This window comes from Microtus pennsylvanicus, chromosome 3 (assembly GCF_037038515.1).
Source record: "Microtus pennsylvanicus isolate mMicPen1 chromosome 3, mMicPen1.hap1, whole genome shotgun sequence".
NCBI lineage: Eukaryota > Metazoa > Chordata > Mammalia > Rodentia > Cricetidae > Microtus > Microtus pennsylvanicus.
The window spans coordinates 63,314,727-63,457,230 of NC_134581.1; the positions used below are offsets into that span (position 1 = coordinate 63,314,727).

General features: G+C 47.0%; 3 protein-coding genes and 1 long non-coding RNA gene across 15 annotated transcripts in view; 3 read left to right on the plus strand and 1 right to left on the minus strand.

Moving 5' to 3' along the window:
* Positions 1-7,274: 7,274 nt before the first annotated feature.
* Positions 7,275-8,667, minus strand: Rpp25 (ribonuclease P/MRP subunit p25). Its single transcript, XM_075965771.1, has one exon. It carries the CDS (start codon positions 8,468-8,470, stop codon positions 7,871-7,873), a length of 600 nt encoding a protein of 199 aa, XP_075821886.1. The 5' UTR covers positions 8,471-8,667; the 3' UTR covers positions 7,275-7,870.
* Positions 8,668-44,137: 35,470 nt separating this feature from the next.
* Positions 44,138-70,262, plus strand: Scamp5 (secretory carrier membrane protein 5). Its single transcript, XM_075965799.1, has 7 exons — positions 44,138-44,292; positions 59,199-59,250; positions 59,983-60,111; positions 64,561-64,717; positions 65,589-65,690; positions 66,091-66,208; positions 67,712-70,262. Exons 2-7 carry the CDS (start codon positions 59,244-59,246, stop codon positions 67,904-67,906), a joined length of 708 nt encoding a protein of 235 aa, XP_075821914.1. The 5' UTR covers positions 44,138-44,292; positions 59,199-59,243; the 3' UTR covers positions 67,907-70,262.
* Positions 70,263-71,365: 1,103 nt separating this feature from the next.
* On the plus strand, positions 71,366-99,268 carry Ppcdc (phosphopantothenoylcysteine decarboxylase). 12 transcript variants are annotated; one of them, XM_075965774.1, is made up of 8 exons: positions 71,366-71,423; positions 73,801-73,864; positions 76,573-76,732; positions 92,024-92,119; positions 92,973-93,101; positions 93,477-93,552; positions 97,798-97,966; positions 98,365-99,263. In XM_075965774.1, exons 3-8 carry the CDS (start codon positions 76,598-76,600, stop codon positions 98,504-98,506), a joined length of 747 nt encoding a protein of 248 aa, XP_075821889.1. In that variant the 5' UTR covers positions 71,366-71,423; positions 73,801-73,864; positions 76,573-76,597; the 3' UTR covers positions 98,507-99,263. The 12 variants fall into 12 exon arrangements, 11 of the variants coding, with proteins under 11 accessions (XP_075821889.1, XP_075821887.1, XP_075821891.1 ...); XM_075965772.1 differs by having other exon boundaries at positions 76,551-76,732; positions 98,365-99,262; XM_075965775.1 differs by lacking the exon at positions 71,366-71,423 and adding an exon at positions 71,431-71,831 and having other exon boundaries at positions 98,365-99,264.
* A 41,907-nt stretch (positions 99,269-141,175) lies between these two features.
* The window catches only part of LOC142847039 (uncharacterized), a 9,178-nt gene continuing 7,849 nt past the window's right edge, over positions 141,176-142,504 (plus strand). The window contains exons 1-2 of the long non-coding RNA XR_012910117.1: positions 141,176-141,246; positions 141,602-141,852. This is a non-coding gene — a long non-coding RNA (uncharacterized LOC142847039). The remainder of the gene's footprint in view (positions 141,247-141,601; positions 141,853-142,504) is intronic.

Genomic DNA, 142,504 nt, shown 5'->3' on the forward strand with positions numbered 1-142,504 from the left:
GAGTCATCTCTCTGGCCCAATCCACTCATCATCTGATGGAGAGTCTGGTTATTCCCACTGTGGGGCTGTTATGAATAGGGTGGTTTGAATAGTCATGTTTACATTTTAATGTGTTTTAGTTTATTGCAATTGTAGAAGTCAGCATAATTTCCATGGTTACAGATGCTGAGAAGTTCTATCTTGAAAGCCAGAGGCAAGACAAGAACATATTATTGCTACCACTTGACATTGTTCTGGATATTCCCACCAGCACATTTGGAAACAGTCATCTGCACATTGTGTGTGTGTGTGTGTGTGTGTGTGTGTGTGTGCGTGTGTGTGTGTGTGCGTGTGTGTGGACACGTTTCCAGTTCTTCTGAACATACGTCTGAAATGTCACATGAGCCGTTTAGTAAGTGTTTAATTTTCTAAGGGACTGACTGGTACCAAAACAGCTGCTCTAGTCTGAAGGTTGCACTATCCATAGTAATATACAGAGACACACATTTGCGCTAGAGCCAAGTCTTTGTGGTGGTGCGCTGTCTGAGCCAGGTTCTACTCCCTCAGCTTCTGCTCAGAAACAGGACCTGGAGCACACAGTTTGTGCTTGGAGTTCTTTTTTTTTTTTTTGGATGTTTTCCAACAACTTTTATTTATTTTTTTTTCTTTTTTAAATTTATTTATTTATTAAAGATTTCTGTCTCTTCCCCGCCACCGCCTCCCATTTCCCTCCCCCTCCTCCAATTAAGTCCCCCCCCCCAGCCCGAAAAGCCATCAGGGTTCCCTGTCCAAGGAACCCCCACCACCATCCAGTTCTAGTAAGTTGAGCATCCAAACTGCTTAGGTTCCCACAAAGCCAGTGCGTGCAGTAGGATCAGAAACCCATTGCCATTGTTCTTGAGTTGTCAGTAGTCCTCATTGTCCGCTATGTTCAGAGAGTCCGGTTTTATCCCAGGCTTTTCCAGACCCAGGCCAGCTGGTCTTGGTGAGTTCCCAGTAGAACATCCCCATTGCTTGGAGTTCTTTTGCTCCCCTGTTGAAAGGTTTCCATCCTGTCTTCCAGCTCCCTAAATGAGCTCAGAGCCTGTCTCTCCCAGAGCGACCTGTAGAGGGCAGCTCAGAGCAGTTCTGCAGCAATGAATTTCTCTATGGAAATGGGTATCAAATCATGACTGAGGACTGGTGGTGTTTTCAGCGACAAGCTGCTTGCCTAGCAGGTATGAAGCCCTAGATCCAAGCCTGGAACAGAAAACAGAATAAAACCCCCAAACCGTCGAGAAGTGCTGGCGCACACCTTTAATCCCAGCACTCGGGAGGCAGAGACAAGTAGATATTTGGATTTGAGGCTAGTTTAACTTATATCTTTAAAAAATAGATTATGTTTACTTATTTGAAGGAGGGCAGTTTTCTCCTTCCACCATTTGGATATCAGGAATTAAACTCAGGTAGTGAGGGTTGCCAGCAAGTATCTTTACCGGAGGAGCTGTCTTGCAGCTCCTTAACATGAAAAGAATGAGTTTCCAGTTTAGGTCATAATCACAGTCAGTCCCCATTGATTAGGCATTCAACATGTCTTTTGGGCGCTGAAGAGATTGATTGCTCAGTGGTTAAGAGTACTTGCTGCTCCTGTTGGAGAACCTGGGTTCAATTCCCAGCACCCACATGGTGGTTCATGACTATTTAAAACTCTAGTTCCAGGGAATCCAACACCCTTCTGACCACCATGAGCATCAGACATGCATGTGGTGTGCATACATGAACATAAAGTAAGTAAATTTAAAGCAAAAACCCATGCCTTTTGGAGGGATACAAGTTTAAGCATACACCTGTAATAATCTATTTTCCATGGTGACCCTGCTCCAGATGAGCTAAGACAATTGTGATTGAGTTAGGGGCAGATCTGGCACTGTCTATGGGGTTGGGCAGCTGTGAACTTTAAACATAATTTTGTTTATTATTATTGTTATTATTATTATTGTTGTTGTTATTAACGTGTGGCTGTGGGTATATGCTGCATGTATGCAAGTGGCTCCAGAGGTCAGAAAAGGTTATGGATACCCGGCAGCTGGTGTTGCAGGCAGTTAGGAGCTGGCCTGCATGGGTGCTGGGAACTGAACTCAGGGCGCTCTGGAGTAACAACATAAACTCTTAGCTGTTAAGCCTCCTCTCCGGCGCCAGTGATGGATGCTAATGTGACAGCTGAAGAACCCGGCTCAACAAGTCCCTGTTCATTCACTTCACGATGCTCTAATGGCTTCTTAAGTGCCAGGAAGTGGACAGGGCACAAGCAAATGGGATTCATTCAACCACACGCATATGCTTTTAGCACGGTGACTGGCAGGCTCGCCGAAAGAGCGCGCTGATACAGATCACACAGGGCATAGCTACAATTGTTCTATGAGATTCAGTCCTGTGGTGGATTTTATTTCCTCCCTCCCTCCCTAACTCTTTACTAATTTTTTTATTTTATTTTGATAGACTTGTTTATTTTTTCAAGACAGGGTTTCTCTGTGTAACCTTAGCTGTCCTAGAACTCACTCTGTAGACCAGGCTGACTTTGAACTCAAAGATCCACCTGCCTCTGCCTCTTGAGAGCTGGGGTTACAGGTGTGCACCATCACCACTGGGCAGATTTATTTATTTTTATTTTATGTGTATGAGTGTTTTTCCTGGATGAAAATACACCACATGCATGCCTGCACCCATGAAGGTCAGAGATGGTGATGGACCCCCTGGAACTGGAGTTAAGGACAGTTGTGAGCTGCCATGTGGATGCTGAAGCTGAACCAGGTCCTCTGCAAGAGCAGTACATGCTCTTGTGCACTGAGCTATTTCTTCAGCCCCCCCCCACTTTTTTTAAAAACAAAAACCAAACTTCTTTGGGGGGGGCTTGAACTCACAGAGATCTACCTGCCTCTGCCTCCCAAATGCTGAATTTCAAGACCTGTGTGACACTACCACCTGGCCACCGTAGTAGGTTTTGTTGTTACCTGCTTGTACATATACATTACTATGTTTTTATTTATCCTCCTCACCACCACCACCTTTTTGTTTTCTTCTGAGACAGGGTCCTACCATATAGCCTAGGTTAGTCTCATACTCACTGTGCAGGTTAAATTAGCCTTGACCTCCCCAACCTTCTTCCTCTGTCTCCTGAGAGCTGGCATTACAGGCATGCATAAACAAGATTGGTCATAAGCTATTTTTCTTTCTCTGCAATAGATTGATTTGTTGTGGTGGGTTTTTTTGGTTGGGGGGGGGCTGAAGCAGTGCTGGATTATTCTGTGATCTGACCACCAGCCACACCTTGTTCCTAGACCGAAGCAGTGCTGGACTATTCTGTGATCTGACTATCAGCCACGCCTTGTTCCTAGACTGAAGCAATTCTGGATTATTCTGTGATCTGACGACCAGCCACACCTTGTTCCTAGATGGAAGCAGTGCTGGATTATTCTGTGATCTGACCACCAGCCACACCTTGTTCCTAGACTGAAGCAGTGGTGGATTATTCTGTGGTCTGACCACCAGCCACACCTTGTTCCTAGACTGAAGCAGTGGTGGATTATTCTGTGATCTGACTGCCAGCCACACCTTGTGCCTAGACTGGAAGACAACACAACAGAACAATGAAAGTGAGCTGGCTGAATAAAAGCCTAAACGGAGGTCCACCACTCATCTGACCTTGTATTACATGCTTTTATGTTCCCAAATGGATTTTGATTTTGTGACCCAAGTGTCACAGGGATGGAGGCAAGCACCAATCTGGGGGAAACACCGTCCTGCAAACATAGCTACCACACCATCATCATCAGAAGCAGCATATTAGTGACCCTTCAGATTGTGCTTGTTGACACTCCTCAAAGGGAGGGCTGGGGTTCCTTACCAGATCTTTCACTTGAGATGCCATACCCTCCCTCCAGCACCTCTTTCCGGGGTGTGCAGTCTGCTCCCAGCTGCATGTGGTCTCATGGTCTCAGCAGGTGTTGGAGTGTATAGAATGTATAGATTAATTGGAGGAGGAAAGGCCACACGTGCAGTTATGGAGAAGTTGTCATCCACGATTAAGGGGAGACTTTTCAGTTGTGTGGCTGCTGGGGCTCACTCACATTTCTGTAAGTGACCCCCCCCATCCGCCCATGTTCTGTAAGTGACCACCCACCTGTTGCGGGAGGTCCTTCTGCTCCTCCAGCAAATAGCGCTGTACCAGCCCATTGGGGTGTGGTCTCTCAGTGGCTATTGGCTGGAGGAGCAGAAGGACCTCCCACAACACCCATCCACCCATGTTCTGTAAGTAATCCCCCATCCGCCCATGTTCTGTAAGTAACCCCCCATCCGCCCATGTTCTGTAAGTAAACCCAATAAACTAATTGGTTCTCCAAATTAGACTTGGGTGCACTCATCTCAGTGGTCTTGGCTGGTACTCTATCTGGGATGAGTAGATGTGTGGTGGTTTGAAAGAAAATGACCCTCAAAGGGAGTGGCACAATTAGGAGGTGTGGCACTGTTGGAGGAAGTGAGTCACTGTGGGGGCGGGCTTTGAGGTCTCTTTTGCTCAATGTGACAGTCAGTTGACTTCCTGTTGCCTGTAAGTAGGAGGCCTCTTGTTTGTTCCCAGCTGTGCAGCCCCAAAATAACCACACAGGAACTGTATTAATTAAATCAATTAAATCACTGCTTGGCCCATTAGCTCTAGCTTCTTACTGGCTAAATCTTACATCTTAATTTAGCCCATTTATATTAATCTGTGTATTGCCCCGTGGCTGTGGCTTACTCGGTAACATTCCATCCAGCAACTGTCTCTGGAGGGGCTGCATGGCTTCTCTTTGACTCCGTCTTCTTTCTCCCAGCATTCAGTTTAGTTTTCTCCACCTAGCTCTACTCTGCCCTATCAACAGGCCACAGCAATTTATTTTTTTAAAAGATTTATTTATTTATTATGTATACAACATTCCTTCTATGTGTGCCTGCAGGTCAGAAGAGGGCACCAGATCTCATAGGTGGCTATGAGCCACCATGTGGTTTCTGGGAATTGAATTCAGGACCTCTGGAAGAGCAGCCAGTGCTCTTAACCACTGAGCAATCTCTCCAGCCTGGCAATTTCTTTATTAACCAATGGTATTCACAGCATACAGAGGGGGAATCCCACATCATAGCACTCTTAGCTCTAGCACATCTGTCTGCACACCACCATGCTCCCAATCATGAGGATAATGGACTAAACCTCTGAGCTGTCTCAATTAAATGTTTTCTTTATAAAAGTTGCCATGGTCATGGTGTCTTTTCACAGCAATAAAACCCTAAGACAAGATGGTTGTTCACATCTACTAGGGCAAGTTTACAAAACAGGCCAGTGCTGGAAAGATGGAGGTCTCACAAGAGAGACTTCCTTTCTCTCACTTTACCACCAGTCCTCCCTGAGGTGGACACTATCTCTGAGGTGTTCTATCCATGCCCTCTCCTTAAGCCAGGGCTTCTCAAGTTCTCACTTCAGCCTCTGTGATGGGGAGGGAGGAGGTACAGAGACATGAGCCCTTCCTTTGGAAACTGCTCAAGGGACAGCGAATCAGTAAGGCAGAAGTGGGAGTTTATGAATGTGTACCAAGTGATGAGTTAACACATTCACGAAAAGCCTGGGAATCAGACATGCTGGGTTTGGGTGGGGATGCAGGAAAGAAAGCCATTCATGACTTGGTTTCCTTCAAGCTAGGTTTCTGAAGCTAGAGGAAGCATGTCCTTCTTGTCCATCTCAGGATGTGACTCTAGGCTGGAAGGAGACTCACATGCTATCCAAAGAGCCTCCATAGCCTTGCCTTCCCGACAAACCTAACAGACTCTGCTTGCATAGTCCTGGAATCAGGGTAGTCATTTAGACAAGTCTTCCATAGGTTTCTAGCATTTGAGACTTCTAAATCATATCTTTAACTTTAGAAGCCTTGTAGTCCAGGGTACCTCTGTTTCTTGGATATTTGACTGTTTTATGAGACACTTTGCCCAGGCTGGCCTCAAATGCTATGTGTAGCCAAGGATGATCTTGAACTTTTGACACTCCTGCCTCTACCTCCAGAGTTCTGGCGTTACAGGCATATGCCACCATGGCAAGTTTATGTGGTACTGGGAGTAAAAAAGGAGACTTTATACACTCTAGGCAAACACTCTACCAACTGAGTTACATTCCCCAGCCCAGTTTTCATTCTTTCCATGTCTCTTGCTCCATCTCTGAGAGGGGCCAACAAATACATCTAAATCCCTTGGCTCTCCTTAGAGGTTCCTCAAGAACAAGAAATCAAGCTGGACAAGATACACACCTGTAATCCCAGCACCTGCGAGGCTGGGGCAGGAGGGTCAGGTCCTGGGCAGCCTGCATTACATAGCAAGACCTCCTCTAAAAATAAATAAGTCAGGGGGGAGGATGAAGGCAATAGATTGCACAGTCTGGATGACAGGACTCGGTGATCCAAAGCACAAGCAGAGATATTGGAAGGAGAGAAGAGGTCTCCCCAAGGAGCCCCTCCATCAGCGGCAGGAGCCAGCCTCCTCACCAGTAGGATTTATTTCAGGGTTCTGCAAGCACAGTGACTTACAAACGTACTCTCCCCCATCTCCTTTCCAGAGGTGCTGAGTTCCGCGGGGTGGCATCTGCTCTGAAGATTCTGAGCTACATGCTGCACAGCTCCCCACTCCCAGCACACCCCCACCCCCACTGGCTTGGACTTGGGCAGAGAGGCATCGGAGGCCGTTATCTCTCAACACACAGCTGTGCAGGGCTGGAGGCAGCAGCTTATCAGGGAGCCTGCAGTGATTCACAGCCCAAGCTTCTCTGCTGAATAGTAATTTCTAGCAGTGGATTTGTGCTGTCTCTCTCCTCCCCCTCTCCCAAGGGTGTGCTGTCCTTTTGCAGAGAGAGGGCAGTGAAGGGGAGCTCCTACTCATGAGGCTTTGTGCCTGCCTTCTGGGTAAGGATGTCTACCGGGAGGAGGGTGCAAGGTTAGAACCTTAGCATGGTCCGCCAGCCTTGGCAGGCTGCCTCTTTCAGCACATCCGTGCTCCCCCTCCTTCCCCTCCCAGAAAAGCAGCAACATTGCTTCCTTTCTCTTTGTGGGGATGCAACAGGGACACAGACCCCCGCCCGTTCCACCCTAAGTCCCTCCTGCGACATTTTGACACTGCCCAGTTTCCGTGTCTGACATTAAAGACTCCAAAGGCTAATACGGCTGAAGGCAAGCATGCCAAAGTGGTTTTTGTACAGGCGGGTGGGTAAGGGGAAAAAAAAACAATACTGGGGAACAGAGGCATTTTCATGTTTGTTTTATTGGAAGCAAGACTCCACCAGCAGGACTCAGGGGAGGAGGCAATGGAAAGTTTTGTCCTGGGTCTCCTCTTTGCCACCATGCAAAAGGGGGGATGCTAAGAGAAAGGAAAGCTAAAAAGGGGAATTTCCGGGGGGTGGGCAGAATAGGGTCCCAACATTTTCAGCTTGGCCACCCTCAAGGAATCTGCTTCACAGCTTCTGCCCTCAGTCAACAGCAAGGATGACTTCAAGATTCTCAACCCTTAGTCTTCATGCAAACTGGGTGCTTTTAAAGCCTAGGTCCCCAAGAAGGCTCAAGAGTCTCACTATCCACCATACTTCCCTCGAAAAAGATCCTAGTAAGGCCTACAAAAAGTGGGGGTGGAGTTCTGTGGCTACAGGTAACACGCCCCACAAAGTTTCCTCGAACTTCAGGGATTCTCTTGCCATTCCTGAGCTCCATTTCCGGTTGCCTTAGGATCAGTGCTGTCAATCTTCTAGGAACACGGACCCTTGAAAACCCAGGTGTGAATGGTGCTGTGGATGTAGGAGTGTTGAGGATATAAGATCCAGCAGGTCTCGGTGGCTCAGAGCAGGGAGTTCTCAGGCAGTCGGGTCCTCATTCTCAGCCCCTGGCTCAGGCTGAGACCGCTTAGCGGTGCTTTCTCCAGCAGCCGACTCCCCCAGGCTCCTCTTGGACGTCGACACCGTAGGAGGGGACGAAGGACCTGGATTGAGGTTCGGAGGCTGGTAGCCAAGTTGTAGTGGATCCAGTGCGTCCTTGGAAAGTAGGATGGCCAGGCTCGGCACATTTTTAAGTACACTGAGACTGGCGGCCGGATCTTCAGGCGTCTGACCCCGCGTGGGCCCAGGCGGGAGGCTCTGCCACACCTCGCGTACGCTCCGGTAGCGCAGCCGCGTGACTTGGTGTAAGCCCGCCAGGCGGCGCTTGAGGATCTCGGCGCACGTGACGGTTTTGGTGGTGGCTCGGCCGCAGCCGCTGAAGACGATGGCGCGCGTGGCTGGCTGCGCCATGCTGGCGGTGGCGAAGGCCAGTAGGTTGCGGATCTTGCTGCCCTCTTTGACCCGCATGTGTACAGCACCAGGCGCTAGATCTGCGAAAGGGCCCGAGCTCGGGCTGCCACCTTCATCACCGTCCCCCGCCGGCGCCTCCTCTGAGCGCACCTTACGGAAGTTCTCCATGCGCCGTCGTCGCTGGGATCGCAGGTTTTGCCATGGGGTCGCCTTAAGCCCGGGGCTGCATGGCCGCGGGTCGCGCCGGGCGACGGCCGGCAGAGGTTGAGATGTCGGCACCGAATGGAAGCTGTTCAGCTCAGACTTCTACTGGGTGGTGCAGCTCTACTCTGCGCCCTCAGCGCCTTGTGCTCCGCGCCTTTAGCCAAAGCTCCGCCTGGGAGCCGGAGAGGCCCCGCCCCTTGATCCAGGCCCCGCCCCAACTCTGCGTGACTTGTCCGAGTCGCAGCCCCGCCAGCCTTCGGGATCAAGCGCTGGTGCTCAGCCTCCAGGGTCAAGGCGCCAGGCGTGATTTGGGAGGCGAAGTTCCCCGAAGTCACCACCAGTCCTCCCTGAATCAGCCCTCACATAGGAGCAACCTAATTAAAAACTATGCTTGAGGTGCAAACGGCGATTCAAACCTGGCCCCCGAGTCTTGCAGGGTTCCAGCTCAAGGGCATCCCTAGACCCCACCTAGGTAAGAGATTTTCGGACCACCTCCTGGGGCCTCGCCCCTCCAACCCTCTAGAGACCCCCACGCCCCCCAGTATTTTTGTCTCAAGGACAGCCAGTGCTTGGTCAGCAGGATGTAGGAGGCGTTGACTGCCGCTACTCGCTGAGCCTTTCTTGGGCTCAGACCGCTACGTCGCGGCATGATCCTTAGAGACCCAGGTTTCAGCCTAGCCCCTCTTGACCAGGCCTCCAGGCTCCCGGTACCCTCACACCCCTGAATTGCAGAAAGTGATGCGCTAGGCCAACCTAAAGTGAATGGGAAAGAGAACAGGAGATCATTTCTGACAAGGCGTTTGTTCTTATAGTCGTGCCTTAAAAGTCCTGTACTAGAGCCGCACGCATTCTCATCTGCCTGGCTCAGTCCCTGAGAATGCCAATTCCTCACTTCCAATCCCAGGTGGAATTTCTTGCCAGTCAGCCTTGGCTCCTAGAAATCCTGAGGGTTGTTTTTGCTAAAAGGAGACTGAGAGAAGGTTTTGAGAGATGGGAGGCAGGGTGGAGTGGAAGCTTTGGGGGAATTTTGGGAGTGTTGGGTGCCCTCTGGAAACTCCTTAGAACCTAAGTAGAAGCTCCGGCTTTGCTGCGAAGTGAGACGAGCAATAGAAATCTAAGGCCACGGACGAAGGACTGATGGGAGGAAGCAATTTAAAAAGGAGTGACCCTCTAACCCAGGCCTGATACCATGCCCTTAGGTTTCCAGCCCGGCTTCCACAGAATGCAGGAAGCCAGACGGACCTGTTAACCTGTTACCGCGGCAAAGGAAGAGGCACCTAGGACTGTAGGGAGCAGGTGATCCGGAAAGTATCAGTATCGTGAGCATGGTAGTGCCCGCAATGAGCACAATTTTGGTCTAGATATAGGACTGCCCAGTCCCCACTCCGTTTCCTCTTAGCTATCTATGGTGACAGTTCTCGGCCTCCCGCAACTCAGAACACCAGGTTCCCCATCCCTTTTTGGAGCGTGTCAGCAGCACCTGGACCTTTTTTTCTTCAGCGTGAGTGACTGACTCCAATCTCTTGCTCCCACCCTAGGAGTGTGCCCCGAACTGGAACTCTGGCCTGCACCCAGTTCTTGCAGGCTTCACCGGGAGGAGCAGGTTCGGGAGGCACCGCCTTGGGAAGACACCAAGACTGCAGAGTACGCGGGTCACAGGCAGTGGCGGGCCACGAAATCAAGGCAGGAACCTGAAACCGGGAACTGATTGAAAAAACCACCAGAGAATTCTGTTTGCAGCCTTGCTCTCCGTGGTTGTGTAGCCTACTTTCAAAGTCTGGTTTCGGATTGGCCTGAGAAAAAGTTCCAGAAAGACTATGTAGGAATGGGCTAGTTGGAAAAGAAGCGAGCTCTGCATCCCCGGGAGTCAGCAAGTCTGGGTTAAAATAACTTGGAGGAGATGTGGACAGGACTCTGTAGTTTGAAAGACCTGGGGGCTGCGGGTTTATTCCGTGAGGAGGAGGCGGTTGTGCCTCCACCCAAGCTGGCACTCAAGGACATCGCCACCCACTCTCAGTACCACCGCTACCCTTGCCATAGACTCCCCCGTTCTCTTTTTTCCGGAGTCTGCAGAGAGGGAAAACGCAGAAAAGGCCCGGTTCCCCACCCGCGCGTCGCTTCCTTTCCCGCTCCCGCTGCAGCACTTAAAATGTAAATGCACATCGTGATTAGCCGCGGGGTCGCTAATTACAGCTGAAGCCATTCATTACGCTGTCAGCTCGCTCCGTCGCCCGCCGGCTGTGCGCTCCCTCCCGGCTGGGGAGGGGTGGTAGCGGGGGAGGTGGTGGAAGGATGCCGGGACTACGCGTTGCTGGGAAGCCGAAGGCCGGGTACCGGCAGAGGGGCGGTGAGCTGAGGAAACTGGTTGGACCGTGAAGAAACGGTGATGGCAAAGGAAGGGGAGAAACGCGGGAGGCAGGAAGAAAGGGGAATAAGAAGTGAGGAGAAAGGGGAAGGGGTAGTCTGAGAGAAGAAACCGGGATGGAAAGAAGGCCAAAGGAGAAAACGTGAGAAATGGGTAGGAACCTTCGGGTAGGGGACAGAGGAAGGCCTGTCGAGGGAGGGCGGAGAAGCTTCAACTCAGGGGAAAATGGGTAAGTAAAGGTACTATCTTTGTTGCACACGACACCCCAGTTGGAAAGGCAGTCAGGACAGTATGCTGAAAAAGCTGGGTGCCGGCCAAACCCTGCGGATACGTTTGCATATGTAAATGTATTTTTAAATACTTACAAGAAAACTGCACACTGGCATCTGTTACCTCTGCATCCACATCCAGATTTTGTTGCTCTCTTTAAGGAAAGGATTACAAAACACGAATAGGAAATTAAGGAAGCAGAAAGTCTTGGGAAAAGTGTATAATTGAGGTACTGACCCCACAGCCCAAGCTTCGTTAGCCTCTTTCTGCCTCTTGTGACCTTGGACAATTGACTTAACCTTTGTGCCTTGGTTTGTCACCTGTGAAAGGAGGCTAATTATAGTAACCTGCTTGCTGTGCTCCTGAGTTCTAGGGGCATATTGGCTCTTATTACTTTTCATAAGTTGTGATTAAAATTTAAAAATTGTAAAAGGAAGAACAGGAATGTAATTTGGTTGGTAAGAGTGCTTGCCTAGCATGCACAAAGCCCTGAGTTTGATTCCGCAGCACCACAGAAACTAGCTGTGTTGGTACGTGCTTACAATCCAGGCACTAAGGTTGAGGTAGGAGGATCAGAAGTTCAAGGTCTTCCTTCTCAATATAGCAAATTCCAGCCATGCTAGGCTCCACAAGACTCCATATTTAAAAAAAATATGTAAAAGGCAGATGAGGGGAAAGCAAACTGCTTGGGAAAAAAAACAGAGGTGGGGGAAGCCTTAGATATAGCAGCTTAGCCAATATGGACACCAACCCCAGGCGCTTGAACCAGCCTGTTCTGTATAAAGGTGCTCGCCAGGGCACACTGTCCTCTGGCTCCTGAAGCAGGAAAGAAAAGAGGTCCTTAACTTAGTGAAGCAGAGGCAGGCAGACTTCTGTGAATTCAAGGCCAGCCTAATTGACATAGAGAGTTCCAGGTCAGCCAGGGCTAGGGCTACCCAGTGAGACCCTGTCTCCAGATAAAAGAAAAAAAATAAGTCTTTTGTGAAAAGGTCTCAGTTTGTAGTCCTTGCTGGTCTGAAACTCAAAATTCTCCAAATACCCTCTGGATTGATTGCTTTGATGACTAGAATGTGCCATCTGTACCTCCTAAAACTCTTTTTGTATTTTTAAACATACATGTGCAGAACTTGGTTCTCTCCTTCTATCATGTGAGTTCCAGGGAAGCAAACTCAGATCATCAGGATTGGTGGCAAGCCCTTTACCCACTGAGCCATTTCTTGGACCCCCAAATCGTAAATGACGTGAGCCACCCAGGCAGGGAATGGCATGGGTTGAGAACCAGCTGTGGTTCTCATAAATAGGTTCATGCCTGTAATTCTGGAGAGAAGGCAGAAGGACCAGGAGTGTCAAGGTCAGTCTTGGTTACATAGCTAGAAGCCTGGGATACACCAGTCCTATCTCAAAACAAGCAAAAACGGGGGCTGGAGAGATGAATGAGTTAAGAGTATATGCTGCTCTTCTAGGAGCTTTGAGTTTGATTCCCAGCATCCATGTCAAGGGGCTCACACTACCTTATAGTGTGTATGACTATAGCTCCAGAGGACCTGAAGTCGCTGGCCTCCATGAACACTTGTAAACATGTGCACACATGCCCATACAAAGACATGTAATTAAAAATAAAATAACTTTTTGAGATAGGGTCTTTCTATGTAACTCTGTCCTGGAACTTGCTGTATAGACCAGGCTAGCCTTAACTCATAGAGGCCTCTGCTTCTGCCTCCTGAGGGCTTGGATTGATGGCATGTATTACTACTCCCAGCTAATTTTTATATTTATTTATTTTAGAAAGAAATAGGGCTGGAGAGATGACTCAGAGGTTAACAGCACTGGCTGTTCTTCCAGAGGATCTGGGTTCAATTCTCAGAAGCCACACGGCAGTTCATTACTGTCTGTAACTCCAGTTCTAGGGGATCTGACGCCTTCACACAGACATACATGCAGGCAAAACACCAATGAGCATAAAAATAAATAAATCTTTTAAAAAAGAAATATATAGATTGGCTTTGTGGTTTTTAGGGTGAGGAAAATGTATTAGATATCTGCTATTGAATAAAAAACACGCTCCCAAATTTAGCAGCTAAAAATCATCAACATTTATCATGTCACACAATTTCTGAAGGTCAGAAATCCAAGTTCATCTTGAAAGCGTGGACCTCCCGAGTCAGCATCTCACCTGAGGCGGCAGGAAGGCTGTTGACTAATCTGGGCACTAACTCCAAGCTTATCTCCTGTATGTTGGTTATGGCCCCCATCCCCTCCACTAGCCCCCTCATGGTGTATCAGAGATGAAAAGAGTAGAGACACATGAGAGAAAGAGAGAGAGAGAGGGAGAGGAAGGGAGGGAGGGAGAGAGGGAGGGAGGGAGGGAGGGAGGGAGGGAGGGAGAGAGAGAGAGAGAGAGAGAGAGAGAGAGAGAGAGAGAATTGTTTAGTATTCAATTAGTTAGGAGGCATCTTAGCCCACATTGAAGGAGAATTAATTCCCTTCTTGAAAGAAAGATATAAAAATTTATAGATACCCCCAAATCCCCACAGATCTGGAATGTCTGCAAAGCAGATTTGGGAGGAAAACAGGAATTAATTTGTGGAAACAAAGGTGTAGGTTTCCCTGAATCAGGAAACTGAATTTATTTCCTGACATTCGGAGATCATTTTCACAGACACAAATGTGGTGTATTTTGCAGGGCTCTCCTGGGGGTTCCATAGGACTACAGATAGCAGAGCGCTCTCAATTTAACAGCGCCCTAATGATGCCTAGAGGCAGAGGTGACCAGGGAGGACAAAGGGCTCTGTCCTACTGGAGTCTAGGCTTCTCCTTGGCCTGGACTGCAGAGTCTCAGGCCCAGAGGCAGTGCTCTGATTTCATCTCTCTGTTTGAGCCCATTCTGTGGCTCACCCGATCTTGCCTCTGTTCATTGCCTCTTCCCCTGAGCCATCCAGGACAGGAGCAGGACTAGGTCCCCCCTCCTCTGTTGTCTCTGGTCCTGAAGTGTGGGGCCTAACTTGCATGGAGGTCTGTGGGAGGCAGAAGGGGAGGCAAATGCAGCCATCCATATAACCTCCTTAATCTCCTCAGTAATTTGATCCTGCTGGTTCTTTGGCCATCTTTCCAGACTCCAGAGACAGGTACATTAAAGAGCCATTCCTATGAGTAAAGTTGAGTCTCCAGAGGAGAGGGCTGGGCTTCCTCAAGTCACTGTGTGGCAGAGATGGATTGATCTTGAACTTTCCGTCTTCCAGCTTCTGACTCCTGAGTGCCGGAATTACAGGTATGCACCAGATTTAGTGGGTGCTGGTGATCTAACCCGGGCTTTGTGTATGCTAAACAAGCGCTCTACCAACTGGGCTACATCTCCAGCCCTGCTTATTGTAGCTGTGGCTGGTTCAGAACTCACTACGTAGAACAGGCTAGCCTTGAACTTTCAGGGCTCATTCTGCTCCTCCCTCCTGAGTGCTGGTATTATATGTGTGTGTCCCACACTAGCCTTGCTTCCTTTCTTTGGAGCAGCTTAGCCCACTGAACAAAATCATACTCCCAGCTCTAAGGCAGGAATGGAAAACAAAAGAATCAGGATGTTTGAGAAACCTTGGGGAAAAGAGAGTTTTCCTTTCTATTGCTATGATAAATTATTTTGACAATGGCTGGAGAGGTGACTCAGTGGTTATGAGTGGTTCCCTCTGGGAACCACACTGGGTGGCATATGGTTGACTTGAACTCTAGTTTCAGGAAGTCCAACACTTTCCCCTGGCCTCCCCAGGCACCCGTGTGCCCCTGACATCCACATCCACATAAAGAATAAGTAGTGACACACAGCTCTAACCCCAGCACTCAGGAAGCAGAGGCAGGCAGATCTCTGTGGGTTTGAGGCCAGCCAGTTAACATATTGAGTTCTAGACCAGCCAGAGCGGCACAAGTCATACCTTGTCTCAAGAAACTGAACCCAAAACACTCAAACAAAAAAAAAAATAACCCACTGAGTCCAAACTGGAGTTGCCTGTTTCTGCACGACTGTGACCATCCACTCCAGAGTGGAAGCCTACCTGCAGCCACGTGTACCCTCCTTCCCACATAAGAGAAAACATAACTCCCTTTCCCGGCAGCTATCAACTGCCAGAAGCTACTCAGCTGTGTGTGTGTGGGGGGGGGGGGGCGGCGGGAGGCTTGGGAGCTCTTGCCTCGCTCCTGCAAGAATGGTGATTGGTTTGGTGCTGTGCAGATAACACAGATGCAACAACCAGTCCACGTCCAGAAGGCAGCATCTCCCGGCAATCTTCCCATCTTCCAGCTCTTACTCTCTTTCTGTTTTCTTCCACCATGTTCCCTGAGCCTTGGTGAGGTTTCAATCAAACTTCACTTATTATTATTGTTTGTCTGCACATGTTATGGTGGTGCACTGTGGACATCAGGGAACGACTTTGTGGAGCCCAATCTCTCTGTGGAGCCCATTCTCTCCGTGGAGCCCATTCTCTCTGCTCCTTTCTGTGTTCTGGGCACCAAGCTCAGGTTATCAGGATTTTGAGATAAGCTCATTGGCTGCTGAATCATCTCATTGGCCCTGTTATTTTATCTATCTATCTATCTATCTATCTATCTATCTATCTATCTATCTATCTAGAATCTTATTTAGTCCAGGCTTGTAGTGATATTTCATTTGTATTTTATTTTTATTTTTTTTCAAAGATTTATTTATTTATTATGTATACAGTATTGTCAGTATTCTGTCTGCATGTGTGCCTGCAGGCTAGAAGAGGGCACCTGATCTCCTTACGAATGGTTGTGAGCCACCATGTGGTTGCTGGGAATTGAACTCAGGACCTTTGGAAGAACAGGCAGTGCTCTTAACAACTGAGCCATTTCTCCAGCTCCCCATTTGTATTTTAATAAATAAAGTTTGCCTATAGCCGGGCGGTGGTGGCGCACGCTTTTAATCCCAGCACTCGGGAGGCAGAGATAGGTGTATCTCTGTGAGTTCGAGGCCAGCCTGGTCTAGAAGAGCTAGTTCCAGGACAGGAACCAAAAGCTACGGAGAAACCCTGTCTTGAAAAAAAAAAGTTTGCCTATAGTTCAGAGAGTAAAGCGATGCCACTGGTCAATCTTGCAGACCAGGCAGTGGTGACACACACCTTTAATCCCAGTAGCCACACTAGTTTGCCATAGAAACTAGGCGGTAGCAGTGCACACCCTCAATCCCAGCACTAGATAGGAATGTAAGACAGGAGGAGACAGGGGGCTGGAGAGGTGGCTCAGAGGTTAAGAGCATTGCCTGCTCTTCCAGAGGTCCTGAGTTCAATTCCCGGCAACCACATGGTGGCTCACAACCATCTGTAATGGGGTCTGGTGCCCTCTTCTGGCCTTCGAGCACACACACAGACAATATTGTATACATAATAAATAAATAAATATTAAAAAAAAAAAAGACAGGAGGAGACAGCTTTCACACAAAGCCTCATTCTGAGATTCCTGGAGACAGGATAGCCATTTTGGACTGAGGTAGAGGTAAGAGCCAGTGGCTGGCTGTTTTGCTTTCTGACCTTCAGGTTAAATCCTAATTTCTGTCTCTGTTTTTTTATTAATCATGCCACACAGGCTGGCCTGGAATACCTTACATAGCCCAGGATGAATCTGAACCTCAGATCCTCCTGTTTCCACTTCCCAAATGCTAGGATTACAAGAATATGTTACCACACTTGGTTTTATGTGATGCTGGGACTAGAACTCAGGGCTCCATAAGCGCTAAGTAGGCACTCTACCAATTGGGTCACATCTCCAGTCCATAGGGAACCTCTTTGTTTCTCAGTTTTCCTCCCCTGTAAAATAGAAATGATGCCAGGTAGAAGGGTTATGCCTGTAATCCCAACACTGGTGCCGAAGCAAATGGATTTCCAGTCCAGGGTTAGGACAGGCAGCATAGCAAGTTCAAGGTCAGGGTTTGCCAGGTTTTACTCTACATAGTAGGACTGACTCTGAAAAACAACAGTAACAACAACAAAATCCTGGGGCCTGGAGAGACGGTTCAGCTGTTATACTAGCTGCTCTTACAGAGAACCTGGGCTTGATTTCCAGCGCTTCCGTGGCAGTTCACTGCTGTCTGTAGCTCTAGCCCAAGGAGATCCAACGCTCTTTTCTGGCTTCTGAAGGCACCAGGCACACACGTGGGGGCACAGACATACATATAAGTACAACATCCTTACTCAAAGTAAGCAAAAATATATTTTAAAAATAAAAAACAAAGCAACTCCCCCAAAGGAAATGGTCACAGTGCTTGCCTCTTAGAACTGTCGCACGTACTCTCCTAGCCAGAGGCCAGGACACTCTTCTTTTCAGACAGACTGCATTGCTGGCCCACAGGCTTAGCTGGGGAGCAGTGAAGCTTGTAAGCAAGCCTGGAGTACTGTTTCTCATTTTTCTAAGGCAGGGGCGGGGAGTACAGGATGGAGAGAGAGAGAGAGAGAGAGAGAGAGAGAGAGAGAGAGAGAGAGAGAGAGAGAGAGAGAGAGAGAGAGAGAGAGGCCTAGCAGGGGGCCTGGCTCCACTGGGTGCCCAGAGCTTGGGCGCAGCTGCTGTTGGCAGGCTGGAATGCAGGCCCAGTGCTTTGGTTTTGATTGCGTGATTGACCATTTTCTGCTTCATTTCAATGTAGAGTGACAGAATGAGCTTTTCTCAGTGCTCTATGTATAGCGCTCTCCTTCACATCCTGTTGAGCCGGGCTCATGATAAACAATGTCATTTCACCGCTGCGCAGACCGCAGACCCTTAGGGTCCGCTGTATTGCACCTGCAAAAAAACCCGTCTTCCTCATGGGGGTCACCTCTCTTCATTACAGTTGCCCCCGTCTCTTGGATACTGAGAGAGGAAGCAGCTCTCTCATAAACCATCCCTGTCACCCCGTCTCAAAGCCTACCGCCATAGAACGCAGTCCCAAGGCCAGCTAGATGAAGCTGGGTTCCTCCAGTTCAGGAGGATACTTGGTCAGGCTCCCTTTACGGCAGTGAGTGTCCCAGTCGCCAGCAGGTAATTAATTGTATTTCCTTCTCTTGAGTGAGAGACGAAGTTAATCAAACCTGCTGCTCTGAAGAAAATCACCAAGCACCTTAACCTTTTCTGGTAGACAGCATGTTTTATATATTCCAACAATGGGGGAAAAACATACTTTGTTTACGGAATTCTTGGGAGAATTCCTTCTGCCCCCAATGTTTGGGGATTAATGATCTGCCCAGTGGCTTCCCCCACCACAGGAGAGAGACAGTTTTTGTTTGAATTTTTTTTGCTAACTCCTATTGTGTGTATATGTACACTATGATGCATGCGCATGTCCTGGTGAGCATGTGGAGGTCAGAGGACAGCCCTCTGTAGCTGGTTCTTTCCTTCCACCTTTATGTGGATTCCAGGAACCTAACAGTCTAACTCAGGATGCCAGGCTTCCATCGCAAGTACCCTTTACTGTGGAATCAATCTGCTGGCCTGTTTTTTTTTTTAAATTTACCCCCCCTCGTGTGTGTGTGTGTGTGTGTGTGTGTGTGTGTGTGTATGTGTGTGTGTGTGTGTGTGTGTGTGTGTGTGTGTGTGTGTGACTATAATATCCTTTGACTCTGTGGATCCCAGGAATCCAACTGAGGCTCGGTAACAAGTGCCTTTACCCACTGTACTGGTTAGCTTTTGTGAGCCTGCAGGACCTAGGAATTGCCGCCATCAGGTTGGTCTGTGGGGGATTTTGTAAATTAATGATTGATGTGGGAGGGCATAGCCCACCATGGATAGTGCCCTAGTTGGGCAGATGGTGCTGGGTGGTTTAAGCAAGCAAGCTGAGCAAACCATGGAGAGCATGCCAGAAAGCAGCATTGCGCCATGGTTTCTGCCTCTATGCCTGCTTTATTTCCTTCCCTGACTTTCTTCCACGATGAACTGTGATCCAGATGTGTACACCAAATACACTCTTTCCTCCCCAAGTTGCTTTAGGTTGTGGTGCTCATCACAGCAACAGAGAGGAACTAGAACGTCCGCTGAGCCACCTCACCAGCAGGCCCCAGTCTGTGATGCTCTCCCCAGCCTCTGACTCTACCGTTTTCCCACACACTCTTCTTTGATTGTTGTTTTTGTTTTTCTTGTGGTGTCTGGGATCAAACCCATGGTATCACATACTAGACAAGTACTCTACCACTGAGCTAACACCCACTCTGGGGAGACTGGATGTCTCCAGCGCTCTCATTCTAACCTCAGGAGAGACAGCAGACCCAGGAAAAAGCTATTCTGTGGCAGCCACAGGTCTTCCCTAGCGTTGTGGACAAATCTAATTTGGCCTGAAGCACTGATGTGGGGTTGAGGTTCTGGCCCAGTGATATATTTTTTCCTGAAGTACAGGTGAGCTAAACAGGTCCAGTATTTTTTTTTTTTATTTTCGAGACAGGGTTTCTCTGAGGCTTTTGGTTCCTGTCCTGGAACTAGCTCTTCTAGACCAGGCTGGCCTCGAACTCACAGAGATCCCCCTACCTCTGCTTCCCGAGTGCTGGGATTAAAGGCGTGTGCCACCACCGCCCGGCTCCAGTATTTTTTTGAAAAGAAAACTTTTCAAGATTTTTTGGCAATGATTTCAGGTTTGTTTGTTTGTCTTTAATATTTGCATATATCAAAGTTTCACGTTGAATTTCTCCCCCCCTCTTTCTTCTCTCTCTCTCTCTCTCTCTCTCTCTCTCTCTCTCCTCATTTTTTTTTTCTTGAGACAGCATTTCTCTGTGTAGCCATGGCTGCCCTGGAACTCACTCTGTAGACCAGGCTGGCCTCGAACTCATTAAGATCTACCTGCCTTTTTGCCTCTTCCTCCCGAGTGCTGGGATTAAAGGCAGCACCACCGCCCAGCAAATGTTTGCAATTCTAACGTGTTACTTTTACCTCAATAACATTTCAGGGAAATAAACTAGAAAAGCCATTCTGTTCAGATTTTAGCTGTATAAAGCAACCATCTGTTACACTCACAAGTTTCTGTGGATTGGGAATTTAGGCAGTGTACATTGAGGGTGGCTTGAATTTTCTCAGCGACATCTGAGGTTTCAGCTAGGAGATGCCAAAGCTGGAAGCTATAATAATCTAAATGCCGGTTAAGGTTGTTGGCTGGTGCTGAGGGATGAAGCTTCCGATTTGCATGTAGGCCTCCTAATGTAGTCTTCTGCTTGGATTACTTTTGCACTTCTAATAGCGTGCCTGGATCCAAAGTGTGAAGAGTTGGTAAGAAAGCAAGAGCCGTTCACACAGAGAATTTTATGAACCAGCCTTGAATGTCATAGGTAGCGTCTGTCACATCCTGCTCATGAAGGATAGCAGAAAGCTTTGCCCAGGCTTGTGGGGAGGAGTAGACTCTACTTTTTCCTCTTTTTTTAAAAATAGTAAAATATATAATATATTTACAAAATATAAAACATATAAATATTCGGATTTTTTTTGAGACAGAGTCTCTCTATGTAGACCAGTCTGGCCTCACAGAGCACCCACCTGCCTCTGCCTCTCTCCTTGGAATGCTGGGATTAAAGGCATGTGCCACTACACCCAGTAATAAAAATACTTTTCACACTAGTTGTGTGTGTGTGTGTGTGTATGTGTGTGTGTGTGTGTGTGTGAACAGCATGCCATTTGGAACCTGGGGATCAGACTCAGGTCACCAGGCTTGGCAGCAAGCACTTTTACCCACTGAGCCACCTCACCTGTTTTAGACACCACTTAAAATCTTTTTTTTTCCATAAACAATACATTTTTTATTGATTTTTAGTGAGCTCTACATTTTTCTCTGCTCCCCTCCCTTCCTCTCCCTTCCCCTTTAACCCTCTCCCAAGGTTCCCATACTCCCAATTTACTCAGGAGATCTTGTGTTTTTCTACTTCCCATGTAGACTAGATCTATGTATGTCTCTCTTAGTGTCCTCATTGCTGTCTAGGTTCTCTGGGATTGTGATTTGTGGGACGTTTTTTTTTTGTTTTATGTTTAAAAACCACTATGAGTGTATGTATGATAATTGTCTTTCTGGTCTGGGTTACCTCACTCAATATGATATTTTCTAGCTCCATCCATTTGCCTGCAGATTTCAAGATGTTTTTTTTCCTGCTGTGTAGTACTCCATTGTGTAAATGTACCACATTTTCCTTATCCATTCTTCGGTTGAGAGGCATTTAGGTTGTACCAAGGTCCCTGCTTTGACAAACAATGCTGCTGTGAACATAGTTGAGCACATGTCCTTGTGTCATGGTTGAGTGTCCTTTGGGTATATACCCAAAAGTGGTATTGCTGGGTCTTGAGGAAAGTTGTTTCCTAATTTTCTGAGAAATCACCACACTGACATCCAAAGGGGTTGTGCCAGCTTGTATTCCCACCAGCAATGCAGGAGTGTCCCCTTTACCCCAGAACCTCTCCAGCATAAGTTGTTATCAGTGTTTTTGGTTTTGGCCAATCTTACAGGCATAAGATGGAATCTCAGAGTTGTTTGGATTTGCATTTCTCTGATGACTAAAAATGTTGAACATTTCCTTAAGTGTCTTTCAGCCATTTTAGATTCCTCTGTTGAGAGTTCTCCATTTAGGTCTGTACTCTATTTTTTTTTGGATTATCCTTTTGATGATGAATTTCTTGAGTTCTTTGTATATTTTGAAGATCAGACCTCTGTCTGATGTGGGTTTAGTGAAGATCTTTTCCCATTCTGTAGGCTGTCTTTTTTTTGTTTGTTTGTCTTTTTAAATATTTATTTATTATGGATGCAATATTCTGTTTGCATATATTCCTGCAGGCTAGAAGAGGACACCAGACCTCATTACAGATGGTTGTGTGCCACCATGTGGTTGCTGGGAATCGAACTCGGGTCCTTTGGAAGAGCATGCAATGCTCTTAACCGCTGAGCCCTCTCTCCAGCCCTGTAGGCTGTCTTTTTAAGAATTTATTTTATATGTGTTTTACCTGGTGCCTGAGGAGGTCAGGAGAGGGTCAGATCCTCTGGAACTGTAGTACAGTTGTTCTACATAGTGAGTTCTAAGCCAGTTAGGGCTACCTAGTGGGAGCCTTATATAATAATAATAATAATAATAATAATAATAATGATGATGATGGCTCATCAGTTCAGAGCACATGTTGCTCTTCCAGAGGATCTAAGTTCAGTTCGTAGTACCCACATCAGGCAGCTCACAACCAGCTGTAAACTCTAGCTGAAGAGGATCTGACAATTCTGGATCAGTGAGTACTCACACACATGGCGTTCGCACATGCGTACACACACACACACACACACACACAGAGAGAGAGAGAGAGAGAGAGAGAGAGAGAGAGAGAAATGATACTTTTTTTCAAGACAGGGTTTCTCTGTGTAGATTTAGAGCCTGTCCAGGCTGGCCTTGAAGTCATAGAGATCCACCTGCCTCTGCCTCCTGAGTGCTGGGATTAAAAGTGTATGGCACCATGCTTTTTTTTTTTTTTTAAAGAAGTAGAGTTGGAGAGATAGCAGTCAAGAGCACCTGCTACTTTTGCAAAGACCCAGTTAGATTCCCAGTGACTCTGTATAGACGGAGGCTGCTTGTTCATTTCGTATCTGCTCAGACCTGAATAGTCACACAGAAGCTATATTAATTACAACATTGTTTGGTCAATGACTCTAGTTTATTCTTAGCTAGCTCTTACGTCTTGTATTAACCCATTTCTGTCAATCTGTGTGTCGCTACAAGGTTGTAGTCTACTGGTAAAGTTCCTAAGGTTCTGGTGTGTCCTTCTCCTTTGGCAGCTACATGCCACCTCATTGACTCTGCCTACTCTATATATCTCTATTCAGATTTTCTGCCTGCTTTGTTAGGCTATTGGCCAAAACAGTTTTATTCATTAACCAATGGTAATAAAACATATTCACAGCATACAGAGGGGAATCCCACATCAACTAGGCCTCAGAAACAAGGTGGAGCTAGTGAGATGGTTCAGTGGTAAGGGCACTTAGTCAAGCCTGATGACCTGAGTTCCATCCCTGGGACCCATATGTTGAAAGGAGATAATAAACTCCTAAAAGCTGACCTCTCACCTCCACACCCATGCAGTTGCACATATAGGCACACACATTTAAAAAAAATTTTTTTTGAGACAGGGTTTCTCTGTGTAGTCCTGGCTGTCCTGGAATTCACTCTGTGTACCAGGCTGGCCTTGAACTCAGAGATCTGCTTACCTTGCCTCCCAAATGCTGAGTGAGACTAAAGCATGAGGCACCAAAGTAGGCAAAAATGTTTTATTCTTTCATATTTTCACATACATTACATACTTTGATTATATTATCCAGATTTCTAAGTTTCAGTGTGTAATAAAGCAAATATTGGTTGGTATAACCCACATTTGAAAAGTTCTGTGACATTAATAATAATTGCTCCTGGGGAGAGAGGAGCAATTGCTCAGCAGTTCAAAACACTTGCTGCTCTGGCAGAGGATTTAAGTTTGGTTTCTAGCCTCCACACAGTGGCTTGTAACTGTCCAATTTCAGGGGATCTGACGCCATCTTCTGACTTCGTGGACAGCAAGCACCAAGTGGCACACAAATGCACATGTAGGTAAAGCATCCATACACATAAAAAAAATTTTCTTTCTTTATTTTTCTTTGATTTTTTGAGACAGGGTTTCTCTGTAGCTTTTGGAGCCTGTACTGAACTAGCTCTTTTAGACCAGGCTGGCCTCACAGAGATCCACCTGTCTCTGCCTCGTGAGTGCTGGGATTAAAGGTGTGTGCCACCACTGCCCGGCTAAACAAAAATTCATTAAAGCGTATAAACTGGTTTTGCGATCAGTGAGTTTGAGAATACAGGAAGTGGAGAAGCTAAATCGTTGCAACAGGGTGAGGGATTTTGAAGCTGGCCACTAGTAGGCTTGAGACAGGTTGAGGGGCAAAGTCCTGCAGCTCAGTGTCCTGTGCATGCCTCGAGGGAGGAGGGAGATGACTCAGATCTTCTAGAGACTTCTAGACGGCCTTGACTACTTATTCTTTAATTAGTCAAGAAAGAGTCAATTTTGTGGAGCCATAGTCATAGTAATGTTTTAATTTGCATACTAATTTGCATGCAATAATAAATGAATACACAGCACCAGAGCTGAAAACAGAATCGAAGAAAACAATATTGGGAACTGGGGAGATGTCTCAATGGGCAAAGCACTGGCTGTGTGAGTGAGAGGATCTGAGCCTCGCTGCCTAGCACCACAGAAAAGGTAGCCGAATGTAGTGGCAAGCGTAGGATGGAGCACTGGCAGAGTAGAGACAGGTGGATCCCTAGGACTTTCTAGTTAGTCTGCAAAAACGGGGAGCTCCTGATTGTAGGAGATTTCATCTAAAAAATATGGTCTAGCTGGGTGGTGGTGGCACATGCCTTTAATCCCAGCACTCAGGAGGCAGAGGCAGGTGGATCTCTATGAATTCGAGGCCAAGCTGGTCTACAGAGTAAGTTCCAAGACAGCCAGGGATACACAAAGAATCACGTCTGTGGTGGTGGTGGTGGTGGTGGTGGTGGTGGTGGTGGTGGTGGTGGTGGTGGTGGTGGTGTGTGTCTGGTGTCTGTGAAGGGAGAAAGGTCTCAGGTAGGTTTTGGATTTAAAGCCGGACAGGATAGCATGGCACGCTGGTGCCAATCTGTAATACAAGCAGTTAGAGTTAGGGGAATTCCAGGTTATCTTTGGCTATTGATTGTTCTAGTACTGTTCTGCTGCTGTGATGAGACTCTCTGACCAAAAGCAACTTACTGGAAAGGGACTTACCTGGCTTTATTTCCAGGACCCAGTGCATCATGGGGGGAAATTGCAGCAGGACCCAAGCAGGAACTTAAAGCAGAAATCATGGAGGAACCCTGCTTGCTGGTTCCTCACAGACTAATGCTTGTCTAGCTTTCCTATAGAGCCCCAAACCATCTGCCCAGGGAATGGTGCTGCCCACAGTGGGCTGGGCCCTCACACGTCAATTAACAATTAAGACAATCCCTATAGACATGCTCACAAACCAATCTGATCCAGGAAATTACTCAACCTAAAAAGTCTACCACAAGGACCAAATAAAAAATGTCAAACAGACGCTGGGCGGTGGTGGCGCACGCCTTTAATCCCAGCACTCGGGAGGCAGAGGCAGGCGGATCTCTGTGAGTTCGAGACCAGCCTGGTCTACAAGAACTAGTTCCAGGACAGCAGGACAGGCTCCAAAACCACAGAGAAACCCTGTCACGAAACCCCCCCCCCAAAAAAAAATGTCAAACAGGTAAGTGTTTTTTCTTCTTAGAAAATAGATGCTCACAAAGGCACAAGAAATAAAATATGATGGTTCCTTTCAAAATAAAAGTACCTCGAGTTGGTTTAGGCCTGATGCCAATAAACAGGAAACATCGACAGCCTGCTAAGAACCCTCACTCAGACTCTGCTGTTCTAGTTAGTTCCACCACCCAGACTAGACATTTAGAACAGGAAATAACTAACAGACAAGCTTGCCTGGGGACCTGCACACATGACAAAGCTATGCACCCAACTAGCTATAAAATAAATGGGGAGTTAAACAGAAAAGAACCCACACGGCTTTTAACAAGAAATAGATAAACTAAGTGGCAGAAGGAAAGTTAGCTTAGATGATATACAAGATTGTATCCAGATTCCTCAGCCAAAGGCAGATCTCTGTGAGTTCGAGTCCAGCCTGGTCTACAAAGGGAGTTCTAGGACAGGCTCCAAAGCTACAGAGAAACCCTGTCTCGAAAAACCAAAAGAAAAAAAGAAAAAAAAAAGAAACAGATTCCTCAGCCAATGAAGAAAGATAGGATTGATTGAGGTTCAGGGCAAGGAAAACTTTTCTGCACTCAATTAGCATGGCTGCCATGATGGGGCGACGTCTGCCTTGTAGACTCACACTGCCTGGTTTTCACTCCTCTGAGTCTCCAGTGCATCATCCTTCCTCATACAGGGAGAATGAGGCATGGCAAGCTACCTTATAATTGACTGGTGACCAAACTGGATACAAATTGTCAAAGCACCCAGAAGTCACTTTCTGAGTATCCATAGCCATAGGAAGCCTCACAAAGACAGTAACAACTGAATTGTGAGTGGTCTTGAGTCAAAGGAAGTCAATGTTAGATCTACTGGAGACCTTTCTTACTCCTCCTGTCCTCCCATTCCTCCTCCTTCTTTTTTTTTTTTTTTTTTTTTTGTTGAGACAGGGTCTTGCTACGCAGCTCTGACTGATCTGAGACTTTATATGTAGACCAGGGTGGCCTTGAATTTATAGAGATCCACCTGCCTCTGCCTCCCAAGCAGTAAGATTAATGGTAGTGTCACCATGCTCAGCTTAATTTGGTTTCTTTCCCCTTTCAAAAGTTAAATGATGACTTCAGTTGAGCTTTGGACTGGGGAATAACAGTTGTTTATTTTTTCTCCTGGGAGAGGTTTGAAGTATAAGAACAAGAACAAAGGAGTTTAGAAGTCATTGGGAAGGAAGACAGTAAGTAGATGGAGCAGTAAGGAGGGGTGGGGGTTAGCATAGTCAGGAGACTGGCCTCGACCTAGGAGGTGCTTTATTTTTCTGAGACAGGAAGGAAGGAGGGGTATAAGAGCGTGCTAGTACATGCACCTCCCCGAGGGAGATGAGGCTATTTACTGAAAGAGAATGGGATGTGGTGATATAGAGGCTGTGGCTCAAATAATAAAAACCCAGAGACAGACATTGGGGTTCCACCTGAAGATCAGAAAATCCAAGCCATTAAAAGTCTTACCTCTACCAGGGTTGGATGACAGCAGACTGAGCCCTGAGCCTCTGTCTCTTCCCATTGTATCTTCCCCTTTAGTGCTGAGATTAAGGGTGTGTGAGTCCCTAGCATTGGGATTAAAGGTGTGAGGCACCACCACCTGGATCTGTTTCTGCATCTGTCTTGTGTAGTCCAGGGTGGCCTTGAACTCACAGAGATCCATCTGCCTCTGTCTCCCAAATCCTGGGATTAAAGGTGTGTAACACCACTGCCTGGCCTCTAGTGGCTTAGTTTTACCCTCTGATCTTCAGGCAAGCTTTATTTATTAAAACACAAATAAAATATCATCATAGAGAAGGAATTATCCCACTGGATATATCTGGAGAAGAAACCAACGCATTTGGCTTCAAGTTTTGTTCTTGTTATCTGAGTGTTCAAAAAAGTATCACTTCTTGTTCGTGCCTGTTTGTGCATGGGGATGTGTGTGCTCACGTGTGTGCTCATGTGTGTGCGTGGGGATGTGTGTGCTCACGTGGGAGTCAGAGGACTTTGTGGAGGTTGTTACCTCCTCCCATCTTAAGGTCCGTTCTGGAAATTAAACCGAACTTAGCAAACTTTCAGTCGAGCACTGTCTCACCATGCTGACATTTATTGATTGACGGATTGATTGATTGAGACCCCAGTCTCATGCACCCCAGGCTGCCCTGAATTCACTACAGAGCTGAGGCTGACCTTGCAGTCCTGATCCCTATGCTTCTGCCTCCCTTGTGCTGAGGTTACAGACATACACCACCACACCTGGCCACAGCGTCCTATGCCAGCACCAACAGATCTGCCAGATCCGGAAGAAGCTAGTGGATAGCATGATCTGAGGGGTGCAAACAAATGATTTGACAGACATCGTTAGTAAAATGGTTCCTGACAGCCCCGGAAAGGCACTGATGAGGTTTCCCAGTTCAGTGTTCCTCTTCCTGATATCTTCCTTAGAAAAGTAAAAATTCATCTGGGCAGTGGTGGCGCACGCCTTTAATCCTAGCACTCAGGAGGCAGAGGCAGGTGGATTTCTGTGAGTTTGAGGCCAGGCTAGTTTACAGTGTGAGTTCTAGGACAGCCAGGGCTGGTGTGGGAAGTTCTTCTGTGTATGTGTTGCTTTTATTGGTTAATGAATAAAGAAGCTGCTTAGGCCTATTGCAGCACAGAATAGAGCAAGGCGGGAATCCAAGCAGAGATAGAGGAGAAAAGAAGGCAGAGTCAGGGAGACGCCATGTAGCTGCTGAAGGAGAAAGATGCTAGTCGCTAAGCAGAAACTTACCAGTAGGCCACAGCCTCATGGTGACTTCAGATTAATAAAAATGGGTTAATTTAAGATGTAAGAGTTAGCTAGAAATATGCGTAAGCTATTGGCCAAACAGTGTTGTAATTAATACAGTTTCTATGTGATTATTCGAGTCTGAGCAGCCAGAAAATAAATGAGCAGTTACCACCTACACAGGGCCACACAGAGAAACCTTGTCTTTTTTTTTTTTTTTTTTTGGTTTTTCGAGACAGGGTTTCTCTGTAGTTTTGGAGCCTGTCTTGGAACTAGCTCTTGTAGACCAGGCTGGTCTCGAACTCACAGAGATCTGCCTGCCTCGGCCTCCCAAGTGCTGGGGAAACCCTGTCTTGAACCACCCCCCCACGCCAAAAAATTTTTGAGTTGGGCCAACTCACAGCTTCATGGTGCAGGCAGTCATTCTGGTAAGGCTTCTGGTGAGGTGATGGGTGACAGAGCTAAATGAGCCGATGGAGATAAAACACCAACCCAAGGATCCATGTACAATCCAGAATTTTTAAATATATATATTTTGAGACAGAGTCTCTCTATGTACCGCTGGCTGTCTTGGAGATCTCGATGTAGACTGGGCTGTCCTGGAACTCACGAAGATGTGCCTGCCTCTGCCTCCTGAGTGCTGGGATTAAAGGCCTGTGTGACTGTACCTGCTAAAACCCAGGGGTTTTGTTTGCTTGTTTGTTTTTGTTTTTTTGAAATGAGGTGTCCTGGACACTCATTCATGTTGTCCAGTTGTCCCTCTCTAGCTGTACTACTGCTTCACTGCAAAGAGAGCTACGGTGATGCGTTTGCAAATCAGTGTGAGCTCTTATCCTCTCAATCACCTGGCTAAGAGGCCAAGAGCCAGGAAACATTTGGCCCATTCACCACACACTAGGAATGCTGCTCCTTCAGCTCCTGAGTGCTGGAATTCACTATGCATGGCTCCCAAATATGCATGATTTTTAAATGATCCTTTTAAACTTACTTTTTGGGGGACTAGACAGACGGCTCAGTGGTTGTGCTCATTAGTTTTAATGTCAACTTGTCACAAGCGAAAGTCATCTGAGAGGAGGAACCTCAGTGAAGAAAATGTTTCCCTAAGATGAGGCTGTAAGCAGGTCCATAGGTCATTTTCTTAATTAATGATTGGCATGGGAAGGCCCACCCATTGTGAGTGGTGTCTCCCTGGGCTGGTGGTCCTGGGTTCTATAAGAAAGAAGCTGTGCAAGTCATGATGAGCAAACACTCTAGTAGGCAGCACCCGTCCGTGACCTCTGCATCAGTTTCTGTTTCCAGGGTCCTACTGTATTTGAGTACTTGCCTGGCTTTCCTCAATGGACTGTGCTATGTAAACCAAATAATCCTTTTCTTTCCATCTTGCTTTGGCCATGGCGTTTCATCACAGGAATAGTAACCCTAACTAGGACAGTAGTTAAGAGTGTGTACTGCTCTTGCAGAGGTCCTGAATCACCCACATTGGTTGACTCACAACCACACATAACTCCAGCTCCAGGGGATTTGATGCCTACTTCTAGACTCTGAGGACACCTGCAGTCCAGGTATATGTATACACACTCTCCACCACACATACACATAGTTAGAAAGTAAAAATAAATCTTAAAGAAATTAAACTTCCTTTTCTGTTTAGTTGACTAACTTCTGCTTTAACTGCACCAGGTAAGAGGGCTTCTCCTGAAATGATACTAGCAAGGCTGGAGCGATGGCTCAGTGGTTAAAAACACCAGCTGCTCTTACAGAGAACCTGGGTTTGACCCCTTGCACCTAAATGGTGCCTCAAAAACTGTCTGTGACTTCAGTCCCAGTGGCACTGCATACATGTGGTATACATACATTGCTGGTAAAATACCCATACACATAAAAATCACAATAAAATGATACTAGTGAACATAAGTTGCTTCACCACCCAGTTACTCTACGTCCAGAGCAAAAGTCTTGAATATCAGCCTAGCAGAAGGACAAGCAAGGAAGATGGATGCTTCAGGGACTAGGCGGCTGAGTGCTTGGGGAATGGTGTTCTTCATGATGGAAAGACACACATGATATTACTTAACGACTGGGAAGAAAGGAGGCCAGAGTCTCACTTGAGTGTTTAGGATTTAGATTCTTACGTGAAATAGGTTCTGGGAATAAGGAGACCTACAGTGAAGTCAGGGGAGAAGCTGAGGTCGGGCAGAGAGACAAAGACCACCGGAGTTAAAGAGGAACCATAAACCCAATGTATTGTGTGGTTATCCAGTGACACAAATCTCTTGAGGGCTGAGGATGCAGCTCAGCTGGGAGAGTGTTCACCGAGCATGCATGAAGCCCTGGGCTTGGTGGCCAGTCATATGAACTGACCATATGATTACAGGATTTACAACCTGTAATTTCAGCACTTAGGAGGTAGAGGCAGCATCTTATTCAGGGTTTCTATTGCAGTGAAGAGACACCATGACCATGGGAATTGGGCTGGTTTGCAGGCTCAGAGGTTTAGTCCATTGTCATCATGGCGGGCGGCATGGCAATGTGCAGGCAGACATTACACTGAAGAAGTATTGAGAGTTCTACATCTGGATTTGCAGGAAGAGAGAGAAACTAGGTCTGTCTTGAGCATTTGAAACATCAAAGCCCACCCCCAGTGACACCCTTCCTCCAACAAGACCATACCTCCTAATAGTATGCCACTCCCTACGAGTTAATGGGGGCCATTTTCATTCAAACCGCTACAGGTAGGAAGAACAGAAGTTCAAAGTCATCCTTGGATAATAGTTTGAGACTAGCTTGAGATACACGAGATCCTATCTAAAAATAAAATAAATATTTGAAAAATAGAATCTCTTGAACTGTCAGTACAATTGGGTTTAGAAAAGAACCTGGGCTTGGGACCAAGCTGTGCTATGTTTTCAGCAGTTTTTGATGGCTCAGGAAAACCAACTGTTAAATGTTTAATTTTATGATCTGATTGTTAAACACAGCCATTATTAAATTTTTAATTATAAGGGCTTACAATGAAATAAAATGTACTAAAACAAATATTCAAAGTTTAATAAGTGACTCTTTGAAACACATCGCACTAATAACTTATTTTTTATTTTTTTACGGCAGGGTTTTCTTTATACCAACCAGGCTGGCCTTGAACTAGCTGTATAGCCAGGGATGACCCTGTACTTCTGATCCTCTTGATTCTGTCTTCAGAGTGCTGTCATGACAGGTACATGCCATCACTCTTTGTTGCTGGGGCTCAAATTCAGAGCACCATGTATGCTAGACAAGTGCTCTATCAACTGAGTTACATCTCAGGTCCACCTGTTACAGTTATTCATTCTCTTGAAGTTACTTTGTTTCTTGCGCCCAGTGGAGAACATACTCTACAATGGCATGGTGTATTTCTGTCTAACTCTGCACTCAGTGACTTCACACTGTTAGCTAAAAATAAGCTGTAGTAGAAGTCTATTACACTTTGGAGATTAGTAAAAGTCTCCAATTGGGTGTGCACATGCCTATAATCCCAGCTCTCAGAAGCTAGAAGCAAGAGTATCAGAAGTTCAAGGTTAACCTCAGTTATACAGTAAGGAAACCCGTGCTACATAAGACCTTGTTTAGAAAACAAGGAACAAGCCAAAAACAAAGCAAAACAAAACAGAAAACCTATCTTTAATCCCAGTGCTTGGGAGGCACAAGCAGGCAGATCTCTGAGTCTGAGGCCAGCCTGGTCTACATAGTGAGTTCCATGCCAGCCAAGGCTCCATAATAAAACCTTGTCACCCCCTCCCACTCCCCCCCCAAAAAAAAAGAAATAAAGAAAAAAGAAAAGGGAAACATAACACCTAATAAGTGAGTCACTGTATTGATTATAAACTTAGTAAATAAAGGAGGCATGGTGGCACATGCCTGTACTTATAGTACTTGGGGTGTGTATACACACATGTCCACATACACACATCTCCCGCATTCAGGGTGTTACATACACTACATTCCCAGTCTGAACTATTTTTGTATTAGGAAGATTAATAATAAACACATATATATTTATGTTCACTAAATTTTCCCTGGGAGAACCGATTTGAGACATTCACCAACGTGTCACATCAGTCTCCTTCGTCTGACTCTGGCATTGTGACTGAGGACAATACTGATGTGGTCAGAGCATATTGCCTCAGTCTAAGCTCAAGGAGAAGTCTTAAGTCATGGTGCTGGTGACCAGCAGGGAGGGCATTAAGGGAATGCATCTGGCTAATCCAGGGAAGTGTGCAGAGAAAGAGACCTCTGTAGACACTCAAGGCTGAGTAGGAGTCAGCCAGCCTGAGAAAGGCCCAGTTGCTGTAAGCAGAACTCGAGTACCGAAGGGTCCTAGTCTGCCTTCTGTTGCTGTGATAAACACCACGACCAAAAGCAGTTTGGGGAGGAAAAGGTTTATTTTGTCTCACAGCTTTCAGATCACTTCTTCACTGTGGGAGTCAGGAAGGTGCCTGGAGGCAGGATCCAGAAGCAGAGGCAGGGGAGGAACGCTGCCTCCTGGCTTGTTTCCCCTGCTTAGTTTACTTCGTTTTGTTTTCTTTCTTTCTTTTTTCTTCAAGATAGGGTTTCTCTTTCTCTGTGTAACAGTTCTGACTGTCCTGGAACTCCCTCTATAGACCATGCTGGCCTTGAACTTATTGAGATCCACCTGTCTCTGCCCCCAAGTTCTGGGATTAAAGGTGTGCGCACCATCACTGCCTAGCCAGTTCACTTTCTTATACAACCCAGAACAACCTGCCCAGGGACAGAACTGCCCATAGTGGGCTGAACCTTTCACATCAATCATCAATCAAGAAAATACCCTATAAATTTGCCTACAGGCTAATATTTTGTTTGTTTTTGTTTTTCAGGACAAGAATTCTCTGTGTAGTCCTGATTTTCCTAGAACTTGCTCTGTAGACCAGGCTGACCTCAAACTCAGCCTGCCTCTGACTCCCGAGTGCTGGGATTAAAGGTGTGTACAACCACGGCCAAGCTGCCTATAGGCTAATCTGAAGGAGGCATTTTCTCAGTTGACGTTTCCTCTTTCAAGATGACCCCAACTTGGCAAAAAAAAAAGTTGGCAAAAAAAAAAAAAGAAAAGAAAAAAGAAAAAAAAAACGAAAAAGAAAAGGAGAAAAAACAAGCACAAGAGGGCACTCAGAACGACAACAAAAACAGGACTTAGTGTACCCGAGGACACTCGGCAGTCCCCATCTTGGCTCCTAGTGCGGGGGTAGAGAAGTAGCTCCTGCTTCTGAGGATATCTGCACGCTGTTCTTAAAAAAAAAAAAAAGTAGGACATGGGCTGGCAAGATGGCTCCGTGGGCAGGAGTGGTCGCTGCCAAGCCTGATGACCTGTTTGCTCCCTGGAACCCACAACGTGAAAGGAGAGAACGGACTCCTGCAGGCTCTCCTCCTGTGTCCTGTGGCACACTCACCTCCCCCAGATAAGTAAATAAATGCAAACATATTTTTATTTTATTTTTTTTATTTATTATTATTATTATTTTTTTTTTTGGATTTTTGAGACAGGGTTTCTCCGTGGCTTTTTGGTTCCTGTCCTGGAACTAGCTCTTGTAGACCAGGCTGGCCTCGACCTCACAGAGATCCGCCTGCCTTTGCCTCCCGAGTGCTGGGATTAAAGGCGTGCGCCACCACCGCCCGGCGCAAACATATTTTTAAAGGATGAAAAGTATGACTTTCTGGACAGAGGGTCAGGGCTGGGGGTCTGCTGAGGACCCTGAGGACCCGGTGAGGCAGCGCGGCAAGAGGACGTCAGGCTGAGAAGGGCAGATGGAGTCGGGGTGGAAACGGTCAGGCAGTGAAGACCAGACTATGTCTAGTGGTTTTGATCTCTGGGGGCAAGGCTAATGGTTTGAGTCAGTGCTTACCAGGGTAGGACGGGATGTGTGGAGGGCATTCTCCCTTTGTGGGAGGTTTGTAGGAATAGGCTTGGATGGTCACTGCTACCTGCAGGATTCCTGTTCTAACCGAATGTGTGAGCGGCAAGCTGTGTTCTGGATTCCACGATCAGAGCTGCTCGCTAAAAATGGTGATTGTATTTGGTTGTATGTGAGCCCGGATGCTGCCTAGCACCGTGCACTTCTGGCTGTGGGCGCTGCAGCGAATTAGCTCTGCAAGCATGGATCACTGTAGGCTTGCATGCCCCCAAGTGGTCCGCTGTGGGCACTGCTGCTAGAGGGGAGCATTGTGGCTGTTGAGTAAGTAGGAGATAGGATTGGGGTTGTTCTTGTTCATTCCTGCCGTTCAGAGACCACTTTTTTTTTTTTTAATAGCAGGCTTATTGTGGTATAGTTAACATACAGTAAAATGCACATATCTTTTTTGTTTGTTTTGAGTCAGAGTTTCATATAGCCTGGCTTGGCTTAGGATTCACACAGCCAAGGATGGCCTCTGATTCTCCTCCATCCACCTCTGAGTGCTGGGATTATAAGTAGGCACTACCATGCCCGGTTTTTACAGTGTTGGGGATAGAACTCGGGGCCTCATGCATATCAGGCAAGTGCTATGGTAAGTGAGCCCCATTCCCAGCCTCTTCATCTCTTTTCTTTTTTGAAACAAGGTTGCATATGTAGCCTAGGCTGTCCTGAAACTTGCAGTCTTCCTGCTTCAGTCTCCCAAAGAGCTGGGATTACGGAGTCTGCCACTGCATCCAGCTCTATTTATTCAGAGCTTTCCCTCTTTTTTTTTTAGTGCTAGGCTTGGAACCCTGGACCTTGCACAGGTTAGACAAGTGACTTAACACTAAGCTTCCTCCTTCACCCCTTTATTTTTGTGATCTGGCTTATTCTGTCCAGTTTGGTTTTGTAACTCAGCTATATTTTGTGTCAGCTGTTTATTGAATTCTATTGTTCAATAAAACATGATTATTTTACTATTTATTTGTTTGTTCATTTTCTGAGACAGGGTTTCTCTGTGTAGCCATGAATGTCCTGGAATTCACTCTGTAGACCAGCCTGGTCTTGAACTCAGAGATCTGCCCGTCTCTGCCTCCCAAGTGCTGGAATTAAAGGTGTGCGCCTCCACTGCCCTACTATCAGTTTTTGAGACAATGTCTCACTATGTATCCCTGGATGTCCTGAAAGTCACTATGTAGACCAGAATAGCCTTGAATTTACAGAGACCCACCTTCCTTTGCCTCCCAAGTGCTGGGATTTTGAAGCAGGAGACACCATGGCCTGGTCCATATTTAATTTTATTTGCATATTTAGATGTATTTACTTTATCTTACGATAAATATCTTATGAGTGTTTTGCCTTCATGTATATATGTGCACTATGTGTGTCTGATGACTGGGGAGGTCAGAATAAAGCATCAGATGCTTTAGAACTGGAGTTATGGATGGTTGTGAACCACCATATGGGTGCCAGGAATTGAAGCTGGGTCCTTGGCAAGAGCAACAGCTCATATTTTAAATAATATATGACAATTCTTTAGTTGATAGTTACGTCTGGCTTTTAAATACTATTTAAAATTCATAATGATTATTTTTTTTTTGGTTTTTTTTTTTTTTTCGAGACAGGGTTTCTCTGTGGCTTTGGAGCCTGTCCTGGAACTAGCTCTGTAGACCAGGCATAATGATTATTAATGATCTTTTTGTCCATGTTTTTATTTCTCTAGGCACTATATCTATAGGAGTAGATTTGCTGGGCCAGTTTTCTTTCTTTCTTTCTTTCTTTCTTTCTTTCTTTCTTTCTTTCTTTCTTTCTTTCTTCCTTTTCCAGGACAGGGTTTCTCTGTGTATCCGGAACTCACTTTGTAGACCAGGCTGGCCTCGAACTCACTAAGATCCACCTGCCTCTGCCTCCTGAGTGCTGGGATTAAGAGCATGTGCCCCCATGTCCGGGTTTTCTTACTTTCTTGAGACACGATTTTCCTATAGAGTTCAGACATGCCTCAAACTGATGATCCTCCTGCCTTGGTCCCAAACACTGGAATTACAAGTGTTCACCACCATATCTGACCCCATATTAATTTTTTGGGGATAGGCTGGGCGGGCAGCTCAGTGATAAAACATGTACTTAGCATGCACCAGACCCTGGGTTACATCCAGCAGGGCAAAAAAATTAATTAAATTTAGGGAATAGTGAAACCATCTTCCGAAGTGTTGGCACCGCTGACACTATTGTCAGCCCTGCATTAGTGCGGTTGTCCCTAGTCCCTACCAGTGCTTACATGAGTGTGAGTGGGTGTGCTAATTATGTTAACTCAATGGCTAATTATGTTGAGCGTGCATTCATATGGTTATTGGCCACTCTTATGAAGAGATTTTTATTCAGATTACTTGGGTTATCTGTTCCTGATGCTCCCTTTCTGGGGATTTAATTCAAGTCCTTGAATATGCCAGGCAAATGTTTTGCCAGTGAGATACATGCCAGCTTCATCTGCCTATTTTATTGTTTTGAGACAGGTTTTATGTAGTCTTGCCTAGAGCATGCTACATAGTGTTGAGGATGATCTCCAATTTCTGATTGACTTGTCACCACCTCTCAAGTGTTAGGGTTGCAGGCCTGAACCACACACCTAGTTTTATGCAGTGCTGGGAATTGACCTAAAGACCTTGGGTTACCTAGGCCATCTCCTCAGGCCCCTTATTTGCTCATTTTAATTAATTAATCACCTTATTAAGGTATGAGGATTTAATCTAGTACCGTGTGTGTACTAGACAAGTGCTCTACCACTGAGCTGTATGTCCAGTCCGCTTTTCACTGTTTAAAGAGTTTCAAAGATTTATTTACTTTATTTTATGTGAATGTTTTTGCCTGCATGTATGTATATGAACCACACACACGCTGCGGCCCCCAGAGATTAGAGGTCAGAAGGAGGCATAGGAGCCCCTGGAACTGGAGTTATGGATGGTTGTAAGCCACCACGTGAGTGGGGAACAATAAAGTGCTCTTAGCTGAGCCGCCTCTCCAGCCCACCTCTTCTCACTTTCTGTCTTGAGACCGGATCTCACTAAATTGCTCAGACTGACCTTGAATTCACTGTGTTGCTTAGACTTGATAGCCTGGATCACAAACCTGTGCTATCAGGCCTGGCTTGATACTATTATTATTATTATTATTTTAATAAGATCTCACTTGGCTGTCCTGGATCTCACTACACAAGCCAGGCTGACCTCGAACTCTCAGAGAGCCTCCTGCTTCTGCTTCCTGAGGGCTGGGTTTAAAAGTGTGTGCCTCAACCCCCAACTCTTAGCTCACTCATTTTAAGTGGGTTGTTTGCCCTTTTTTTTTTTTGTGATAGGGCTGTAAGACTTCTTCATAAATCTGAACATGAGTCTCTTATTAGATACAGGATTTGTAAATACTTCCTGACATTCTGTGGGTTGTCTTGGGTGCTGTCATTCTAGCTGGGGAGGAGGGCAAACACAAAGATGTGTCAATGTGGAGAGAAGCCCAGAGAAGTCTAGGGAACTCTCAGCAGTGCCACCTAGTGAAAGAAGTAGATGAGATGACCTGACATCTAGGTTCTGCAGCCAGGGTTGTTTGACCTGGTTTCTTCTGAGAAATCAGGAATGCCTTGTAAGTGTCAGAGACTTGGCATTTCATAAGACCAGAGTTTGGATTGTTGTAATGAGATCAAGAGACTCTCTCTTGTTGAAAGGAAACTCCACGGCTGGGTATTGCCTGTAATCATGGTGTAGTATATGCCTGTAATCATAGCCCTTGGGAGGGTGAAGCTGAGAATCAATAATCCAAAGCTGCCTTGGGTTAAATAGCATCATTCTTTCAAAAGGTGAACATGGCTCAGCACTGCTCTTACAGATGACCTGAGCTGAGTTCCCAGGGCCACCTATATTGGGAATCTCATAATATCCTATCCTATCTCCTGATGATCTGACACTCTCTTCTGGCCTCCATGAACACTGTATTCACCCGCATAAACCCATTCTCAGACAGACAGACAGACAGACAGACAGACACACCCAAAATAAAGGCAGCATGGTGGCACACACCTTCAATCTCAGCACTTGGGAAGTAGAGGCAGGTGGATCTATGTGAGTTCGAGGCTAGCCCAGTCTACATAGTGAGTTCCAGACCACCCAGAGCTATATAGAGACCCCGACTCAAAACACCACCACCATCACCAAAAACAAAACAACAACCAAAAAAAACTAAGCAAAATCTTAAACAAACCCCACTAAAACCTCAACAAACAAGCAGAACCCAGAGATACAAACACACACACACACACAAACACACACACACAAACACACACACAAAAGGAGCTACATCTCCAGTCCCTTGAGTCTTCTCCTTTGAATACAAAAGGTTCTGAGTTCTATTCCCATCCTCTTTCCCACTAAAAGAGAGAGAGAGAGAGAGACTGAGACTGAGACTCCATACTGCAAAACACTCAAGGGTATGGGTAATAGCTGGTTTTCGAGGGACGTCACAGAGGCAGTGGAGTGTCCTCTCGAAACCCTGCGTCATTACTTGAGGTTCTTTAAGGCAAGTTCCTGGTAATTTCTGCCTGAGAGCATTCTCTGCTCAGAAGTGCCAGGAGTAGACACTCCTTTGGTGGGATGCTCGAATTGTCTTCTGTACTGGAGACCCCAGTAGGGTCAAGCTCTGGTTGCCCGCATTAGTGGCATGTTCATTATTGTTTCCTATGTTGTTTTCCTTCACGTTCCTGTTCCATTTAAAGCAGATCATTTGTATTTACTACCTTACTGCAGAGTCTGCCTCTGGGAAAACCCAGCCTCTTAGTTTCATTTCCTGTTGCTGTGATAAAATACCATGACAGAAGCAATTTAAGGGAGACAGCTATTCACACTACATTTAAGAGCAGGATGCAACGAGTTCATGCATGTATGCTACGGTTTGCCTGCCTTTCTCCACTCATATAATTCAGGATCCCTTGCTTAGGGAATGGTACCATAGTGTCTTCCCATGTCAATGAACAAAGCCGAGAAACTCCTCTATGGACATGACTAGAGATCAATGGAATCTAGACAAGCTTTGTCTAAGATTCCTTTCTTGGGTGATTCTATACCATGTCAGGTTGACAATTAACACTAACTATTATACCCAGCCTAAAGATAATGGATTGAAGGGTCAGAGAGATGGCTCAGAGGTTAAGGGCACTGACTACTCTTCCAGAGGACACTGATTTGATTCTCGGAACTCACATGGTGGCTCACCACCATCTGTAACTTCAGTTTCAAGGGATCTGATGTCCTCTTCTTCTGGTCTTTAAGGGCACACAAGTGGTACACAGATATACATGTAGGAAAACCACACACATACACAGTAAAATAAACAGATCTAAAGACAGATAAAAGGCCTTGCATTTCTTAGATCCACCCATTCTATTTCCTTGGGTGGTTTGATTACATCTCTGATGCTCACTTGCTTCATTTATAAATGGGGATAATAGTGTTTGCTTCATAAGATAGTCATAAGACTGTCTCTTCCTTCTCCCCACTTCTCCCCTTCCCCCCACTCCACTTCCCTCTCTCTCTGCTCTTTCCCCTTCTCTTCTTCCCTTCCATAACCCACTAAATAAAATTAAAAAAAAGATAGTCATGAGACTTAGCATCTCCTCTGATGAATAATCAAAGGTCTGGTAAAAGCTGATATTCTCACTTGTTTATTGACCTGTAAGGTAGATGTTGTCCTGGAGATCCTTGGGTGAACATACCTCATTTGGCCATAGCTAGACAGGGAACACAGCAGCTTGAAGCTGGCCCTGTGGGTGACTGACTAGATTATTGCTCCCAGTTATTTATATCTCCCTACAATAGGATTAAACATTGCCGTTTGTCATGCGACTTTCCTCATCATCCTATATGGGAACCATTTCTCTCTGGACCTATTCGGGGTTTATCTTTATGACATGCTTTCAGTAAAGGCATGGGAGCAGGTGTGGCATCCTTCGAGCTTGAAATGTTAATGTTGTTACATGGTCTGGCTCAGGCTCTCCCTCTCTGCCCATAAGAAACACACATCCCCACCGCTGGTACATAGTAGAAGCTAAATATACATTGAATTTTTTTTTATGTACCAGACACTGTCTCATATGTAATGTATGCCTACATGGGTGTAATGGTTAGTGTTAATGTCAGCTTGACAGAATCAAAAATTCCCTGGGGAATGGTTCTCTGGGCATGCCTGTGGGGAATTGCCTCCTCCTCCTCCTTCTCCTCCTCCTCCTCCTCCTCCTCCTCCTCCTCCTCCTCCTCTTCCTCCTCCTCCTCCTTCTTTTTCAAGACAGGGTTTCTCTGTAGCTATGGACTCTATCCCAGAACTAGCTCTTGTAGACCAGGCTGGCCTCGAACTCACAGAGATCCACCTGTCTCTGCCTCCCGAGTGCTGGGATTAAAGGCGTGTGCCACCACCACCCGGTCCTGGGAATTACCTTCTTTAAAAAATATTTATTTTTGTTATTTTTATGCCCAAGTGTCATGACTTGAACAGCTTAAAGACTGACCTATCTGAGTCTCTGGGGAATGAAGAAATGACAGACACCCATACAGAGAAGTTGGGCTTGATAGGCTGTGCACTCGGATGGAGACTCACCAACAACTGCCTAGAAATTCAGCTCATTTCTTATATGCCGCAAATGAAGAAGAGGCTGGTTACCTAATCTCTGTGGGATCCATAGACTCTGTGGGGGAGCAGTCTCAGGCTGTGGTCCATCCAGAGGAGGAAGCTGACATGAGTGAGCAGCTGCTCTAAGCCCTATTATACCTTGACTCCCCTGTCATGATGGAAGGGATCCTGGAACTGCATGTGTGGCTGTGTACCACGTACTTGCCTAGTGCCCATCAAGTTCAGAAGGGGGCATCAGATCTCTTGGAACTGGAGTTACAGATGGTTGTGAGCCACCATGTGGAGGCTGGAATTGAACCTGGATCCTCTGGAAGAGCAGCCAGTGCTCTTAACCACTGAGCCACTTCTTTAGCCCTTGTCAGAATATTTTAAAGCATACATTTATTTATTTATTTATTTATTTATTGTGTGTGCACACACACATGTGCCTGCCACTTTTGGGAGGCTGTTATCTCCTTCCCCATGGATTCTGGGCAGTGGATTCAGGCCTCAGGCTTGGTGGTAGGGTCCTTTACTAGCTGATCTATCTCTCTTGCCCTTGAATGAGTCTTTTATCACAGCAAAAGCAAAGAAACTAAGACAGCATATTAATTCATTTTATCTTCACAAAACCCCTGAAGTGTGGGTCCTGTGATTATTACTGCTGTTTCACATATACAGATAATTGCAAGTCACTGAAGTGAGCATTTTGCTCCCAGTTACACTGCCGGAAGGGGCAGTTTGTCTTTCCTGTCCATCTTCTTAGCCACTGTCCTGTGTTGCTTCTTCTAGTAGGTGATTGACAAATGCTGGTTAAATAAATGTTTGTTTAAAAGACTATCACCACTACACCATTGTCCCCTCTATTCACGGAAGTGCAGAGGGTGCAATGTTTTGCGAAAAAAACAGTCTTCTGACTTTGTTTTTCTTTGTTTTTCTTTTGTCTTCTGAATTTTGGCTTGGTCATCCTTCCTATCTCATGCTCTCTCTTTTTTATTTTAATAAATTTATTTATTTATTTTACATCCTGAAAAGTTTCACCTCCCTCCTCTCCTCCCAGTCCTCCCCAACCCCCAGTCTCTGTTCCTACCCCCTAATCCACTCCTCTTCCATTTCTGTTTAGAAAAGGGCAGGTCTCCCATGAGTAGCAACAAAAATATGGCATAACATATTGCAGTAAGACATCTCTACATGTATTAAGGCTGGGCAAGATGACCACGTATGAGGAGTAGGGTCTCAAAAGCCAGTAAGAGTCAGAGATAGCCCCTGCTCCCGGTTATGAGTTCCACAAGAAGACCAAGTGGCTATTGGTCATTCAGTTTTTATTTGACTAATCAGGCAGGCAAGGAAAAACAGCAGCACATCTTTGCATAGTTAAACAAATATTCTGCAACATACTTAGGATTAGTGTAGTTAATTAATGTAGTGTAATTAATGTAGTGTAGTCTAAATCTGCCTACAATGTGAACAGAAAGCCAGAAGCTCTTTGATGGAGACACTCAGTGGGGGAAGCTGGTCTCTGCTAGGCATTGTCAGCACCTGATCTGATGATGCTTCTATCTGCTCCTTGCTATTTCTTCTTTTACTTTGGCTGACTACCCACTTAATATACTCACTCATTTGGAACTGAGAGCACAGGGGCTGGAGAGATGGCTCCATGGTTAGCAGCACTGGCTGCTCTTCCAGAGGACCTGGGGTTCAATTCCTAGCACCCTAATGGTAGCTCACAATCGTCTCCAGTACCAGGGGCGCCCACATCCTCTTCTGACTTCACGTATATGATGCACAGACATACATGCAAGCAAAACGCCGATATACATAAAATAATAACAATACAATAATTGAAATGGAAATCATGGCTATTGTAGAACATTCTTTGGACTATACAGAATTAGGGACCATGTGGGTGGACTGAGGACAGAACTAAAAGAGAACCCAGTTGTCCTGTCTGTCACCCAGGACTCTTCTTTCTGGTCGGCCTAGTGGCTAATGTTCTTCCTGCTCAGCCCAGCCCCTCTCAGCCCTTCTTGCCTCTTCTGCACTTGCTCTTGTCTGCTTTCCTTTGCTCCCTCCCCTTTCATGCCAGCTGTGGGACTGAGCCCCCCCCCCCCATTCTGGCAGCCTAGAGCCAGACAATGGGCCCTTGTTCTGGGTAAAGAATCCCTGCAGTGTATCCCACCCACTGAAATCCTCATCCAGGCCCAGGGTGGTGTGGGTGAGGGGCAGAAGCAACTGGTTTGCAGGACGGGGAATGGCCTTGGCTGTGGAGCCCACAGGGGCTCGCTATATAAGCACCACTCACGGTAACCATCTGGCTTCTTACTGGCTGCTCTGTGTCTCCAGTAGTCTCAGAGCCACACAAGTTCCGAGTTTTATGCATTTACCTTGATCTTGTCTCATTCTTGCTGTTCACATCTGTATCTTATTACCTCTTTCTTTTTTCCTGCTTTTTTTCAAAGCCATTCCCTTTCTTTCTATTCCTATACATTTATTTAGAAACAGGAGCTCATTGTGTATCCGTGGTAGCCTGGAGCTTGCTACGTAGGTAAAACTGGCTTTGAACATCACTGGTCACATCGCCCATGTCTTGCAGGGGCTAAGATTATAGGTGTGAATCAACGCACCTGCTTTCTTTCTGCTTCTTTATGTAACTTTCTATACTCACCCCTCTTTCTTTCTTTTTTTGAGACAAGGTCTCACTAAGTAGCTCCAAATGTCTGAAACTCCCTATGTAGATCAGGCTGGCCTCAAACTCACAGAGTTCAGCCTGCCTCTGGCTCTCAGTCCTGGGATTAAAGGTGTGCACTATCATGCCCGGCTTTATCTCTACTTCTTACTTCATCAGTTATCTAGTTCTTTTTTTTTATAAAAGATTTTTTTTTAAATTTTATGTGCATGAATGTTCTTCCTGCATCCATGTGTGTGCACCACATGCATGCCTGTTGGATTCCCCGGAACTGGTGTTATGGAGCCACACTATAGACGCTGGGTATTGAATCCTAATCCTTAGCAAGAGCACAAGTACTCTTAACTACTGAGCCGCCTCTCCAGCCCTTCATCAAGCTGTTTCTTACTCTTTCCTAGTACATCCCAGGGGCCCCTGAGATTGATATGGGGTTTATTCTTCCCACTTTACAAGTTTGGAAGCTGAGGCATTGGTTGCTGGCACCAGGCTCCCAACCCTGGTCTCTCCTTTTTATGCACTCACTATGCTCTTGTCCCCCAAGGTGCCCACCTACAACCTGAACGAGGCATGGCCAAGGATCTAGCACCTTGGACAGCTCCTGCAAGGTGAGGGGGCGGGCGGGCGGGGGCGGGTGTGAGAAGACGACGAATGAGCTTTTCTTCTCGCGAGCACCAGTGGAATGGCCCTAGGAGCCTAGTGGGAATCTCGCGAGAGTGGTTGCAGCAGGCACAGTGGCGCGGGAGCGCGCAGGGCCCGCCTCGGACGCGCGCGCACGCTCCCCGCCCCCAATCCGGGAGCCGCTGGCGGCCGGCTCCGCGCCTCATCGCCGGGTGCAGCGCAGCTCAGCGCGGTGCAACACGATTGCTTTTCTGCAGCGGAGTGGTCGGGGCTGGTGAGTCCTGGGCCTGGAGACCCGAGGAGGGTTCTGCAGGGAAACTGCGAGCTGGGCACCCGTGGCTCCGGTTTCTTGCCTTCAAAGCGTGTCCCTTTGCATTTGAGGGGGCAAGCCGAGGTGCTGGAGAAGTGGGGAGTCGAGATGACCTTCCTGTTCGGGGCAGCCCTAAACCCTCTTGCCCATCCCCAGTCTTCTCATCTGTCCCCGCTTAGAGAGCCCGGGATTTGGGTGACGTCAGACCCTTGGATGCTGGCGCCTGGGCCCTCTTCTCCACAACCCCCAGTTCCACCTGGCATTCTCTGGAAACCGGCTTCCCCCCTTTGGGGATGGCGCATGCGGCCGGGGATGGAGGCAGCTGGGGTCGGGTGACCGTGGTATCACTAAAGGCGCCTGCAGGTGGACCCAAGTTGTACTCACCTCTGGGCGGCCGACCTTTGTACCGCGGGTCTGAGCAGCCTGATTTTCGGAGGAGGGGGGGGGGGATGGGTGCACTGACTAGGGCCCGGATACTACCTAGGCTTTGGATAGTGGGATAGGGGTGCTGGATGTAGCGCATCCAACCTTGTCACCAGTTGGTCACGAGGAAGGAGGGGAGACGTGTAAGAACCAATCTCTTTCCTTGCCTTGGGGTTCTCCTGATCTGGAGGCCGGGGGAGTCAATAAGACTAGGACTGAAAATGGACTGTCCAAGGCCTCTTAAACCTGCGCCTTGTCCCAGCTTGAGGAGCTCAGCAAAGGCCTGGGCAGGAGACAGAGAGGAGAGGCATGAGCTGTCAGTAGGACTACCTGGAGGTGGGGTTTGGAAGGAGGCAGATCAAGAGAGGGCTTCTCGATGTGGTGGTATGGGCCAAGTCCAGGGTGGGAATGAAGAACAGATGCTCCCCCCAGCCTGTCTGTGGTGTGTCTGGGGGAGGGGTGGTCTAGAGAAATTTGCAGCCTGTACTTTACCCGTTATGTCTTCACTGTCAGGGCTGTGAAAGGGGAAATGGTTCTGGCAGAGGCACGGTTGGCAGAGAGATTTTGCTTGGGGTTGCTAGTTTAGGTTCTGTGGAAACTTGGAAAGACAGGCAGCCAACTCTCTATTGCTGAGAGAGAACCATGTCATGAACGGGCTACAGGAAGTGGAGGGGAACTCTCTATTAGCTTTGCGACTCGCTTTTCTTTCTTTTTTCTTGTAAGTTTTTTTAAAAATTGTATTTACTTTATATGTATGGGTGTTTTGCCTGCATGTATGTATGCAGTGCCCTCAGAAGACAGGAGACAGCATAGGAGCCCCTAGTACTAGAGTTATAGACGATTGTGATATGAACTGCCTTATGGGTACTGGGACTCGAACTTGGGTCCTCTGGAAGAGCAGCCAGTGATCTTCACCACTGAGCCATCTCTCCAGCCCCAGTGTGGCTGTTTCTTTAGCCCTCTCTCTGGCTGGTCACTGCTGAACAATTTGGTTCCCCTCTCTGTGTATCTTTCTGTTAACCCTTTCTGAGGGACAAAATAATTGGACTAAGTAGTGACCTCCCTTGAGGAGGTGGTGTGTTCTTTTTGAGAAGAACCCTCCGAGTTCCTCCTTTTCCCTCTTCTCTTTGCCTATCCGGCCTCCTCCCCACCAGACTTCCTCTCCAGGCTGCGCTTCCTGCCTTGCTGTCAGTCTGGACTCAAGTTTCCTGTAGGAAGTATAATGCGGCTGGGTTAACAGAAGTGCTGGCCTTAGCCTGTCTAGGGGAAGGCATTAATCTTCCCACTCCCATACCCTAGGAGGGTATCCAAGTGTGAGGTACTAAATATGGGCCTCTTTGGCCTGATCTGAAACCTCCTCTCCACCATGGACCTGACCTCCCCTACTGCAGGACTTGTTCCCACCAACTTCATACTAAGGAGTGGAGGAAATTACCATCTGTGCTCAACCTCCAGATGATATGGAACTCAGTGGGATGGCACATGCCTGTAATCCCAGCAGTTGGGAGACCGAGGCAAGAGGATTTGGGGGAAATTTAAAGTTAACCCCGGGCTCCTGAGCAAGGCTCTGTAATCAACACAGAATAGCCTCCATCTGAGAGGGACGAAGGAGAGACGGGCTGAGTGAGCTAAGCCCCCAGTGACTGCTGTAGAGTTTCTGCAGTAGGCTGCAGAGCAGGGATGTCTAGGAAGCCTTCCCAGAAGAGGTGTGAGACGAGGGGATAGGGCTGCTGGTTTGGGGGTCACCGAGGTGGCTAGACATGATATTCTGGGTGATAGAAACTGGACAGCTTGTGGTATAGAAACAGGCTATCGGGGAGGGGGTATTTGTAGCTGATTGGTATAAAGCTTCGAATGCCGGGTGCAGGATATGTAGGAGGCCATTGCAGCGTCATCAGCGTGGTAGCATGGCCAGGAGGGTGCTGTTTTCTGGGGGTGATTCACAGTTTTGGGGCTTTGGGACTACAGATGGATTAGATAGACTCTAGACAAGGATAAAGGGGTCAGAGGTAGAGCAGGAAGTAAAGCTTCCATCTTGCCTATAGGCTGTGGGTAAATAGAAGAATGACCATCTTTTGCCAGAAGATGAGGGGCCTTTGCTGGCAAGCTGGGAACGCTTGGAACTAAGTAGTCCCAGGCTCCTGGCTGGACCAGAAGCCAGGCTTGACTTCCTTCCGTCTACCAGGCACCTTATTTTTACTATCGCGGGAGCAGTCACTCTAAGGGTCTGAATAAATTACAGTCTAGCTTACACGGAGTCAGATGTAATGATGTGTCCCTGTAATCTCAGCAGCTGGAAGGCTGAGGTAGGATTGCTGAAATTTCAGGGCCAGTTTGGCCTCAGTAGTGACTTTCAGGACAGCCAGGGCCACCTAGCAAGAGCCTGTGTCAAAACAAACTAGAACAAAAACAAAACAAATTTCAGATTATATTTGGTATTTTATTTGATAATAAGATGTCTTATTAAACCCGTATTTTTCGGGAGCAATGTAACATGCCCCCAGTTACAAAGGATTCTCACTTGAGGAACAAATTGCTACTTCTCCATGTAAGAAATTTGGTTACAAAAGCCAGCATTTTCTCTATCTTTTATCACCCATTCCCTCACGCCTATATCATCCCCTCCCCCAAGAAAAAGGTAGTTTTGTCCTAAGGACAACGAACCCTGCAGACTCCCATTTCTGTGATTTCAGCCTCCTGTAACCCTTCTGAGCCCTAACTTAACTCTGCTTTTACCTTCAGCAGGCAAACAAGGCTTCTGCCCTGCATTATTCCCATGTGGCTTGTTGACTTCTCCGTCATGGTGAGCTTGCCTTTGAGAAACAACTTGGGGTCCATGATAAGGGTCAGGCTGGAGCCGGAATCAGGGGAGCATCCTCCCTTGAGGCTCCTTTAATTCAGTTTTTACTCCCTTTCCTGCTGGTCTTCCTCGGTTTTTTTCTGGAGGACTTTATTGTGGGAGCAGGCTCTCATTCCATATCCCGTTCTGTTAGGGAAGGTTGCCTCCTCCAGCCCAGCCCGAGTCTTGTTATCATTGGCGTAGGGTCACTTACTGCAGGGACTTACCCGCTGTGGGCCACAGGGCTGGACAGGGGACCCGCTGTCTTCTAACATCTCTGTTTTCTCTACTGCATGAGCAGTGCCCGTCTGTGTCCTCGGTCTCCATGCCCTCATTCACTGGGCCGTTTTGCCTACATGCCCTACCCAGAAGCCCCAGTTCTGGATTCTACACGCAGAATGAGGGAAACTTCTGGAGACCGTCAGACCAGGACAGTCTAACTCTGCTTCCAGCAGCGTGTCCTGTCTTAGTCATCACCTTGTGTCACCTAGGAAGCCTGGACACTCTTCCCTCACTCTCATCTGCTCTGCAGTCAGTGCCGTGGCAGGAATAGTCCAAGCTGCACTGTTTTCCCAAAGTCTCTTTTTCAGGTAGAGAGTGATCAGGGTGTCCTAAGGGAGGCAGAGCTATGCCCATGTTCCTGCCCCTCTGCCTATCCTTGTGTTCTTTTTTAAAATAAGAATCTTAAAATTTTATTTTCATTTTATGTACATGAGTGTTTTGTCTGCTTGCCTGGTGCCTTTGGAGGCCAGAAGAGGGTCTTGAATCCCCTAAACTGGAGTTAGAAATGGTTGCGAGCGGCCATGTGGGTGCTGGGGATTGAGCTCTGGAAGAGCAGCCAGTGCTCTTAACATCTGTATCATATCTCCAGCCCTTTCTTCTTCCTTTTCTCACTCGGTTTTCCTTGAGACAGGGCCTCACCACGTAGCCCAGGCTGTTGTCCTGTACATGTTGATCTTCCTTCCTCCCCTTTCAAGTGAGGATTATACACATGCTCAACAACACTGGGCTTTTTTCATGCCTCTTTCTTTCTCTTTTGGTTTTTCAAGACAGGGTTTCTCTGCCCTGGATGCCCTAGAACTCGCTCTGTAGACCAGGCTGGCCTTGCCCTCTACCTCCCCAGTGCATGAGCCGCCAACACCCTCATGCATCTCTTGAATTCTAGTAAGGAATAGCCTTGTGGAAAAGCCTACTCGGTACTGTGGATACCGACCCTTCGTGTCCCCCGGAGTACCTCTGCCAGTCAGTTTCTCCCCTCCTCCGCAGTATCTTGAGCCTCTCTGCTGCTTTCTTTGCTATCTTTCTCCTGATTGGTAGATGTAGTTAAGATTCCTAACCTGGAAGAGAGCGCTCTAGCCCAGTGTCATATCTGTTGTAGTTTTGCTCGTTTCTTGAACCAGGGTCTCATGCTGTAGTCCAGGCTCAACTCAGCCTCATTTTTTGCAGGAGATGGGGGTTATAGGGATGTTCTCATGTAGCTCAGGATAGCCTGTAACTCACTGTGGAGCTGACAACGACCTGGAACTGATCCTCTTGCCTCTACCTCCCAAGTACTAGAATTACGGGTGTGTTCCACCACACCCATTTTGTAGGGTGTTAGAGATTGAACTCTGGACCTTGTGCAGACAAAGAGCTACAGCCCAGCCCTGGTCTTGTTTGCTTTTGATATGGGCTCTTGTTCTGTAGCCCAGGCTGGCCTCCCGCTTCCTCCTCCTAAGTGTTGCAATAGGCATTCACCATCAAGCTTGGATTTTGTTTTTTTAAGATTTAGTTTTGATTATGTGGAGGTGTGTGTATCTGCATGTGGGCATGTGCACGTGACTGCAGGTGCCCGTGGATGTTGGCGGTGTCACATCCCCTGGAACTAGAGTTAGAGGTTAGGGGCCACATGATGTGCTCTGAACCACTGAGCCGTCCTTTCAGCTGCTAGGCTTACTTCTTCTCACTCGTACATTCCTAGTTTCTTGGCAGCAGGACTTTTACTCTTTCCGCTTCCTTGAAGCTGTGACCTTCCGACTGTTAGGTCTGTCCTTGTCACACCTGACTGCTTGTTGACCTAGTTAGCTGGTCATTAAAAAGATTAAGATAGATTTGTACTCATTAATAGGAAAGCTTTTCCTTTCCCTCTTCAAAAATATTTTTCTTGGGGCTGGAGAGGAGGCTTAGTAGTTAAGAGCACTGGCTGCTCATCCAGAGAACCTGGGTTCAGTTCCCAGCACCCACACAGTGGCTCACAGCCACTCTGTAAGTGCAGTTCCAGGGGCTCCAGTACCATCTTCTGACTGTGGAAGGTACCAGGCATGCATGTGTTAAACATACATACCTGCAGCAAATCAGTTCCCAGCACCTACTTGGTGGCTTACAGTTATCTGTAACCCCAGCTCCAGGGGATCTGATACTCTCCTTCCCAGGCACTGTGCACACATGGTACACAGACATACATGCAGGCAAAACACCCAAACACATTAAATAAGTCTGCTTAAAATAAGGTTTTTTTTCATTTATTTACTTACTGTGTGTACATGCATGTGCTACAGCATACATATGGAGGTCAGAGGACAACTGTAGGAACCAGCTTATTCCTTCTACTGTCTGAGTCCCAGGGAACGCAGGTGGTCAGGCTTGGTGGCAAGTGCCTTTAGCCACTGAGCCATCATGGCAAACCTCTGTTTTCTTCTTTCTCTCTCTTTCTCTCTCTCTCTCTTTTCCCCCTCCCTCCCCCTCTTTCTCTCCCTCCCTCCCTCCTTCCCTTCCTTCCTTTCTTTCCTTCTTTCCTTTCCTGGCTTAGGAACATTTTGTTTCTCTTCAGTGAGAATCATCTCAGTGTGGCCGGGAAGCTTATGTATGGGTTGAACCAGCTGTGAGGTCTGTATGGACAGTCTTGGGTGTTTTGCTCACTTGGCTGTGTTCAATGTCAGAAGAAACTGGGTCGAGGTCCTTGGGTTCTGCATTACTCCTTTGTTGTTTGCTTTTTGAAGCAGGGATTCTCTATGTATCCCCATCTGATCTGGAACTTACTACGTAGACAGGCTGTTCTTGAACTCAGAGAGCTGCTGGAATTAAAGGTCTGTGCACATTCCCAGCTTCTGCATTATTTGTGCACTCTCTCTTTTTCTCTGTCTCTCTTCTTTTCTTTTTGAGGAAGTGTCTTGCTCCTTAGTTCCTGTTGTCCAGGCTGGCCTTGAACTCAGGGCCACCTGCCTCAGTTTCCCTCCCAAGTGCTGGGGTTACAGGTGTGAGCCTCTTACAGAAAGACCGATATTATTCTTTTCACTTATATGTGTGCATCTGTGCATGATCTATGAATGTGAGCGTAGATGCCTTTGGAGGCCAGAGGTACGCAGACTTCTGTACATCTGGAGTTCCACAGGGTTCTAAGCCTCCTGGTGTGGATGCTGGGAATCAAACTCAGGTCCTCTGCAAAAGCAGCACCTGCTTCTAACTGCTGAGCCATTTCTCCAGCCCCTTCTCCTCTTCTGTAACCTAGGATGTCCTCAAACTCAAATGGTAGCCCAAAGATGACCTTGAACCCCCTTCCTCTACCTCACAGAGACTGGGATTAAAGTCAACAAATCTGGCTTTAAAATTTTAGTATTCAGGGGCTAGAGAGATGGCTCAGTGGTTAAGAGCTTTGCCTTAAAATTTGGTGTGCCTGCTCTTCCAAAGGTCCTGAGTTCAATTCCCGGCAACCACATGGTGGCTCACAACCATCTGTAATGAGGTCTGGTGCCCTCTTCTGGCCTACAGACATACACACAGACAGAATATTGTATACATAACAAACAAACAAATAAATAAATAAATAAATATTTTTAAAAAATTTAGTATTCACACCTTTGATCCCAGCACTCAGGAGGCAGAGGCAGGTGGATCTGAGTTTGAGGCCCTTCTGGTCTACAGAGTGAGTTCCAGGACAGCCAGGGTTGCACAAAGATACCCATGTCTTGAAAACAAAACAAAACAAAAACCCAAACACACACACATGCAAAAGAAAGCTAAGAAATGATTTTCATATAAACCTAAGCCTGATCATTGAGAGAAGAACACATAGGGAAAGGGGAGTGCATGCCCTCGTCTAGGTGCAGGGTTCTCAGGAGAGTTTTGCTGAAACATTTTTATAAGATGTTGAGTGGGGCTAGAGAATGGTGGCTCAGTGATTAAAAACACTGACTACTTTTCCAGAGGACCTGGGTTTGATTCTCAGCCCCCACGTGACAGCTCACACCTGGCTGTAACCCACATCCCAGGGACTCTGATGCCCTCTTCTGGCTTTGACAGGCATTGCATGCACAAGATGCATAGACATACTTGCAAACAAACAAAATAAGATTTTTTGAGTAGAAAAAAATGTCAGATTATGAGAATTCCGGGCCAACCAGCATTACACAGTGAGACCCTGTCTCAAAAACTTAGATTATGACCCAGCATGTATAATCTCATTTTTGTGATGTATATATAAGTATACATTAAAATGAGGGAAAGGATGGGGCTAGGAGTTTGGCTCAAGAATAGAGTCATTGATTAGCATACGCGAGGTCCTGGGTTCGATCCCTAGTACCACAAAGCAAATAGAAACAACTGAAAGTCCTAAAGCTTGGGCAGTTTAAAGAATGGCTGCTGAGGAAGTAGATTATGGAAGGTTTGAGTTGTGTGTGTGTGTGTGTGTGTGTGTGCATACATGTGCATACACATGATGTATCTATGAGTAGATATGGAGGTCAGGGGACAACCCTGTGGAGTCAGATTTTTTCTACCTTTGTGTGGAGTCTGAGGATGGAATTCAGCCTTTCAGGCTTGCTTGGCAAGCACCTTTGCCCACTGTCTCCAACTTGGCTATGTTTTTTTTTTTTTGACAAGGTCTCATAGTAGTCTAGGATGGCCTCAACTCCTGATTTCTAACTTTTTGTCCCAAGCACAAGGTTTATATGTATGTGCCTTACAAACTTTGATTTTGTTCTTTAAAAAAAAATTCTTAGGAGGGAGAATCAGTATTCCCTAGGAATGAGCTAATTGGTTATTTAATATCATTTGGTCAGCCCTAAATACATGTCTATATGAACAACAGTAAATGTACTCAGCAGGCCGTTGTGTTTATATTATACATGTACACATATACACATGTATGAGAATACTAGAGAAAAAAAAGCCATGAACATGAGGGGGCATGGAGGAAGGGGGAGTAATGTAAATACAGTACTCATATGTAAAATTATCAAAAAAATTAAAAAAAATTCCCCAGTGTGGTGGTGCATGCCTTAATCTTAACCCTTAGGAAGCAGAGATAGGCAGATTTCTGCAAGTTCAAGACTAGTTTAGTCTACATAGTGATTCTAGGCTAGCCAGGGCTATATAGTAAGACTCCATCTAAAAAAAATTAAAGTTACTGATTTGTGTGTGTGTTTTGGGCTGGTGCGTGTGCTTATGCCTTGGCTCATGTGGTCCAAAGACAACTTGAAGGAGTGTGTTCTCTCCTTGTAGTTCTGGGGGATTGAACTGAAATCAAAAGGCCTGGTGGCAAGCATCCTTACCCTCTGAGCCATCTCTCTGGCCCTGATATTGCCTTTTTCTTTTCCATTTTGTCTTTTTTAAGACAGGGTCTCCTGGAGCCCAGTGTGCCCTCAAACACAGTGATGTAGCCAGAGGCCTTGCCCGTGCATCCTCCTGCTTCTACCTCCAAAAACTGGGGTTAGAGGTGAGCACGACTCCCCTATGGCATTTTCAATGTGAAGGGTTTCTTTTTTATCTATCTATCTATCTATCTATCTATCTATCTATCTATCTATCTACCTACCTACCTACCTACCTACCTACCTACCTACCTACCTATCATTTTTTGGTTTTTGAGATAGGGTTTCTCAGCCTCGAGCTCACAGAGATCAGCCTCCCTCTGCCTCTCGAGTGCTGGGATTAAAGGTGTGCACCACCACTGCCTGACAGGTTTCTTTTATAATGTGCATGTGTGTGGATGCACATGTATGTGTGCTTGTGTGTGGAGGTTGATGTCAGGTGTCCTTCTCATTTCCTCTCTACTTAAGGCAGGGTCTTGCCAATTTGGCTAGGGCAGTTAGCCAGCTTGCCCTGAGGATAACCTGTCACTGCCTCCAGCTCTGGAATTAAATGCATGTCCCCTCATCCAAGCTGCTTCTGCATGCGTGCTGGGGACCCAAACTCTTTTCCTTATGCCTGTGTGACAAATACTTTATCCACAAAGCCATCTTTCTAGCTTCAAGATTTTTATTTTTATTGTTTTGGAAGGGTAGGGAAGACAGAATCTTAATATGTCTTCCAGGCTGGGCTGGAAATAATGGCAGTCCTCCTGCCTGAGCCCCCCAAAATCCTGGGATTACAGGCCTACACCACTATGCCCAGCTCAAAGTATTACTGTTGTTATCATTATTAATTTTTGATATGTATATGTGTCTGTTTGTGTATCTGTGTATCCGGTGTGGGAACACATATATGTGCATGCGGAGGCAGAGGTTGGCATCAGGATTGCTCTTCACTCCATGTGTCTTTTGCTTGAACTCAGAGCGTCCTTATGTGGCTATTCTCATAGCCGCCCTGCTCTGAAGATCCCCTTCTCTGCAGTGGGAGAGCTGGGGAAACAGGTCGGCTACCACTTCTGCCTGCCATTTACATGGGTGCTTGAGAGTTAAACTCTGGTCCTTAGGCTTTCGAGCAGGTGCTTCATCCACTGAGCCATCTCCCCAGCCCTAGAAGTTTTTTCTAAAGCTCATTTTCTTTTACATTTATTTATTTATGTTGGCTTATCAAGACAGGGTTTCTTTGTGTAGCTTTGGCTATCCTGGAACTCGCTCTATAAACCAGGCTGGCCTCAAACTCACAGAGCTCCGCCTGCCTCTGCCTTCCGAGTGCTGGGGTTAAAAGCATGTGACGTGCCGGGCGGTGGTGGTGCACGCCTTTAATCCCAGCACTCGGGAGGCAGAGGCAGGCGGATCTCTGTGAGTTTGAGGCCAGCCTGGGTACAGAGCTAGTTCCAGGACAGGCTCCAAAGCCACAGAGAAACCCTGTCTCGAAAAAAAAAAAACCAAAAAAAAAAAAAAGCATGTGACACCATTGCCTGGCTTTTATTTTATCTATCTATCTATCTATCTATCTATCTATCTATCTATCTATCTATCTATCTATGTGTATGTGTTTGCATGTATGCGTGTCAAAGGGCATCAGTAAGCGCTCTTAACCACTGGGCAGTCTCTCTAGCCCCTTGTAACCCTCTTGCCCTTCCTTTTCTCCTTCCTCTTCAAGCTTTCTGCTCAGTCTGCCTCTGTATTCCTTGAATGGGGATGCATGCATTGCTCCTTTGGCCTCCTCTGTTTCCTTTATGCATTTTGCCCAGCTAACTCCTATTTGACCTTTGCCTGTTCAGATCTGCTCTTGCTTCCTCTGTGGAGCCCTTGTTGGCACCACCGGCAGGTACCAGGGAGGTGCTTTGTCTCCACAGCTCTGTGTTTACTGTCACAGAGCACTTAGGTGGTGTTGTCATTGCCCATGCGCTGAGTGCCCTGCTCTTGGCTCCTTCCTCTCATTCCGGCTTGTCCTTCTGTACAGTGTCCCAGGGAGCAGGAGGTTGACTCCTGCTCTAGTCCAGTGCCCCACACCTGCCTGCGTCTACTTTTCCCACCTACTGAGTTCATGGCTCAGGCCTACCTACTTACACTAGGGTCCCCCTGCCCCAAACTTCCCCTTTTAGGTTCTTCCTCCTCCATTGATTATTACCTTTATTTTTTTCTGCTTTTGTGAATTTAACTCAGTATCGTGTGTGTGTATGTGTATATATAAACACATAAGGAAGCTGTCTTTTTGTGAACAGTTGTTTTTCTTTTTTTAATAACCGTCCTCCCCTTTGTGAGGCCTTTGGTAGTTCAGGTTGGTCTTGAACTCCTGATCCTGCTGCTTCTGTCTCTATTGCTGGGACTATAGGCATGCTCAACCATGCTTGACTCATGCTTACTTTCAGATTAAATATTTTTTGGCAGCACCATTACACAGAAGAGTTCTGTGCACACATTGCCTTTTTATTCTGTTATCATGAATGCTAAGTTTGATCATTTGGTCTGCCTTATTCTTTCGTTTAGGAATACTTTCTCTCAAGATTCATAACCAGCCTGAAATGTGACACTCACACTATTGCTTTTCCATAGCAACCTTCACATGGTGGTTTTGGTAGCCAAGTAATCCTACCTGTGCCCCTTGCAGAGTGGAGATTTGTGTGTATGTGTGCTATATTGGTGTGTGTGTGTGTGTGTGTGTGTGTGTGTGTGTGTGTGTGTGTGTGTGTATGCACCTCTGCGCACTCATGTAAGTTCCTGCAGAGGTCAGAGATGAATGTCAGGTGTCCTGCTCCGTCACAGGAGGACAAGATTTCCCACCCGGAGGTTGCTGTTTTGGGCGAGGCAGGCAGCAAGCCCTGACAATCCTTTAGTCTCTGATGTCAACAGCAATGGGTTACAGGTGCATGTGGTCACATCCAGTTTTTTATTTAGGTACCGGGGATTCACATTCAGGTCACTCGTGTTTGCACAGAAAGCCACTGAGTGGTATCTCTAGCCTCAAAATGGCGATTTTTAAGGATCTGTCATCCCTTCCACTTTATCAAAAGAACTTTGCAGTGACTCAGTGGTAACAGTGCTGGCTGTTCTTTCCAGAGGTCCTGGGTTTGATTCCCAGCATCCGCAGGGCAGCTCACAACCATCCATAACTCCAGTCCCAGAGGATCCAATGCCCTCTTCATGGTGCACAGACATACATTCAGGCAAGACACTCAGACACATAAAATAGCACACCTTAAGAAAAGAATTGGACTTTGCCTTGTCCTCTCCCCATACACTGTGCTTAGGTGCTGATGATTAGACCCAGGGCCTTGTGCATTCTAGTCTATTTTATTTATTTATTTGTTTTGTTTTGTTTTTAGAGACAGGGTTTCTCTGTGGTTTTGGGGCCTGTCCTGGAACTAGCTCTTGTAGACCAGGCTGGTCTCGAACTCACAGAGATCTGCCTGCCTCTGCCTCCCAAGTGCTGGGATTAAAGGCGTGTGCCACTACCGCCTGGCTTATTCTATTTATTTTAAAGAAAGATTTAGTTTCAGTCTATGGATCTAGATGATTCACCTCCATCTATGTATGTGTACTGTGTGCCAGGTGTCTGCCTGGTGCCTACGGAGGTGAGAAGAGGACACTGAGTCCCTAGACACTGGAATTACAGTTTTGAGCTGTGATGTCTGTGCTGGGAACCAAACCTGGGTTTTCTGCAAGAAGAGAACCCAGTGTTCTTAACCACTGAGCCATCTTCCAACCCCCCTTTTAAAAGTTCTACATTTATTTAGTGTGTGTAGGCACATAGGCATGCGAGCCTCGTGGAGTACTTGTGGCAGTTAGAGGTCGAGCTGGGGAAGCTGGTTCTCTCCTACCGTGTGTGACTCAGGGACTGACCTCAGATCATAGACTTGGGCTCAGGCTCTTTACCCACTCAGCCATCTTGCCTGCCCAAGCCTTGCACAGTCTAATCATGTGACCTCCCACTGAGCTCTATCCCAGGTCCCTTCATCTCTTCCTCTCTAAGGCTGCATCCCACGCTGGCTTTCACCTTGTGCTCTTCCTGTCTCAGCGTCTTGAGTGCCGAGATGACATAAAGCACGCACACTGTTTCACTCTGTGTTTTGTAATCCACTGTTGACATTACTTGTATTTCCCTCTAACTTTTTCTTTTTGCTTCCTTGGGACAGGGTTTCTCTGTGTAGCCCTGACTGTCCTGGAACTCGCTCTGTAGACCAGGCTGTCCTCGAACTCACAGATCCTCCTGCCTCTGCATCCTGAGTGCTGGGATTACAGGCATGCACTGCCACCACCTGGCCTCACTGAGTCGTCTTGCCCAGCCCTGTGTCCTCACTTTTAACATCGTAGATTAGTTTTGCTTGAAAACAAAACAAATGGAACTTTAGATAAATGTCAGCCAAGTTTTGAAAATGGCACATTGTCATTGCCTTTGACCATTTTCTGATCTTGCTCACATATGGGTCTACTAAGGATGCTGTTCTAGTAGGTGATTGCACAGTGGCTTCAATGGCCTTATGTCATCAGTGATGACTTAATGTATGTGCCAGCGAAAGTTCTGCTGAATTTCTGACCCTGTGTGCTCCAAATGACAGCACGAAGCCCTGCCTGGCAATCTTCCCACCGTGCCCATGACACAGCTAGTCTTCCTGGCCCCTGAACCTCTTCTCACACATGCTTCTGGTTGAGAGCCATTATCATTTGCCCAGTGGTCTAAGTGGCCGCGGGTCTGCCTGATTGCTTCCTTCTTTTTATTCCACACATCCTCCCTCCAGGTCCCTAGTAAGTCGGCTCTTAAATAATCTTAGGAATCCCAGTGGCCCAGGTTGACCTTGAACCTGTGATTATCCTTGGATTAACCTCCAAGTGCTGGGGCTGCCCTGCAGGCTTGTTTCCCTTGTGTGACCACCTGCAGGGGCTCCAGACTGCTTCGTGTGCAGGGCACAGGCTGTATCTGCCTTGCTCTGTCTCTTTCCTTGGTACCTGGCAGGTAATGAAATTCTAATATGTGAGCTTATAACAGGAAGGAGGTCAGCTTCGCCTGTGAGGGTGAGAGAATGGGATGCTCTTTCCTACCTTCTGTGAGCTTTCTTTCTGTTTGTTTACCTCCTTATTATTGTGTGTGCCACATGTGATCAATGGACAAGTTTCTCTTCTTCCATTGTGGATTCCAGGGATTTAACTAGTCATCAGAGCGCTTGGCTTTTACCCAGCTGAGTTACCTCACTAGCCCTGGGTGGGGTTTTCTGAGGATAGACTTTGTGCCTTGAGGCAAAAGGTGGATCTAGTTTCATTTCTCTTGCTGTTATTAAAACACCCTGATCAGCTGGGGTTTGGTGGCACTTGCCTTTAGTTTCAGTATTCAGGAGGCAGAGGCAGGTGGATCTCTGTGAGTTCAAGACCAGCCTAGTGCACATAGGTACCAGGCCAGCTGGGGCTGCATACAGAGACCCTGTTTCAAAACAAAATACACGGGCCAAAAGTGACTTAAGGGAGGGAAGAGTTTGTGATGCCTATAGTTCCAGGTCCATCCCTGGGTGGAAGTCAGGCAGGATCTTCAACAGCTAGTTACATCCCATCCATAGGAGCAGAGAGAAGGAAGCATAGCGGTGCCGCTTGGTTCTTAGCTTATGTTCAGCGAGTGTTCTTCACTTACAAGCCCAGGATCACCTGTTCAGGGAATGGTGCCTTCAGCAGTGTTCTGAGTCTTCCCATGTTAATTAACATTCAATACAGTCCCCCCCAGACATGCCCGTACCAACTTGATCGAGGCAGCTTCTCAATTGACCTGTCTTCCCAGGTGATTCTAGATTGTGACGAGTTAGCCTTTAAAACTGACTGGCACGGTGGAAATAGCTAAGGATGTGGGTGATGCTGTGGCGGCTCCTGCAGATGAAGAGCTGCTCCATCGGGGCTCGTGCCACAGCGGGAACGGAGCCTGTCATGCCTCAGAGAGCATGAAGCACAGCCGCAGTGTAGAGAGCCGCGTTAGATGGGGTTCTGATCCTCATTCCCGTCTCGTTTTTCTTTCCTTCCAGTTCAGGACAAAGGTGTGAGCAGACTACTGGGCTGGCTGGTCCATCATGGCGGGTAAGAAGTGGGCCATGTTGGGGTAGACATGAAGAAAAGCATAAAGTAATTGGCCCTTGTTGGAAGCCCTGTTCTTTTTGTATGCACTCTTGTCTCCTGGTTTCTTACCTCTCACCCCCAGTGTGGCTTGTCCATCTGAGAACTTCATAGCACCGTCCAGTCCTATGTCAGATTTTGAGCCTGGGGTCCTGAGTTGAGCATCTTGATGGCCCTCTTACCGTCCAGCTTTGTCTCTGTGTTACCTGTCCCTGGTGTTACCATTGTACTCAGACTTTTTCCTCCGGTTTCTTAAGGCCCAGAGGTACACGGTATCAAAGCTGAAAGGAACTTTAACATGTAGCCCAGATCCCACTCCACTGAGCAGCTGAGGTCTGGAGAGGGCCAGTGAATTGAATGGCTAACGGTGGAGAAGGGGCCAGGACGCACATCTCCAGACTCTCCCCGTGCCACGGAACCTGCTCTCTATTGTGGCGAGCACCTCACACTGATGACAGCATTTATTATTTTTGTATTCTTTTGAGAGGTGCTGTTTTAGCATCTTCGATTCCTTAGGGATCATCTTGACAGATTAAGGAAATACAGTTGGGAGGGGATAGCAAAGCCGCCAGGGCGCAGGGCCAGGAGTATATAGCTCTATAGGCAGCCGTGCTAGGGCATATAGGACCTATAGGATCAAGAAGGGAAGCCAGGAGAGACGTCCGGGTGATGGCCTGCGCTGTATCTCCCCCACAGAGAAAGTGAACAACTTCCCACCGCTGCCCAAATTCATCCCGCTGAAGCCATGTTTCTACCAGGACTTCGAAGCAGACATCCCTCCTCAGCATCTCAGCTTGACCAAGCGCCTCTACTACCTCTGGATGTGTGAGTGCTATGGGGATGAGGGAGAGGGGCTGGCTTTGGGGAGGGCTGCTTGTGCATCTGGCTTTCCAATTGTCGCATCTGCATGGCTGCTGGTCCCTGGCAAGCTCCCTCCTACTGGCCAACTCCACAGCTGGGCCTCGGTTCCTTTCACCAGAGGCCTCTCTTTCCTCCCCTCCTTGCTCTCTCTTGTTTGCAGAGCCTCAGAGCAGTGTTTGTTTTTGCAGAGCTATTTCTCTTTTTGCCTCTCTACCCCGTCCCGCTGGAGTACTTCTCCAGGGAACCCGTGGTGACTGCCAAGATTCTGGATTTAGAGAAGAATCCTTCCTTTAAAGCCTCATGTTTCTTGATGTCTTGCTCAAAGAGAAGAGCATTCAGCTGGGAGTTAGGGTACATGGAATCCAGTTGGTCTGCTCTAGTTCCCAAACAGTAGGTTCTCTGTGGAGAAGGAGAGTTGGACTCCCTGATAGCTGCAACTCCAGGTAGCAGTGTGGTCTAGGGTTCTAGTGCTCTAAGGATCGAAGGATGAGGATTTAGAGGTTTCTGTTCCCAGTGCTCTGTGGCAGGTTAGCAGGGTGGTGTCATCATGAGGTGTATGGACTTGACTTGGCTCAGGGGAGTTAGAAGACACTGCTTAGGCATGTGTGAGGAGGGCAGGCTGCGGTGTGACTGTGGGCATCTGAACAGGTGACACTGCCTGACTCAGACCTGCGCTCAGCTGTGCCAAGAAGGTCGTAAAGAATGCTGTTTGTTTGGGGATGGTGCAGGATCTCAGTTGTGAATGTGGAGTGAGCACACTTGCCCCAGCCTGACAGCCTGAGTTCAATACCCGGAACTCACGTAAAAAGTTGGGTGTGGTGGCACATACCCATAGTCCCAGTACAGGGTGAGACGGGAGGCACAGACAGGAGACAAGCCCCCGGAAGCTTGGAAGGCTGACTGAGTTTGGAGTATAAAGTGCAGAAGCAGGAGAGACCCTGCCTTAACAAGGTAGCCGGAAAGAACGGCTCCTGAAAGTTGTCCTTTGTGCACCAGGGCAAACACAAACACACACACACAACACAGACAGACACACTCAGATACACACACGGAGAGACACTACACACACACACACACACACACACACAGACACACCACACACAACACAGACAGATACAGTCAGTCAGTCACATCACTCAGATACACACACAGAGACACTACACACACACACACACACCACACACAACACAGACAGATACAGTCAGTCAGTCACATCACTCAGATACACACACGGAGAGACACTATACACACACACACACACAGACACACCACACACAACACAGACAGATACAGTCAGTCACATCACTCAGATACAAACATGGAGAGACAGACACTACACACACATGTGCACATACAGACACACTCAGACAAACCACACACGGATACACTATACACACACTGCCACACACAGACACAGACTCACCACACACCACAGACACACACACATGCACTCATGCACGCACACAATCAGAGACAAACCGCACACATACCCATATATATATATATATATATATATATATATATATATATATATACACCACACACACACACTAAAACGTAAACGAAAAGCACCATCTTTACCACAGGCCCTTCATGTGACAGTAGTAGCAGAGGGGCAGGCTCACAGACTGTTCCAGGATCTGACTTGGCCTGTGGGCAGAGAAGGTTTCCTGTCCTGTAACATGACAAGAGGAAGAACTGGAAAGATACGGATAGCCTATAGATGTTGGAAGGAAAACGAGATTGCCCTTAATGGCTTTTTATTTAATGGTTTATCCCATTAAATAAGGAGAGGGGGGACGACTGGAGAGATGGCTCAGTGTTGAGAGTACTAGCTACTCTTCCAGAGGACCTGGGTTCACTTCCCAGCACCTACATGGAAGCTCACAACTGTCTGGAACTCCAGTTCCAGGCCTTCTTCTGGCCTTCACAGGCGCTGCACATACGGCACACAGATACATATGCAGGCAGAACACCCATACACATAAATAATAATAAAAAAGGTTAAAATTAAAAAATATATAAAGAGAGAAGGACTGAGGGTGGGTTTTTTGGGGGGAAGGTGGGTGCCTGTGTTCATAACAGAAGGTGGAGGTGCGAAAGCCAGCTGCTAAGATCTCTGGGGCATGCATAGGATCATCTGATGTTCCTATCTAGACTTCCCCATGGCAATCTTTTCTCCTTAGGGACACTCAGCTCAGGCAGAGATGTGTGTTATAGTCACTGCACACTTTTAATCCCAGCACTTAGAAGGCAGAAGCACATGAATCTCTGTGAGTTCGAGGTCAGCCTCGTCCGCATAGTAAGTTCTAAGTCAGCCAGGGTCATACAGTGAGAACCTTCTCAAAAGGAAAGATGAAAGGAAGAAAGTATAACAAAGAATTGCAGACTATAGCCAGGTAGACGGGGCACACACCTTTAATCCCAGCACAGGAGGCAGAGGCAGGCAGATCTCTGTGAGTTTGAGGCCAGCCTGGTCTACAGAGTGAGTTCCAGAACAGGCTCTAAAGCTACAGAGAAACCCTGACTTGAAGAACAACAATAACAAAATCAAACAAACAACAACAACAATAATAAAAAAAGAATTGCAGACTCTAAACTGGACAGGGAGAAGAGTAAAGACAGAAAATGCCTCCTGGCTGGAGAAGTGTGGCTGAATCAGGGAATGTCCATCCCCGGACAGCAAGGAGAATTGTGATCAAACTCTAGAGCAAGTGAGCTAGAGATGAGTGGGCCTGGGAAGAGTGATGCTAGCCATTAGGAAAATGGGTAGTGTCTTTTCTGTGTGTAAAGCAAATACAGGCCAACAGAATAGTTGAGCAGATAAAGGGCTTGCCATGAAGTCTTACGACCTGAATTTGATCCCGAGAGCCACACAGTGGAAGGAGAGAACCGAATCAGGGTTAGGGTTGCAAATTGTCTTCTGACTTCCACACATGTATTATGACAAGACACACACACACACAACATTGTTTTTAAAGAACAAACAAAATCAATAAGAACAACAAAGCTCTAGGAAACTTTGAAGCAGTGAACAGGAATGGAGGAAACATCTGGAATATACAGGAAGTATCCATATTTGTTTTGGGGTAAACTGAGATGGGTGTAGCTGCACCAGTGACATAGTTAGCAGGCCAGGTCAGGCTTAGGGGAGCATTCTCCCTGGCCCTACGTTCCTGGAACTCTGCCTTGTGAGATGATCTGGCCCAGAAGCTGGATTTGAGGGCTAAAAATACCTCCTTAAGTCTTTACTAGGTGCCTGTCAGGTGCTTTGTCCTGAAACAATGTCTCTAAGCTTTGAGATTCAGAAGATGAGCTTTGGAGCTTGACTGTTGAGGCCTAGATTGAGCCCATCTTCCTTTGTTAACTCAGCAGGTCTTTGGGGACTCAGCCCGATGTTCAAGGAAGGGATTTGTCTGGGGTCTGAAGACCTAGGCGTATGTTAGTGCCAATGTCTGTTTTTTAATCTGTAAAATGAAGTGCTTTTAGACCTCAGCCAGCTGTGATTCAGTGATGTCCTAGGATCTTCTAGGTGAGGTGAGAAAGAGGAAAAGGAGTCTGGATCTCACCACTGAGGAATTTCTAGTTTGGATGCTGGACTAGAATTATATTTGGGGAACTACACAGCAGCTCAGACCTGCAGGTCAGAGGAAAGCGGGATAGGTAAGGAAGACATCTTGGAAGAACAATGGTAATCAGAGAAATGGATTAGATAAGGACTGAACTCCCAGCCACTGTTGTCTGATCCATTGTCATGCCAGGCAGGTGGACCAGTGGTTTGAAGAGATGCTTCCAGAATGTCTTTTTCTTCCCTGCTTCCATGTCCCTACTTTGTAAGAAAATGTATAAGATAGCTCTCTTGCCTTGGGGTTGGTGATTGCAGTGGGTCTGGGGGGACCAAGGACTGAGTCTTGGGGATGGACCTCAGCATCTTGCATGTGAAGCTCAGTTCTAGCACAGAGCCCCCTCCACACTTACCCCAGAGGCCTTTCTTATAAGGACAGGATCCTGAGGCTTTGAAGTCCTTCCAGGGGGCTTTCTGGGCAGAAGCTCTGGGTTCTTGCTCTAGAGACTCTTGGTTGTTGGGATTTCTCAGATTCCTGGGATGGATTTGGGGAAGGGTTGACTCAAGCTCCCAGCTTTCTTTCTTACAGTCTGTACTCCCTCTGTGTGTGTGTGTGTCTTTGTGTATTCATTGGTGTGACTTGTGGGTCATCTGTGTGTATGTTTGCACTTGTATGTGTATGTCTGTATCTTGCTGCTTGTCTGTTGTTGCTATGCATTTGGTTGTGAATCTATATGGAATCCCGGTGTATGCCTCCATGTTTGGATACTCACATCTTTGTACGGACTTTGGTGTCTGTGTGTATCTGGTGTCTATCTCTGCGTGTGCATGTGCTCCTGGGTCTGCAGTGAACAGCGTCACGCTGGCCGTGAACCTGGTGGGCTGTCTCGCGTGGCTGATCGGAGGCGGGGGAGCCACCAACTTTGGCCTCGCCTTTCTCTGGCTCATCCTCTTCACACCTTGCTCCTACGTCTGCTGGTTTCGGCCCATTTACAAGGCCTTCAAGTAAGTGGTTGGTGTTGATCTCAGTGGCTACCCCAATTTCTCTCTGTCTCCTATCCCCCAAACTCTGTCTGCTGTTTTCTTTGTTAACCTTTGACTGGGACTGTCAGGTGGGGTTTGGGTTTCCTGGGAATTCCAGGCTGGGTTGAGAGGGTTGGGAGTGGGACCTTTGTTGTTTCCTTTCAGTCTGTCCTGCTTGTCAGATTTTGCCTATGGGGTTTCTTGGTGGAGCTGTCCATCCTTGTACCCGTACCACTGACACTGTTCATGTGCCAATGATGTCATCCAATACTGTGCCAAAGGGGATACCTATCTATGTGTTGATGGGGCTAGTGTCTTGGTGCCAGTGAGTGTCCTAGTGCCAACTGGGATTTTCAGTCTTTGTGTCATTAGGGCTGCACATAGCAGCAAGGCTGTCTCGATGCCTGCAGAATATACATTTCAGTGCCAATGGAGCCTTAAATCTCTTTGTCAATAGGACTAACATGTGCCAATTAGCTCCTGTTGTGGTGCTAACAAGGTCTCTCTACTAGTACCACTGAGATTTTCTGTTCTATAGAGTCATCCATCCCTGTTCCAGTCCCTCGATAATGGAACTGTTTGTTTTTCCCACAGTGGAACCACCAGTCTCCATGCCAGTAGAGTCATTGATCCTTGTGTCATGGGTGGTCCTTTCATGAGGACATCCCTTTCTTGTCATAGGCATAACTGATGGGAACCTTTAGAGATCTATGGATGAAGGACATCCTATTTAGACTCTCATTTAAAGCCTTTAAATAGCCTTATCATTTATGCCCCCGAGGAGCTTTGGGTTCATGAGCACAGGGAAGCCCAGTGCTTCTGCCCAGGTGACAAACCATCTTCTCTGCCACAGGACAGACAGCTCCTTCAGCTTCATGGCCTTCTTCTTCACCTTCATGGCCCAGTTGGTCATTAGCATCATCCAGGCTGTGGGAATTCCAGGCTGGGGTGTCTGGTAAGAGACAATGGACTGATCTGGGGCTAGTAGGAGTAGCATTTGGGTTGTTTGTTTACCTGTGTACTAGGATGATTTGCTTTTAAGGATACCAAGAGGCTTGTTGTGGGTAGCATGAGGGGTTTGGGGATAGTGGAGTAGTGTTCACCATAGGATTGGAGGGGAAGGAGAAACGGGAAGGGGTGTCTGGGTGGCCAAGGAGAGTCACACTTTGTGCGAAAGCTGGGGAGGAAAAGCCTGGCTCAGGAGCTCTGGAAGGGTAGGCTATGGAAAATCAGAAATGGGGTCCTTCTGTGGCTAGTGGTATAGCTCCTTCCTGTGGCAATGAGATTATCCCGGGATGGCTCCTGGGTCCCCTTTTCCTACCATCCCTAGTCCCACAGCTGGCTTCTTCCTACAGCGGCTGGATCGCCACCATCTCCTTCTTCGGTACGAACATTGGCTCAGCGGTGGTGATGCTCATTCCCACGGTCATGTTTACAGTTGTGGCTGTCTTTTCCTTCATTGCCCTTAGCATGGTATGTATAAACCTCAAAGGCGATGGGGCAGCTTTGGGAGGGGACTGTGATCTGAAACCAGCCGTCCTCCAAGTTACAAGAGGATTCAGGTGCTGAGCGGTGGTGGCGGCAGAAGCAGGCGGATCTCTATGAGTTTGAGGCCAGTCTGGTCTACAAAGCAAGTTCCAGGACAGCCAGAGGTGTTATAGAGAGAAACTCTGTCTCTAAAATTGAAAAAAAAAAAAAAAAGGAAAAAAAGGACTCAGGAGGTTAGGGAGCTGGTGGGTAAAGTGCTTACTGCATAAGAAAACCTGAGTTTAGATTCCCCAGAATCCACAGCCCGACATGGTGGCAGATGGTTGCAACCCTAGAGCTGGGAGCAGAGCAGAAATGGGCAGAGTCCAGGTCTCTAGTCAGTCAGTCTAGCTGAAGTGGCAAGCTTCAGAGTCAGAGACAGAGGGCATTCTCCAAACCTGAGGTGGAGAACAGTGGAAGACGATAGTCAAAGCTGACCTCTGTTCTCCACGTGTACATACGCAGGCAAGTGCACCCACCCCCTCCTGTGGGGTCCTGGGGAGATACCTCAGTGGGTAAAGCACGCTTGCTGTGCCACTGTGAGGAGCTGTGTGTGAATAGTAGGAACCCATGCAGAGCCAGGCTCTGTGAGCATCAGTATCCCAGCGCTCCCACGGCAAGACAGGAAGTGGAGATGGGACATTGTCGGCCAGCTAGCCTGATGCATACAGTGACCAAACAAGAAACCTTGTCTCTCAAATCAGGTGGAAGGCAAGAACTGACACTGGAGGCTGCCCTCTGACACCTGAGGTCACATGAACACACACACACACACACACACACACACACACACACACACACAAAGTCTTCTGATGTACTGTGAGGGCTGATTTTTCACAAGTGAATCCCATCTGTTTCCTGAATGGCTGCCTTCCCCATTTAAAAAATATATATTTATTTTTGGCCTTTTGAGACAGGATTTCTTTGTAGCCCTAGCTGTCCTGGAATTCACTTTGTAAATCAGGTTGCCCTTGAACTCAGAGATCCCACTGCCTCTGTGGGGGATTAAAGGTGCACACCACCATGCCCAGTTTTAATTAATTAATTCTTGAGACGGGGCGTATGAAATCCAGGCTGGCCTCAAATTTAAGATGTATTGGAGAATAACCCTGGGCTCCTGACCGTCCCACCTCTGCAGCCCAGGGGCTTGCTTGGGCTACAGGCATGTGCCACTATCCTGCTATTTATTATTTATTTATTTATTTGAGGGGGGCATTCGAGACAGGGTTTCTCTGTGTTGCTTTGGAGCCTGTCCTGAAACTAGCTCTTGTAGACCAGACTGGCCTCTGCCTCCCGAGTGCTGGGATTAAAGGCATGCACCACCTCTGCCCAGCATTATATTTTATACAGCCTCTTGAATCATGATTCTCCTGCCTCTTTGAGAATTGTAGGCATGCAACAACACTTTGCTTTCCTCTTTGACTAACCCTTCTGCTTTCGTTCCTACAGGTTCATAAGTTCTACCGGGGCAGCGGGGGCAGTTTCAGCAAAGCTCAGGAGGAATGGACCACTGGTGCATGGAAGAACCCACATGTGCAACAGGCAGCCCAGAATGCAGCCATGGGGGCTGCACAGGGTGCCATGAATCAACCGCAGACTCAATATTCTGCCACTCCCAACTACACATACTCTAATGAGATGTGAGCCGGCCAAGCCCACTAGGAGGCAGGGCTGGGGGCCAGTGGGACAGGGGGCTCAAGCCACATCATCTGTGTGGTGACCAAGCAGGGTTCCCCCTTCCCTTTTCTCCTCCCCAACTTTGTACAAAGAATCAGAGTTATATATATATATATATATGTAAATATATATGTATATGTATATGTCTATCCCCTGCCCCACCTTTTGGGTCCTGCTCTTGGCACCTCAAGAGCTGTGGGCTGCACAGGGAGTGGTCCTGTGCACTAGTGGCCGCGTCCATGTCCCCTCGTGAAATAATGTGCAGTGGCGATCTCTTGTTGTGGTGCTAGATGTATGTTTAGAACTAAACCAGCTCCCCCCTCCCTGGTCCACCCGGCTGCCCCCTCTGACCCTGGCCCAGGGACTCCTCAAGGGGCAGGGGGAGGCCTAGCAGAGAGTCTGGCACCCTGTGCATGGTTTATGAGCCGAAGTTATTTCCCCCTTTGGTCCCACTGGGAAGCAACAGTATTTAGCGTTCATGGTGATGAGTAGGTTCTGGAGGGTGGGACAGAGTGGATGTTTCTCGCCCCTGTAGTCTTCCCCTCAACCTCTTTCTCCCCTTGTTTCGTCCTCACTGTTAGACTCTTTGTGCTCTCTTCCCTAGCTGCCTCTCCCAGGATCTTTCTCCTCTGCGGGTAGCTTTTCTTTGTCTTCCTAATACTGAGTGTCTCAGTTATGTCTGCTTCCAAGACTGCCCAGGTCCCCAGATCTGATCTGATCCCCAGTTCAAGGAAGCTGACATGGGAGCTGAGCCAGCCCTGATGTGGAAGGGCACACAGCTTGCAGATGGAGAGCCCGTTTGGTACTTGACACCAGGGAATGGAAATGTAGGCCTTTCTCCTTGGTTCTGAAAGCCTGGCCTGCAGAGGCAGGCTTCTTCTTTTCCCTCTCCCACTCCCCTTCTTTCCTCCCCACATCCTCCTTTAACCACTCTGCATTTCCTGTGGAGCTGGGCTATGTTAACTGTAAGGGCACTGTGGGAACAGAGGACATAGAACTCATTATTGGCACCTGGGAGAAGTGTGGCTGGCCCCAGCCCATAAGGGCTTCTAGGTATCTCAGAGTGACCATTGGGTTCTTGGGAGGAATAGCTGTTCTATTTGAGTATGGCAGAAAGGATAGAGCTTGGAGAGCCAGGTCTGAAGGGGGCAGGGATCAAAAGAGAAGTCAAATAGAAGCCCAATGAGAGGGTAGCTTACCTCTCCAGCCCCACTTGCCCTTGGCTACAGGACAGATTCTGTGGAGATGCTCCCAGGCCCAGTTTAAGCTGCAAGCACAATGTCCTGAATAGGGGTTCCTGGTGGCCAGGGAGGGAAGGAGGACTCTGCCTTTAGATTTTCATTTAGTGAGTTTTGCCCCTCCCTCCTCTTCCATTCAATTATAGGACTTGGTTCCTGGCCTTTTTAAAGTTCTGTTAGAATCTTCTACCCCTTCATGACTGATCTTAGTCCCTGGGACTGTCTCTTCCATGCAGTGGGTAGACATTGCCTGGTCATGGATCCGGCTGTGTGAGGCCTGAGGTGGGTAGGCCTTACCAAGGAGCAGTTGCCTGTTTCTCACTCCTTCCAACAGAAACTCACCTGGGCTCGGTGGACTGGAGAACCAGACTGCACTCAGCCATTCCAGGCTGGTTTGCCTTGGTTTCAGGCCACCTTGAGCTTTGATCTTCAGCTTCTTGTAGGAGAAGCCAAGTGTCTCTGGAAAGTTCCTTTCCTAGTGACCCCTTAGACTTAGCTGATTCTTTCCCGTACTGTTTCCTCTCTGGAGAGCAGTTGTCATGGTCCCTGGTATCCTGAGACCCCGGAGCGAGGCCCTTCCTCCCTTTCCCTCCTGACCCCAGACTTCTGGCTCCCTTTCTCCTGGTCCTCCGGTAGTTCAGGGAGGGCTGTGAGCAGCTGCCAGCCTAGCGTTCACTAGCTATTGGATGTCACCTCCGGTCAGTGTCCCGTCCTCCCTGCCGTTCCTCTTTCCATGCCTGGCGCTGACTTGGGAAAGCCTGTTACCAGTGTCTGGCCCAACTGCTCAGGCCCTGGAATGCTGCATCTCCAGGCAACTATGCACTTTCATGAGGGGGGAACCAGGCTGAGAAATGGGGCTGGGCACGGATGGTTTGGTTTGGGGGTGGGAGGAAGGCCCGGTTGGTTCTGGGGATCCTCCTGTCTGTTGCCAGCCAGTGACCTGCTTTTGCATTCTCCTGGTGCCCAATGCCCCTTGTTTCTGAGAGACACAAACTATTCCCTAGCTGGCAGTTGACCTGCCTGAGCCAATGTGTCAATCTGTGGTAACTGGATGAACTATAATAAAGGGATCATTTGACCCTGTCTATGCTGCTGTGTTACTTGTCTTCGTGTGGATTTTCATGAAGCCTTGCTGTGGGATGTGAGGCAGGGGTGTAGGGCTGGGTGGAGTGGATCTGTGATGCCCCAAACTATATGTGATCCTTTCCTTGAAGCAGCCTTGAGAGGGCCATGAAGTAAATGCCACAACTACCAGTTAAGAAGAAGAAACAGACATGGCCTGTAACAGTGAGTGAGGGTAATGGTCCTGACGGTTCATGGCCGGCAATGGTAGGACTGGAACACAGGCCCTCAGCTTCCATGGTGGGTCCGCTGAAGCTAATTCAGCACCTCAGTGAACACGGGTTCTTGAGATCTATAATTTTTTTTTAAATATTTATTTATTTATTTATTCATTTATTTATTTTTAATGCAATATTCTATGCAGGCCAGAAGAGGGCACCAGACCTCATTACAGATGGTTCTGAGCCACCATGTGGTTGCTGGGATTTGAACTCAGGACCTTTGGAAGAGCAGGCAACGCTCTTAACCGCTGAGCCATCTCTCCAGCCCTTGAGATCTATAATTGTTGCAGGGTGATAACGACAATTATTCCAGTAGGCCGAGTCTTTGCTAAAGGCGTGCCCCGTTAGGAGTGCTGTCTAGATTCTCTGTGCTGGTCACCCCTCAAGATACCTCTCAAGGAGCTATGATGCGGTAGCACACTCCTTTAATCCCAGTATTGCAGAGGCAGAGGCAGGCAGATTTCTGAGTTCCATACCAGCCAGAGTTACCCCCCCCCCAAAAAAAAATTCTCGAAATGATCACTTCAATGACATGGCTTTCCTGTTTAGAGTTGTGGCTTAGATCCTCCAGCTTCCTCATTTTTAGCCTCTAATTTTCTGTATTCCTGTTTGTCTCAAATGCATAGCTGCCTTTTAGAACAGGTGTGGTAAATAGTATTAAGTGTCTGAATTCTGAACAGGCACACGGGGTTGTTGGCCAATCACACAATTATGTCGGTCCTGGAGCGAGCTCTAGGGAATGTACAAAGTACCAGGCGCTCCAGTGACTACAACTCCCAGAAGGCAGAGAATTAGACTACGACTCCCAGAAGGCTATGCGATCACGTAGCTTTCTCGCGTGCCATTTAGAGACGGAGGGTAAGGGAGCCTAGATACCGCGATACTTGGGAGAAGCTGGAGCCGGTGAGCCATGGAAGGGGCTGGAAAGCCATGTCCCTGGGTCCCGCGTTGGTGTGGCGGTGGGCGACTCCCCTCTGACTATGGGTCCGAGTGAGGGTCTTTGTATTATGTGTATAATGTGGGGCCACGGGTGTGACCTCGAGCTCAGAGTTGGGAGTTAGCAGCTGCACCTCTGCCCGCTGACATGCTCCATCCTTGACCAGAGTTGATCAGTTTAAAGGCGACGCAGTCAGAACACCCACACTTGACGCTTGCCTTTGAAAAACTGCAGCATAACCTGCCTCCAGAGAGACCTAGGAGCGTCCCGAAGTGCAAGCTTTTTTAAAAAATGACACTTATTTTGAAGGAGGGTTGCTATCACGGCGTGCTTGTGGAGGTCATAGGACAACTTGAGGGACTCAGTTCCACCGTGTAAGTCCCAGCATTTATATCCAGGGCCTCAGGCTTGGCTGCAAGCTACCTTACTGAGCCAACTTGCCTCAAACTGTGTTTTAAGTCAGTAAACTAGAGAAAGGAAAACCCTGAGAGTGTTTAGCTGCTTAATCCCTAAACGTACCAAGCGGCATTTAAAAATTAGAATGAGGGCAGTTTTTGTCCGAAAAAAAAATTCCGGATTACTGACCATTGGAATATTGGAAGCCAGAACTAGAAAATGGGCGGGAGAGATTCCCAGCTTCAGGAAGTGTGGGTGCTCGGGAGCTGGTGGTGTGTCCTCAAGAGGTGCCCAGATGGAACGGCAGGAGCCTTAGAGCCAAACACGCCTACTTCTGGTTTGAGGGAAATCCATTAGAATGCCAAGCCTTTTGACTGAACGAGCTTGCTCTTCCTACTGTTGTAAAATGGGTTTAGGTGCCAGGTGGTATGGGTTTTGGTGTAGGGTGGTGACATTTTCCTGGCTACATTTTTGCTCATTTTGTTACTGGCAGATGTCCATGAAACTTTAAACTTTGAGCTTGACTAAATGAGAGGAGACTTACATGTCACACAGAGGTCCCCCCCCTCGTGTGTGTGTGTGTAGCCCAGAATGCACTATGTAGACCACACTGATCTTGAACTCATGTCTTGAAATCTGTCCGCTTCTTCACAAGTGCCAGGATCAAAGGCATGTGCCATCAAACCCCACTTTTTCTTGAATATGCATAAGAGTAAGTGTAAGTTCGTGCCACGTTCTGTGGTTATAATACAGGTCAAGTAAAAATATAAAAAAGTGTTTTATGCATATGCCGCTTAAAATAAAACCTGGTCTAGCAATAAACTGTAGCCAGCACATTGGTAATAGAGGCATCTCCCTGTACCTTTACCTCAGCCTATGAAGGGTGGAAAGAAAAATTAACCCTAAGTTCAAGGATAGCCAAGAGTAACTCAAGTTTGACTCTAGAGGTTTAAGCAGAACATTGAACCATATGACAATAAAAGCTTGTCTTTTGAGTTTTCTCTCGGGAGGGTAAGTGGTGGTGGGAGAGAATTAGAGTGGTCAGCTCCTGGACATGTCTGAACAAGCATGGTACCTAGGTCAGGGAACACAGACATGCACTGACTTGTCTGTTCAAACCAGTGAACTCGGTGTTTAGGACGGAGGTTTAGCTATCCTAACTGCCCTCCGGAGCTTGTGCTGGAAGACTTGTGCTCCGAAGCCTCAGAAGGTCCATCACCAACCAGCTAGGAAGACATACAAAAAGATCCATTTTAAAGTGTAGAAAAGAGTTTCTCGTGTTACTGTGTTTCAGGGGTTACATTTATTATGTAAGCGGCGGATTTTTTCCTCTTTCTGAAGGGTAGAGAAAGTGCAGGTTTCTGGCTGTGGCTCTCCTGCATGGCTGACCGCCCTGGTCCCTGAGCTCAGCCTGTTTGTAGTGACCTGCTGCCTGCTTGTCCTCTCTTCTCTGCTGCTCACAGTTCCTATGAGTGGCAGGAGATAGGGAAGTGAGGTGCTGCCTACAGTTATCCCGACTTGATGAATAAAAATTTAAAAAGTCTTTAATAGAATCTGGGTGGAGGAAGAGAATCTGGGCTTAGAATTTGATCTTAGCAAACCCTTGCCAACTATCACTCCCCCTGGGACCCTGAGTTTGAACATATTTGACCTCACTTCCAAATATCGGTTAAATAATCTAGTTTCTATTCTTCAATTATAAATCAGGCTCTCTCCGCCGCCGCCTCCCTCGTACCCCCAGAAGAATGGCTTTGGTCCTGAGCAAAGCTTGGCTAGCAGATCAGGCAGTGTATCTTGGGCCACAGTGCCTGCTGTGGGGAACAGTTGGATGAGCAGGGCAGAGTCCGGCCTGTAGTTTAATTGACAACTTTATGGAACCTGACCCTTGGGAATTTTATCTTGTGAGGTTCACAGACTGCAGAGATGAATTGTGCTTCTGTTTTGTAGGACTCTTCCTGTTCTTGTGCCATTTGGCTGAAGTAGGACGGAGTCAGAGTTTGAGGACTGACAGGTAAGATTTGCTGGAGAATCAAGAACGTGCTTCTCATGGAACAGGGCTACTCCTGTAGAGGACCCGAGTTCATCCCTATCCCTTGTGTGCACACCCATGCCAGGCAGCTCAGAACTGCCCCAAATCCAAGATGACCGGATGCCCCTGGCCTCCGCGAGCATCTGCACTCAAGTGTACAGAGTCACATATGTCCATAAAATTAAAAATAATTAGCAACAATAAAAAACCCAAAGTGTCTCTCACCCGCTTTGATGTGTTCTGGGGAGCTGGCTAGTGGGTTCCATGGACTTTGTCAGTTGTCAACAGTGTGCGGAGACTTTTTGGTGGACTCATTTTTCTAACAAGCCTGGTCCTGGTCGAGGTTCCAAATTACAGAAAAGATTCAAAGTGCTGTCGGCAGGGTGTGGGGGCGGAGGTCTCCGTGTTGTCCTCTTAGCCTGAGGACTTGTTTCCTCAGGCTCTTTCAAAGCTACAGCAGGAACTTCTCTAAATCTCTATTCCTTAAAAGGACTCAAGATTCAGGGGTTGAGGTGGAATCCTGCTCCCCAGAGGCTGAATAGCAAGCAGCTCATCTCAGAGTTTCCCAAGTTCTCTCACTCCTTCTCACACTGCCTAATACCTCCTTATTAACCCTTCTCCACCTGGCTCCTCCCTACAACTTCCTGTGTCAGCTAGTTGCTGACATAGCCTCCTGACCACAGGTGAATTTTATTTAATCAAACAAATCTTTGCATCATTAAACACATGTTCCAGAGCATAAACAAAAGTAACACACCTTAAAATAATATTCTACAACAGCTTGGTGATTAAGAGAGCATATACTTCTCTTGCAGAGGACCTGGGTTCGATTCCCTAGACCCACATGGCAACTCCTAACCATCTGTAACTCCAGTTCCAGGGGATCTGACATGCTCTTCTGGCCTCTGTGGGCACTGTACACAACTGATGCACAGACATAACACATAAAACACACATAAGCAGTAAATATGTAAATAATGCAAATCTTTGAAAATGCTGGCAGGTTGAACTTTAGGGATGGGAATTGTACCCAGGGAACCAGTCTGTGCTTAATCCCTTTGAGAAGAGTACCTCAGCTCTTAGGGTATATGCCTGAATGTTATAGGCAAATGCCAAACAGAGAGGCGCCTGTGGGTATCCAGGCATGGAGGGAGCTGGAGCTACTAGGTTCTCCTTCCATGCCGATCTTGCCCTTTTGGAGAACATCTTCTAGGGTTTTCTGTCTCATAAAAAGAGCCAGTTATCTCTGTCTTTTGCATTTACTCAGGTTGTACTGGAGGACACTTCAGAAATCAGCTGTCCCGCCGGGCGATGGTGGCGCACGCCTTTAATCCCAGCACTCGGGAGGCAGAGGCAGGCGGATCTCTGTGAGTTCGAGACCAGCCTGGTCTACAGAGCTAGTTCCAGGACAGGCTCCAAAGCCACAGAGAAACCCTGTCTCGAAAAACCAAAAAAAAAAAAAAAAAAAAAAAAAAAGAAATCAGCTGTCCCTAGCCCTATATAAACAGAGTTTTGAGGAGGGGATGATTCTGATCCAAGGCCATATGCTGGGTCAGGAGTGCAACCTTGGGCAGGACCTAAGACTCCTGCTTTACAGGGCAGGTTCTGCATGTAATTCATTCAGCAGATACTGAAGATTTAAGTGAGGGGAGTGGTGGTTGGTGATTCATCTGCTCATATTTTGGGAAATTCTTGGTAGGGGAGAGGCGAAGGAAACTGATGTATAAATCAAGTGAGAAATCATTGGATAGGTTCACTCTAGAAACACTCCAGCTCCAGCTCATCCCCAGAGTCTCTAAAGGCAGCTGCCCTCCACCCATCTCTGCCCAGAGTCAGCCCTCAGTGGCCGTGGCTGATGGAGTGAGGTGTGCTGGGCCAGCCGCCAGAGCACAGGCTTCAGTGTGCGCAGCAGCCCAGCATCACAAGCACCTGCCAGAGGAGGAGCCCAGCCAGCTGCTCCCGCGGAGTGGTCTGCTGCCTTGTGTGTGGCTCGTAGAAATCAATCTGCAGGTTGTTGCTCAGCCTGGTCCACAAATATGGGACAGGATTCCAGAACAAGTCTCTTGGCTGCAGAAGCACCCTTCTTGCCTATGGTTCCACTCACCAGCATCTTTGGACCTCATCCTCTTTCCCGCCCCTTCAGCAGCCTGCCAGGCCCACTGTCGTAACTCCCCACTCTCCACCACTAGCCACGGTTCCCTCCTCACATTGCCAGCTCCACTGCCATCTTTCTCATAGCAAAGCGCCAGGTTCTCACCACCCTTGACATTCTGGCCCAGATCTGATCATGCAGCCTGTCTGGCTCTTCCTAACCCCCTCATGACTCTTCAGCTTCTCTCTTTACCTATACCTTCTTTCCAGACCCTCTGTTCTCCTTCAGACCTCTTCACTTGGCAGGGTTATTCCTTCTGAAGTAATTTCTTTCTGTCTGAGAAAATGCTTGTCCTTCAGGAATCAGCCGGAATGGCATCTTTATGTGACATAATCTCCGGCACAGTCACTGGCAGCCATGGCACAGGTATAGCGCACACAGCATTGTATGGAGAGGAGGCCTGACTTGATCATCACACACTTTTCTCCCAGAAGCTGGGAGATCGTCTAGGGCATAGCACAAGCTGCATGTTATATGACTGTGTGAACGGAAAGGACGCCCTTTATTCTGTTTTAGATTCTAAACCTGGGCTTTCTAGCTCCCAGAAAGCCACCAGATGCCACATGGAACCAAGGGCCCCATGCCCAGCTGCCATACCCTCAATGGAGAGAAAGTTCCATGTTCTTGTGGGGGTCACTGGAAGTGTTGCTGCCCTGAAGCTGCCTCTTCTGGTGTCAAAGCTTTTGGACATTCCTGGGGTGAGTATCTTCTCAAGGCGGGTGTAGTGGCTTCTGGCGCTAGGGAGTCAGTGCTCCTGAGCCAACGCACGGCTGCCGGGATGTTCTTTTCCTAGCCCTGGGGTGTGCTGGGGGCGGGACACACAGGAGATGGGCATGTACAGGTAAGCAGAAGGTAGATTAAATGAGATAGCGGGGGGGGGGGCAGAGCATGAGAAGACAGCGAAAGGGAGTGAGTGGAGAGTTCGGATCCCATATACTGACCCTGAAGAGTCGTGAAGTCCTGTGGAAGGAGAGTGCTCTGGAGAAGGGCAGAGAGTTTCCGCACGCCCTGCTCCCTGCTCCCATTTTCTTTTTTAAATTGTTTTTTTATTGAGCTATATATTTTTCTCCTCTCCCCTCCCTTCCTCTCCCCTCTCCTCTTACCCTCTCCTATGATCCCCATGCTCCCAATTTACTCAGGAGATACTGTCTTTGTGTACTTCCCATGTAGATTAGATCATTAGATCTTTTAGGGTCCTCATTATTGTCTAGGTTCTCTGGGGTTATGGACTATAGGCTGGTTTTTCTTTGCTTTATGTCTAAAAGCCATTTATGAGTGATTTCATATATTTGTCTTTCTAGGTCAGGGTCACGTCACTCAATATGATGTTTTTAGACCCATCCATTTGCCCTCAAATTTCAGGATGTCATTATTTTTTTTCCGCTGTGTAGTGATCCATTGTGTAAATGGATCACATTTTTCTTATCTATTCTTCCGTTGAGAGGCTTTTAGGTTGTTTCCAGGTTCTGGCTATGACAAAGTTTGCTGCTGTGAACATAGTTGAGCACATGTTCTTGTGGTATGATTGAGCATCCTTTGGATATATACCCAAAAGTGGTATTGCTGGGTCTTGAGGAAGGTTGTTTCCTAATTTTCTGAGAAATGGCTGCACTGATTTCCAAAGTGGCTGTATCAGTTTGCACTTCTACCAGCAATGCAGGAGTGTTCCCTTTTCCCCACAAACTCTCCAGCATAAGTTGTCATCAGAATTTTTGATCTTGGCCATTCTTACAAGTGTAAGGTGGAATCTCAGAGTTGTTTTGATTTGCATTTCTCTGATGACTAAGGATGTCGAACATTTCCTTAAGTGTCTTTCAGCCATTTTAGATTCCTTTGTTGAGAGTTCTCTGTTTAGGTCTGTACCCCTTTTTTAAAAATTGGATTATTTGTTCTTTTAATGATCAGTTTCTTTAGTTCTTTGTATATTTTAGAGATCAGCCCTTTGTCTGATGTGGGGTTGATGAAGATCTTTTTCCATTCTGTAGGCTGCCATTTTGTCTTATTGACTGTCCTTTGCTTTACAGAAGGTCCCATTTATTGTTTCTCTCAGTGTCTGTGCTGCTGGGGTTCTATTTAGGAAGCGGTCTCCTGTGCCAATGTGTTCAAATGTACTTCCCACTTTCTCTTCGATGTTGCTCCCATTTTCATTCCTCCCTGAACTCCTGGGCTTTGCTCTCCATTATGTCAGATGCGCTGCTTGTCCGTCAAGTGCAGAAAGCCTCAGGGGACGTTCATTGCCCGAACTTCTTGTTTTGAACCTCGTTCCCTCTGGTGCTCAGAGATAGTGTGATAGAGCGGGAGATTTTTCTCCCTCAGTTCTTGGCCAGTTTTGATTAGTTTTATATATTAATATTCAGGAGCAGAGATTCAAAGACTGCAGCAGGTGGACGGCTCTCTCCGCTAGAATCCCCTGTGGGTCCATGCAGCCTCCTGCCGTTCCTGTGTTCCACCTAATGCCCATTGCTTTGGGTTGGCCCTTGCCTGTAACTGCCCTTCTTGTCACCAAGTCTACAAACCCTCGCTCACACACCTTCTGTCGGTCCCAACCTGGTGGCTTTATTCTCCTTTAAACTCATTTGACATAAGGCCATAGGCTGCTCTGGCACTGCTTGTGTTCATCCAACACTAGTTTTGTGGGGCACACATTGTTAAGACGTGGAGAGATTAATTTTCCTTGTGTCTGCATAGGCCCTGAAGTGGGGCCACTTAGTGGCTGTGTCTTGCATGTCCAGCAGAGGGAGCTCCTCTCACACAGATGACAGTTGTGGGGCCTTGTGGGTGGGGAGGACTGGAAAGGCTTGTTTCTTTACTTTCTACTAACTTCTACCCAGAATGTCACCTCCTCTCTCTAAGTCCCTCCCTCCCCCAGGCTGAAATAAGTGAAGAAGATGCCAACCATGCCACAGTCAGGAATAGGGAGAATCTCATGGCCGCCCTCTGCCTCATGAGCCCAGAGCTTTTGGTAGGAGCCGATTAGCAAGAGCCTGGAGAGCAGGAGGCCTGGGAAGGGGTTCTGACGCAGTCACCACCCCCTGGGGAGAGAGGGACTCAGAATAGTTCCTTTTCCCACAGCCCTAGAGCAAGTGAGTTTCCTGGTAGAAGGATGGGGGTAGGGAGTCCTATCCCAGGAAACAGATGGCAGCCTCAGAGCACAGGGAATGGCAACTCCACCACTTCCTCCCGGCCCACGCAGTGTGGGGGTGTGAGGAAAGGGCTGCCTGCTGGGTGGTGGCTCCACCCACCCCAGGCTCTTTTAGCCTGGGCTCTTGGGAGGGAGGACAGGCTATGTCTGGAGCAGGCCTTGGCCGCTCTTTCTCTGGCCAACTGAGGCAGCCAGAGGGCACCAACTGTGGAGGCCTCCCTGTCACTGACTTGACTCAGAGCCTGCCTTTCTTGTTCCAAGTAGGGATGAGTCCTCCTGCCTATCCCCCAGGTGTGGAAGGGGAAGGCAGATGACACAGTGACAGCAACTTGGCTCAGGGCTTGGCACGTGGAAGCACTTAACAGTGTGTGTTTCCTGTCTGGCACCCCTCCTCTGGGCTATGTCACAGCCTTTGGGCCATCAAATGGCTTGAGGCATTGAGGTTGTTGAGACACCAACATGGGAAAAGCCCTTGAAACTACAGCCCCTTTTTGTATGTGAGGGTCCCTATGTCCTCATCCTGAAGACTGGCAGCTGGCTAAAGTTAGTTTTGCCCATGGGGCTTTGTGAGGTATTGGTAACCAGGGGTAGACCCTAGTTTGTGTGGTGGCTACTTTCCTCCCTTCTCAGCACTCCTTCGTCCAGTTTCTTCCCTGGGGTACTGAGCTTCCCAGTGCCCCTTTACAGCGGAGTCCAGGTACCTTGGAGCAGCCCCCTCAGCTCTTTGCTGGGTTGATCACTCATATGAAGAATGCTGTCTCCGGTTCTCTTGAGGACAAGCAGCTTGTGAATAGACAGTAAGCATCTGAGTATACGGGTTGCAGGTGGCTGGGACATTCTGCATACATCCCTGGCATGCAGGCATACACAGATGTCCTGGGAGAGCCGCTGGCCTGGAGGCTGTGCTGTCACCCCACAGCAGGTCAGAGAGATGTGAGGGCCTTTGGCAAGTGGAGTAAGCAGGCATAAGTGGTGGACTTGCATAAGCAATTGAGAGGAGTCACCAGCAAAGCCCAGGCACCTTTTTGTGAAGCCAGGATAAGACAGCAGGGAGTGGGAGGAGAGGCTGAGCCAGACCTGGTAGCACACACCTGTAGTCTGAGTACTTGGGGGGGGGGCAGGAGGAACAGGAATTTTCTTCAGCTGCAGGAGACCCTGCCTCAAAAAAAATAATAATAAAATAAGGTCTAGAAATGGTAGCTCAGATGGATGCCTAGCATGCAGAGAGTTTTGGGATTGCGATCTCCAGCACCACGTAAACCAAGAGTGGTGGTACAAGCCTGTAACCCTAGCACAGAGGCAGGAAGACCAGAAGTTCATGATCCTCCTCAGCTACATGTCCAGTTTGAGGCCAGTCTGGCCTATGTAAGACCCTGTCTCAAAAGGAAAAAAAAAAAATACGAGGGAAGAGGCACAGAGGTTTCCTCACCCCGGGACTCTGCTGCTTGCTGTCTTTGTCTTCTTTCTTAGCCTTCATCATTTTATCCATGCAGTGGAGAGAAGGCAGGCTTGCAAGAGATCTGTTCTGGGGGTCTTTTTAACTCTGGCATTGGAAGATTCTAGACACAAAAGCAGAAGGGACTGGGACCCAAAGGCCATCTAGGAGAATGTTTTGTAACTCCATAACTATTATATATGGGGACAGCATTTTCATCCAGGTTGTCAACTCAGTGTTTACACCTTGTGGGCTGAACCGGGAAGAGAAGACAGCACCAGAGTTACTTTTCAGGGCAGGTGGCAGCAGGACTGAGGACAGAGGGAGGGAGTTAGTAGCCTTTGGGTTTACAGAAAGGTAAGTTTCTAGCATTTCCATCAGGACACCCAGGGCTGAAGATGAGGATGGAGGGCCGTATGGAGTTGATTCTGCTTTTCCAATTAGTTTGTCGAAATACAGAAAAATTTAAATGTTCATAGCCTTTATTTCACTCCTAGAATTAAATCCTGTGGTTGCAAAAGTTCACTGATATACAAGGATGCTCGTTATAGCATTGTTGATGAGTTGAAAACAAACCCTGAGTCCAGCAGTACAGAGTCTAGTGTACTCATGGTGCAGCCTCTCAGAGGGTTACTCAAGTGGATGGGAGCAATGAAGTGATCCCTTCCTACTAGTGTGGGGCATCCCAAGGATGGGAGGAGCAGAACAGGATTGGGCTATGGCCCACCTGTAACCTTAAGTGGTTCTATATACAGCCTGTTCCAGGAACAGAAATCATGCCTTTGTCTCTAAAAGTTAATAAGCAGTTATCTTGCAACCCTACCTTTGTTCCGAAAGGATTGTTATGACTACATTATTATGACTACCTGTTATTAGAGCCACCTGCAACCATACCTTTGTTTCAGGTCGTTACGACTAACATGTTATGATGTTCTGCTCCCGTAACCCCACCTGTTTTGCCCACCAAATCCCTCATTGGAAACTCCCTACCCCTGAGCTACAAAAGCCTTGTCTTCCTCACATCTAATTCTGACATCTTAAACCCTGCCTTAGAGGGAGGCTGCCCATGTACATGAAAAAAAAGCTTGCTTTAATAGTTGTTGCTTTAATTTTGTCATGATGATTTGGTTCGGTGGTCTTTCTCCTCATGTCTTTGGGACTAGCAATGGCTCAGTGGTTAAGAGTGTATACTGCTCTTCCAGAGGACCTGTGTTGAAATAGGGGCAGCGGGGCTGCATCCCTGGCACCCCCGCCGCCTGCACGGCTAGCTTTAGCTTATGCCCCGAAATAATTACACGGAAACCGTATTCTTTTAAACACCACTTGGCCCATTTCTATCTAGCCTCTTCTAGGCTAGCTCTCGCACCTGGACTAGCCCATTTCTAATAATCTGCTGTAGCCCACGAGCTGGCTTACCAGGAATGATCTTAACCTGCATCTGCCTGGGGTAGAAGAATCATGGCGACTCCTGACTCAGCTTCTTTCTCCCAGAATTCTGTTCTGTTTACTCCTCCCACCTATGTTTTAACCTATGAGGACCAAGCAGTTTCTTTATTGATTAACCAATGAAATCAACAGATTGATATATGACACTCCCACATCAGACCTGAGTTTGTTTCCTTGTTGGGAAACTAACTCCAGTTCCTGGGGATCAGATCAGACCTCTGTGAATCCCCAGAGATTCACACACACACACACACACACCCCAATTAAAACTTAAAAACAGTTTATTTATTTTATGTAAATGAATGCTCCATCTGCATGTATGGCCTGCTGGTCAGAAGAGGGCATCAGATCCCATTGTAGATGGCTGTGAGCCACCATGTTGTTGCTGGGAATTGAACCTAGGGCCTCTGGAAGAGCAGCCACTGAGCCATCTCTCCAGCTCCAACAATTAAAACTTTAAAAATAAAATATTTAGCTGGAGCCGGGCGGTGGTGGCGCACGCCTTTAATCCCAGCACTCGGGAGGCAGAGGCAGGCGGATCTCTGTGAGTTCGAGACCAGCCTGGTCTACAAGTGCTAGTTCCAGGACAGGCTCCAAAACCACAGAGAAACCCTGTCTCGAAAAACCAAAAAAAAAAAAAATATTTAGCTGGGTGGTGTTAATCCTAGCGCTCAGGTGATGGAGGTGGGTCTTGTATCTTATCTGTTGCTTTCATCGGTTAACTAATAAAGAAAACTGCTTGACCTGATAGGACAGAAAATTAGGTAGGCGGAGTAGACAGAACAGAATGCTGGGAGAAAGAAGCCGAGTCAGGCAGCCACCATGATTCTCCCACTCCAGACAGATGCAGGTTAAGATCTTTTCTGGTAAGCCAGCTCGTGGTGCTACACAGAATATTAGAAAAGAGTTAGATTAATATGTAAAAGCTAGCCAATAAGAGGTTAAAACTAATGGGCCAAGCAGTGTTTAAAAGAATACAGTTTCCGTGTAATTATTTCAGGTATAAAGCTAGCTGTGCAGGTGGCCGGACACCAGGAATGTAGCCCGCAGCTCCTACAACACTTAGGAGACAGAGGCAGGTGGTGAGTCTCCAAGTTCGAGGCCAGCCAGGCATACAGAATGAGTTCCAGGACAGTCAGGGCTACACAGAAAAATCCTACCTGAAAAAAAAAAAACAAAAATTTAAAAAGTGACAGGCCAGGTGAGATGGCCCAACAACACAAGATGATACCCTTGAGTTCAGTCCTCCTATAAAGATGGAAGGAAAGAATCAACTCCGAAAAGTCCTCTGACCACACATATATACCAAGGCATACCCACACCCCTAATAAATAAAACAAGTTTTAAATGATGGGAATTTGAATCGAGATCTATGACATTTCATATATTATTTACATAATTGGGTACACCGACCTGTGCAATGCCTATGGCTGCCTCTGAGCTTGTCAGTTGGGACAATGTTCAGAGTTCCCAGCCCATTCTAGAAAACATTTGTTGACTCTGAATAAATGTCATATGGTGCCTCTGTTTTATCTCTAAGACTACCTGCAGGTTTCCCTTTGGAGGTACTCGTGGAGGGAGATGGGCTTCATTTTGTATCATTCAGTTAGACTTTTGTTTACTAACCTGTGTATATACTTTTATTCTTTAAGACAGTGAAGGTTGAGGTAGGTGGGGTATATTATGGAATATTCTTTTTGTTCTTCCTTTAAAATTTTTGAAAAATCTTACATTTATTTGTGTTTGTGTATGTGTGCACATATATGTGCTAGTGTGCATGTGCCATGGTGTCTGTGTGCAAGCCTGTTGACAACTCGCAGGAGTTGATTCTTTACTTTTATAATGACGGTCCTAGGAATTAAACTCAAGTCATCAGCCTTGGCCCATTGGCCCTATGCTTATATTTATTTATAAATCTATGTATTTATTGAGGCAGATTCTTGCTATGTAGCTCAGAATGGCATTGATGGCTTGAATTGCAGGACTGTGCTGTGAAGCTCTGCTTTTTTTTAGTGTTCATCAAGGAGAGGTGAGTAGGAGAAACCAGGCTTGGCTTGGGTTCTTCCTTCTTTCTAGTTAATTTTCAGGTGGCAGCCACCTGTGGTCTTGGTATGGAAACTCTGAGACCTATATTTCTGCCTCAGCTAGCTTGGCTGGCCCCTACTTCCTCTACTTGCCGGCTTCTCACCCACAGTTCTAGGGAGCGAACTCCATGGGCATGGGTGGCAGCCACCTCTGGGCTTAGGCAGAGTGTCCTGTATTCTGAGACCCTTCTTTGATAGGGAAAACCCATACAGATGACCCAGTGTCAGGGTCCTTCACTGCATGTGCCAACCAAGAGGCCCAATGCTAAAACTCTGATGTGTTGTCTTCATCCCAGGGTAAGTACATGACAGATGTTGTTGGAGTGGACTGTTACCATATTCTCAGGCGTTAAAGTATCTGTTGGTGGGGCTGTTCAGCCAGTGTAAGAAGTCTTGCTGGAGGAACTGTGTCACTAGAGGTTGGCTTTAAGAATTCAAAGATTCACATCCTTCTCTGTTTGCACCCTCTGCTGCCTGCTTGTGACTTAAGATCTGAGCTCTCAGTTTGCTGTTCCAGTTGCCTGCCAGCCTGCTGCTACTCCTCCCCACAGTAATGGTGATGCACTCTTATTCCTCTGAAAACATAAGCTCAAATAAACCCTTCCTCCTCTAAGTTGCCTTGGTCATAGTGGTTTTACCACAGCAGCAGAAAAGTAGCTCCTACAGCAGGCATTATCTCATTAAAGTCCTTGGTTCCTGTGGGGACATCATCACATGTAGCTAGAAATACCCACTCATCTCTGCCTGCGCAGAGATCTCAAGTACTCAGTGGCCACCAATAACTGGTGGTGACCACACTAGACAGGACTGGTAAGGCATTTCCACTATTGCTGTGAGTTCTTATTGGGTAATGTAGGTTCGTGGCTCTCCGCTAGAGCAGTTGTGTCTCTAGGGAACATTGAACAATGTCCAGAGACAGATTTTGGTTGTCATAACTAGGGATGGTCATGTTACTGGCTTCTAGTAGAGAACAGGGATAGAGACTCTGACCGTGGGATTTCTCTCACACTGGGACTGGGAAGTATTTCTGCACAGATTTCTTTGATTGCTGTCATAACCTGGACTAGACCAGGGGCCTGAAGCAGAGGTTAGGTATCACTGCAAACTCGGTTTCTATTACCCATGCCCCGCAATTCTCTAGGATCCCCAGATTCCAGAATCAGCAGAGAAAAGGAAACCAGACTTGTGAACTGGTTTCAGGAAGGAATCTCTATAAATGCTAGACAAAATGCAGACAACTTATGCAATCACGTCTGGCCAGACTTCAGTCACATCACACAAAGAAGTACAGGTTAAAAATACTCAATACAAAACCTAATCTTAAGAGCGATCTCTAGGGGACCAAGCACAGAGCTGCCTCTCAGGAGTTATGCAGTGTGGAGGAAAAGACCTTAATGCCCAGCTTTGTTCCTCTAGGACCCACAGGCTCTTCAGAGAAAGCACTGGGGGCCTCTTTCCTTAGGGCATTTTCTCCACTGCCAGAACTCTTTGGCATTTGTTGCCTGATGTGCATGAATGAATGAATGAATGAGTGAATTATCTCTTTCTCCCTCCCTCACCCTCCCTCCCCCCTCTGGGGTGTGTGTGTGTGTGTGTGTGTGTGTGTGTGTGTGTGTGTGTGTGTGTGTGTATATATGTATGTGTTTGTGAACATGCTAGAGTGCTGATCCAGAACCTACCCAGCCCTTTGCTCTCAGGACTGTTTGGCTAAGTGAATGAAGATGAACTAACAAAACCATAGGATTGATGAGCCAGATCAAGTGCCATCCCTTTAGAACCAGCCTGGGCTTGCCCAGTAGCACTAGACTTGGGGAAGGGCATAAGGAAGGACCTTCCCGTCATACGTTCTTCACATCACTCCTTAGGTGAATGCACTGCCCCAGGAGGCTCCCTAGCATGGGGCTGTATACCCTGGAAGTGTAGTTAGAATGCGAAATCTTGAGGAAAGATCTCAAGCAAAGTTTTTTTTTTTAAAGATTTATTTATTTATTATGTATACAACATTCTGCCTCGATGTATGCCGGCATGCCAGAGGAGGGCGCCAGATGTCAGTACAGATGGTTGTGAGCCACCATGTGGTTGCTGGGAATTGAACTCAGGACCTCTGGAAGCGCAGGCAGTGCTCTTAACCTCTGAGCCATCTCTCCAGCCCTCAAGCAAAGTTTTTGCTTAGGGTAGGAAGCCTAAAGGATGTCTGAGTGGAGATCCTCAGGAGGTGGTGGGCATGTGCAGAGGCACCATAATGACTCTGAGATACTTTATGGCATGCAGAGAGGAAAGGAAGTGAAGAGCCAGAGAACCCTCTGAACAAGGACAGTACCAATTTGGGAATGTGTCTGAGCTAGCCCTAAGTAGTTTTCCTTAGAGCTGGCAAGAGGCGTGGGTATTACAGTGGAGTCCTTAGAGCTTCAAGAAGCAGCTTTCCTAGAGTAGAGAAAGAAAACTCAGTGTTGAGGAGAGGTGGGAAGCTCTTAGAGCTGAAAGCTAAAAGCCCCTTACCACATTGTGTAAGTTTGAGGCTAGTCTGGGCTGCACGAAACCTTGTCTTAAAACAAGACAGGTGGTGCGTGCCTGAGCTCCAGGCCAGCCAGGACCACACAGTGAGACACTGTCTCACAGAAAATAAATAAAGAGTGGAGTTCTTCAGTGCTCACTGGGAAAAGGCATGACAGTAACGATTTTATTCATGTCTTAGTGTGTGCATGTACCTGCAGAGGCCAGAAGACACTGGATCCTGTGAAACTGAATTTGCAGATAGTTGTGATATTGTGAGCTGCCAAGTGTACGCTGGGAGCCAAACCCAGGTGCTCTGCCAGAGCAGCAAACCCTCCCTTCAGCCCTTTAGTTGTATTTTAGATTCGAGATTTGAGACAGTATTTTTGGGTTTAGGTGTTTGTGGTTTTTTGTCTTGTTTTGTTTTGACCTAAGATTAGAATCTAGGCCCTCACACGGGCCAGGTAAGCTCCCTATCACTGGCTGTATTTCCTAGCCCTACATGAGCTCTGTAATGGATGTCTTCCTCGGCCACCTGGGGACGGTGTCAGGCTGTTTATAACCAGTGAGAGAAGCCATTCTTGTTGGGGACATACCTGCTCAAAGGCCTTTGTCGATCCTAAGAACCACAGAAGATGTGTGTGATGGCACAACTATAATCCCAGCATGCAGCAGGATTAGAAATTCGAGTTCATCTTTGGCTACATAGGGAGTTCAAGGCCAGCCTGGGCCAACCTTGTGTCACACACAAAAAGAAGGGTACAGTCTTGACTCTCTTCCCTCCTTCCCTTCCCCAAGCGTGTGGGCCTTGTGGAAGGTCTCTTGTCCTTATCAGTGTCTTTGGGGGCTACTGATGGTGGTACAGGCTGAGAGTAGCCATGAGGAGCAGCAGGATTAAGATTTTTGGAGCTGGCCGGGCGGTGGTGGCGCACACCTTTAATCCCAGCACTCGGGAGGCAGAGGCAGGCGGATCTCTGTGAGTTTGAGACCAGCCTGGTCTACAAGAGCTAGTTCCAGGACAGGCTCCAAAAACACAGAGAAACCCTGTCTCGAAAAACCACACACACACACACACAAAAGATTTTTGGAGCTGCCATAGTCCAAGCAAGCAAGCAATGAGCCAACTGTGGTAGGTGCGGGGATTTACAGAAAATCCTGAGGGATTACAAGCCTGGATGTGGCCTTAGTAGTAGCATGGATGAGGACTTCGTGAGTTTCTGCTGATTGCAAACCCTGTATCCATTCGTGGGAATCGTGGCTGTAAGATGAACCACCTGGGGCTTGGTTTGCTTTTGTTCATTTGCTTTTGAGACAGGGTCTTTCTGTATCTCAGGAACTCATGATCCTCCTGCTTCAGCTTTCTGAGTACACTCATTTTCTTTTTTCCTCCTGCGTCTGCTCCTCTGTTTCCCTCCTTCCTTCTTCCCTCCCTCCCCCCTTTTGAGACAGTGTCTCACTGAGCCACAAGCCAGCCTCAAACTCTTGCTCCTCCTCAGCTTTCCAAGTGCTAAGGTTCTGGGCATTGCTGCCACACCTAACTTAACTAAACAGGCCTTTTATCTGTTTAGTTTTTTTCTCTCATTTCCTTGTGGAAATTATTGGTCAGACTTAGCCCCCCTAGATTGGCCTTCTGATTGTTTTCATAGTTTTATATTTTTGTTCAAGTATATACCACCATTTCTAGCTTTGCATTGAATTAAAAAAATTGTAAAATTTACTTCTTGACTCCTGAGACAGTCTCACTATGTACACTGGACAGGAACTTGGTCTCTCAGAGATCATATTGCCCAAGTGCTGAGTTGAAGATGTGAGCTGCCATGCTTGGCTGCACTGAAGTTGTATTTCACTATCATTTAAATTTGCTAGAGTTCTTCCTGTTCCCTGAATAGTCCTTTAAAAAAAATAGCACTGATAGCTCATCAGTTAAGACAGTGTCTGCTCTTGCAGAGGACCTGGTTTCAATTCTCAGCACCCACATGGTGGCTCACAGCTGTCTGTATTTCCAGTCTAGTGTGTCTGACGCTCTTTTCTAGCGTTTGAAGGCACTGCATGCACATGCCATGGATATACACACAGACAAAACATAGACATAAGCAGAAAGAAAATAGCACTATGTTCTTGTTTCTCGGGTGCCCCCCTCAGCTCTAGCTTTCTCCCTCGTTGTCTGTGAGTTTCTGTTTTCTGTTCAGTTGTTTAATCTTGTTCTCTGACCTGGAGGGTTTTCGTCAAATGGCTGCACCTATTTGGCTGTGAAAATCTGGGTGGAAACTTCTCTCCATTGCCAGCACTCAGCTGGGAGCGAATGATTCTGTCGAGGGTCCTCAGAATTTAATACCTCAAAATTTCCTTCCTCGCAACCCCCTAGTAGTCCCAGGGTCACTTGGGTTTTCCAGGAAAACCCTCCCAGGTCTCCTGCCTGTAGACACAGTGTGAGGGCTCAGTTAGAGCCTTCCAGTGTCTGAGCATTCTGTGGGTGCACTTCTAGCCCGGGGCTCTGTGGCCTCTGTTTGACAGCTCACCTGGCTGTTAATGTCTGGTTGCTGGGTTGGGATGGAAGCTGGGAGTCTTTAACTGCCCTGTACAGGGTGGAACAGCCCTGAATTCAGCTCTGACTCTTGCCTGTCCTCCAAGGTACTCTGCTCCTCTGTTCCCCAAGCTGCCCCCCTCCTCTCCTCTGGTGGGCTTGTTTTCAGTGGTGTTGTGGGCTCTTGGTATTTGGTCTTCTAATCTCATCTGCTAATGTTTCCTTCCACTTTAATTTTCCGTGTGTTGACAAGTCTTAATGGCTGTCATTTCCCTCCTCTGTTCTTGAGAGTTTAATTTACTTTACTTGGCTGAAAGTTTATTTTATTATTATTTTATTTGCAGTATTGGCTATCAAACAAAGGGCTCCCACATGCTAGGCAAACCCTGCCACTAAGCTACACTGCTAGCCCTTTTCTATCCTTTGAGACTAGGTTCCCAAGGGGGCTTCTTAGCCTTCTGCCTTGGGCATCCGAAAAGCTGGGCTTATGGGCATGTACCACTGCACCCAGTTTGAATATGAATGTGATTTATTTTTACATTTTTGTTTATTTGTCGTGTGTGTGCATGCACTGCACGGATGTGGCAGCTTGAGGGAGTCAGTTCTCTTTTCCTACATCAGATTCCAGGGACTGAACTCTAGGTGTAGTGGCAAGTGCCTTTACCTGCTGAGCCATCCTGCCAGCCCAGAAAATGTATATTTTGATCAGAAGTGTAGGCTATTATATATTTATGTTTATCACATTTAGAATTATGAATTTAGAATCTGGCATCTGTATTTTTCCAGTGTTGGAAATTGAACCAGGGCCTCTACTACTGAGCTTATGCCCTAATCCTCTCCCCCTCCTTTTTATTTACTAGATACAGCCTTGTGTATCCTGGGACGGCCTTGAACTCTATATCATTATTGCCCAAAGTGCCTTGAATTTCTGATCTTCTGTCTCCACCTCCTGAGTGGAGGATTATAGATGTGTGCTACCATGCCTGGCTTTATGCCATGTGGGGATCAAACTTAGGACTCGGTGCCAGTTAGACAAGCGCTCCACCAACTGAGCTACATCCCAGCCCTTCATAGAGTCTCACTACAAGTATCCCAGGCTGACCTTGAACTCACATTCCTCTTGCCTTTCCCTTTTGAGTGCTGAGATTGCAGGCACGTGTCCCCACAGGCGGCAATTTCTGTTGTTTTATTTAGTACTTTCTACCTATTACGTCTTCTCTTTGCTGCTTTTCCTTTTCTGTCCTTTTCTTCTCCTGGTTGGGAAGTTATGCATCATTGAGTTCGTTGTCATTCTTCTCCTGTGTAACTAATGAAGCCCACACTTGACCTCCTTACCTTGTGTCCTGAAGACCCTTAGCACAGTCTCTCCCTGCCTTGGTGGATCTGGACTGTATCCATGTCTGCTTTCTGTGGAGAGACGGGCAGCCCTGCTTATTTGCCATTGCCTAGAACTGGCAAGCCTGTTCCTGGGTGTCTTAGAGAGGCCTTCGACTCTCAGTGATGATTTGCTTTAAGGGATATCTGAAGATATCCCTGAGGTTTTTTATGGGGCTAGGGATGATTGGTAGGAGAAATGAGACAGAATGGACAGGTCAGTAATTTTTGGAACCCCAGACCTGCAGCTACTACTCAGTTTTCCCTCTGAGATGTCAGCTTTTGACTCCAGTTTTGTTCTCTAGAGTTGTACACGGTATGGTGGGTGCCCCCTGCCCTGTGTGATGGGAAGGAGTGGCGACTAGATTGTGTGCAGAGGCAGTCTTGAGCCCCAATCACCAAGTTCTTATCGAGCAGGAATGTGGATCCAGCGGCGTAGGAGCTTTCAGTATTTGTTGGGTTTTTTTTTTTTTTGATTTTTTGAGACAGGGTTTCTCTGTGTTTTTGGAGCCTGTCCTGGAACTAGCTCTTGTAGACCAGGCTGGTCTCGAACTCAGAGATCCGCCTGCCTCTGCCTCCCGAGTGCAGGGATTAAAGGCGTGCGCCACCACCGCCCGGCTGCTTTCAGTATTTCTATGGCATGCAGGAAACTGAGTTTCCTGTGTGAAATCTTCCATTTGTACATAGGGTGAAACTGCTTATAACCCTGTCCAGGTGTCATGGCTGACTCTGGTCAGACACTATGGCCTTTGCACAAAGCCCTGGTGGTCAGTGATGCTTTCTGTCACCCTGTCCTAGCCGTCTTCCTGGATGAACTCCTTTCCTGACTCTGGTTTCTCCTAAGGTGTGACTTTCCACTCCCTTCCTCACCCAGTGAAACGTCCTCTTTGTTTGTATCAGTGCATTCCCAGTAATTGACAAGGTGAAGACACACCCATTCTCCCCGACAGGAGGGCACAGACTTTATTTTCCCAGAACCTGTCTGTAACCTGAGGCCCTTTCCCACACCAGGCCTTGTTCCTGAAGGAACTGTGCTCTCACTGGAGCGTGGATGCTGACATAGCATGCATACACCAGCTGTCAGTGCCTTGCCTGCAGCAAGCAAGCTGTTGGCATCGGGCTTGGTCTGTGTCTCCTTGGTTGATCTTTCCTGCCTGTGGTAGGCTTGAGTATTCTCCCATCATCTGCCTCCGGCCCCTACTGCCTGAGTGGCAGTGGCTGCGGCTTTATATACTCGAGGCAGTTGGTGACTCATATCTCAGCAGCCCCTTAAATAGGGAAATGAAATGTGTACACCTGGCAGGGCCTGACCTTTGAGTGACAGCGGAAGTAGCTGTGTAAACATGAAGTTCATTGCTAAGGGGAAGTCTTGTTCACCACCAGGCTAAGGAGAGCATCCGCCTGCACTCGCCCTCTTGTGGCCTTTATGCCTGTGACTCTAGTAACTTTTTTTCTTTCTCTTCTCCCTTCCCTCCACTTTCTTGGTGACAGCTGGAAGTCACAGTGGTAACCACTGAGAGAGCCAAACATTTCTATAGCCCCCAGGATGTTCCTGTCACCCTCTACAGTGATGCTGACGAATGGGAGGTCAGTGCTGGGACCATTGCTTTTCTTCCAGGAGGACAGAGCTATCTTCCTTCCAGCCTATGTCCTGGCTGCTGGAGCACAGTCTGGGCTCAAGTCAGTGGTCAGGGCCATCTGGGTAGAGGCAATGAGGAAAACATCTGTCTGGTTTCTGGCCTGCGGGAGGCCTGTAGTCCCGCCTTCTTCAGGCCGAGCTCAGCTTTGGCCCAGTGCCTGGGGTTGAGTGTCCTTGTACTTATCTGGGCTGATGAAACCACAGAGGAGCTCTGTTCCCACCACCCTTGTCCATGTGGCTCTCAGCGTCAAGGCTATCCAGAGTGTTTCACTTCCCACGGCCGCTGGCCATGCCTCTGCCCTCCTGCAGAGGGGTGGGCACCAGCTGATTTGCCAGGCGCGCAGTGTGGGCCTCATAGGGCTACCCTGCCAGGCATTTTAAAACATTCCCAGCCTTGAACATTTCTGGCTGGCTTGCCCTCCCGTCCTCCCCTCCCCCTTCATTTCTCATCGCCCCAGAGCCCTACTGGCTTGGACAACCCAAGCATCCGCCTCAAGCAGACAGGCCAGGAGTTCCCTGCCAGATGTCAGTTCTCTTGAAAACCAAACCATAAAGGGAATAAGCTCTGAGAGACAAGGAGCGTTTGTTTCCTCAGGCCTGGTTTCTGTCAAATTGCTGGTTCCATGGCCAATGCTTGCCAGCTTGACTGTGAGAGGGGACAGTGGAAAACTTTGAGGGAGAGCTAGGTGGTTTCCTTGGGTTTCTCTACTTATTGTACCTGGCCTATTTGGCCATCATCCCCTCCCCACACACACACTGAGAGTGACTGGGTTGATGGCCCCCATTGCTTTCTTTTGGCAGATGTGGAAGCGCCGCTCTGACCCAGTTCTCCACATTGACCTGCGAAGGTGGGCTGACCTCATGCTGGTGGCTCCCCTTGATGCCAACACTCTGGGGAAGGTGGCCAGTGGCATCTGTGACAACTTACTTGTGAGTGACTCCCAGTGTCTTTCCTCCCCAGCCTTGCTCCCAGTTTGCTGAGTGGCAGATCTCACTACAGAAGTAAATCTGTTATTATTGGGTGCAGGTCTGTTGAGCAGCCCCTGTCCTGGGCCTTTAGCACAGAGGCTGCAGGGCGGGGTCCGATGGATCGTCTGACTTTGCCAGTGCTATCTGGGGCTGTCCACCTCTCTCCTGCCCTCAGTGGTCAGCCCCTGCTCTCCCATCTTCCCTCACCATAGGCTGCCCTCTGCATGCACCTCCATTGGTTTCCATCTGTTCTACCTTCCTCCAGAGTCTAGAAACACTGTATACTCTACTAAGAGTGTCTGCTTCCTCATGCATCTCACATGCTTATTTCTCTAGAGTCATTTGAGCCCCAAATCTAAAACCCAATTCTCACGTCTATCAGAGAAAGCTTGGAAAGAAACGGGAAAAAAAGGTGAGAAGCGATTGCCAGGTTGGCTTATGCCATGAGACTTCTTGGGAGCCGCTCCCTTAGAAAGCATCTGCCTTTCTTTACGTGACCATCCTGAGGTCTTATGGTTGGTCAACTCCTCCCTCCATTTCTTGACCTTTCACCTCCCATGTTCTGAGAGCTTATACTGAGGACACAGGGAGCACTTGGCCTGAGAAAGACTTGTGATCACCCATGAAGGCAGGAGGAGTACTCCATGTTGACTGCTATAGTCTTAAAAGACCCCATTAGTTTGTGGAGTGTGCTTGGTGTTGGGCATTAAGTAGGCATTTACTAATACTGCTTGTATGTGGTGGGAAGTAATTTTTCATAAGTATTTTTGTTTGAATTTATTTGTGCGTGTGTGCGTGTGTGAGAGAGAATGCAGACTTCTCCCAAACTTTTGGCAGTCCTCTGCCTCTGCCTTCTGAATACTGGGATTACAGGTGTGTATTACTACACTCAGCTTGTTTTTAGAGTTGAAAAATGGTGAAGAAGGGAATATTGGAGATACATCAGGAGCTTTAGAAGGTCACATATGAAATTAATGTCCTCTCATCTGGGCCTGGTGGCATAAGCCTGTGTAGTCCTGGCAGTTTGAGAGGCTGAGGCAGGAAGATCAAAAATTCAAGGCCTGTGTGGGCTTCAGAACAACTCTCTAAGTAGAAAGTGAAAAGAGGGCTGGAGACGTAGCTCAGTGGCAGAATGCTTGTGTATTGAGTGTGAAACCTCACATTTACTCAGCCCCTGTCTGCTTATTAGGAGCTTTCCAGCTCCTCTTCCGGGAAGCTGCTGATGACTTAAGAACATAGGATGGGAGGAACACCACGCTGATGCTGTGGCCAGGAGCAGTCTGGGTAGACAGAGAAGCAGAGCCGGGTACAGTAGGTCCTTGCTGCCCAGAAGGACTGGGACTGGTGAGGGAGTTGCTTGGCCATGTACCCCAAATCCCTGGGCTTTCATTGGCAGGTTAGCAGCAGCTGATGTGGTAGAACACATCAACCTCAGAGCTGAACCCCAGCCAGCTCTCTTAGGGCTCTTCCTACCCTCTGAAAACTCAGGTCTCCCCTCCTTTTTGTTGTTGTTGTTAGCATTATTGTTACTATATGCCAAGCTTTTTGTTTTCTTTTTCAAATATAGCCGGTAGCTGAGCTGGAGAGATGATTCAGTGGTTAAGAGAACTAGATGCTCTTCCAGAGGATCCAGGTTTGATTCCCAGCACCCACATGGTGATTCACAACTGTCTGTAACAATCTGAGACCTTCTTTTGGCCTTCATGGTCAGCAGGCACACGTGTAATGTACAAACATACATGCAAGTCAAAATACCCACACACATATAAAACAAATATAATCTCACATAGCCCACTGGCCTTGAAATCCTGATCATCTTTGCTTTCCCTTCCTAAGTGAGGGCCTGGCTCCTACTCCCTATCTTTGAGGTTCTCTTCTTCGGGATTGGCTGAACAGTGGAGCATGTCCCCAAACTAACCAATGTCCTCAAACAGCTTCACCTGAACACAGATGTTTCAGACAATGTGTGGTGTTACGGTTTGAACTGTAAGCATCCTTGGTTGTGGGGCTACCTTCTGCTCAGTGGGTATCTTCTTAGAATCCCGAAAGGAAGCTCAGCCTGCTTCCTCTTTCCAAATCGCCTGTCTCCATTGGAAAGGTGCTGGAGAGCAGCTTCCTGTTAACGTCATTCTGCATTCCTGCTCTCTAGGCCCTCAGCCTCTCTCCCTCTCTCCCTCTCTCCCTCCCTCTCTCCCTCTCTCCCTCTCTCCCTCTCTCCCTCCCTCCCTCCCTCTCTCCCTCTCTCTCTCTCTCCCTCCCTCCCTCCCTCCCTCTCTCTCTCTCTCTCTCTGCTCTGGCCTCTCCTTCTAAACTGTCAGATCCAGAAAGAGGAGGTGATTCCCCAGGCTTGACAGTCTGGCTCAGTGCAAGTCTCTTGACTAGGATCCAGCCTCTGCCCTGCCTGAACAGGTTCCCAGGGGCAAGGCTGAGGCACTGAGTGCGGTGCCAGCCACGGCTGTGGGAACCAGTGTCCTCCTCTCCCTTGTACGCTAGTTGCTTTAGAGGAGCTGTGGTTTGTCCAGGACGCGCTGAGCTCCCTGTCAGACACTGGGGAAGCAGTCCTGTCAGAGGAAGCCAGGGTTCTGGCTGTGGGTGGTGCGCTCTACTTTGAGAGTGCTTAGAACCCAGCCCAGTCCCATCCCTACCCTGACACCATCAAGGGCCTCCTCTGGGTTTACAGAAGCTGCAGGTGGCACAGAGCCAAGAGGAAGTGTGACTGGAATTGTCCACTCATAGCCAGGTTGTCGTATTGAGAGCAGTTGGTGGGAAACCAACTCTGGTGTCTGGGATGACGCAAGCAGCCAGATTCTGAGGCTAATTTTTTTTTTGTCCCAGGAGAGGGTAATGGCACTGAGGGACAGACACTGGCTCTGGTCTGTATGTTGCATTGTTCTCTGCTCCCTCCTTCTTTCCCCAAAGGACTTTATTTCTGGGGAGGGGTGTCACAACTACTGTCTCCCCAGGAGCTTTCAGGAGGAGGTGCCTGATGTAGTGGGAGCACAGGAGCTATTTCTTTGGGAGGTGGTCCCTGACCTCCTGAGCCTGTGCCTTTGTTGTAGAGCCGAAACTTAGCACTAGGCCCTCAACTAAGAACTTTGAAAACTTTCACACTTCCGCTAGGATCTGGGGTACCCACCTCTAATTCCACCACCTAGGAAAACAGGAGACCAAGAGTTCAAGGTCATCTGTTACATAGCCAGTTCAGAGGCCAACCTGAACTACGCGAGCCAGTTCAGAGGCCAACCTGAACTACGCTAGGCTCTGCCTCAAAACATCACTGCCAATACTGCATAGCCATCAAAAGCATTCACATTCTGTTTTAGCTTTATATTTATTTATTTAGACAGGGTTTCTCTAGCCTTTCTGGCCTGGAACTTGCTGTATAGACCAGGCTGGCTTCAAACTCAGAGGGATCAGCGTGCCTCTGTCTTCCTAGGGCTAGGATTAAAGGAGTGTGTCACCATGCTCAGCTTCCTTCCTTCTTTCCTCCCTCCCTCTCTCCTTCCCTCCTTCCCTTCCTCCCAAAAAGGGTTTCTCTATGTAACCCTGGCTGTCCTGGAACCCACTCTGCAGATCAGACTGGCCTGGAACTCAGATATCCGCCGTCTCTGCCTCCAAGTGCTGGGATTAAAGGTGTGCGCCACCACTGTCTGGCAGCTCTTTCTTAAAAAGAAAAAAGAAGACAGACAGACAGACAAACAGACAGACAGGGTCCTGGTATATATTCCAGGCTTCAGGCTGTCCCTGAACTTGAGATTCTCTTGCCTCAGCCTGCAGAGGGCTGGGAGTATAAACATATGCCCCCATGCCCAGCATTCAACCATGGTTTGATTTCAAGCTTGTATGACTTCAAAGTTCACAACCAAAAGACGCTGAGTTAAATAAGGAGGGAGGGTGGGGGGGGATAGAGAAGGAGGAAAGGAGAGAGAGAGGGAAGGGGGAAAGACAGGGAGGGAGGATCTTAATTAAGCCCTTTTACAACTTGTCTCCTGTGTGACCTTGGTGTGGTCTAGCTTTGGGAAGTGGGGAGACTGCCCAGTCCAATGAGTTCTTGCGCCAGATCTTGTTTGTACCTAAATGGGCAACTGTTTATCAGTCAGGGAGTTGCAGCTTGCTCATCTGTGAACAGGGACAGGACTTTCCTTATAGGGTTACAGAAAGGATTCTTGAGATATTGGGTGAGAAAAGGTACCACATGTTGGATGTTTTCATTCTCAGGGTTTATTTGACCTAGAAGTAGAGCTGTTGTTGAGGAGAGCACGAACAGTCTGGTTCCTGGCCTTCCCGTGAATAGTGAAGCTAGCCTCCTGCCCCTAGGATTGCTTCCCAGCCCTGCAGTTGTGAGCTTGGGTAAAGGCTTAGACTGGTGGGCAAGAAGATTGCATACAGAGTGGAGATCTGTTGGAGGTATCGGGGGCATTGTGGGTGCTGAATGAGTATCTCCTGTGTCCAGGACTATGCCAGAGCCTGAAGGGAGATGATGTGGACTAAAGAGACAGCCCCTCCCCGCTTAAGGATGCAAGATCAGATCTGTGTAGGTGTGTGACACCCAGCCATCCCTAGTCAACAGCTGTTTTGCTGACTGAGGCTGGAGGACAGTAGGGGACTCGGGTACTGAGGAAGGGTGGTAGGCAGAACATTCCCCTCTTCTTCACAGACCTGTGTCATCCGGGCCTGGGACCTCACCAAGCCTCTACTCTTCTGCCCCGCCATGAACACCGCCATGTGGGAGCACCCTCTCACCGCACAGCAGGTGGGCATGCTCAAGGCCTTCGGCTATGTGGAGATTCCTTGTGTGAGCAAGAAGCTGGTGTGTGGAGACCAAGGTGGGTTTCTTGCCATACTCAGCCCAGAGCTATAGAAGGGGCCCTGCTTTGGGGTCACCTTTAGGTTCTATGGTTCAGTGGTTCTCTGGCCCTTGTGACCTTGGATAGAACCATTTTTTGAGCTCAGCTCTCATCTGGCAATGGGCAGAGTGCTAATTCTTGTTTCTCAGGTTCATTAGACTGGAGGAGACAGATGTGTGGAGTGTTGGTAGAGTCCCTCATAGTAGAACAGCACTGCTGTTGGAGTGACCCCAGGGCCTGTCCTGGGATAACTGGGAAGCGGTATGGTGGATCTAGCTCACAGAGCTGGGCTTGGGCTTCCCGGGCCTAGGATGTGGGTGAAGTGCACAGGGGAGATCTGAGTGGCAGCCACAGGCACAGATGAACTTTGCTTCCAGGTCTAGGAGCCATGGCCGAGGTGGAGACCATTGTGGGGAGAGTGAAAGAGGTACTCTTCCAGCGCGGGGGCATCCAGCAGAGTTGAACTGGGGTTTCTGTCCTGGTGTCCGTGCACCCAGTGAATTCAGCCTGAGCTGCTGAAGAGGGAAATCACCACAGCATGAAGAGCCTGTGTTCACGGGGCGGGGACTGGCATGCACCTTCTCAGAGCTCCTTGGGGACCGACCTTCTCCAAGTTAAACAGAACTACAGACCCAAGTCCTACCCTCTTCCAACCAGGAGATGCCTGCTTTCCTGAGGCCCTCCCGTGTCTTCCTGGGATAGGCCCCGAAAGCTGAAGCTGGGCAATCATGTTACTACTGGAAGAATAATCGAATGATTGAGGACCTCCTGCTTGGAAATGCTTTCAGGAACACGATGGCTGACGCTGGGCATGGTGGCTCATGTCTATAATCTTAACACTTAGAAGGCTGAGGCAGGATTGCCACAGCTTTGAAGTTGGCTTGGGCTACAGAGTGAGCCAGGCCCGTGAGTGTGACAGCCTATTTTAAAACAAAAGCAACCAGAAGAAACACCATAGCTCAAGATCCCTGGCACAGCAGGCTCCTGATCAGGCCTTGGAAGCTTCCATTCTTTGGTGCCCCGTGTCACACAGAGTCAGGAAGTCTATGAGGTGGCAAGACTCTTCACATTTCCCACAGACTGTACTGGGAGTCGGGGCAGGGATGGTTCTGGGAAATAAAGAAAAGTGACCTTAGGAGACTCTGTCCTTCTTTACATCCTGTCTGTGGCCTCAGAGGTCGAGGACATGGCCAAGTGAGGCCAGAGAAGGTTCTGGGTTCACCAATGACTAACACTCCCACATCCCTATGCAAGGTCAGAGCTCCTGAAGCACAGCTTGGGTTCAGGTGACCAGCTGTGGACCAGCTGTGGGCCTTGACTGGTCCTCACTTTCCCATCCTTGTGGTCATTCTTTCACAGTAGAACAGTTGACAGGATCAAGTGAGGTGTATGTGAAAAGTACGTTGTCTCATATACCCACAGGGGTACATTGTCTCATATACCCACGGGGGGTACATTGTCTCATATACCCACAGGGGTACATTGTCTCATATACCCACAGGGGGTACATTGTCTCATATACCCACAGGGGTACATTGTCTCATATACCCACAGGGGGTACATTGTCTCATATACCCACAGGGGGTACATTGTCTCATATACCCACAGGGGTACATTGTTTCATATACCCACAGGGGTACATTGTCTCATATACCCACAGGGGTACATTGTCTCATATACCCACAGGGGGTACATTGTCTCATATACCCACAGGGGTACATTGTTTCATATACTCACAGGGGTACATTGTCTCATATACCCACAGGGGGTACATTGTCTCATATACCCACAGGGGTACATTGTTTCATATACCCACAGGGGTACATTGTCTCATATACCCACAGGGGTACATTGTCTCATATACCCACAGGGGGTACATTGTCTCATATACCCACAGGGGTACATTGTTTCATATACTCACAGGGGTACATTGTCTCATATACCCACAGGGGTACATTGTCTCATATACCCACAGGGAGTACATTGTCTCATATATCCACAGGGAGTACATTGTCTCATATACCCACAGGGGGTACATTGTCTCATATACCCACAGGGAGTACATTGTCTCATATACCCACAGGGGGTACATTGTCTCATATACCCACAGGGAGTACATTGTCTCATATACCCACAGGGATACATTGTCTCATATACCCACAGGGGGTACATTGCATGGTTCCGAGCAGATTCCTGAAACCGTGGTACAGAACACATATGATGTCTCCCTATACATATATAACCTGTGACAAATTCTAATCCATAAATTAGGCCCAGTAAGAGATTAGCAACAATAACAATATAGAATAGTTATTTACTTTGTTTTGTAATAAACTGTTTTCCATACTGAAAAAAAAAAGATTAAAAATGTAATTGGGGCTGGCAAGATGGCTCAGTTCATAAAGGTTCTTGCCACCAAGCTCATTCCTTGAATTTGATCCCTGGGACTCACATGACAGAAAGTGAGACCAGCTTCTGAAAGTTGTCCTCTGGCCTCCACTCTCACACTGTAGCACATGTACTATTTGCACATGCACACACACACAAAATAAGTATAATAAAAAATTTAAAATACTATTATAAAACCTGTGTGAACATGGCCTCTTAGCAACTTCAACATACAATTTTAAGATTGTATTAAGTAAAAAACTTAGACTTTGTTGTTGTTGTTGTTGTTGTTAGACAGGGGTTCTCATTTTTCTTTGTAGCCCTGGTTGTCCTGGAACTCACTGTAGTAACACTGCAGAAGTTGATCTGGTAGCACAGCTGTGGTAGCTGGCTGGCAGTCGTATACCACATGGACACGCTGGACTAAATGAATCCTGTCTGGTTGGGATGGTGTAATTGTCAGATAAATGAGCATTGAAACTGTGTGCACATCTTAGAAGTGCACACATGTGACAGGAACTTCCCTAATGGTTGCTGAAATAGTCCATCTCATGTTTGGGGAAGTAAGACTCAAAGCCTCAACTGGCATGGCCCTTTATGAAGGTGACAGGTAAGCCATCAGCAGGGTCACAGCCTTTCCTGAATTCCACACCCCTCCCTTGCCTCCTGCTCTACATGTTGGCCCTCTGGTTCCCATCCTTTTAACTTGTTGCACTTGCCTGGAGATGCCTGCTCCCATTCTAGTACACATGGCCTGGAGGACTAGTCCCAAGAGAGACATTGGCCTAGAAACCTCTTGCTGTCTCACTTTTGACCTAGTAACTCTGATGTGGCTGTTGTGAGGCCCTCTGTGTATTTGCAGCTGGAGTGGGGACTGCTTTCTACTCTGGCTCCTAGACTAAGCAGTGTAGGCATCCCATGGATGTCCTGAAAGTATTGTGGGTACAGGTGGTGATGTACCAGAACCATGGTCTCCAGCAACCTCCAAGAGCCCTTCTATCTTGAATTAATAAGTGACCTTTTGGGATATGTAGTAAGGAGGCCGCTTGTTTGGTTCCCAGCCACCCGTCTAACTTAGACCTGAAATAATCACACAGAAACTATAGTTAAAACACTGCTTGTCCCATTAGCTCTAGCTTCTTATTGGCTAACTCTTACATACTAATTTAACCCATCTCTCTTAATCTGTGCATTACCACGAGGTCGTGGCCTACCAGCAAAGTTTCAGCACATCTATCTCTGGCGCCTCCATAGTGTCTTACTGACTCTACCCTTCTTTCTCTTTAGTTTTCCCTGCCTAGCTCTGTTCTTTTGCCCTGTCACAGGCCAAGACAGTTTCTTTATTCATTAACCAATAAAAGCAACACATAGAAGGAACTCCCACACCAAGGATAAAATTGTCTTAGGGCAGTAAAGAAAATGTAACCTAAAAAGTAGGATTAAGGTTCCTGATCATGCCAATGCATTGGACACATGGAAAGTCCAAGTTCACACTTGCATAAGAATAAAGGCTTTTTGCTTTTCCATATGAGAGAAAAAATAATGAATTTTAGGGTCAACAGGATGGCTCAGTGGGTAAAAGGTGCCTACCACTATACCTGATAACCTGAGTTCGATACCTGGGACCCACAGGGTGGAAGGAGAGAACCAGTTTCGAGGAGTTGCCCTCTGACTTCCACTTGGGCATACTGACATGCAAGCCCACATACGTAAAAAAAAAAAAACAACAAGGAAATATTAAAAAAGAGAAAAACCAACTTAACCATCTCGGGATGTAGTAGTGGAAGAGAGCTTGCTGCCCAGCGTGTGCATGGCCCCTGATGGTAAACAAAACCAGAAACTTCTCAACATCAAGCTTGAGGCCTGTCTAGGCTATAGTGTGTGCACCATGCCAGCCTCCCCCTACCCCCAAAAGCCATGTGACAGGTTTCAGAATCGTAATGTGGGGAGCAAAGCCTACCACACCAAATTCCAAGAGATCTTTATGTAGTTTCCAACTTCCTCCCTCCTCTCACCTCACCCTTTATTTACCTCAGAACCCTGCTCATGGATGATAAGACTGATTTTAAGAGAAACTCCTGTCTGCTCCATGCTTGCTGTAAGTTTCTGTGCTGGGCACTTTAGGGAAAGTAGTTCCTAGAGGTGGCCTCTGGTTACCTCTAGTGTAGGGTGTGTAGGAGACAGCTAAGTGACAAATGCCTTTCTAATAGAAGTGGACACAGATGAGCTGGATTTCTATTGCTGTGATAAACACAACCAAACACAGTGTGGCAAGGGGAGGGTTTAACTCGGTTTATAGTCAATCACTGAAGGAGGTCAGAGCAGAAACTCAGGCAGGAATCTGGAGGCCATAACTGAAGCCTACGAAAGCTGCTCACTGGCTTCCTCCTGGCTTGCTCAACCTGCTTTCTTAGGGCACCACCCCCAGTAAGCTGGGCCCTTCTACATCAATCATCAGTCAAGATGCACTAAAGATTCATCACAGGCCAATAGGGAGGGTCAGTTTCTCAGGGCCCCTCTTCCCAAATGACTCTAGGTTTGTGTCAAGTTGACATAAAAGTAGCCAGCACAAACTTCAAAATGCTATGGGAGAGCCAGGCATGGTGGCACATGCCTCTAATACCAGCACTCAGGAGGCAGAGGTAGGCCTTTGAGTTCAAGGCCAGCTTGGTCTATGGAGCAAGTTCCAGGCCAGCCAGGGCTACACAGTAAGACCCTGTCTCAAATAACAATGATGGGAGGCCAGGGACGGTGACTCATGCCATCAATCCCAGCTCTCCCGAGGCCCAGGCAGGCATATGGCAGTTCTGGTCCAGCCAGAGCTACAGAAGCCAGACAAAAGCCGAGAGCAGAGAACTTCAAAGCACCTTGTCCTGTCACTCTGAAAGCCATGACTCATCCTTGGCTAAAGGGAAAAGCTGTCCCCGTGGACAGGAGCCAGCTAGAGGTCCCAGCCATGGTTGGCTACTCCTACTCTGATGCAGGGCAGCCCTACATGTCTGAGTCAACTAGAAAAGGCAGAACATGTATTGGACAGGGTCCTGTAGTAAGAGCTGTGGGTTGCATTCCTACCGCCCTGCTCCCAGCCGCCTGGCTAGCTTATGCCCCGAAATAACAACATACAAACTGTATTCATTTAAACACTGCCTGGCCCATTTCTATTAATGTGTGTATCACCAAGGTGCGCTTACCAGGAAGATTCTAGCCTACATCCATCCTGGGTCAGAGCTTCATCGCGTCTGCCCGGGAGAGGGGAGCATGGCATCTGAGCTCACTTCCTCTTCCTCCCAGCATTCTGTTCTGTTTACTCCACCCATCTATGTTCTAACCCATCAGGGCCAAGCAGTTTTTTTATTAATTAACCAATGACCTTCCTCCATCAGGGTCCTGTGGTGGTTGTGACAAGGACAGCTCCTACCACTGAGGCTCTGTCGACTTTTTGAAATCAACTTGGGTAGAAATGTTCGTCAGGAATTTTCTTGTCTCCTAATATGTTAGAATTCTGCAAGTGAGGCAGAACAAAACATTTGGGTTTGAAATAGGCGATTTTGCTTGGGAGCCTCCCTTGCATCTTTCTCGGCTGCTGTAGCTGCTGCTGGTCAAGAGGCTGAAGCCTCTATGCTGGGCTGCTCCACACAACTCACCAGGCTCTTAAGCTGCTGACTCACTGCCTCGAGGTTGGGGTGAAGCTGCTTGGACTGGAAGACATTTGTGTCCTGGCTGCCTCCTCCATGTGCTGCCCCATCTAGGTCACCTTTGCAATGCCTTCTCTGGCCCACTTGGGCTGGTTCTTGTGTCCCCTATTTATTACAACACAGAATTGTAATTGTCTATTTTTTTCTGTTTTTGTTTTCAAGCCAGGGTTTCTCTGTGTAGCCCTGGAACTCACTTTGTAGACCAGGCTGGCCTTGAACTCATAGAGATCTGTTGGTGGAAGGCTGCTTGTTTGTTCCCGGCTGCTCAGCCCCAAAATAACCACACAGAAATTATATTAATTGCAATACTATTTGGCCAATAGCTTAAGTGTATTGCTAACTAGCTCTTATATCTTTGGTTAACTCATTTCTATTAATATGCATATTGCCATATGGCTGTAGCTTACTGGTAAGCAAAGTTCCAGCGTGTCTGTCTCTGGCGGTGGCTACATAGCTTCTCCCTTACTCTGCCTACTTTCTCCCAGCATTCAGTTTAGTTTTCCTATCCTAGCTCTATTCTACCCTATCACAGGCCAAAGCAGTTTCTTTATTCATTAACCAATAAAAGCAACACATATACAGAAGGATCTCCCACACCACAGATCCACCTGCCTCTGCCTCCCAAGTGCTGGAATTAAAGGTGTGTGCCTCACTGCCTGCTGTCTATTTTCTTTGTTTCCCTATGGCATTGATTGGGCTCTCTTGTAGAGTAGCAGTTGTCTTGTGCCTTTCAGAACCCAGCAAGTCATTCCAAGCTTATTGCACTGTCAGCTGTGTGTGGGGTCATATCCTGTTCCTTTCTGAAGATGACCAAAAACCTAGGAATCAAAAGAAGCAAAGACTATAGAAAAGCCAACAGGTTGGCAGAACAGAAACCCAAAGACAAAGCTAAAAGACAAACTTGGAAAATCACCTGCAACTCTTATAACAGAGGGAGGAGTCCGCCAATATATGGGATCTTTCACTGAGATATGTTTGGTTGAGACAAGGTCTAGCCATGTAGCCCAGGCTGACTTTGAACTTGAGACCCTTCTACTTTAAGCATCCCAAGGGCTGGAATTGCGGGCATCCACCATAACACCCGGCTTTCTGTTTTTGTGCTGCTGAGATCAAATCCAGTGCCATGAAACAAAGTATGGAAGACCAGTAATGGTGCATTAAAAAGAATTTACTAATATAAGAACAGAGAATTTATTGATAATCCTGCAAGGGAGCAGCTGGCAAGTTCCTAGGGAGGAGAGGGTACAGGGGAGACAAGCAGAGGTTCTTTTAGAGCAGTTGAGGGGGTTACTTGTTTTTTTTTTCCTGTATGTTTTCTGTATAGGTCTTTTGCATACGTGTATCTGTGCACCATATGTGTGCTGTCCCTGAGGAGGGCAGAAGAGGGCCTCTTATCTCCTGGACTAGAGTTGCATATGCTTATGCGCTGCCATATGCATGCTAGGAATCTGAACCACTGAGCCATCTCCCCAGCCCCAAGTTACTTGGTCTTTTCACCATGGGACTCATGTGTGGGGCCATTGCTGAGAGGTCAGGCAGTTCTCTGGTTATCTTGTTAACTAGTAAACTTTACAACAAAAGTTTTTCTTGAGATTAGCCATTTCGGTAAGGTCTCATGGGTCAAAAGCAGTCAGCCTACAGATGTCTATATGAGATGTAAGTTACAGAGACTGGATTCCAGATGGCCATGGCCTGGTTATTGGAATTCAGCTCTCATTTGGCTTTTGTCTCTACGATAGGTTCTTGCATATGCCAGATAAGTGCTACAGGATGGAGTCACATTCCTATTTAAAGAATTCTATGTTTAAAGTATGAAGAACTGTTCATTGACTAGAAACAGATCAAGAGCACAAAGAAAAGTGATAAGACAAAGAGTTTGTGCTAAACCACAATGATGATGCATACCCATGATCCCTGTACTTAGAAGGTGGAGGAGGGGATTCAGTCCAGAGACATTCCCAGCTACACAGTGAATTTAAGGTCAGCCTGGACTACATGAGACTCTCTTAAAAACAGAACTAGGAGCTGGGTGTGGTGGGGCACTCCTTTAATCTCACCACTTGGGAGGCAGAGGCAGGGGGATTTCTGTGAGTTTGAGACCACCCTGTTTTAGAACAGCCAAAGCTGTTATTTTTGAGACCCTGTCTCAATAAAAACAAAAGCCTGGGGAGCTGTTGTGATGGGTAGGTGGTAAGGGCACTTGTGTCCAAGCCTGATCAACGCACACATGGTGGGAGGGGAGAACTGGCTTCCACAGTTGTCCTCTGACCTTCGTATGTACACTTTGGCTTTTTAAAACATTTACATAAAAACAACCACATAACTGGGAGGTGGTGGTGCATGCCTTTAATCCCAGCATTTGAGAGTCAGAGGCAGGTGAATCCCTGTGAATTCGAGGCCAGTCTGGGCTACAGGGTGAGTTCCAGAACAGTCAAAGCTATACCCAGAGAGAAAAACCCTGTCTCAAACCGCCCCCCAGTAAAAACAAAACAACCATACAAATTGTGCTTAAACTACTTATCCACTTTTGTAATAAGAGAGGTATCAGTCAAATTACATTCAAATGAAAGGTTGCTCTTAGATTAGCCATGTGTGGAGAACCAGAAACCTCATACATTGCTGGTAGGAACTGTAGATTGATGCAGTCTCTCTAGGAAACATCTAGAAATCTACCACGATTATGCATGGTCTCTGCTTCTGTTCCTGTCTCCAGGTTCCAGCCTTGAGTCCCTGCTCTCACTTCCCTTCATGACAGATTGCAATTGTAAGCTGAAATAAACCCTCTCCAAGTTGCCTTTGGTCATGGTGTTTATCCAGCAGTAGAAGGCAAACCAGGACAGCAATAAAAAACTGGAAACCCCTTACTGTGAAGCAACTAGAGACTGATTAAATGAATTGGAGTCCATCTGCTGGAACACCACACAGACACAATCACAGTATTAGGGATGCTCCTGATCTGGGAAGATTTCTGAGGCAAAGTACAGAAAAAAATGTATATAATATGATAGCTTGAGTATAAAAAATGGGGGGAACAGATTCATATTGGCTTTTATATGGAGCAGATATCTACTGGAAATACATAAGAAATGGAGAAGCAGCAGTGGGAAGCAGACTTCATTTTAAAATCTCTAGCCAAATGAAAATATTATCTGCCTCAAAAATTAGTAATTTATTTAAAAGGGTCCTGCCACATTTGTTACCTCTAAGATTCCCAGGGTTGAGTCAACTAGTCTGTCTATGGGTAGTCAGGGTTCACTAAGGAACCAGAACTGATAGAACATATGTATATATGTTTAAATATGATTTATTCAAGTGGCTTCATTGCCTGACAAAAATCTAGCAGTTGCTCAGTTCATGAGACTGGATGTCTCAGCAGTCCCAGTACCAGGAAGGGATGCCTCAGCATCCTGGGTACCAGGAAGGGATGCCTCAGCATCCTGAAGAAGGAGGTTTCAGTACCAGGAAGGGATGCCTCAGCAGCAGGATGGATGCTCTTGACAGCAAGAATGACAAAAAAAAAAAAGCAAAATTCTTTCATTTGCTTTTATGTGAGCTGCCACCAGAGGGTGTGGCCCAGATTTAGGGTGGTCGTCCCATATCAAATGATCTAGTCAAGAAAAGCCCTCACAGGTGTGTCCAGCTGCTTGGGTTTTAGCCCATCCCAGATAGCAGTCAAGCTGACCACCAAATTTAAGCATCACTGAATGACTAGGCAAGTGTCCCCTTCCTCCTTCACTGTTCAGGTGAGTTCCTTCCAGAGTTGCATGTTCTGTGGAAGACAAAGATCTTCCCCAAGAGAGGAGGACCATTCTCTGGTCAGGGGGATCTGAGTGGCTGTGCATCTTTGCTCGGACCTCCAAGTAAGCCCTGAGGCTCCATTAGTAGGGGAGTGTTAAGAGAGTTAAGTTCCCAAGACTTCCCCCACATCTAAACGAGGCACTGTATATGACAACATGTCTTTGCTGCCTCCTCCTCCTCCTTCTCTTCTCATTCTTCCTCCTCATTTTATGTTTATTGAGACAGGATCTGTCTTAGGGCTTTTACTGCCATGAAAAGCCACAACTCTTACAAAGGAAAACATTTAATTATGGTGGCGGCATACAGTTTCAGAGGTTTGGTCCATTATCGTTATGGCTGGGGAGCCTGGTGGCTGGGAGCATGGTGGTGTGCAGGCAGACATAGTGCTGAAGAGGTAGCTGAGAATTCTATATCATGAAGACAGACAGGAAGTGAACTGAAATACTGGGTGAAGTGTGAGCAAAAGAGGTCTCAAAGCCCACCTCCACAGTGACACAGTTCCTCCAACAGGACTATACTTATTCCAACAAGGTCACACCTCCTAATAGTGTCACTCCCTTTGGGAGTCATTTTCTTTCAAACCACTACAGGGTCTAACTATGTAGCCTGGATGGCTTGGAACTTGCTTTGCTGACCAGATTGGTCTTAAACTTGCAAGGAACCTCCTGCCTCTGCTCCCAAAAGTTCTGGGATTCTGGTCATGTACTATCATGCTCAGCAGGCCTACTTTTCTTTTAAAAATAATTAATAAAAAATTGAAAAGCATTATTGATTTAATAGCTCCTTTATTACCTTTCCTTCCATAGTTTCCCTCACAAAAATATTGTAGTTTTGGGCTGGAGAGATGGCTCAGTGGTTAAGAGCATTACCTGCTCTTCCAAAGGTCCTGAGTTCAATTCCCAGCAACCACATGGTGGCTCACAACCATCTGTAATGAGGTCTGGTGCCCTCTTCTGGCCTTCAGACATACATACAGATAGACTATTGTATACATAATAAATAAATAAATATTTAAAAAAATATTGTAGTTTTGAGGGCAACTTCAAGTCCCCAAATGCAGTCGGTTTGAAACAAAGCACCTTGGAGTCAGATCCTAGAGACTGGAAGGTTGTGTACACTGCTGGACTGAACAGTCTCCGATGATCCAGCCGGCCTTGGTACCACCTGGGACAAAGCAAAGACACTAAAGGACTGGGCCAGAAGAACTGCCAGTCTCTTATAGCAAAGGAATGTTGGTAACAGGTGGGTGTGAGGGCAGCGAGCCAATGGGAAATCTGAGCCTTTGGGAGACTCACAGCTGATGCAGGTGTGATCTGGGCACGTGCCACCCCTTGCTGCCATGGGCTGTTCATAGGGTGGTGTTCCTTGCTGAGATTAGGTGGTAACCTTTTGCCTGCTAGCCCAGATAGCAGGTCCCCGGGTACTGGAAACCCAGCAGGTTCCCTTTAGTCCTCTGACATTCCTAGAAGAAGAAGGAGAGTTCAAAGGCGCCTTCCATCTACGTGGGCTAAACAAGTTCCCAGCTAAGAGGTTCCCAGCTGCCATGCAGTATGTTAAATCAGTCAGGGTGGGCAGAAACTCATGGACACATGCATGGAGAGGCAAGGGCACCCCAGGGCCTCCACTGCAAGTTAAGAATGGGGCCAAGATCACTTCTTGCCCTTGGGAGAGAGCATGGTCAAGTCCGGGCTTGGGACTTCACAGGTCACTTGAATATATTGAGAAACCATTCTCCTGGTAGGCCAGAAGCAGAGCCATGACGAGGGACCTGGCATGATGGGGGCAAGGGAGAGAAAGTGCTGGAAGGGAGCTTAGGCTTATCTGGCACCTGGCCTGAGGAATCTGTGTTTGCTCAGGCCTCCCAACATGCTTATCCTTCAAGCTAAGCACTGTTAACGTCATTTTTAATAATTTTAAATAAGAATATTTTTATGATTTATTTATTTTATATGCATTGGTGGGAAGGTGTCAGATTCCCTGAAACTGGAGTTACAGTTGTGAGCTGCCATGTGGGTGCTGGAAATTGAACCTGGGTCCTCTGGAGGAGCAGTCAGTGCTCTTAACCGCCAACCCATCTCTCCAGCCCTGCTGACCCCATTTTTATAGGTAAGAATCTGAGGTGCTCAGAGGGACTCGTACACCCAGCAGTCTAGCGTGCAGCCCCTCCATGCTGAAGAAGGAGATGCCCCGAGTCATCTTTTTCCAGGAAGAACCTATTCAACTGACTCACAATGAAATCTATGTGTCATCTGGCTTTTGTCTCCTGACTTTCCATGAATTTTAAGACTGCCATGGGGCATGCTGGGGAGAAATGGGGATCTGTGTTTCCCTAGTTTGGCCAAACTGTAACTGAACTTATCTTCTGCTGGCAATGTCTGTTTTCTAGTCCATTTGGAATACAGGGAGATTGGGCAGCGGGTTGTGGGTCTGAGCATAGTGACAGAACCGTAAAACAGACCTGGCCACCCAGTCACAAGGAGAGGAGGAACGGGTGGCAGTGCTCACACAGGCTGGACCTGAGCTGAGAAAGGCTGAGCACCGATTCTATTGTCTTGTCAGGGCTGGAGAGGCGCATGGTGGTAGGGGACATCCATCTTCATAGGCTAATCAAAGAGACACAGAACAGTGAAGAGCCCGGAAATGTGGCCACCCTGAGGGAAACACAGAGGCCCAGTGGCCTTCACCAGGCCATCTTTGGACCTGGCATTGGGTTTGGATCTAAATAGAAGGTGAGAGGTGTGCACAGCTAAACAGTCCTGGTCAGGTTAGTGTCCCCCCTGTGTTGACCCAGCTCCAGTCTTCCCTGCAAGGTGGTCTGACGAAGCAGCCAGACTGTGTGCAACCTCTTCCAGGATGAGGCACGTCTTCCTCTGAATGGCACTGGCTGAAGCCCTTCTCTTCTCCCAGCCTTAGGACTCCTGGGCTATTCCAGTTTTGGGGGTCCATTGTTTCAGCAGTCTGATAGCTAAAGGGAAGGGTATAAATGTCTCTCTTTAGAATACCTTCCTTCCCACCAAAGTGGTTACAGAAAGACAATGTCAACTGTTTCCAGCAAACAAAACAAAGCCAATTAACATCTTAAACTACTGTTCTATTGCTGTGAAGAGATACCATGACCAAGGCAACTCTTATAAAAGAAAGCATTTAACTGGGGCCTTGCTTACAGCTTCAGAGGCTTGGTCCATGATCATCATGACAGGGAGTGTGGCTGCGAGAAGACCGGGCTAGGAGCAGCAGGAAGTAGATTGAATCTTTTTTTTTTTAAATTTATTTCTTTGGTTTGTTGTTGGCCGTTGCTAGGTGTAACCAGTAAGTGCTCAGATAGAGAATGTTAGAGGATTGGTAACATCTTTCCTGGCTGACAGGTATCTGGGGTCAGAGGAGCAGGAAAGACGAGAATCTAGAGGAACAAGTTACTTTAGTTGTAAAAAGCAAATCACTGTAGCTACTGGAATTGTCACAGTTCAGCCAAAATGGAGGTGCTTTACAAAATGGCATGACTGCCTAGCCTATCAGAAATAAAGTCATCAGAACAGTGTTTTGCTAAAGGAGGGGAAATGGCTCCTCTTCCCTTTCGGTCACTTTGACAGGCAGTGTGAACACAGTGCCAACTTCTGCATCTTCTGCCTCCAAGTCCTCCCCTTTGCCTAAACCCACAAAACTATTTTAGGTTGGTTTTCAAAGAAAAACAATCTGAGAAATACCCTAATCCAGCAAATTTAGAAAGGTGACCGAGGATTGTGGCACATGCCTTTAATCTCAGGTGAATCTCTGTGAGTTTGAGACCAGTCTGATATAGATAGAGAGTTCCAGATCAGCTGGGGCTACATGGAGAGACCCTATCTCAAAAAAGAAACAAAAAGGAAGAGAGGGAGGGAGGGAGGGAGGGAGGGAAGGAGGGAGGGAGGGAGGGAAGGAAGGAAGGAAAAGGAAGGAGGAAGGGAGGAAGGAAGGAAGGAAGGAAGGGGAAGGAGGGAGGGAGGGAAGGAAGGAAGGAAAAGGAAGAAAAGAAGGAAGGAAGAAAAAGAAGGAAGGAGGGAGGGAGGGAAGGAAGGAAGAAAAGAAAAGGAAGAAAGGAAGGAAGGAAGGAAAAGGAAGGAGGGAAGGAAGGAAGGAAAAGGAAGGAAAAGGAAGAAAAGAAGGAAGGAAGGAAAAGAAGGAAGGAGGGAAGGAAGGAAAGAAAGAAAAGGAAGGAAGGAAGGAAGGAAGGAAGGAAGGAAGGAAGGAAGGAAGGAAGGAAGAGCTAGAGACTGAACTCCATGGATATGGGTTTGGCCAAGTGTGGGAAAACAACTATCTAATAACTACAGTTCCAGAGTATCTGATGCCTTCTTCTGGCCTTTGTGTGTACTGCACACTGTGGTGCACATACATACATGTAGGCGAAACAAAAATTATTTTTAGAAAAAATTTTCTTTTAATTTGTAGATTGTATGTGGGCCACAGCCTCTGTGTGGAGCTTAGAGGTCAGAAGGTTCTTTCCTTCTACCGTGTGAGTCCCCGTCACTGCATTGAGGCTTAGCAGTGAGTGTCTTTACTCAGGAAGTCACTTTGCTGGCGCTCTACTTTATTTATTTATTTTAAAATCGATTTATTTTATATTTTGTGTATGTGTATATGTTTGCTACCACCCCAAATCCCTGGCTGCTTCTTAGCTTTCTTTCCTTCCTTTCAGCAAGGTCTCCAAAGAATCACAGCCCTCCTGGTGAAGTTGAGCTAGAAGGGGGACTGTCACCTCCTCATCCCTGGAAGCTGTGTTACTGCTAATGTAACCAGAGGTATTAGGAAAGTTTATGTCCTGGTACTTCTCCTTGAGTTCACAGAAGGAGAAGATGCTCTCTCCACAGTCCCCAGTCCTGGCCTCACTGGGCTTCTGCTTACCTCGTCTTCTTGCCCACTGCATTCTGCTCAACTCCTAACTCTTCTTTCAGGTCCTCCAGCTATCCCTCCCTCTCCAGTTAGCCCTCCCCCTCCAGCTAGTCCTCCCCCTCCAGCTACGCCTCCCTCTCCAGCTAGCCCCCTTCTCCTATCCCTCCCCCTCCAGCTAGTCCTCCCCCCACCTTTGCACACAGCACAACATTGACTGGAAATGTTCAGGCACATCTTCTGCTTCACACACAGGACTGGAGTTCACCTGTTGCTCCGAGAGGTGGGTACTGTTACCCGGCACTTTTCCCATTGAGTAAACTAAAGGGGGGAAGAGATGAGGGCACTCACTTAAGGTCTAATCTTAAACCACACAGAGATCTTGGGTGTGACATGCTGTTTGGCCAGTCTTACACACACACACACACACACACACACACACACACAGAGAGAGAGAGAGAGAGAGAGAGAGAGAGAGAGAGAGAGAGAGAGAGAGAGAGAAAGAGAGAGAGAGAGAGAGAGAGCACCCTTTCCTGCCCTCATTGCTTTCTTAGCTAACATCTACACCTTCAGAATTGTTCCAGTTTTTTACTGTCAATTAGAGACAACCAAGATTACCTGGGAAGAAGGAGTCTCGACTGAGGGATTGGCCGGTGGCCACGTACACAGGAAACTATCTTGATTATTGATTTGTGTAGAAGGGCCCCACGCGCTGTAGGTGGCGCCACCCCTTGGCCAGCTATCCTGGGTAGTATAAGAAAGCTGGGTGAGCAAGGGCCAGCCGGAGGTAGTCGGTGACGCCACCCCTTGGCCAGCTATCCTGGGTAGTATAAGAAAGCTGGGTGAGCAAGGGCCAGCCGGAGGTAGTCGGTAAACCAAGTTCTTCCAAGGTCTCTGCTCCAGGTTGCTGCCTTGAGTTCCTGCCCTGACTTCCCCCAGTGATGGCCAAAAGTGTAGGTAAGGTGACTTAACCCTTTCCTCCCCCAGTAGCTTTTGGTCATGGTGTTTATCACAGCAACAGAAAGCAGACTGGGACAGAAGTCCACTCTCCGGAACACCCTCAGGAGGTGCCCTGAAGGACTTGGCATCCTGGGCTCATTCACCTCCACCCAAGAATACCCCCCGCGGGTCCCACTGCCCCAGGCCGGTCTGTCTGCTTCACTGAACTGAAAGTGCTTGAGGCAGGGCTGGGCCGTGGTTCAGAGCCAAGTCTAGAACACAGAGTTTGAAATATTAATGAATGTATAGAGCTTCCACACGTGTGTAGGATAGGAGGGCTATGGGAGCTGCCTGCACTCGGTGTAATATACTTAAATCCAAGAGTACTGTTCCAAAATAGTTTATTGATTTAATTTTTTTTAATGAATGAAGAAACATAATCAGTCCTTGATTATGAAGCTCTGAAGTGGCGACCTCAGACTATTCTACTTGTATGAGGTGCCCTAGGTGGGCTGGTCAGTTCTAAAACAGGAGCCTTCTTCCTTCCCTTCCAGGCCCTGTAGCATGCTGGCAGGAATATTTTAAAGGGCTCTTGGGCCTCACCCTTATGCTATCCAGCTATTGAAACAATGGACCCCAAGAAACTGGAATTGCTCTAGGAGTCCCAAGCTGGGAGAAGGAAAGACTGAAGTCTGATGGCTGTCAAAGAGATTTCACATAGTCTGACAGCTTGTCACTCACACTACTGATGGGGGAGAGTTTTCTGTTTTGTGTTAATTTCATTGGTTAAATAAAGAGACTGCCTTGGCCCTTTGATAGGATAGAAAATTAGGTAGGCGGAGAAAACAGAACAGAATGCTGGGAGGAAGAAGCCGAGTCAGGCAGTCGCCATGATTCTCCCACTCCAGACAGACGCAGGTTAAGATCTTTCCTGGTAAGCCAGCTCGTGGTGTTACAGGGATATTAAAAATGGGTTAGATCAATATGTAAGAGCTATCCAATAAGAGGTTATAACTAATGGGCCAGGCAGTGTTTAAAAGAATACAATTTCCGTGTAATTATTTTGGGTATAAAGCTAGCCGTGGGGGCGGCCAGGTGCCAGAAACGTAGCCTGCTCCACTTACTACACACTACCCTGCAGAGAGACTGGAGTTAAGATAGTTATTGGTCAGTGTCAGACTGGACCACACCCAGAGTAGGACTATAGCTCTGCTGCCTCCTCCTCCTCCTCCTGCTTCTTTAAATTGTATGTGCGTGTTGTGTATGTGTATGAGGTTTGTATTTATATGTGTGTATGTGTGTATGTATGTGAATGTATATAGGTATGTGTGATGTATGTGATACAGGTATGAGTTTCTGTGTGTATGTGCTATGTGTGTGATATGTGTATATGTCTGTATGTGTGTGTCTATGTAAATGTGCTGTGTGTGTGATGTGTGTATTATATGTTTGTGGATATGTATGTAAATGTATATGAGTGTATGCAGGCATGGGTGATGTGTGTTTATGTTTGTGATATGTGTGTATACATGATGCGTATCTGAGTGTGTGTGTGTTTGTGGTGTGTATGCATGTGTGTGTATCTGAGTTTGGACACATATATGCTATAGCATTTGTGTGAAGGTCAGAGGACAACTCCTGGTGTTGACCCTTGCTTTTTGAAACAGGGTCTCTTTGTTACTGTGCTGGCTGCAAGCTTCCAGGCATCTCCTGTCTCTCTTCCCACGGCACTGTTAGAGCCCTGGGGGTACAGATATGCACTGGTTCTGGAGACATGGACTCAGGTTTTTACACCTGGACAAGCTCTGTACCCTCTGAGCCCTCTCAGCCTCTCTCTCTCTCTCTCTCTCTCTCTCTCTCTCTCTCTCTCTCTCTCCTCCCTCCCTGAGCCTCAAATGAGCTCCAGAGGTGGGCTTCGGGGAATTGCTGGGTTTCTTTTTGTTCTTCCAAGTATAGCTGCCAGCAGTAGCAAGGATGGAGGCACAGCTGCACGCTGTTGCCCACAGCAACCTGAGTTGTTCTATTTTGCCTTAGGGACCTTCATTTAGGCAAACCCAGGATTCTTGTCTTTACCACAGAAAAGAATGTCAGGATAGACCAGTATGAAGAAGCAGAGTTGGAGCTTATTAAGAGATTATAACATAGATTTTAAGCATGGTGTCTAAGGAAAAGAGGCTCTGGGAGAAGACAAGACAACCATGAGTGGCTGTGTGCTTCTCAAAGGAGAGCTGAACTTGGGTATCTTTATAATGGCTATGTAGGATCCTGAGACTTTCTAAATTACTGGACAGAGAGTATAATTTGCAACAAGATTTAAAGGGTAAGATTTTTCCTTTTGTAAACAAAATTGCAAGGTGGATTTATAAGGGGTGTTGTTTATATTTGAGAACAATAAGAGAGGGTCAAAACCTAAAGTTGTGGATCATTTTAGCCCTAATTGAACACATCTGATTTATTGTCTTTGACATCTTTGATTGTACTGTCGTTCAGAAGAACACACATTGTCTCAGAAGGGATTTTGGCCTGGTCAGTAGTGTCTGAAGTTTCCTGACTCCCTTAGCAGAATAGCCAAACCAGGTGAAAGTGGAAGAAATTTTTTAAATTTTATTTTATGTAAATATTTTTTATTTTTATGTACGTGAGTGTGTGTGTGGTTCCTGCTGGGGCCAGTAATGGGCATCAGATGCCCTGGGATTGGAGATGCAGATGGTTGTGAGCAGCCATGTGGATGCTGGGAGCTGACCAATGAGTTTCAGGGATCCTGCCAATGTTGAGGTTACAGTGTTTGTTGCTGTGCCAGCTTTTCCAGGGGTGCGGGGGATCCGAACTCAGCTCTTCATGCACATGTGGCAGGTACTTTACCAACGACTCCATCTCGCCATCTTTGTTGTTTTTATTTTTTAAGAACTCTTATGGTCCAGAAATGGATGATGGTGGTGCATGCCTTTAATCCCAGCTCTTGGGAGGCAGAGGCAGGCAGGTGAATCTCTGGGTTTAAGGCTAGTTTGGTGTACAGAGCGAGTTCCAGGACAGCCAGGGTTACACAGAGAAACCCTGTCCTGAGAACCCAGTGAGATGGCTCAGCTGGTAAAAGCACCAAGGTTGGTGACCTGAGTTTGGTCCCTGGTGGAAGGAGATAACTGAATTCCATATGTTGTCCTCCACACACACACAAGCACATGTGTGTGTACATACACTCAAGTATGAATGCACACTAAATACAAAATGCAATTAAATAATTTTTGTATTTATTAGGAGTTGACCCTAAGTCCTCACACATGCTAGGCAACTTTACCACTGAGATGCACTTTTAGCTCCGTTTAAAATTTTATTTTATTTTTGTCTTTGACAGGGTTTCTCTGTGTAGCCCTGGCTGTCCTGGAACTTACTCTGTAGACCAGGCTAGCCTCAAATTCAGAAATCTGCCTGCTTCTGCCTCCCAAGTGCTGGGAGTGCCACCATTGCCTGACTTTACATTCTTGTTTTGAGACATGGACCTGCTCTGAAATTCAAACTGGTCTTGAATTGCAATCTTTCTTCCTCGGCTTCCCAGTAGCTCGGATTATAAAGCTTTCACCACCACTTTTAGCAAAAGCTTCCTTTACAGTAAATATGCCAGTTGTGTGTAGGAGCACTACAGGGTAAAGGTCCAAGTTCACTTCTGGGGTTTGAAAACCCACCAATCCCTGGAAGAGCTTGAAAATTCATTAATCCCTGGGCTCACCTCAAACTCAGGACTTAAAATCCCACCAATCCCCATCCTGGAAATCTCTACCCTGAAAAACTCCACCCCCAAAAACCCCTGTATAAAGCCTGCCTCCTACTCAGTTCTCCACTGCTTCTTACCTGAGCAGAGGCAGCCACCCTCTTGTGTGAGATTTGTTGTGCTGTGCTGACTGCATTCCGGGGTTCCCTCTGGCCAGGATACCTTTCCCTTCAGGGCTGTGCATTTACAGGCACACACCAGTAATCTTATTTAATCTCAGGAGTACTGAGACCTGCCTGAACTACATGTGGAATTCTGGGCAAGCTTGGATCACATATCAAAAGTCTGTCTCAAAATCAAACAAATAAAATGCAATAAACATAATTGGGAAAGACAAAAGTAAATAATTGAAGTGAGTTTGACAAATGTCTGGGCACAATGAAAGAACACAAAGCAAACCAACCTCTGACCAGGATGGCCATGCTGTCTAGTAAGTTTCCCTGACTGAAACATTCCAGCCTGCAGGAAGCTCCTTAAACAGGAGGGTAAACAGCCCAAAATAGCTTCAGGAAGTCCCTGGAACTGACCAGATTTACTAGGCTCCTCCCTGCCAGAGCAAACAATAAAAACTGGTAAAGAGACCCTATCAGAGGAAGGGAAGTTCAGCTGCAAAGACTCTGAGCCAGCTCAGCTGTCTAGAGGAGGTTTAGACCAAGAGGAGGTTTAGACCAACCGAGGCACCTCAAAAGGACACTCTCCTGCTGGTTCAGCTGCCTGCAGGCTGTGCAGTGGGCTTCAGGCTCCCAGCTTTGTGAGCTGTCCCCCATGCTGTGAGTCTTTTCTCCTTTAAGTAACCCCTCCCCCATTTCCCTGTAAGTAACACCAATAAAACTATTTAGTCTATCAAGCTGAGCTTTGGTGGTACCCTTACTTTGTTCTGTCCTGGGATCCCACTTGGGTGAGTAGATGGGTGTGTCGTGTTTCCCCAGGAAGAAGAGTTTTGTCACACAGCAAATGCCAGCCTGTGTTACACAGTGAATTCCAGTCCCCTGGACTACATATTGAGATCCTGACCCCCAAACACTCCCCCCACATACACACAAAGAAAGAAATGTACAAAACCTTGGGCAAAGATCACACAGAGCTAAACAAAACAAAAATCTTGAACATAAGAGTGGATTCTAATACATCTAGAGAGGGATAGTTAGTTATTTCAGTACTCACTGTGATGGTTTCAACGAGAATGTGCCCCAGAAGTTCATAATTTTGAATGTTTTGTCTTCAGTTGATGGAACTGTTTGAGAAGGATTAAAAAGTGTGGTCTTAGCCGGGCGATGGTGGCGCACGCCTTTAATCCCAGCACTTGGGAGGCAGAGGCAGGCGGATCTCTGTGAGTTCGAGACCAGCCTGGTCTACAAGACCTAGTTCCAGGACAGGCTCCAAAGCCACAGAGAAACCCTGTCTCGAAAAACCAAGAATAAATAAATAAATAAACAAATAAATAAATAATAAAAAAATAATGGCTCTGTGTTGCCACCAGACCATGCTGATCTGAGTGGCCAGTGCAGCCACATGGGGTCATAGTGTCATCCGGGTCTGGGCCACGTCTAGGTCCATGGTCCAACAGCAGCCAGGGTCTGGGCTGATGACCATGGCTTGTGTTATCACAAAGGGTCCTAGGAATCATGCATGTTGAAATCTGAGGGCTCTGCTGAGTCAGCCCTTCCCCTCACTGGCCCTAGGATAGCTGGCCTCTCAGTGGACACGGCTGTAAATGGAGATTTTTGCTTTGGTTTCCTGGCCACCCAGACCGAAATAATCATACAGAAACTATATTAACTATAACACTGTCTGCCCTATTAGCTCAGGCTTCTTATTAACTAACTCATATCTTAAATTAACCCACTTGTATTATTTTATATTTTATCATGAGGCTCATGGTTTGTTACTTCTTGCTTCTTGGGCGTCTGCCTGACTCCGCCTCCTTTCCTCCTCTATCTCTGCTTGGATTTTCTACCTCCGTCATATTCTGCCCTGCCATAGGCCAAAGCAGCTTCTTTACTAACAATAGTAATAAAACATATTCATATTATACAGAGGGGAATCCCACATCACACTACAACAGGAGAGCTGGTCCCACCTCCCAAGGGAGAACTGATTCCCCCCACACCTGCACTCAGGAGAGATAGCTCCACCCCTCATCACAGGCGTGGGAGAGCTGGGTTCCAAGGCATTGGCTTAGGAGAGCTGGTTCTGTCCCTTGAAGGGGCGGCTCCAGTGGCCTGGACCAAGCAGCTCATCTACTACCCAGACCTACATCCTGGGCCTTGGGTTGGCCCACTCTAACATCTGCCCCATCTATGACCTGCCGGAGTTCATGAAAGGACTGGTCCTGCAGAATGATAACCATGTGCCTTTCACGACTCAGGGTGGGTTCTCCAAGAGGGGTTTCAATGAGGGTCAAGTGATGATGGTGTGCCAGAAACCTTGAACCAGACCAGTGACTCATTGCAGTGAACATTGGTTGGGTGGGACTGATTGGAGAAAGGGATGTACTGCGTGACACACCGCAGTTCCCGATGCCACTAGCATGGATGAAGAGATGTTGGATCAAGGTGGTGTTTTGTTTGTTTTTGTTTTGTTTTTAATTAATTTGGGGTGGACATGTGTAAGACTTTAAGACAATTCTGAAGCCATTTTTGACAATTCTAAATCCTCTCAGCCTCTGTGCCATAGTGCTTCCCCTCCTCCCCTGGGAACCAAGGACCTAACAGCTACACTCGCACGTACTCAGTTCCTGAACAATTACCCATATACGTATGTTTTGGTTTGGTCCCCTGGGAAACGGGGTCAAAATGACCTCTTACCTCATCTGATCTGGCAACAGCTCTCCAGTCAATTATTGGTAATAGCCCTTTCGAATAAGCCAATCAGAATAGTCAAAGAACAACCCCCCTTGTTTCTGTGGCCCCTTTAAAAGTAGACTGTACCAGCTATTCGAGGTCTCTCAGCTTCCCGAATGCTGAGGGACCCTGTCATGACAGAATTAATAAAATCCTCATGCTTTTGCATCGGCTGTGGTGTGTGAGATGATCTCTGGGGGCGACTCCTTCTCGGTGTTTGGACGCTAGAGTCCAACACATGCTACAGGGGTGTGGGGTGGATATGGAGGTACTAGGAGGTGAGCAGGATTGGGGTGCATGATGTGAAATTTCCAAAGAGTCAATGAAAAAATTCTGTAAAAGAAAGAGAAAAGAATGGACAGTTATTTTCCATCTAACAACAGGAAGACTCATTGGATAGAGAAAAATTTTCTTACAATTACTGAATAAAACAGCAAAAATTTGGGCTGGAGATATAATTCAGGTGTAGAGCATTTGCCTATCATGTGTGAGGCTCTAAGTGTGGTCCCCTCCCAAAAACGTGTGTTACTGTGTGAGAGAGGGTGTCTCATTATAGCTCAGACTGGCCTTGAACTTTTGACCCTTCAGTCCCAGCCTCCCTGGTGCTGGTACTGTAGGCTTGGGTCACCAAGTCCAGAAAAAAAAAAAACCTTGTGTATTAAAGCACAAAACTGTGAATAGGGGAAATGGAAGCCAGAATAAAGTAAATCTTGATGCTCGCACTTCAGCCTTTCCTCCTCTGAGGGAAATGGTGGTTTAATGAATGAGGAGAAAGTCCTTTTAAATGTGTGTGTGTGTGTGTGTGTGTGTGTGTGTGTGTGTGTGTGTGTGTGTGTGAAATGGGGGTGCTTGTATGTCAGGACAAGGTGGAGGTCAGAAGACAACTCCCTTCTTTCCTCCACCTTGCTTTTGAGGCAGGGGCTCTCTCTTGTTGCATCTCTTGTGCTGCACACAGGTTAGTTGTCCCTGGAGCTTCTAGCTACTCTCCTGTCTCTTCGTCCCGTCTCACTATAGGAATGGTTTGGGTATAGATGAGTACTATCTCGTATCTGTTAATGGTCTGTTATGCAGAATGTAGATTGAGTTCTTAAAGTTGGGTGTGGTGGTTTATGCCTGTAATCCCAGCACTGGAAAGGCAAATCAGAAGGATTTCTGCAGGTTCATGGTCAGCCTGGTTTACATAGTAAAACCCTACCTTAAAACAAAGCAAGCAAGAAGTGTTAGAGCTCAACAGCAAAGCAAGAGGATGAGGTGCCACTCCGGACAGAGGCAGGCTCAGCTGCTCAAGGCCATGAACTCAACACCCACACAAGCGGGCTATCCCTCTGCTCCCGATGACCCAAATTAAGAGTAGGCAAAAGGGTAAATAGCTACCTAACCAAGGAAAAGTAAATATGTACTTACCTAGTAACCCAACAATCTCATGCCTAGTTATCAGCCACAAAGAAATGAAGACATGTGTTTCTACAAATACTTGATTCCCACAATCAAGAAACATTATTCATAATGACCTAAAATTAGTAACAACTCAAAGTTTATCGACAAGAAAACGTCAGGCGTAATGGCGCATGCTTGGTTTTTTGTTTATTTTTTTCCTTATCCTTTCAAACCATTTTGTTTTTCTAACTTTCTTTTTATTCTTGTGTCTTTCACATCACACATCTCGATCCCATTCATTTCCTGTCCCTGCATGTGTGTCCTCTGCCCTTTCAGCCACCCCCCCCCCCATTAAATTTAAGAGAAAAAAAAATAGAAGGGAAAACAACATCTTATCCTGGAAGCTGTAGTGTGACACAGTGAGTCACGCAGTAAATAAACCCCTTTTCTATATATCTTTATTGGAAGTGCTCATTGCACAGAGTCTTTGGTCTGTTCCAAGGCCTCTGGTTCCTGCTACACTATCGATGCTGGGCCCTCACCGGGACTCCTCTTGGTTATTCTGCTATTGTCCTGTGTAGAGGAAACCCTGCAGTTTTGGGTCCGCAGGACCGGTCCCTTCACGTGCTCCAGCAGATCACAGGTGGGGTGGATATCGGAGTGGGCCAACCTATAATCCTGCTTCTGGCCTGGGTAGTTGCAGGGTTGGTTAGCCCACCAGCTCTCCCTTGTCTTCACCACCAGGGTGAGCTCTCCTGCATTGCCTCGGTGAGTTCACCCTTTACAGCCAAGAGCCAGGGGCAAGACCAGTTCTTCTGCTTTCATATCCTCAGGGTCAGATCTCCCACACCCACACCTCCAGAGCCAGCTCTACCGTGTTGCCCAGGCTTGGTGCAGTGTTGCCCAGGCTTGGTGCAGGGGCCGCCGCTCTCCTGAGGGCTGTGGCAGATGAGGGGCAGGGCTCCCCAGCTCTTATGACCTCAGGGCCAGCTCTTCCAGCTGCCTCGGGCATTGATGGGGGTTGGGAGGGGACAGACTCATCTCTCTCCTGCCTATGCTTCCATGTGACAGGTGAGTAATGGTGACAGCTCTTCCCGGTTCACAGTATCAGGGCTGGCTCATCCCCAACCACTGTTGTGCTGCCTATATGAGGAGCAGGGTCTGTTCTGAGCAGCGGGTAGAGGGCAGGGACAGCTCTCCTACCTGCCTCGGGCATTGGTGGGTGGCGTTGGGTGTGGAGGGTAGCATCTCTCCCCTGCCCATGGATTTCATACTCATAATCTCAGTGCATGGAGGACAGAAGCAGTTCAAGGTGGGTCTGAGGTCAGCTACATGTGACAAGTCTCAAACAGGTTTTAAGGTGTGTGTGTGTTTGTGTGTGTGTGTGTGTGTGTGGTAGTAGTAGTAGGTGTGTATAGGGTGTGTATAGGCACTCATGGCTTAGAACACATGTGGAGGTCAGAGGACAACTTGCAGGAAGGAGTCAGTTCTCTCCTTCCATGTATGGGTTCCAGAAATCAAACTCAGTTCGTCAGGCTTGGTGGCAGGTACTTGCCACCTAACAAGTCATCTTGTACCTAATGAGTCATCTTGCGGTGCCCCACCCTCTTTTCAGATTGCTCTTATTATTTTTATGTGGATGGGTGTTTTGCCTGTGTGTCAGTGTGTGTACCAAGTGTGAGCCCAATGCCTATGGAAGTCAGAAGAGGGTGTTGGATTCTCTGGATCAATGGAATTGGGGTTGGGAATGGTTGTGAGCCACAATGTGGGCACAGGGAGTCAAACCCCAGTCCTCTTCAAGAACAATTAGTGTTCTTAACCATTGAATCATCTTTCCAGCTCTTGCCCCTTTTTATTAAAGAGAGAATATAAATATATTTAGTACACGGCAAAGAACACAGCAGAAATGAGGATAACAGAGAAAAGCCTAGTTTTAAATGTCAGAAAATTTTAGTGTCAAGGAAAGCATAAATGATAGCAATGACAATACAATTCTTTGTGGTGGTGGTGGTGATCTTATTCAGTAGCCTAGGCTGGGTTGAGGCTGGCCTCAAGCTCAAAGCATTGTCCCCCAAGTGCTGGGATGCAGGTTTGAAGCAAGCCTGGTCTGTGTAGTTTCAGAATAGCCCAGTTGTGATGGTTTGAATAAGAATGGCGCCCACAGGTTTAGATATTGAAATGCTTTGTCACGAGGGAGTGGAACTCTTTGATAGGATTAGAAGGATTAAGGGGTGTGGCTTTTTTGGAGGAAGTGTGTCACTGGGGTGAACTTTGAGATTTCAAAAGCCCATTGCCAGGCCCAGTCTCTTTCTGCCTCTCTGCCTAAGGATCAAGATAGAACTCTCAGCTACTACTCCAGCACTTGCTTGCAGGCCACCATGCTCCCTGTCAGGATGAAACTGTAAGCCAGCCCCAATTAAAAGCTTCCTTTTATAGGAGTTGCCTTGGTCACAGTGTCTCTTCACAATAATAGAACAGTGACAAAGACATACTTCATACAACAAAGCCTTGTCTCAAAAGGAAAGTGGGCGTGGGAGCTAGGGATGTAGCACGCATAAAGTCCCGGGTTTGACCCCCAGCACCCCTTAAACCAGGGGTCATACCATGCCTCTGAAGAATAGAAGAGCGAGGTGGGGGTGGGTGGAAAGAAAGCAGGCCTGTGACCTGAACCCATTAAATATGATTGGGATTGTTGATTGAGAGTGCAGTCATGCACCGAGTGGATCCAAACTGCACAATGGCATCACAACCTGAAGGCAAATTGGAAATTTCTTATAATATAAAATACAGGGCCTGGGGGCTGGAGAGATGGCTCAGAGGTTAAGAGCACTGATTGCTCTTCCGGAGGTCCTGAGTTCAGTTCCCAGCAATCACATGGTGGCTCACGACCATCTGTAATGAGATCTGGTGCCCTCTTCTGGTTTGCAGGCATACATGGAGGCTGAACACTGTGTACATAATAAATAAATAAATCTTTAAAAAAATACAGGGACGGGGGAGGGGGAGGGAAATGGGAGGCGGTGGTGGGGAGGAGGCAGAAATCTTTAATAAATAAATTAATTAATTAAAAAAATACAGGGCCTGGAGAGATGGCTCAGGGGTTAAGAGCACTGACTGCTTTTCCAGAGGACCAGGTTTGATCAGCGCCAACACTGTGGCTCATAACCATCTGTAACTTCAGTCTCAGGGGATCCAGTGCCCTCTTCTGGTGTCCAAGGGTACAGCATGCACAAGGTGCACAGACATAACAAAACACCTATAAGTACAAAGTAATCAAAAATCCAAACAATAATTAAAAAGTAAAATAGATTTACTATATGATACAGAAATTTGACTTGTCACTCAGAAGAAATAAAATCATACTGGGTGGTGGTGGTGGTACACCTTTAATCCCAGCACTCAGGAGGCAGAGGCAGGAGGATCTCTGTGAGTTTGAGGCCAGCCTGGTCTACAGAGTGAGTTCCAGGACAGCCAGGACTGCTACACAGAGAAACTCTGTCTCGAAAAACCAAAAAAAAAAAAAGCAAAGAAATAAAATCATTTAATAACACAACGCAAAAGTCTGCATATGGATACCTGATGTAAGAAATCTTTTGTATAGGTATTGATTTTATTGCTTAATTAATAAAGAAACTGCTTTGTCTTGTGATAGGGCAGAGTAGAACTAGGTGGGAAACCTAAACTGAATGCTGGGAGAAAGAAGGCGGAGTCACTGAGAAGCCATGTAGCCACTGCCAGACACATGCTGGAATCTTGCTGATAGGCCACGAGCCACGTGGTAAAATATAAAATAATAGAAATGGTTTAATTTAAGATGTAAGAGCTAGCGAGAAATACGCTAGAGTCATTGGCCAAACACTATTGCTATTAATATAGTTTCAGAGTGATTATTTCATGGTCTGGGCAGTCAGGAACAAACAAGTAGCCTCTGACAACAGATACCAGAATTGAGGAAACAATAATTAGGAAGAAGATGACTAGAATTTTCAAGTTCTGGAAAAATCCGAAGTCAAGAAAGGATAAAATGCTAGGGAAGGTCAGACAGGTTGAATTCACAGAAGTGGGAATGGCTCCTATTTCTGGCAGCTGAGCAGAAAGATGTCCCCTCTTGTGGTTGAATGTAAAATGTTCCCACAAGAACACCGTGTTTGACTACAGGTCTCAGCTGGTATTCATCTGGGAAGTTTTGGACCCTTTGGGAAGATGACCTACCTAGCCAAAGAGAGTCTCAGGAGGCAGGTCTGGTGATATTGGCTTCTGGTTCAAACTGGTGCTCTCTGCTTCCTGAACCACCAAGAGAAAGCAACATGGCACAGGCCCACAGACACAGATGAGCCTTCCTTAGCTTCTGTCTATTGCTGTGAAGAGACACCATGACCATGGCAACTCTTATAAAGGAAAACATTTAATGGGTGTTGGCTTAAAGACTCAAAAGTTTAGTCCATTATCATCATAATGAGAAGCATGATAGGGGCAGGCAGGCATAGTGCTGGAGAAGGAGCTGAGATCTTGATCCCCAGGCAACAGGAAGTGAACTGTGCACCACACTAAGTGTAGCTTGAGCAAATGAGTCCCCAAAGTCCACCCCCACAGTGACACACTCTCTCCAACAAAGCCACACTTCCTAATAGTGTTACTCCCTATGAAGGGCATTTTCTTTCAAACCACCACATTTCACTCCCTGGCCTCCAAAGGCTTGTAGCCATATCATGAGGCAAAATTGCATTCAGTCCAGCTTCAAATGTCCCCATATCTATAAAGGTCTCAAAGTTATTTAAAAGTCTAAAGTTCAAAGTTTCTTCTGAGATTCATTCAATCTCTTAACTGTTATCCCTTGTAAAATCGAAAAGCAGACTGCATACTTCCAACACATACTGGCACAGGATATACATTAACATTCCAAAATGTAGGGAAGGGAACATAGTGAGGAAATACGGGACCAAAGCAAGTTTAAAAACCAGCTGGGAAAACTCCAAACTGGTATGGGAAGTATATTTGCTGCTTTTACTGGTTAATGAATAAAGAAGCTGCTTCGGCCTATGACAGGGTAGAATAGAGCAAGGAGAGAATTATGAGCAGAAATAAAGGATAAAATAAGGTGGAGTCAGGGCGACACCATGTAGCTGCTGAAGGAGACTGTCACCCTGGAACCTTACTGGTAAACCATGAGCCTCAGGGTAAAATATGAAATAATAGGAATGGGTTAATTTAAGATGTAAGAGTTAGTTAATAAGAAACCTAAGCTATTGGCCAAGTGGTGGTGTTGTAATTTTATAGTTTCTGTGTTATTATTCCAGTCTGGGCAGCCAGGAAACAAACAAGCAGTCTCTGCCTACACCAAACTTAATATCTCCATATCTGATGTCAAAATGCTCTTGGGTTCTCCAACTCTTTTCAACTTTGTTGATTACAGCTTACTTCTTTCCGATTCCACTCCCTGTTAGCCAGCTCTCCTGGGCAGGTATCCCGTGGCTCTGGCATCTCCAACATCTTGGGATCTCCAAGGCAATCCAGGATTGCACAACATCACCTGCACAACATCAGGCAGTGGTCTCTGTAGGCCTCCATTCAAGGACACCTCTGACACATCCCTAGCCTCAGCAGCTTTCCTTAGCCGTGGAGGGCAAATTCCATAACCTCCTTCTTCTGTCCTTGACTCTAAAACCAGAACCATGTGACTGAAACTGCCAAGTTCTGCTGCTTGCTGGGGGCTGAGCATGGCCCTCTCAGCCAATTGCATCCTCACCAGCTTTCTGCTCCCAACCGTTTCCTTCACTGTCTCAGTCTGGCTGTCCAGAAACTGGATCTGTAGACCAGGCTGGCCTCAAACTCTGCCTTTGGAGTACTGGAATTAAAGACATGCACCACCATACCTGGCTCTGAGTTTCTCTTTAATTCCCTTCACAAATTGGAAATTTAGCTGGGTGGGATCTTGTCCTGACATCACCACTACCTTTATTTCATTTCTTATCTGTTTACCTCCTTAAATACAGGATTTAACTCCATTCCACTTCCTTTTCTCCTCAAATTTTTCTACATCTTGTATTTTTCCTTGCTCAGATTGCTCCTTTTAATTATAAATCTTCATTAATATTAACACTAATAACCATACAGCAGTCTATACTAGGCTGTTGTGAGATTACTTCTGCTAACAGAATTAATCCAAAAACTCTTCAATTTAGCCTCAGGCAGGTTTTTCAGACAGGGGCAAAAAGCAATCACATTCTTCATGAAATATCACAAGAACCATCTCTAGGCCACAAATCAATATTCTTCTCCTTTGAAACCTCTTGATCCAGGCCCCCACAGTTCAAATCTTCCATGCTCTTACTAATATGGCCCATTAAGCAGTGCTTAAAGTATTCCACTGCTGTCATAACCCAAAGTATTAAAGTCCAAATTCCTCCAAACAAAAACATGGTCAGGCCTATCACAGCAATACCCTGGTACCAACTCTGAGAGATCTGCATATCACAAGAATGATCTCTAGACAACATTCTAAAATCCTTCTCCTCTGAAACCTCTTACAGTTCATCAAATCACACTCAACAGCACTGACTTCCATGCTCCTACTAGGATGGCCTATTAAGCAGCACTTAAAGCATTCCACTGCTTTTCAAATCCAGAGTCCCAAGGTCCATATATTCCTTCAAACAAAAGCATGGTCAAGTGAATGGGGCCAACCCTGGTGACTGGTGGTTTCCAGAGAGGAGACAAAGAGTAGGTAAGGGAGGATTGAGTCAGGCGATTGGTCTGGAGATTCTTGCAGCTTGACTCACTGGAGGCCAGAGTGCTGCTGCTGCTGCTGCTGCTGCTGCTGCTGCTGCTGCTGCTGCTGCTGCTGCTGCTGCTGCTGCTTCTTCTTCTTCTTCTTCTTCTTCTTCTTCTTCTTCTTCTTCTTCTTCTTCTTCTTCTTCTTCTTCTTCTCCTCCTCCTCCTCCTCCTCCTCCTCCTCCTCCTCCTCCTCCTCCTCCTCCTCCCTCCTCCTCCTCCTTCTTCTTCTTACAGAATTCAGTAAGCAAGGATGGATTCATTTATTTCAAAACATAGATCATATCATTTTTGTTCCCAGACACGTGTTTAACTTCCTCTTGTGTATCTTTTAATCATCACTGATAAACCATGACAGAACAGAGTTATTTTTTACAGTCATTTTTACTCACCAACTCATAACCCAACTTTTAAGAATCTAGAGGCATATGACAGCCTGTTCTCAGGTTGGCAGTTCCTGTAGCTTCAAATATGCTAGAAATAAATCTCCAAGCCAGCCTGGGCTGATGTATTGCTGTGTCCTGAGCAGTGTATTATCAACTCTTAATGGTCAGAGTGCCAAGTGGCCCAAGAAAAGTCATCAGGCCAAAGCTGCTGCAGTTATTATTCAATTTCTGGCATAATACAATGTTTATACTTTATATCCTTATAGTATTTATTTATATATCTGATCCTGACATTGTTTCATTCCTTGGTCATACGGCACTTCAGTGGCTCTGCATGAGCTAACTTTTCTACGAAAGGGAGGTCCTGGTACCTCTTTATTTTATCATCTTTCCACACCATTCTTTGCTTGTCAATATAAGACCCTGTGTAGGGCAGAGGTAACTCCAGCTCCTCTAACATTGTGGCTGTATATGCCACATAATCGCCGGAGTGTATAGTAGGAAGAGAGTTGTACTTTGTTCTTATTATCTTGTTCCTGATTAAATACATGGGCAGATGGTCCAAGATTATCTCAGAGCCTCATAAAGAGACCTCAGAACTTTAAAGGCATAAGGAAGACTTTCAGATAGATAAGGCTATCTATCTCCCTAAAAGCAGGAGGGGTAATATGCTCAGGACATTCCTGGGGAAGCTTAGAAGCAGTACTCCTGAGAGAAGGCATAAATGGTTCATAAGAAATTTTCTATCAAGCCAATATCCCAAATTTGTACAAATATTAAAAGTCCCCTAAGCATGCAGCAAGCGGAGATCACAACCAAAAGTGAACGGCAGTGATCAGGCAATTCAGCTGTGCTGGATCTTTGTCAAGAAGCTGTTCTGGCCAGGCGGTGGTGGCGCACGCCTTTAATCCCAGCACTTGGGAGGCAGAGGCAGGCGGATCTCTGGGAGTTCGAGGCCAGCCTGGTCTACAAGAGCTAGTTCCAGGACAGGAACCAAAAGCTACAGAGAAACCCTGTCTCGAAAATCCAAAAAAAAAAAAAAAGGAGCTGTTCTGGCTCTATGACCTTTGCTGTTCCCATCAGATATGGCTGTGCCAGTCAAGCCTATTACAGCAAGACCTCAGTCCCTGGTACCAACTCTGTCTTAGAGTTTCTATTGCTGTGAAGAGACACCGTGACCACAGCAGCTCTTATAAAGGGAAATATTTCATTGGAACTGGCGTGCAGTCTCCTAGGTCTGTCCATTATCATCATGGTGGGAAGCATGGCAGCGTGCCGGCAGACATGGTGCTGGAGAAGGAGCTGATTTCTACATCTTGATTCTCAGGCAACAGGAAGTGAACTGTGTCACTGGGTGTAGTTTGAGCAAAGGAGACCTCAAGGCCCACCCCCACAGTGACACACTTCCTCCAATAAGGCCACACCTACTCCAACAAAGCCACACCTTCTAATAGTGCCACTACCTATGGGGGCCATTTTCTTTCAAACCTCCACACTCCTCACATACCTTCTGTAAGTAACCTCAATATAACTCACTGGGTCTGCAAGTTGCGCTTCGGTGATACTTTCTTTGGTCTGTCATGGGTGCCCTGTCTGGGGTGAGAGAGCATGTGTTGTGTCTCCCCAGGAAACGTCTGGTCACATAACACCTGATACAGGTGAAGAGTCTTTCTCTACCTTTGTGTCTTACCTGAACTTATCTTGGCTTCACAGTCCCTAAGATGCAAACTCATTGAGTTGGATTACGACTTCCCTGTCGTACAGGACATCCTTCTGAACAGCGAGCCAAAAGAATATTGCTCTGGCAGGTGTTTGGTCACCAGGACATGAAAATAAGCAATGTACTTCCCAAGGGGGCTGCCAAATGCAGCCTGCACTGTGCAGCTTAACTACTGAATACAAGACCGAGACACAAAGGAAAATGAGTTTAAGAATAAAAGAAAGAGCTGGACAGGCTCTGAGAGGAGGCAGCAGTCAAGTCTTGCAGAGGACTTAGGAGCAGTTCTAAGCACCCACATGGCAGCTCACAAACATCAGTAACTCCAGTTCCTGGAAATCTGATCTCCCCTTCTGACTGTCAAGGGCACCGGAATTTACGTGGTCTGTAAACACATATGCAGGTAACACAACAAAAAATAAAAATTAAAAAATCTTAACTGACCCGTCCAGCAGGTCCAGTTATTCCAGACTCCTGAAGGGGCACTACCTGAAAGAATCATGGGCAGGAGGGAGACCAAGCAAAGTTCTTGTCAAGGTCTTCGTTTATTGAAGCAAGCTTTTGTCTTAAATAGTCCTCCAGTGAGGAACTCGGGAGGGGGGAGGGGGAAGGGAAGGGACATCAACTGATGACCGAGCCTCCAGGGATCATTGTCACACAGTGAACATGTGTATCTGGGTGTGCACTACACATGGGCCAGAGTCCTCAGAGGCCAGAAGAGAGTGTTGGATCCCTTGTCCCAGGTGGTTGTGAGTCTTCTGGCATGGGTCCCCAGGAAGAGGAAATGCTCGCGCCTGCTGAGCCATCTTGCCCACTCTTGTATTTTCTATCTCTATGTGCCCAGAGTTGCATAAAAATGTCATGGTCCAAAAGAAGTCGCAAGTAGAAAATGTTTAAGAAATTGTGATATAAACTACTGTTTTTATATATTTATTTTGTATTCTGTAACCTTACTGAAATAATTTACCAGTTCTAATAGTGTTCTGTTCTTGTTTTTGGTTTTGGGAAGGGGGACCCGAGGGAGCCCTGCCTGTGTAAAGAACAGATAAAGCCTTGAGTGCATGTGTATTGTAGTCATAGGCACCACCATGTCAAAGGACCCAATGCCTCAGTTCCACGGGAATAGACCAACTTCCCTCCGCCCCACCAGCCCAGTGTAGTGATATTTTGTTTGTGTTTTAACAAATAAAGCGTGCCTGAAGATCAGCTGGCAGAGCTAAACCACTAGAGTCCAGGTGGTGGTGACTCACACCTTTAATCCCAGTCCTTGCGAGTCCTAGGGTTTTAATCTCAGCACTAGGGAGGTGGAGACAGGAAGGGGTATGATTGGGTGGAGAGAGGACTATAAGGTGTGAGGAGACAGGAGCTCAAATGCAGTCTGAGGAAGCAGTCTGAGGACAGAATTGCCCCTTTGGTCTGAGCATTGGTAGAGATAAAAGGTCTCTCTAGTGGTTGGCGGCTCTGCTTCTCTGATTCTTCAGCTTTCACGCCTGATAACTGATTCAGTTTATTCTTATTAAGAACAATTAGAAGCCAGGTGGTAGGGATGCATGCCTTTAATCCCAGAACTCAGGAGTCAGAAGCAGGCAGATCTCTGTGACCTCGAGGCCAGCCTGGTCTACAAGAGCTAGTTCTAGGAGAGGCTCTGAGAGCCAGGCGGTGGTGGTGCGGGCCTTTAATCCCAGCACTAGGGAGGCAGAGGTAAGTGGATCTTTGTGAGTTCGAGGCCAGTTCCAGAAGAAGGGGAGGAGAATGAAGGCAAAGCCCAACCCCTGCAAGTAGTCCTCTGACCTTCACACACACATAAGCTATAGCATGTGAGCATGTGCAGCAAGTCTTAGTCAGGGTTTCTGTTTTCATGAAGAGACACTATGACCACAGCAATCCTTAGAAATGAAAATATTTAATTGAGCAGGTGGCTTACAGTTCAGAGGTTCAGTCCATTATCATCATGGTGGGGAGTATGAATGCATGCAGGCAGACATGATGCTGGCTACATCTTGATCAGAAGGCAACAGAAAGGGACTGACTCACTGGCATGGCTTGAGCATATATTAGACCTCAAATGTGGTTTCCACAGTGACACCCTTCTTCCACCAAGGCCACACCCACTCCAACAACAGTGCCACCTCCTAATAGTGCCACTCCCTTTGGGAGCCATTTTCTTTCAAACCACCACATACACATATCCTCACACAAATACAATGTAAAAAAAATGAACAAAATAGGTATGTAAAGGGAGAAAGACCAGGAGTTCAAGGCCAGCATCAGCTACATAACAAATAGAAGAGCCTGGAAACTAGGGAGGTAGTTCAGTGAGTAAGAGTGCTTGGGTGTGTTTTATATGTGTGGTATGTGTATGGTGCACACACATACCCTATGAGCCATCTTACTACCCACTTCCTGTGCCAGCACTCTTTTTAGTTTTTATTTCAAGGCAGGATCTCACCAAGTTGTCTAGACTGGCCTTCAACTCGCTCTGTAGTCTAGCCTTGCCTTGAACTTGCAATCCTTCTGCCTCTGCCTCTGCCTCGAGGAGCTAGAATTACACACGGTGCCACCTGGCTCGAGACTCTGTTGTAGTAGTCTTCTGAACTATAGTGAGTTGCTTCTAGAGTCTTAGCTCTGTGTGGGAAACACTCCAGGGTCAATGCTTGTGGTCATCGTGGTGACCTTGTCCCTGGCAGGTATTCTGTAGACTGTAAGAGGAAGTAGTGACGTGGAAGTGTGCTTACTTCATTTCCCTCTGTTAACGATGGTGGGGCAAAGAGAGAGGACAGGTCTGATAGATATGTGGAATGCACATATGATAATTGTACATAACAATGTTAAACTAGAAGCTATTTAACATCATGTGAGCATTGGAGCCCTGTTTTTCTTTGTCCCCATATAGGTGTAAGTACTGCTACTTGTAAGCATCCCATAGCTTGTGGCTGGTATGGGAAGTCCTCCTGTATATGTGTTGCTTTCATTGGTTAATGAATAAAGAAGATGCTTTTGGCCAATGGCTTAGCCGAATATAGCCAGGCTGGAAAAGATATATAGAGAAGAGTAGGCAGAGTCAATGAGAAGCCATGTAGCCACAGGGACAGAGGCCTGCGCTGGAGCTTGCCAAAACTTTGCCAGTAGGCCATGACCTCGTGGAGATGCACAGATTAATGGAGAAGGGTTAGTTTAGGATATAAGAGTAAGCCAAAAATACGCTTAAGCTATTGGCCAAAGAGTATTACAAATAAAATAGTTTCAGAGTGATTATTTCATGGTCCGGGCAGCCGGGAAGGAACAAGCAGCCTCCCCCAAGAGGTGGCTTGTGAAGATTGGATGAGTCATAAAATGATCTCCGAGTAAAGAGAAGATCAAGGCTTTTGAGACCTTGGGTTGTCATAATAGTCGTGTAAAGTAAAGTGGCAGACTCAGTCTGCACATAGGTTCTGTTGGGAAAATTCCAAGCAAACTTCAGGTGACTGTGTGGTTTTGTGTGACCTGTATATGTAGTGGGGACCACTGGGTGAATATTAGGAGGCCCTAAGGATGCCTGAGAGTGTGCTAGTCGTAATGGAGGCAGCTAGTAAACTGGTCATGGGAAGGTGAGCGAAAACAAAAAATGGTGGCTGAAGTGTAGCAAAGCCTCTATTGTGTGCTCAGAGGAACTGCCCACAAGACAGCTACTCACTCATGAGTCTGGAGACTAAGGGAAAAACTGAAGATAGAGATGCCAGGCAACAGCAAGGGCATACTGGCAAAAGCTGAAATCTAGTGTAAGAGCAAAGGTTGTGGCTTGTCTGTGTGGGAGGGGGAATGCTGCGGCCAGCGCAGCCTGGAGAGCCGAGACTGGCGGGTTGGGGGGGATGGGGGTGTAGGGATTAGGATTGAGACACAGAGGCTTCTTTTCAGGTAGAAGAACAGCAACCTTTATTTTGCCCAGCAACCTTTTATACCTCTACTCCTTCTGTGGAGACCCATCCGGCCAGAAAGAACACAAACATCCTTGTCAATTACAGACCACAAGGAAGTTCCCCTGCCGGTCAGGGGGAATGAGGGCAGCTGGATCACAACAGTGGAATCCACAGATTGAGACTGAGGTAGAGGGTGAGGAAGAGGTTAAATGGGCCTTTGCATTATGATGTAAAAGCTAGAGGCTCAGACTGTCCATGTCCGGGGTGGTTAGCCTGAGCGACAGCCAGACTGATGGTCTACACACCTCACTGAGCTCCCCAGAGCTCGTGCGAAATTAATGGATGTGGAAGCCAAATTCAGGGAGATACATAAAGAGAATGTGCCTATTTTGATACTCATACTATGAGACGTGGGGACAGATGGCATCCCACTTAATGGGTGTCTTATTCAGTGTTCTACTGTGAAGAGACACCATGACCGTGGCAACTCTTATAAAGGAAAACAATTAATTGAGGCTGGCTTACAGTTCAGAGGTTCAGTCCATTGCCAGCATAGCAGGAAGCATGGTGACTTGCGGGCACGGTGCTGGAAAAGAAGCTGAGAATGCTTCGTGTGGATCTGTTGGATCCAAAGGTCACGCAACAATGGGGGACAGACCACCAAAGTCTGTTAAACCAGAAGCTAACTTTATTCCAGAAAAAAAAGAAGAAAAAAATCACCATGGGGCACACAAAGCTTATCAGCTACAGCTGTGACCACAGCCAGAGATCGGGTTTCTGAACTTGTAGCAATGGGGGCTGATTTGGGGCCTCTTCTTATGGTAAAATCAAGCACCAGGTGTGGGTCAAAGAGCATTTACAAGCTTGAGGTCAGGCTTAAAGTCACATTGCATTTTAAGGTTTACAGCTTTTGGTTATAGGATGTTAACTTACAATGTTTGTGAAAGCCTGTGGCTCACACAGCTGCTTTTTCACTGTTCCTGAAAGCATGCAAGGCAGAGAGTAGAGTCACATGGGGGCCAGTTAAAAATTAAGGGAATACAAGCAGAGGGTCCCATAGAGGCAACAGTTAGAAGCTAACCTTTGTCCCCATTACCTGCCTAGCTGGAAAGCTAGGAGGGAGGAAACAATCGTCAAAAGTTTACCTCTGTACACAGTGGCTTCCAGGAAGTCTGCTTTTTTTTTTCTTCCAAAATGTGTTTGGGCTTACAATTTTATATCTCTATATTCTTGGACTGGGCCCTTTATTTCTATATTCCATCCCTGGACTCTGCAAGTTCGTAGGCAGCAGGATGAGAAAGACTCTGGGCTTGGTACGTGCTTCCAGTGACGTATTTCCTCTGACAAGGCCACACCTCCTAATCCTGGTGACCAAGCATTCCTGTCTAGGAGCCTATGGGGCCATTCTTCTTCGTACCACCACAATGGATAGAGCTATTAGGCTGAAATCCATCAAAACTCACGGAGGCAGACAGTGACTGTAAGGAAGCATGGGGACATTGCTAGTATATCTGGTTGTCACTGTTAGGCATATTTGGCTCTACACAGGCAACATCCCCGTGCTGGGGGGTGGCAGTGCATGGTTATCTACGGAGAAGTTACAGTCATATTGAAGGGATTTGATATGAAATATGCAAGGTGTGAGAGACAGTGTCTTACATCTGACTCTCCTGACTGCAGTGGCTCTGGTCTATCTTACTTAAAACGTCCTGACTATGTGAGACTCTGGTATTGTGCTGTTTCCTGTGGTGTAGCAACAGGCTTAAAGAATAGCTTGATCACAGATTTAGGGGAGAGGGAACAAGAGGAATGAGACCAAAGGCAGAGGCGTGCTTGCTGAGAATGGAAAAGAGAGAGGCCCATCAAGGCGCACACAAATGCCTTTAATTTCAGCACTTAGTAGGCAGAGGCAGGAAGAGCTCTGTAGAACCTTGGCTAGCTTGATCTACATACCATTTCTAGGCCAGTCAGGGCTACATAGTGAGACCCTGTCTCAAAAAGGAAGAGATAAAGAAAAGAAGGAAGGAAGGGAGGGAGGGAGGGAGGGAGAGAAGGAGAGAGGGAAGGATGGAGAAAGGGAAGAAATCAGCTGGAGAGTTTGCTCAGCAGCTTAGAGTGTTAGATCTGTAGTGTAAAGAGACAGAAAGCAGAGAGACCAAGTCTGACCTTCAATAAATGAGACCGTACTTATTAGCACAGCAAGGAGCAGCCTCTCTCCTGAGGGAAACTGAGGGATCTGCCAGGGAAAAAAAAAAAGCTGTGACGCAAGAGGGACTTAGAAATGAGGAACTTGCTGCTGCCTTGGGCTCTGTGTGGCTCTGTAATCTCTCCTTCCTGGAACTGTCTGCCTTCAGCAAGATAGATTATTTGGGAGATAGGTTGTCTCCACAAACATTCCTTTCTGTGTGAATTCACAACAGCTTGTCTAAGTCAGATGTGATCACACAGGAATCCCGTTTTTATACCAAGGCATTCTATCAAAGGGCACTGATAGCTCTTGCAGAGGATCCAGGTTCAATTCCCAGCCATATGGTGGCTCACAATTGTCTGTAACTTAAGTTTTGGAGGATCTGAAGTCTGTTTGTTTGTTTGTTTGTTTGTTTTGCTTTTGTTTTTGTTTTTTTTTGGGGTCTCTGCAGGTACCAGGTACTCACATGGTACATATATACATACATACACATAAAATAAAATGTAATAATAATAATAATTTCTCCTGCGCTGGATATGGTGTTGCATGCTTGTAACCCATGCGGGTGGGAGGATCACAAGTTCAAGGTTATTCACTGGCTACATAGCAGGTTTGATGCAACACTGAGATACCTAAGATCCTGTCTTAAAACAAGGCTCTGAGAACAAATGAAAATCAACTTGGTGTCAAAGTGAAGAGGGAGACAAAGCCAAGTACTGTACTTTCTTAAACAGCTCCCCGAGGAGAAGCAGTTCCAGCCACTTCCAAGGAGGAAGAGCCTACTATCTGAACTCTGGAAAGAACACCTGGCCCAAGTAAGTGCCACCAAGTGTTGGGCCCTAAAGCCCCACCAAGGAGGAGGTCGCCCCAAGAGACACTCACAACACGGTTGATGCAATAGCAAGAGGAATTTTTATTCTGCCTTGGCAGAGGTCCCCCAGCCTCGAGAGGAGAAGGACGACCGCTTTGTCTATTACAAGCTCTTTTAAAGGAAAAAACCACAAAATCAGGGAGGGGTAGTACAAACTCAAAGGGAAAGCCCAAAAATCATCTGTCTACTATTTTGACTAGTTCATTTAACGGTCAGCTAACTCTACTTAATCAATGTTGTAACAGTTACAAGGAGGAGCCTTGATCAATGTCATGGTTACAAGGAGGAACCTTGATCAATGTTATGGTTACAAGGAGGAGCCTTGATCAATGGTGGCGGTTATAAGGATTACAAGGTCGTCTCACCCCAGTTCCAGGGTCCGGGTCTATACAATGGAGATGGAAAGTACTCAAAGCTCTCGTGCACGTGTTGATGGTTACCAGGGCCCTGGTTCCCAGGAAGGGGGGGGGGTGCAGTAGTGCTAAGGTGCCTTCTAATGCTAAAGGCCTGGTTCCCAGGAAGGGGGATGCAGTAGTGCTAAGGTGCCTCTAAGTCTTTCACAAGAAGCAAGTCTTCCAAATCGTAAGAGACACCAGGGCCAGTGAGCTGGTTCAGTAGGTAAAGGTGACCTGAGTACAAACCCCGGGTCCCACATCGCGCAGGGGATGAACTGACTCCAACAAGTTGTCCTCCGACTTCTACACGTGTGCTGTGCTAGCTCCATGCGCATACACGGATGGATATAATAAAAATAAACTTTGAATAAAAAGAGAGAGAAACCATAAACTCATATTGACCAATAGGGCATAGCTTGTCTTGGAAAGGAGTAACATGGCAATCTGTCCCATTGTGTACAGGGGAAGTTGGTCAACCTAATAAGACTGTAGAACTCATCCCCTGCCCCTTCCTTGCACAATGGCGCCTCATCCAATGTTATGATCTTGTTTCTTAAGATCCTAAGGCGCACTAAGACCCCAGTGAGATGGAAGAGAGGTGATGTAACCTGTGAGCGGAAGCCAGGACAGCTCCTGAAGGGCTTTGACCTGAAAGGCTTCAGTCCAGTATGCATTCTTATATTGTACTCTAAAGCCACAAGGTGTGGTGAATAATCTAGTGGGACTTTCAGAAGCCTTTGTGGCAGTCAGCAGGTTGTTAAGGGCAACGGCTCACTGTTTCAGCGGTGTCTCCAGGTCTCGAGTGAAGCCATGCTTGGCAGTAGGTAGTACAGGCAGGGTTTTAAGTAACCACTAAATAAATCAATAAATTGGTGTCTATATTTTCCTTCTTCTACTTTAATCCAAGTAAAACCATGGGCATATACCCTATATCATGAGGTTCTCTATGGATCTGTGACCAACGTGGCTGGCTTTGCCTACCCTGTAACTGGACAGTACAATGTACTTGGGGTTGGTTGTACATCCCCGCATTTTTTTTTCCTTAAAGACAAGTTGCCTTATATCCTAAGCAACTGGACAGTGAAGACACTGCATTCCCCATGGAAGAAAGCTTCTTGGTGGTTCTATCCATTACCTGTATTTTCTCCCAACTCGCAATAATAGACGTAGAAATAGGAGTGTCCGCTCAAGTATCAAATACCATAATGACTTTAAATAACACCAAAGAGCAGTATCTCTCAGAACAGAACAGAGCTACCTGTGCTGCTTACTTTACTTACCACTGTGACAGAATGCCTGACTGAAGGCAACTAAAGGAGGGGAAGGTTTGTTTTGGCTACAGTTTTAGGGTACTAATTATGAGAAGGCCTGTTAGCAGGGGTGTGAGGCGGTGGTGTGAGGTAGCGGCCACATGGTGTCTTCAGTCAGCTGGCAGAGCCAGAGAATTCTGGTCCACATTCGGAATGAGCCTGTCTTCCCCTGCCAACCCTCTCTGGAAACACCCTCACAGCCTCGGAGCATCATTTCCTAGGAGATTCTGAATCGGGTCCTCAGCAGCCTGACACCCAAGCACATCTTTTTGTTTTATTTTTTATTTATTTATTGTTGGGGACTGTGAACCCCTAGACCCTGAATTCCTGTGACCCCTGCCTGCTGGAGTACACAACTTGTTTTCCTGTGCTTGCAGCTGCTCTGAGCAAACAACTTGTTTTGCAGCTGAGCATGAGACCCTCAGGAGTTCCTGATGGCAGGGGAGTGGTTTCTGGTGGGCTTGCAACAGAGAGGTAGGGTGTGGCCATTAGTCAAGGAGACCCTTGGCATTACCCATGTCTGTGTGTGTGTATGTGTTTCAATCTCCAGCCCCTTACCCAAATGGCAAACTTTACGGTAGTGCAGTGCTTAGAGCAGGCGCTGTGCTAAAATTTTTTTTTTTGAGATAGGGTCTCACTATAGTGTCCTGGCTGGCTTGGAACTCACAGAGATCTGCCTGCCTCTGCCTCCCAAGTGCTGGTATTAAAGATGTTCACCACCATGGCTGGCTTAAACATGATTCTTTTAAATAGTAGTGTTAGGTATATTTCTTAAGAAGAGCCTCTCTATCAACATAAATAATTCCAATCAGACCAAATTAGACTGAATAAAAGATGTCCACATTTAATGCAGTGCTCCCCAGTGGTCCAGAGAGCATGGAGGGAAAAAGAGAGCAGGGGAGACCATGCAAAACCCAGAGATCACATGTTCCTTTTCTGGGCAGTGGTCTAAATAGCCTGTGGGAGTGGTCCTGACCCTCCCTGGGGAGGGGTCAGCATTTGCTGGCTTTCCCAAAGGTGGAGTCCGGATCAAGGCAACTCCCAGGGGAAGGGGCTTAGGATGGATGCCAGGGGCTGGGGTAATGCTTTCAATCAAGTAGCATTTCACCCTGGTCCTCAAATGTTGAGGTGGGGGAGGGGCAGCTGAAAAGATTGCTCAGTGGTTAAGAGCACTGACTGCTCCTCTAGAGGACCCAAGTTTGATCCTGAGCACCCACATGGTGGCTAACAACCATCTGTAATTTTAGTGTCACGGGATCCAATGCCCTCTTCTGGCCTCTGCAGGTTCTGCACACATGTGGCACACAGACATACATACAGGCAAAATATCCATACACATAAAATAAAAATAAAAAAAAAACAAATCTCAAAAAGAGAGCTCATGGACATCTCATAATACATTTAATCTGCAAGAGTCTCCCACAGCTGAACAACTTCAATGCTATGCAGAAATCCTAAATCCAAGCTCTTTTTTACAGCCCCCTGGAATCCACTATAAAATAAGACCATAAATGTCAGGTGGTGGTGGTGCACGCCTTTAATCCCAGCATGTGGGAGGCAGAGGCAGGCAGTTCAGTGAGTTTGAGGCCAGCCTGATCTACAAGGTGAGTTCCAGGACAGCCAGGGCTGTTATATAGAGAAACCCTGTCTCGAATAAACCAAATAAGTAAATAAATAAATAAAAACATAAGTAACACGCTTTGATTATGAAATAGGCGGAGTGAACATTTTCATTTCAGCAGAGCAAGGAAAGATAAAGCCAAAACAAGATGGAATCACAGCCAGACAACCCTAACTTTAACCCTAACCCAAGAGCAATCCTAAAGCTCCATGCCTGCTATCCGGGACTCCCGATAAACGTCCTTGATGGGGGGAGAGTCTTCTGTTTTGTGTTAATTTCATTGGTTAAATAAAGAGACTGCCTTGGCCCTTTAATAGGACATAAAATTAGGTAGGTGGAGTAAACAGAACAGAATGCTGGGAGAAAGAAGCTGAGTCAGTCGGTCGCCATGATTCTCCCATTCCAGACAGATGCAGGTTAAGATCTTTCCTGGTAAGCTACCTCGTGGGCTACACAGTTTATTAGAAATGGGTTGGCTCAATATGTAAGAGCTAGCCAATAAGAGGCTGGAACTAATGGGCCAGGCAGTGTTTAAAAGAATACAATTTCCGTGTAATTATTTTGGGTAAAGTTAGCCGGGTGGCGGGAAGCACCCCACTGCTCCTATTACAACAGAAATTATTTCGGGGCATAAGCTAGCCATGTGGGCGGCTGGGTGCCGGGGAAGCAGCCCTGCTGCTCCTATTACAACACGTCCTCTGGGCTCCAGCGGTCTTGGGTGGCCCCTCCCTTTCAGTTCTTCTGCCTGGAGCCTCTCTCTTAGGCTGGCACCTCTCTACGTCTGCAGGCTCCTTCAAGGATGCCCAACAGCCCTGGCAGTGCCAACATCCGCTGCAACTCGAGTCCACTTTCAGAGCTTCATACAGCGGGTCTCAGCGATTCCATTCTTCCTCGTCGGGAATGTGACCCTGTCAAACATAGTCAGGCTTCAGTGGCTTGCTGGAACCTCTCTGCAAGGCTCGGTGACCTGTGACTCTTGAATTTTGCATGGCTTCTGACCACATGGACAATACTATCAAGTACTGTTGCCAACTGGAGGTATAGTCTGGCTTAGCCTGGAAAATTGCTTCCTTAGGAGGCTCTTTTGTTTTCTTTTTAAGTCAGGGAACTCTTTCGTCAACATTCTTAGTTCAGGTTCTCTCTTTTTAGATGAATTTACATTTCCACAAGTGTCATGGGTGGGTTGCAGATCTCAGGGCTCCTTTCCTGTTTGCCCAGTGTGTAGCTCAAGGTCTCTCCTTGATGGTGCTAAGATCTTCCACAAGCCTAGCTGCTCCGCTGCACTCACTCTGTCTTGGAACTTGGCCGGACTCCTTTCCTCACCAAAGTGTACACTTTTTGTCAGTTTCCATTCTCCCGCACTATAAATCTGATGAGTGGTAGCCAGCAATAGCCGCGCCACGTCCTGCATATTCTGCGGTCTTGAAACTCCTTTGACCAAACAACTTCGTCTATGACTTTTTAATTTAGCCTCATTCAAATTTTCAGGATGTGGGAAGAATACAGCCTGATTTGAGGGCGGGGGAGGGGCAGAATAGAACACAGCCTCTAGAGGAGTCTCTCTTCTTCTCTGAAACCTCGAGAGCAAAACCTCAACTTGTTTACAATTCCCTCAGCCCTCTGTGCTCCCAAGCCACCCTTTAAACCCTGTTGTCAGCATTCGAGGTTTGCTCTTGCCTGACTTCTGAAT

Bases quoted from the DNA above. Each gene is read 5' to 3' on its own strand.
- Rpp25 (XM_075965771.1), bottom strand. From the start codon at position 8,470: ATGGAGAACTTCCGTAAGGTGCGCTCAGAGGAGGCGCCGGCGGGGGAC.
- Scamp5 (XM_075965799.1), top strand. The intron at 64,718-65,588 runs GTAAGTGGTTGG...TCTCTGCCACAG, and splicing joins CCCATTTACAAGGCCTTCAA to GACAGACAGCTCCTTCAGCT. The intron at 66,209-67,711 runs GTATGTATAAAC...TCGTTCCTACAG, and splicing joins CCTTCATTGCCCTTAGCATG to GTTCATAAGTTCTACCGGGG.
- Ppcdc (XM_075965774.1), top strand. From the start codon at position 76,598: ATGGAACCAAGGGCCCCATGCCCAGCTGCCATACCCTCAATGGAGAGA. The intron at 76,733-92,023 runs GTGAGTATCTTC...TCTTGGTGACAG, and splicing joins AGCTTTTGGACATTCCTGGG to CTGGAAGTCACAGTGGTAAC. The intron at 92,120-92,972 runs GTCAGTGCTGGG...TTCTTTTGGCAG, and splicing joins GTGATGCTGACGAATGGGAG to ATGTGGAAGCGCCGCTCTGA.